Raw genomic sequence first — 118,706 nt, forward strand, 5'->3', positions numbered from 1 at the left:
TAATACTATTCTTTTAGAAAATAAAAACAATAATCATTATAATGTTGTTTTGTCACTAAAACCTCTATAAAGTAAAAAATGTTGTTTTATATGTTTTTTGTTATAAAATCCGTAATATTTCATGATTGCATGTTTTTCACAACAAAGGGAACATAAATATTTATGTTTTCTGTTTAATAGCTTTTTTTGTAATAAAACATTAAAAAAGTTTTGTCAAGGATCTCTATTTAATTAATAGCTATTTAATTTATTTTTAGATAAGATTTCGTCGCACAAAAAAAGAAAATTACTTTACAGTAAAATAATAACGAGCGCAGTAATATTATAACGTTAAAATAATACTGCCTCGTATTTTAACGTTATAGTTTTACTGCTAGGGAATCTTTAACGGTTGAAAGTTGCCGCGCAGTGAAATTTTAACGCAGTAATTTAAAAACGTTACACCGGTCAAAAATAGCTTCTTGTAAAACTAATTTTAAGAAATAAATTTTCTACAAAACTCATTATCATTATTATTATTATTTTTTTTTTTTTTATTATTATTAGTATTGTTGTTGTTGTTATTATTATTGTTATTATTATTATTATTATTATTATTATTATTATTATTATCATTATTTACATATTGTTGTAGAAAACAAAACTCTCAAGAAGAAGACGGGGCAAAATGGCAAATTGAGCTAAATTTCTTTTTCCGTAACAACTCAACAAAAAAAGTAAACGACGGGTGAAAAAGGAGCTGTATATATAGTTTATGTGGTATATGTGTTTTAATAAGTATTTATGTTTTAATAAGAATTATGTTTTAATAAGTAATATCATATATGGTATATGTGTTTTAAAATGCTAATTGGTATAATAAAATACAAGGTCATGCTGGTGAATTACCATGAAATCATTATGAATTGTTTTGAAAACACGAACACACATACAAAATATTATTGTATCGTGATTGACAGTTTTGTCCATCACGATGCAATGTTTTGTCAATGTTTTTCATCAAAAATATATGAAATTTTCTAAATGTTGCTTTATTTTAGTGTCAACTTACTCTATATTTGTAACAAAAAAATAAAAGCAAAACAGCAACAACAAAAAATTGATCTTTGATTACAAACTACTTTTTGTTTGAAAATGCGCAATCCTTGAGCCGTCGTTACTAAGTGACGTAAAAGCGACAATTAGCAGGGAAAAAACAACAAAATTGATAACAAATGTGTTGCTTTTTTTTTAACATTATTTGTTGAAAAAAAAAAAAAACTCTTTATGAATGCTATTTGTTTATAATAAAGTTTATTAATAAGAAAATGCGACGAATAATTTTTTTTTTGACAATAAATAATGTTTGTAAGGTGACTGAACTTATGAGATGGTACTAAAAGTTTTGTCAAACTAGATGAACCCATTTAAAGTATTGAACGCTAGCCTTTCTTTTTGTATTAGTTTGTTTTAACAGTAAAGATTAGACATAACTGTATATTTTAAGAAAAACAATTGAAAAATGCTTAGATATGCCTGAGATATTATTGCTTTTATGTGATCAAAAGTATTCATTTTTAAAGAATTTTAAAAATATAGTAAGTTTAAAAGCTGTGGAAATTATCGATTAAAGCATTAATATCATTGCTGACATTAGCGCTAAAATTTAAAAAGTGCCGAAAAAGGTGTGATTATGTTGGACCCGCTCCGGCCGCGTTATAAAATTAGTTTTGTCTTTTTTTTCTTCTGGCGACATTTATATAAACAATTCCGTTACACACCGTCTCTCAGCATTTAGGCCATTGTATAAATTTAATCAAAATACAAAAACTTAACGCGGTATAAAATTTGAGACAATAATACAATGGGTAATACTTTGCGTAAAACTTTTGGAAACATGTGTGGTGCTGAGGTAAAATTTTTCCTTTAGTATTATACCTATTCTCCTTTATAATATAAATTATAAATATCTAACTATTATAATATTTTTGTATTATAATAAATATGTTACAATTATATAGTTATAAATATAAAGAAACTCATAAGTATACCATTGTATCACACCAATACCATTGTATGTTCACACACACACACACACACACACACACACACACACACACACACACACACACACACACACACACACACACACACACACACACACACACACACACACACACACACACTCACACAAACACACAAATACACATACACACTGTTATAATGGCGCTTAAAACAACATTTTTAAAAATGTCTTCTCATACTACATTTATTTATTCTATACAATGAAATAATACTAAAATACTAATATGAAAAAGTTAACTTTAAAAATATATTTTCAGAGGTGTTAAATAACCCTTAAAGATTTGAACAGCCCTATTACATACAAAAATGTTTCTTTATAATGTAAACCTGGCTCTCAAAAAGAAGTTAAGTTATACAGCAATTGTATAAAGTTGATATTGATGTAGAATAGGACTATATCACCTTGTTTATAATAATAATAATAAATACATTTTATTTTAAATGTTTATAAAGTTGTTATTGTAAGAAGCTGTAGAATAGAATATTTCAAACCTGTTTTCATAAAGTAGAAAGTTTGTGATAATATAAAACAATCCTGTAATATTTTTATATTTTATTTTTAATATTAAAAACATTAAACACGTTTTTATATAAAATGTCTATAACAAACAGGCTTTAACAAAACAACACTATGGAAACCTGTTTTACCCACACAAGTGTGAAACCGCTTGTCTGGTTTTTTCTGATTGAGTAATTTTCTGAACAGTTTGTTTATGATAAACATTTAATAGCTGATATACACATAAGTTTCGAAGGAAAAAACAGTAGCATTTGTTTTTAAATACTTTGTATATTATTTATCCCTTCATCATGTTTTTAAATATTTTGTATATTATTTATTCTTTCATCATGTACTATTCTAATGTATTTAGGACAGGTGAGGCAAATTGGTAAAGCCAGTTTACCTTGAAGAAAACGACTTTGATATAAAGCTCTCAATTTAATTTTGGGTAAGATCTTGTAAACCTTGGATGGTAATCTTCCTAGTGGTATTATTACAATAAAAATATTCAGTCTTAGTTTGCAAAAAGGAATAATGTCAGGAAAGTATTGAGTGATAAAAAATTGCTTTAGCTTTTCCATTAAAAAGAAAATTAAGTTATGAAAACCCATGAATTTGGAATCATAGGCATTAAACTTAAATAAAAAAAGATATGCATAGGACAACCAATTTTAAATTTTGTCTTCCTGCCATTTGCTTCTAAATTTTGCTGACCTTGTTACATTTTCGTATCAGCAAATGCAAGTTTAGTTAGCAAAAGAAATGTAAATTACTTTTGTGGTTAGGCTAAAAGATAGATTTGTTGCTTGTCAAAAAAAAAAAAAGTTAGCGATCAAAGTACAGAAATGTTTTTTAAATATACTCAGCTATGACCAAGAGTTTTTAAAAAAATAAATGTTGTTTTACAGAAGAATCGTATTGTATTGTTTATTAAATGTTGTATTACAGCAGAGACTTTTTGTTGTAATAGGTTTTCCTTCACACATAAATACTGACTTCCTTACTTAAACTAATCAATCAACAAAAATCTACTTCAGAATGAGTTCTCAGTTTTGAGCTAACCTAAATTGGCAGTAAAAAATGTCAAAGATTTTTATTGATTCAGCACATGAAATGTTGATCATTGATTTGATTGGTTGATCATTATTGCTGCTTTAACCTGTCCAAACATTTAAATGAAGATGCAAAAAAAAAACAATTATTAATTTTGTCTGGCAATCATGGGAGATTCGGTCGTATTAATGATTAGCAGCTGTTTTATGCACTAAAAAAAGATTTTTTTTTGAATAAAATTTGTATAGCTAATCTGAAAAAAGTTGACTTTGTTTTATTATTATATTATTATTATTATTATTTTATTATTTGTCTTATTTTTGTTTTACTTTTTTTTCACCTTCAAAAATTTTTATTTACAAGTTCATATTTAGGCATCAAAGGATCTATCTTCAGAAGATCATCTTAAGCCTGTAGCAAAACCAAAAAAAAATAAAAAAGAAAAGAAAAAAAAGAAAACTGGGGATATTAATAATTTGACAGCCCAATCCATTCCAGAAGACGATGGGATAAGTCCACTTCCTGTTAGACAAACAGAAATTTCAAAAGAGGTATTTTTTTTGTTTTTGTTTTAGGTTTTATGCATTCATAGGATTTACATAAGTATTTGTATTACAATACTGCATTGATATTTTTTCATAGGTTATTTTAAATGCTAGATTTATGTTACTTTTTTGGCATATTTAGATCCCTGATAATAAAACTCTTTCAACACCTCAAGTTTTCACAAACATTGATAGAGATAAGAATTCTTCTGAAAATAGTTTAAATAAAACTGATCAAAGTAATGATATTTGTGAAAGTAATATGAAAAGTAAGGAAGTATCTCAAGAAGAAGATACTTTTCAATTGGCTGTAGAAAACTTAGATAAAAAGATTTATTTAGAAAAAGACAATACAGTTTTTCAAACGGTAAATAATAGTGTTGAAAATATGTTCAATACAGATAGTGTTAGAATAGCAAGTCCTCTTGATGAGTTCAATCTAGGAATTCATAAAGTTGTTGTTATTACCATGGAGGAACTGGGCATTGCTTGTGCAGATGACATATTTAAGAAATGTGTTGATGCGTATTTACTTTTTATGGAAGACTGCAAGAAGTTACACTTTGCTGTCATAGATTTCCAAAAGTCTATAAATGATATTGAAGAATTAGCTGCTGATTTTTGGGAGTGTTGGGAAATATATTGTAGTCTCATAGTGGAAGGAAATAATCCCATTGACAATACCAAAAAAGGTGAGAAGTTATCACCTACATTCAACATGTTTAACATGCTTTTATTTAACTCTATTTGTGTTTGTTGTTGTTCTTGTTTGTCTTATCTTATTGTTGTTCTTGTTTGTCTTATCTTTTTGTTTTATCTTTTTGTCTGAGATGGATTTTTGTTATCTAATTTTTCCAGCTTTTAGTCTGTCTAGTAATCTAACATTTTTGCCATTTATGCTGAAATAACTGGATACACTTTTAAATCATTTTCACAATGATTTGATCATTGTTTTTATTTAAGTTAATATTTTTTTATTTCAAAAATATTTTTTTAAGTTTAAGAGGTTTTATTGCATGAAGCTTAAGTTGGTTTCATTTATGGAACACATTACATAATAAATATTTCATTATTAAATTTACAAATGTATTCTAAAAAGCTTATTAAGTATTAAATGTTTTTTAATCTGCTTTTTTGTTTAATTTATTTTTGCAGTTTATAAGTACAGTTTATAGTAAATTGTTTACTTTTTTTAGTACATCTTTTACTTTTTTCAAATTTTAACTTATGACTTATTGAGGTATCTTTTGTTCTAGTTAACATATGTGACATACATATGAAAGTACAAGTGATGCGAACACTCTGTTTGACTCTTAATAATACAATAAGCAGAGTCCTGCCGGACTTAGAAAATTTACTTTTGGAGGCAAATACTGTAGATGTAATTGAGTATGTTAAAGGCGAAATGGTTGAAGGTGAAAAGTTAGGTATCACATCAAAGTTTTCAGCTCCCGGAAAGTATCGTAGAAACATTAGAAAGCTTCGAAATTCTATTGATATATTGAAAACTGTAGAAAAAGAGAGTAAAGAAATACTATTGCTCATAGAAAAGAGCAGAGATGAATTTCAAATGAAAACTGCTTCTTCTAAACATATGATTTTTGATGATGATGTAACATTACAATTGAGAGAAAACAACGAAGAAACTAAAAATAATCTTTTTACTGATCCCAAACCATTGAATTCTTGTAAAGAATCAACAAATATCCTAACTACTCATTCAATAAATAAAAAATGTGAGAACAAATGTCAGCTATCTTCTCAGGTAAATTAATAATAGATGAAGTCCCTTAAACAGTTCATTTGGTAATGGGATGGAGATTATTGTTTAACATTAGAGTTTAAACTGGAAGGGTGATTCTCCCCTCCCAACATTGTTTTAAAATTTAATTTCAATGAATAAAGTCTTTACAATATTTTTTCCAAAGTTAAAGAAGTTTTGTTTTATGATTTAATTGTTATGTAATTTTAGAATGAGTTAAAAGATCAAGGAGCAAAATCAAACGCTATAAATATTAATCACGTGGAAGTGAATGAGAAATCCGACAGCAGAAACAGTGAGACTATTGCTGTTTCATTAAAAAGTCATTCTGAAAAGACTGATTCACCTAAAACATACATTATTCAAACTATACCTGAAACAAGTACCTTTGAGTCTCAAAACTTAAATCAATCTGTAACTGTAATGACAAAGTCTGTTACTATGGCAACTGACCCTGATCATTTGAAGGAGGTTTTAATTGAAGATGAAGAGCATAACATGTTAGAATATGGAAAATATTGTTTTATTGATCCTACAACAGGCGATATTCAAGTGCTGAGAACACGTTCACGAAGTTTGAACAGTTTAGTTAGCTTTACTGCTTTAAGTCAGTTGAGTCGTTCTCCAAGTCATTCATCAAGTCGCTCAAATCTGTCAAGATTTGGGAGCTTTGAATTTGTAACCGGAGGCGAGGTAATTATTGCAGAGAAAAATCAAGCAGCTTTTACTTCACGTTAAAAAACCTTTCAATAATTTTTGATAAATTATTATTATTTAATAATTATCATATATAAGTTATAGTATTTGAACATTATTATACAATAATATTTTACAAAAATAATAGATAGTAATTTTAGCATATTATTATCTAATAATAATATATAACAAAATATTATTTTTAATGTTGTTTTTTTAACTTTAATATGATAATAATATATATAAATATTATCATATTGAAGTTAAAAAACAACATGTTGCGTCATGTTCATTTAATGTAAGTATTTTGCAAAAACAATATTCTCTTAGGAAAGACCGTTTATTCTTACAAAAAAGCTTTTATATGTATTTATAAGCTTGTCTTTTTATATATATAGAACTTTAAATTATTTATATATTATATATATGTTTACTTTTCGATATTTTCTTTTTTTTAATTTTTATGTTTAATAACTATTTCTTTTAGATTCTTTTTACGATTTTTTTTTTTTTTATCAAAAACATTTTTCTACATTGTAAAAAAATCACGTTTTTTATAAAGAATTTTTTAATATGGTTTTAAAGGTTTTATCATCTGTTATCCAAGGAAATCTAAAATACGTGGGATTTTTATTTGAAACTGTCATGGTTTAAAAATCTTGTTTTATATTATATACAAATTTTTTCTAAGTTTTCTTTTGTTAATGGATTAAATCAATATATTTTGAAAAATGCAATTATTGTATAAACGTTTTGAATACTTCGATTCTCAAGTGAACCTCAAAAAAATTTTATGTACGTTAATTATTACGACAAATATAAATATATCTTAAAAAGCACTTCAAAAGTTTATTTATAATCTGTTTTGATACAAAATGGGTTTAGTAGTTTACATGGTTTCAAACAATTCAAAAATTGATAATACTACCTAGGTTACAATAAACAATTGATACCAATATCTACAATAAACAACTGATATCTTCAAAAATTGATAATACAACCTAGGTTACAATAAACGGCTGTCTTTCCATTGAAAAGGTTAATTGTCGAAAGTTTTTTAATTGAAGCGTGAAGTGAAAAATGCGATTAGGTGAATATTCGATTCGAAGTGTGCAATGAAAAATGCGATGGAGTATTATATTCGATTCAAAGCGTGTAGTAAAATATCTTATTGAATAGCAAATATTTACTATTATCTTAAGTTATTCTACAAAGCGAATTATTTTCTGTTTATATAAATAAAAAAATACATGCATAAATGACATCATGAAGCAATTATACAATATCAATGCATTCAAATTTCACAAAAACCTCAATGTGTGTGTATACATATATATAATATATATATATATATATATATATATATATATATATATATATATATATATATATATATATATATATATTTATGTTTATTATTTAATAATAAAAGAATTTCTGAGAAAGAATAATATGAGTTATTTGATTTAAACTCTTAAACTAGGGTTCCCATTCTCCTCATTTTTCCGTAGGAGAACGCTGTGAAAACTTCAATTTTAATTAGTTTAGCGCCGCGCTCTCCTACGCAAAAAAGAGGAAATGGGAACCCTATCTTAAACTTGCTTCATTGGTTTTACAATTCAATTTTTTTTAAACTGTTCCAACACATCAGGCCATTATAAAAAATTTAAAAATATTTTCTGAATATTTAACTACCATAGGAAATTGTCTTGCAACTTTTGATGTTTTTAAGATGGAGGTACTTTGAATAGCAAATTTTCATTGATGTTGAAAACACCTTTAAAATGCAAAATTCTTTAGTATTTTTAGTTGTTTGAATATCACCAAGGAAAAAAGTATTTAATAATAGTGATACCAGTACTTATAAATTTTGTAAATCATTTAAAGGTAATAGTTGTTTTTGAACTTATAAAAAGCGATATCTTAAAATTTAAACTTATCATAAAAAGCGATGACTACTATCCTAACTGCGCTCAAAAGCAGATGAAGTGTATGAATTTCAAGTTAAAAACGGCCATCAAAAATTTTATTTTTATTCTCTAAACTTCAACAAGGCTAATTAAGATAAGCATCATTACGCTTTATTATGCCATCATAATATATGTGTTAGCCATATATATAGCCATATACATAGTATATAAGTGTGTGTGTGTGATCTGCTGAATAATTCAACAGATCACATGTTGTAATTAAACTTTTTTTTTCCTTTTTACCATCAATCTTCAATCAAACGATTCAAATGAACCCAGAGGTTCGAGGTTCTACGCCGGGTCTAGCCCAGTAAGCAGCATTGGTTAGGAAGGAAGCGTGAACTTCCTAAGTAAATGCTTTTCCGCAGTGCTCTGGGATAAGACCGTAAGGACTTCTGGGAGCAACATAATAATTACAAAAAAAAACAAAAAAAAAACGTGACACGTTGTTATAAACTTGCGGAGATCCGAATGTTTTATTATAACATGTGATCAGTCGAATTATTTGAAAGAGCACACATTAGAATTTTACAAAACAATTTTTTTTGTGTATAGTAAATAAATCTTTTTGCACAAAACTCTTTATACATTGATTCTTTCTACCATTAACTTTCAATTTGTAGCGCATCGTTTTTTTATAGCATATCTGGCGGATTACACTACAATAATTCTAACTCTAAGCAGCTGTGATGTAGTGATTAGAGTTCTGGCTTCAGAACTGGAGATTGGTGGTTCACAGCCAACTCTGCAAAAAAAACAACGCAATATATGCAAAATTGGTAAGGAAGAAGGCGTGAACTTCTAGGGTAAATGCTATTTCGCCGAGCTCTGTGATAAGACTTCTTGATGCACCAAAATTATTAAAAAATAAAATTAAACCTTGAGATCTGTCGAATTATTTGACAGATCATATAATAAAGTTTGGCATAACACAAAAAACATTAAATACTTCTGAGCCTTGTCCACAAATTTTTTGCACAAGACATTTTTTTCTATCATAAACTTTCAATTATTGGGCAGATATTTATAATTCGGTTTATTTTATAATCCACTCTAACAACTGCGCAAAATCAGAAGGGGTGCACAACAACCATAGAAACTTTTTGTTCGTTTAAGTTTTATAAAATAAAACTGACTGGGCAATAATGATTTTGTTCATTAAGCTACTTATTTTAAAATGTAAATTACTTGGTTAAGCAATCAGCTCACTACTCACTAGATGTTCAGCATTTATAAAATACTATTGTATTAGCCAAATGCGCACATAGGAGTAAAATCAATCTTACTTCAGAAGAATCCTCAAACTGTGTGTGTGCATGCAGCTCTCATAATCTTGTGAGTATTCATTTCGCTGAATCTTTCATGGAAGCGATAAAGTATTTCAGCCGGGTTCAGTCGCTATACTATCTTTTTAGTGGAAGTCATATTTGATTGAAGTTTTTGACCAAGAAAACTGGTTTGTTTTTTTAATCAAACCTCATAAGCCCGATGGAATGCTTGCATCGTGTCTGCAAATCCGTTAGCTAAAGAATCCAAGGAAACTTTTGCTGATCAATTTTATAAAGAAAAATCTCTGTGTAAAAAATGGATTTATTATTTAAGTTGATCAGGTTGACAACCTTCTGGTTCAAAGTTCTTAAAGGCATTATCTCTGTCAGTTCCTCATTTCAATCAGAAAACACCTCCTTGAAGACAAAATAAACCTTATGAAGACTAACTAATTGAGGATCTCACCAGAATGCAATTTTCTTGGTTCAGCTTCATTAATTAAGTTTAATTGATTGCCTTCGGTCTTGCATATTATAGTTTACAAGACAAGGAAGTGGAAGAAATTTTACGAAGAACCCAGGAACAAAGTTCATTTTTACAAAAACGAAGCAAAAAAGTTTGAAGTGAACGTATTACATAAAAATTGAAACATCCAGCCTGTAGAAGAAATCTATGAAACAGGTCCATCATCTGAACCCTGTAAATCAGTTACAAAAATTGAAATCTCATTATTTGTAGCTTTTGGATTGGTCATCAAACTGCTTTTTGAATCAATTGGGTCTGATAGGGTGTTAGTAAAATTTTGACCACGGAGATTATAAATGATAGCGGCTCGCATTTGTATATACCCGCAAAACACAGTTGTTGCGACTTACTAACAAACAAACTTGGTACACTGTACTTTGTAAAATCGATTCTAATAAATAAGTTTCAAGTGAATTTCGATTCGACTTCCAGCTTATAAGAAGACAAACAATAACATCCATAAATTTATAAGAGCATTTATCGTTTGTAATGTGTAATGTTATCCATTGTAATGTTATTATTATTACGGATAGAAAATTGTACTAGAAGCAAAAAAATATATGATAAAATATCAAAAGAAAGATAATGACGATAGATTTATTGTCAGTATAAATGATAATTATATGAAGCAGTCATTTAACTAACGCATTTTACTAGTTATAGTTAGTTAGAAATTCAAATTTTATAGATTTATCTTGACAAAGAAGGTATTTATATAATTGTTTACAATCCAGTTTTCTAAAAAAAAAATAATAAAAATAAAAAATAATAAAAAGAAATTATTTTATTACAGAAAAGTGGAAGTTAGAATAAAAAAACTAAAAGTGAAAAAACAAAAAACAAGATAATCAAGTATTTAAATCTGGTTTCAGTTGTTTTTATTGTTTTTTTTTTAATACTGAAAGTATTGAATTTTAAAATTTACACTTAAAATTTTTTTTTTTTGACTTTTGTTTATATTCAAGTACGTTATTTTTTTTATCATCCTTATTTTACCCATTGTATATTTATTATCGTGGGCCTTGAGCCTGTCATCAAATTTGATTGACTGATTGGTTGAATCAATATTCTATTATTGGTTCATAACATTTTTTTTTTAAAGTTTTTTTTCCTTAACAAAATGTGTTAGCCAATTACTGTAAAAATAAAACAACTGAAAAAACAACAGCAACAACAACAACAAGCAAACAAAAAAATTTGATGGAACACTACCATTAAGTTTTTTCTAAATTAATTTTAAAAGATACAATACAAGATTACGATAAGATACTTGATTAACTCTTTAAACAAAATGGAAATGTAAAATTTTTTATTAAATTTTTATCTGTAATATAAAGGATGTATATAATTATATAAAATAAACTTATTTACATAGCACAGATATTAATTTTTTTTAAATCAATTTTTATTTAAGATAAATCGATAATAGTTTTGCTCAAATTTTTGACTATTTATTGCTAAAAATTTTTTTTTAGTAAAGGCAAAATAGTTTTAATGTATTTGAAGTGGAAATCTGTAATATTTAAAAAATCAAGATAATGGGACATCAGAACAAGTTATCAATTAACAAAGGTATATCAGAAGTAGTTCGTTATCAAATAATAATTTTTTTTTTAAATTTGGTTTGGGAAACAAGTCTTTGTTAAATCAATTAACAGAAGTTATATTTATCATGAGTACTATCGAGGAGAAAATACAATTAGAGTTAGATGTTCTCTGGAGCAAGTGTGAGTTATTATTAATTACAGACTATGAGCTGTTAGATTCAAACAAAATTGAAAACATTTCTAAAATGATAATTCAAATATCCACAATTTTAGTTGAAAATAGCACTCATGAAGAAATGGAATCAGTTTTGTGTAATTTTTGCAAACAAAATGATATTTTTAACAAAATTTATAGATGGACTGGTTTGAATCGTAAATATCTAAAACCAATGGCTTCATTGCAGTTATCTTGTTATAATACTCTTGTTCAGAAGGCTTCAGGAAAGCTGCTTGCATGTAAGCAAGTGATGATACCATTACTTTTACTTATGTTATCTTTAAAACCAACTGAAACCCGTAGGACTCCACATGAAGTAGAGTTTTTATATGTAAATATTTTATACAATATATCTCAGCGAATTTCAAATACATATTTATTAGACTTATTATCCCATGATTTATATACACCAAATGAAGATTTTAAAATTCCTCGTTTCACATTTTTTGAATTACTTCTATTTTACACACATAAGCCTGGTGAAATTGGAGATTTGGCACGTTTAGCTATTCTTGCATGTCTTAAATTTTCTATTAGAAATGATCCTCTCAATGAATTTATTTGCCATCAAACAGTTGCATGTGCTGTAAGTTTTTATAAATATTGTTTTTTTACCTAATTTATTTTGTTTTGTTTTCTTTCCTCTTATAAGTTTCTGATTTCTAAAAATCTGTTTTAGGTTTTAAATAATAATGAATGTAAAGTATGTTTCTTGATTAAAGTGTCCTCCTGAAAAATACTTCATTATAAAAGATAATAAGAATAAAAAAAACTATTTAAATTGTTTAAAATAAAAGTTTAAGCCGAAAAGAGTTTATCTGACAATGTGTGTTATCTAAAAGTGCAGTTATCTAAAAGTTTGATTGGATTAAATATGAAACAACTGGCAACAGGGATTCAAAGATTGACTAATGGTTCAGGTTGAGGCATGAATTATCTAAATATGATAGAGATATATGGTAAGTAGTAACCCAGGCTAAGGTTTTCAGGTGATCTAATTAAACTTAGTGCTGGCATCTCAAATAATTGCTTTGTCAAGCTAGACTCAGAGAGACCTATTTCTACCAAACAAAAACTTTTTTTACCACCTAAAAACAGTCAGTAACCAGTGAAATCAAAATATGATCATATTTTGAACCGGTCTTAAAAATTGATCTAGGAAGAGGGTGATTTCAAATAATGTCAAGTATGCATTAAAAATAACATAAATATGTTTTACAGGATTAATAGTCTAAAAAACCAACCTATATACTTTAAATCTTGGTGGCTTTGGCAGGTAACAGAAACCAAAGATATTTAAAATACTGATTCAAATTCATCAAATTTAGTTAGATAACTTAACTTAAAATAATTGCTGTTTGATTTTGTAAAAAATAGTACTAGTTTCTATTAGCATTCAATAACTGTTAGATGAAAATTGTAATAAAAATTAATTTAAAAGTAAGTTTTAATAGCTTCAATATTTTTTCAAAATATTAAAAAAACAATTACAATAAACATAATAATTGTAAAGAAAATTGTTTTAAAAATTTTTAGGAAATAAGATAAAAAAAAAAAAAATTAAAAACTTGAGATAAATAAACTCTCACAAAAATGTCACCAAGCAAAAATATTTTTTTACATGTTCTGATAGATTTATCTATCAGAACATGTAAAAAAATAGATTGAGTTTTTTTCATAAATGCATAGTGCTTATATGACATAATTGTCATTCAAACTTTTGTAACAAACTTTTTTACATAATCATCATTCAAAAGTTAATGTGGTTTTTTATAAAGTTAATTACTTCTTTTATCTTACTGCTTATAGAATAATTAAAAAATTAAAAAATGATAAATTGTTGCTTAATAGAAATCGTTCTAGGTGTACATAACGCGTACGTTAATTGCAGACAGCTTGATGCTTTAAACAAGGCCTATATATATATATATATATATATATATATATATATATATATATATATATATATATATATATATATATATATATATATATATATATATTTATGTTTGATGCTTTAAACAAGGCCTATATATATATATATATATATATATATATATATATATATATATATATATATATATATATATATATATATATATATATATATATATATATATATATATATATATATATATATATATATATATATATATATATATATATATATATATATATATATATATATATATACGGGGCTTGTGATGAAGAAAATCGCCAAGTATGTTATATCACGCTCGTAAAATTATAATATTTTGTCATCAAGCGCAATTATGCGTGCTCGGGGTCAGGGCTGCGAGAGCGATCTTGAAATTTGAAAATTGTGGAAGATGGTGTTTGTAAAAAGCTTTCCATTAGTTATTCGACTTTTATTTGTCAATGTTTGAAGTAGTAGCTACAACAGCGCATTTATACTACTTCAACATTGTAGTTTTTTATACTTTCCAACTTCTTGTTTTTTATTTACGTCAGATCGCTATTTTTTAAACTATTAATCGTAAAAAAAACGCAACCAAACAAAACGTAAGTGCTTAATAAGCTCTTATAATAGTATTGAAGAAAAAATATCTGGCTAAAATTTTTTGCTTTCGTTGTTTTGATATGTATTTGAAATGCTGTTAACTTAATATTTATGATTAACGGTTTTTATATTTCTTGATATTTTTTTAATAATTAATTTTTTTCGTAAATTAATTAATAATTATTAAATATATTTTTTTATAGTTTCTTATTTAAATAACGCTTTTTTTTATTGTCAAAAAATTAGTAGATTATAACACAAGAATAATTTGAAATTCTTTTTCAAAACTATTAGTTGTAAGTTAAATAACAGATTTTCCTCTCAACTGTTGTCAGCGGTATATATTATATAAGTTTTAACTGCGTCATTAAAAAAAGAATTCTGTAGAAAAAAAAAAAATGCTGTAGCGTTGCTCAAAAAAAGATTATTTTACTTAAGTTTTTTTATGTTAACTTTTTTAATTTTTTTCTCTTTCATTTACATTTTTTTTCAAATTAAAATTTTTTTTAACTTTATCTTAGTTTAGTTTTTTTAGCGCATTTTTAAAATAATTCAACATTTAACATAAACATAAATCTTATCATCAAGCAAATGTGTAAACGATGTGTGGAATATTATTAACAATAAATCAAATAAATCTTGACGTTTTTACAAAATTAAAAGTATTCAGAAGCTTTAACTTTCTTATAGTTGTTTCCTAATTTTCTATTCCTATTTCATTTGCACATTTTTATATTCACATTGTGTTTCCACGCGCATTTGGTTAAAATAGTTAACATTCCATTATTGAAATTAGCTGTAACAGGCCTTCCCAGGAGAGGCGTGCGGTCGGTCGCTTTGAGTGACCACGCATATATATATATTTTTTGAGAGTTTGGCCACGGTTTTTTAGCATATATTAATGACGCATTTTTAAAAAGGCGCTGAAAAAACCTAACTAAATTGTCGTATTATTTTATTATTTTTATTCATAATTTATTCCTATTATTAATATAAAAATATGAACATAAAAATGAAATATATATATTTATACTTATTTATAAAAATTTTTTTTTTCTTATTACAATTTTTTTTTTTATGTCTAGTAAACATTAAAAAAAAAATTTATTTATTTATATTTATTTATATTATAATTATTTATAATATATTTTTAGGTGTTGATTTTTTCAGCAACGATATTTGAGACAAGTTGAAAAAATAAACAGAAAATGTGACCGAAAACTTTTTTAATCAATTTTGAAAAATATGCTCTGCCGACGCGGGATGCGAACCCGGGTCTCCGCGGCGCTTTGTAATGTCTTAACCGAATGAGCTAAACATTCATATACTTATCAAGAACCTTGTAGATAATAATTCTTCTAGAACTTAGAAGTTATTTTTTGTAAAAAGACATACTTATGCGAAAAAATTTAAAATTCAAAAAAAAAAAATGTAAAATAAAAAAATAAAAATTTGTTATAAGAAAAAAAAATTCAAAAAAAATATATATATATATATATTATTTTTATGTTATTATTTCCTTATTAATGAAAAGAATAAATTATTAAAAAAATTGCAAAATAATACAACGAATTTAATTTGATTTTTTCAGCGTCTTTTTAAAAATGCGTTATTTTTAATATATGCTAAAAAAGCGTGGCCGAGTTATCCAAAAAAAAAAAAATATCCGTGTTCACTCAAGGCGTGCGACCGCACGCCTCTCCTGGGAAGGCCTGCTGTAATGACTTAAACTGTTTATTCATTATGTTAGTGAGAAAAATGCTGACAAAACAGCAAAATAGAAACGTGCAGAAAGCGAGTAACATAATACTTATATTTTATATAAGTACTTCGTGTAAGGCTATATGTATAAGGAAGGCGGAGTTTTACTGTTAAATCAACAAGTTTTAACATTACCTAAAAAATATAATTACAAGTGTTTTATAAAAAAACCATATAAAAGCTTATTATTTTTTCCGTCCCAAACTTTTGAACGAGTGTGATTTTATACTCTCGTTATAAGCTGAGCGAGCGTTGTTTATCGCGCCTAGAAGGTTTAAAAATACCATTTACGAGCGTTTACGAGCATTTACGAGCGCGACGCGATCGCGCCCGCTTCATCACAAGCCCTGTATATATATATATATATATATATATATATATATATATATATATATATATATATATATATATATATATATATATATATATATATATATATAATTATAGTTAAAAACGATAAAGAAAAAACTTTTTATTATGGAACTTTAAGTTTCATGCCTAACGGCAATCATCAGCCATATATTACAAAATTAAAAATTAAACGTTAAATTACAATTAGAATTACGGTGGCGTGAGTTCTAATGACTCCATGGAAACACAATTTTAACGTATATGTAAATTTAGTATAACGTGACGTAAACGTGACGTAAACCAACCAGGATCAATCTTCGGTATCAAAAGAGGAGATAAGGAACTTATTTTTGTGCCTGCACTTCGATATTATTTCGCTTCTTGTATTTAGTAGGTTTTCTCCTCTATACATCAAAATTTGGAACTTTTCGTTCAAACAAAGGTTACAAACTCTTGATGTTGGGTTGTATGGTTTGCATTTTTTAACAATCCTCCATTTGACAAAAGGTGTAAAGTTATTTTCTTTTAGTTTCCAAACTTCTTTAGATAGCTCTGTATTATTCTTGTATCTAACTGCATTAAAAGATTTTAAGTGGTTTGCATACCGAACTTTAAAAGGTGTTTCGCTAATTCCAAAATACACTTTTTCTTTATATTCCGGGTTATTTGAATAGATGGTGGCCTGATAAACAATGTTGTTGTAAAGGCAATGGTTGTTCATGGGACATTTGGTTTTTTCAATGCAGTTGCATTTCATTTCATTAGTTTTTTCCTCCTTACGTAAAATGCTTTTGTTGTGAGAGTTAATAATGGATTTTATGTTTGGCATGCAGGAATAACTTATTTTGATTGTGTTTCTATTAAATATTTTACGAAGTCTGTGGTTAAATGGAAAGTGGAGGTCGATGAGGTTCAAGAAACATTTACCTATTTTTGTAACAACATTTGCACTGAAAGGAGGATTATACCAAATTATCTTGCGTTTATGGTTGCCGTTTGTTGACTTTATACATGGATGGTATGCAAGTTCACAATTGTAACCCGATTTTTTCAAGGCTTCTTGATAAGGAGGAATACTTTCTTTAAAAATTGGTTCACTCGACGATGCTGCTGACAATCTTAATGCAATAGTCTTAGGAATACTTTTAATTACACTCGGTGGATGATTAGAACTAATATGTATATAATTCAGTATATTATCTGGTTTGCGATATGGCTGAAAAGATTCATCGTTAAGGTTTAGCGTTAAATCGAGATAGTTAACTATTTTCAAATTACATTGAATAGAGATAAGAAGATTGTTATTTTTAAAAATTTGTACAAAATGTTTCTTTATCCTCTCCATTTCTTGACCACTTTTATTCCTAAACATAGCTAGCCCATCATCTCGATATATGCCGAAATTGCTTTTATCATAAAACTGCGAGATTTGATGCAAAATAAAAATCCCAACTAATTCGCAAATCTCCGCGCCATCAAAGGCCCCCATAGTAACATCGAATAATCCTCCCATTTTTTTAATCCAAGCAGTTCCATTGCTAAATAATAATGATTTTCTTGCATGGTGTATAAAACTCTTTTGTTCGCTATTTATTGTTAGATGTTGCTCTGCAAAAGTTATTGCGTTTTTTAGTAGGTTTTCATTAATCGACGGATAAAAATCACTAATATCAAAGACTAAGAACTTACAGAATTGCTTTTCTTTTATGTTTTGAAACCAATGTATAACATTTTGGGTGTTTTGCCATTGGTTCAAAAATAGCTTCTTTCTCAGTTCGGAGTTAATGTTGGATACAATAGATTTTGAAATTCTTCCTATCTCACTTTTAGCAGGATTAATAAGTCTAACAGTTGGTTTATCTAGGAAGTTCTCTTTATGGTCTTTTAGAGTTATGAAACAATCTGCTGTACCGTTAATTTCAATTTTATTGTATACATCATGGTTGATTAAGATTTTTTTACCTTGTTTATTTACTGGATCTTTGAGTTTAGGGTCCGCCTTTTTATACGTGGAAGTAATTGCATTATTAAGGAGATGGTTGTATTGATCTTTGGATAGTTTGTACATGTTTGATGTTTTGTCGGCTAGAGTTAAAGTTTTTTTCGAGGTTCGTATAGATTTCGTATAGGTTCGTATGTATATATATATATATATATATATATATATATACATATATATATATATATATTTATATAAATAAATATTTATATATATATATATTTATATATATATATATTATATATATATATATATTTATATATATATATATATATATTTATATAAATATGTATTTATATATATATATATTATATATATATATATATATATATATATATATATATATATATATATATATATATATATATATATATATATATATATATATATATATATATATATATATATATATATATATATATATATATGTAACGTTTGTGTTCCCTTAAAATTTTTAAAAACGAACGCATACTAAAGCAATTTTTTTCCAAATAATTATGCGATTGATAGTTTTTTACTTATTATAAAAAAAACATAGTTATTATAAAAAACTTTAAGTTACTAAAATTTAAAACACATTTTCAACAGTTTTGAAAGAAACCACGCTAATACTTTCTTCAATAGCATTACTTTTAAGTTTAATAATTAAGTACGCGACTGAAGAAAGTAATTATGTTTTAGCACGGTTTTTACATGTGTTTACTAAAGCATGCTAAAAATTTTAGTTAAAATGAATGTATTTGCAATTATTCAAAAGAAACCATGCTAAAACATTGCTTTCTTCAAAAGTCTGCTTTTTTTTAATTTTCTTATCATCGTTAAATTAAAGTAATGTTTGCCCTTTTTAAAGTTTTGAAATTTTTATGTTTATTATAGTTTTCATTTTTTACTGCGCGTTTAACAACACCAATAATATGATATTTTATTATTAAATACTTAATATTATAAATATAATAATATCATATTAAGTATTTAATAATAACTTAATATAATAACTTATTAAATACTTAATATTATGTTATTAATTTTAAATGTTTTAATAATTTTAAAAAAAGGAAATGTCGAAACAACTTGTTTTTTTTTTTAGTTCACTTTTATTTATATTTCTTCAAGTTTATACGTTTTTTTATAAATAAATAAATTCAATAAGCATCTTTGATATATCTACTTATTATATATCTTATTAACTAGAATAAAAGTTATTTTAAAATAAAACTCCCTTATAATTTAATAAAAAAATATTTAAATAAAATAAAATAAAAATTGAAAGAATTGAAAATAAAACTGGCTAATTCATGGCCGACAACACAGGTTTCGAAGTGGAGGTACACATCGGTAGTGGTGTAGTGGTAGAGCGCTCGCTGCATAAGGGAGAGATTCCAAGTTCAATTCCCACCAGCAGCCTTGTTTGTCAAGGTTTGTGTTTCGGAGTTATAGAGTTGGGAAAGGCTTATAACCACAAGTAGCCTTCTCTTCTTGGCCTTGCGGAGGTGAATTACAAAAAAAACATCTATTTTTAAAAAAAGTCCTCTATCTGGAATTTCTCTTTTAAAAAAAAAAAAAGGCTTTTAGAAAAAAAGTGTGTGTGCGTGGATAGACACATGCCCCCCCCCCTCCAGTATTGTCAGCCCTGTTATTTTACATACATCTTAAATTAGACATTCATTAATAAATAAAGAAATGAATGTCATTGTTTGTTAAAAAATATCGATTTGTCGCACCCTGATATATTTATATATATATATATATATATATATATATATATATATATATATATATATATATTTATATATATAAATTATGTTATTGTATTCTACAAATAGAGTGCTCAATGTTCTTAAAGAACAGAGCAATAATAAATTAGTAAAAACACTTTTTCTTCAACAACTTGTTTCACCATCAGTTGGTTCATCAGGAAGTCCAAACATCAAAAAATATATAATAATATATAATAATATTGTCATTTATTTATTATATACATATATCTATATATTATTGCCGAACTTAATCCTTTTAATGTTAGTGCCCTTTCAACGGTGTTTGACACGAAACCTTTGACACCCATTGCAACTGAAGTAGTGGTTAGAAACAGTTGCAGCGCTTTGTTAATTTTGATCTATAACATTTATTTCCGTTAAAAAAATTATTATATAGTTTAAAAAATTTTCGTTTAACAATGTGGATAGCGTGCCAAACTTCTGAACAAGTAAGCCGTGGTTTGAGTCCTACCTCTGGCGACTTTTTTTTTTTTAAATTTTTTCTGATAATTTTAAAATACAAAATACTTTTGAAGTTTTATAGAGATTATATACAAACAAATGTAACGATATTATACACTTTAACAAACAAAAAGATTTTAAAAAAGCTAAAATTTCTAAAAACATCAAAACATTAGTAGAAAAAATTTGTTGCGTATGCGTCATGTTTGAGATACTTATGTTATTAATGTGCTTAGGTAATTAGTCCTAATTAGCTGCGGATGGTCTGAAAAAACAGTTGTCTGAAACTAAATAAGACAGTCCTGCTACTCCAGAAAGTGCTGCTGTGGAGGCAAAAAAAAAACAAAAAGCTGTAGCTAGAAAAAAGTTTAAAACTTTCTTTTGACAATTAAAAGTTTTTTATGCTATAAATGCTGCAGCTGTTTTTCAAAACGCCTTAATATGCTTATTATGTATTTCGAGAAAAGCGCAATTAAAAAAAAATATTAGGAGAAACTCTTTGTAAAATGTTTTTTGAAACAAATAGTTTTTTTCAGAACTCTTTGAAAATATGTATTCAATAACATTTGTAGACCTTAAGGCATTTTGAAAAATGGCTGCAGTATAGATGGTAGAACAAATATGTTGAAATGAGATAATTTGACGCAAAATTTAAAAGCTCTTAACAAAAGCCAATAAACCAAAAAATTGAAAAGTAATTGTAGTTCAGTGCACTTAAAAATTTTAGGTATTGGTGTTTGCAAAGAAACATTATATAAATCATTTTTTACTTTTAATATGAGCTATTTTTTTTTAAATTTTGTTGCGCTTAAACATCCCTATATAAACAAATATGTTATTTGTTTATGTATATTGTTTATAAAATGTAAAAAATTCACTTATATGTTTTATTCAGGAGGTATGTAATATAAGTAAACTTTTCTAATAATTACAAGTCTTTTTTGCTGAAGCTGTTTTGTTCAAGCTGTTTTGTTTTGATTATTTGTATGTATGTTTCCAGCTATTAAACGCTAATCAAAAAGTTAAGCCAAAAAAATTACTTGTGGAAAATTTGAAATTTCAACTTTAGATTTGTCCCTCTCTTTTTATAATTTCTGATTGCTAAGATTACGTTATCTGCTTCTTAGACCATTAAAAATGATAGACGAGGCTTTTTTTGTAAATCGTAGAAGCCACAATTTTTTTGAGTATGTGACTTCACTTTGTAGCAAAAGACTAGAAAAACAAACTAGAAATAAGATTTTATTAAAATTTAAAAAAAAAACTCCTACTATTAAAGATATATGGAACATATTTTAGTGGGATATGTTCTAATAAAGACAAAAACTATTTATTTATTACTATTGTAATAAATACAATCTTTTATCTGTGAAATGATATACCTGTACCAGTTTTATATATTTTTATGCAATTGTATGCAACATAATTAAAATTAATAAAAAAATGTAAGATAAATGCAAACGGAAACTTGATGCATAAAGGTTTATTTTGCCACAAACCAACGTCAATGCACAAAATTTTTTTGGCTTAACTTTTAGATTAGCGTTTAATAGCTGAGGCTATTATTCTTTAGTTTTTAATTATATTCATAAGAGTGAAATTTTTTTTTTATGACTGTGCTTTAGTGGTCAAAGATCTTCTTAGTTTCATTTGTATAGCACTACGTACAAATGTTTGTAAGTGTAAATGTCTTTAACATATGTTGAGTTTGCAGGCATTATATAGAGATAATCGTGAATAATATATCTATAAAATGAGAAAACTATAAAATTTTATTTTAAATTTTAGAAATCTTTTTTGCTACATTATTATTTTTTTGCTATAAATATATAAGCAAGATTGAAAAAATTTCAAAATTTTTTTCGCTGAGTAGAGGTCTTAACCCCTCTCCCCCCCCCCAAAAAAAAAAAACAGTTGATGACAGCGCACTTAACTACTGAGCTATCAATGAAATGCATTTAGCAGAAAAACAAATCTAATTATAAGTCTCATATAAGCTCTATGTAAGTGGAAAAGGTGCGTATGTTAAGTTTTTTGCTCTTGAATGCTTTTTTCAGAATAAATTATTTTACTAAAAAATAGTAAATAGTAAATTAGTAAATAAGGAATAAGTATATAAATAATTGGTGTAGAATAGATATGTATAAAAATGGTAGGTTTGGTAAAGACCTTTATTTTACCGATCTGGAAAGCTAGGATATAAAAGGAAAAAGTATATAAAAGTTTAGTTTGGAATAGATATAAAAACACCTGTATTTTTACGGGTCCAATCTTAGCTAGTATATTTATATTTAAATATTTATATATACATATATATATATATATATATATATATATATATATATATATATATATATATATATATATATATATATATATATATATATATTAGGGTGGCCAGCTGTCCTTGAAATCCTTGAAATACTGGAAAAGTCCTGGAATTTTATAGGTCCTGGAAAAGTCCTGGAAAAACACCCCTTTTTACAAAAAATCCTGGAAATCCTGGAACTTTTTTTTATAGAGTTATATATTCCGTTTATTATAAAAACTAGAAAATGGAATATTATATATTCCATTTTCTTGTTTTCATCTTTTACAAAATTTTTAGTTTGATTATGTATTTTCTAGAATGATCAAAATATTTTAATTAATTAAACTATCTGTATTATTAATTCTACTAATTATTTAGAAAGTAAAATAAACAAATAATATATATATATATATATATATATATATATATATATATATATATATATATATATATATATATATATATATATATAAATTAATATATAATATAACTAACATAATGCCCAAGTCAAAGAACTGTTGTTTGCAAACAGAATGGCTATACAATAAAAAGTATTCTTCTTGGGTAAAATTTTGTTCTTCAAATTCAAAGAAAGCAAGATTTAATTGGTGTCGAACAGATATTAATATTTCTAACATGGGAGTATCTGCTTTGGATTCTCATGCAATTGGTAAGAAGCATAAAGAGCATGCAAGGACACATAATGCAGCTGATATATTCTTTACAGGTAATTTTTTAGTTGTTTGATTTGATTTTTTACTTTTTATTTTTAAAGATGTTTTTAAATTTTGGAATGCTTGGAGCAAATTGATTAGCTGTGCACTTTACCGGATATTAATTTTTTTTTTTTTACATTTTTTCATTCCTAGATTTTACTACAGAAATATCTGGCTCTAAAGCAGCTTTTGTTAACTTACAAGAACATTTTCCCAATTCAAACAAGGTTTTAAATGACAAAATGCCACAACCTACTATAGAGGATCTTCAATCTCCAGCTCTGGTTACCAAGGCAGAAATAAAATGGACCTTAAATGTTGTAATGTCACATTTTTCTTTAAGATCATGCTTAAATTTAAATGAAATATTCAAATCTATGTTCTCTGATAGTACAATATCACCAAAGTTTGCATTAAGCAAAACAAAATGTGGCTACCTCATAAATTTTGGTTTAGCACCATACTATCGAGAGCAACTTATGAAGTCAAAGCATCACCCATCTTTGTTTTGTCATATGATGAGAGTATGAATGTAATCTTAAAAAATGAACAGATGGGAGGTTCTAAAAATGTTAGATGAACATAGACAGGAAAAACAATATTCTGATATAGGTAATATGGGCAGTTGCAGTTTGCACATAGTTCATGGTACCCTACAGACAGCAATAAATTCCCAAAAGTGGGAGTTAGAAAAAAATATTTCGTGCAATGTATAATCTTTTCAAAGAGTCACCAGCTAAAATTGATGAACATATTAGAGTTTGCAAAACTGATCTGCTTGCTTTGCCGTAAGTATGCATATTTGAACAGAAAAAAATATTATAATAAATTATCTTATCTTTTATATTTATATATAAGTTAAGAGCATTTCACCTTTTATAGTTTTGGATTTTATTGTATCTCAGTTTCTGTGCAACTTGCTGGGTAGAAGATGAAGGTGTGGCTTCTAGAGGCATTATTGTATGGCCAAACATGGTTAAAATTATAAAGTATTGGGAATCACTATGCAAAAGCAGACGTCCTAAAAATAAGAGCTATGAAGTTCTGGTAGATCATCATTTTCACAATTTTGTACCTTTGCGAATGCAGTTTTTCAAAGATCTTGCTAAAAAATTAAAAGGCTTTCTAGTTCCATTTCAAACAGACAGACCTATGGTTGCATTTTTATCTAACAGTTTAGAAAGCATGTTGCGAAGTTTGATGAAAATGATTCTCAAGCCAAAAATTTTAAATGAAGCTGCAACTGCATATAGTTTAATTAAGATTGAAGTAGGTAAATCAAACAACCACCTAGATGTAAACAAAATTGAGTTCGGAACAGCACTAAAACAGAGTTCTCTTTGTTGTAAACCAGAAGAGAAATTAAAGTTTATAATGGAATGTAAGCAGATTATCATAATGTTATTGCAAAAATTACAAGAAAGATGCCCATTGAAATATTCTTTAGTGAGGAATGCTTCATCTTTGTCTCCAAATGAAATGGTTCAAAACAAGGAAATATAGGCTGTTAAATTCAAGGCTCTAGCTGAGAGATTAAGTGCATTAAAATGGCTTTCAACCGATGATGCAGATGATGCAAAACAACAATATGATGAGTTTGTTAGTGCAGAAAGTGTTCAATTTAATAAAAAGTTTCAGTCTTTTAACAAGTTAACTGATTCTGTTGATAAATTTCTTGCCGTCTATTTACACAAAACTCTGAAGTATTCAGCATTGTGGAAAGTCTGTGCTATCATTTTTGTGTTATCTAATGGCCAAACTGGGATAAAACGAGGATTCAGTGTCAACAAACAGTTGTTGGTCGAAAATCTGCAAGAGAGATCTCTTATTTCTCAAAGAATAGTTTATGATCACATCAATTCTCATGACATTGCTATTCATCAGTATGAGCTCCCCAGCGATTTTTAAAAAAAGTTGTAAGCTAGCATACAAACGCTACAATGCAGTATTGAAAGAAAACAAGGATCAGTTAAAGTTAGATGAAGTAAGCAGGAAACGTCAATTGATTGATGGAGATATTTTAGTTATTAAAAAACAGAAAGAAAGTGTTAAATGAGTAATTATTTCAAATTTTTCTTGCAAACATAGCATACATTTTTGGAAATGTTATTATAGGCAGGGGCAGATTTTAGAATAGACGATTGTAAATTAAAATTTTTCTTTTTTTCTTTTAAATCCCAAATATATTTTGACAGCATAGTCTCTTTTGAATATTTTTTGTGTTTAAACGATTGTTTGTGGTTGGCATAACGTTTATTTCATTTACGTTTATTTCATAACGTTCATTTAAATCAAGAAAATTTATTAAGTAGAAAATCTGAATTAATTTCTAAATCTAGGCACGAAAATAAATACCTCTTAAAAAATTATAAAAACAAATGACCAAAATAAACTATTCCCATTCCAAAGAAAATTATTTATAATTACTTTCTGTAACTTCCCGTTAACAAAAAAAATATAGTAATTAAAATTTTTTTTATAATAATTTATAACTTCCTGAAAAATATTTTTTTCTATAAATTGAATTTTTTTTGAGATTTAGAAACTCTTCCTGATGATCCAGCAATGGTGAAACTTAAAGTAGAAGATAACAGTTAGATAAGTGTTTTTTACTAATTTATTATTGCTCTGTTCTTAAAGAACATTGAGCACTCTATTTGTAAAATACACTAACATAATTTACATTATATATATAAATATATAAATATATATATATATATATATATATATATATATATATATATATATATATATATATATATATATATATATACAGGCCTTGTAACAAGATTTCGCTGCGTAATGAAAACGCTTAACACATTTTAAAGTAACTCAACTTAGCTTACATATTTATATCGTTGAAAGATAAATTGCGTCACTAGAGTCTTTTCAAATACCGCATTGTTATTTTCAAACCGTGTTAAAAATCATTAAAACATTTTTCAATTATTTAACTTTTACAGTATAACTAAAACAAAATTTACAAATAAAATCTAAACTCAAATTTAAAATAGGTTATTATTTTTTTTCTTAAAACGTTTTTATTTTTTATTTGCTTTATTGCAGTATAGTTTTGGTTATTTTATTCGAGGGGATTAACTTAACTGTTAATTAATTTTTTATCAACTGTTTAAATTAATTATTTTTCATAAAGTTTTTAAAAAGTTTTTAGATAACATATTCGTGCTCATATTTGTCATAAAAACTTTACGAAAAATTGAATTACATTTATTAAATTTTATATTATTAAATTGAATTGGCTATTAAATCTATTGGCGTTATTAAATTGAATTTACATTAAAACAAATCTTGCATTTTTGAATTTATTATAACAAAAAAGAGTTTATAAATTTAAATGGAATTTATATATTTAGTTCATTAAGATTGTCTGCTAGTTTATCATCTTCACTGTCTACGTCCTCGGTTTTGCTGCAGGTTCATATAACTTGAATTTGTGCTATTTTAACTTTGTCAGAATCACCAATATCCGATTTTTTTCGTTTTTTCATATACTTTAATAAGGATAGGTCAATAATATTATTGTATTCTTCTTTTGACCAAAGACTTTTGTTGCCAAGAATTATAAAACAATCAGCTAGTGTATCATGGCTTATTGAAAGACATTTATCTGCTAAAATATTTGTGACAATGCAAAAAGTTCTCTTGACTTCCGAGTTCGATCTGGATATGCACATAATTAGAGAAACTAGTAGACATATATTCAGAAACTCATTAATTTTATGCTTAAAAATGACCATCCATAAACTTCGTACCAGATGAGTTTCGTACTTGGTTTTAACTAAAAGTTTAATTTGTTTCCACTCTCGTAAAAAAGCATCTCTTTGAAAACCAGCATTTACTAATGGCGTTTCAAAATGGTCACTAATTGCCTTAATTTCTACCACTCCAGAGTTTTTATCTTCTGCTATCCAGTGTATTGGATCGATAAACTTCTTGCTTCTATAAATGGAGTATTCACAAGAGTAATCGTGAAATCTACTTGAAAGTAAATCATTAAGTTTAGGAAAAATCACTTTTTTAATTTCATGCATTTTCTGAATTGTTATATCTTGATCAAACTTGCTCGGATCCATTGTTAAATTAATGTAAGTTTTTTTTTTGTGGGTGTTTTTGTTTGTCACTGGCTCTTTGAAAGGAACCTTCAATTTTGTTTTCATCAGTGACCAAATAGCGCATTACAAAGCTGTCATAAAATTCATCTTTTTTTCCAATCAATTTTATTTTATCATTTATTTCCATTAAAGTTTGTTTGATAGTTGTCTGAATTTTGTGTGGTAACTCATTTTTTTCAAAAAATTTTCGAAGCTGGAATAATAACTTCTAAACAATATAAATATAAACCAACTAGCACAAGAAAGGATTGGCATTTAAATAATTTTAAGAAACCTTTTACTTTTCCAAATGTTTTCACATTTTTTGTCTTACTTGCGTAACTTTCATTAGCTTAAAAAAAGGCTGGCCATGTCTTGAGAAGCCTAGAAAGTGCTCTTCTTCTGTGTCCAACCAATCTTGTACCAGTTATTTTTGGTAAAATATAATAAGTTATTTCTAAGGCTTTTGCAGCTGCCTCAACTTCACTTTTTAATTTACCGGAATTTCTCAGTAGGTAATAATTTGATAAATAAAATTCTTCAATCTTTATAAATTCCCTTATATCTTTAAAAGCGTCTTTAGCTGCTAATTCAATTTTGTGGTTAATACAATGTATTTTCAATAACCATTTGTGTTATTTTTGTAACTGTGTTGGGCACCATTGTTTTCACCAAAATTTACGCTTACACCGTCAGTTGTGGCAGAAACAAGTTTTGTATTATAATCTTCGGTACATATTTTAAAAATTAAATTATCAGACTGAAAGACACTGTTAATACCAGCAGTTATTGAGTTTGAGTTACTTCCACCAAATTGTGAAATTTCCAATAACTCTGTAACCATATAAATTGGCATTCTGTTGCACTCCGTGCTGACTATAACATGTTTTTTTTCTTTTCCAGATTTTTGTGCTTGACTTCCGTTGCTAAGTATTAAAAAGAAGTTGCAATTTTAGAAAATTTTATTATATTTCTCATGTACAGTATTGGCACAACACTTGATAAGTTTTCTAGCAGTGAACCCTGTTTCTTTACTTTTAATAAAGTTCTGTGATGCGTGCACACTCAACCTTAAAATATAATAAAATATTATTATAATTAATTATTATTTTCACGTAAATAATTGGGAACTACGAATAAAGCTTAAACTTATTTGAACTTGGTTTGTATATTTCACAAATCCACAGTGATTTGTTAAAAAGTAACAAATTTAAAAAGAAACTAAAGTTTACAAGAACAGAAAAATGCACATGAGGCATAGTTGGATGGCAAGCCATTTCAAAAGCTATATTTACCAGGTTTTTGTAGTAATAGTTTGTATACTTTTCTTTCGCTGTTAATATTGTTGAAACGAACTAATGTTGAGTTTCTTGGTTTCCACCTAGTTGAAATAGAAGATACAATTTTTTAGAAGTTCATAAACGAGTCATAAAAAAATTCCTCAAAATATATGAAATTAGACAGTTTGATCTTATTATATGTTGGCTTTATTAACGCAGTAAATCATTATTTTATATTTAAATTTTTAAAATGATTTAAACTAACTCAAAATTTTTTAAAGATTTGTTTAAAGTTAGAGTTAAAAAGTCTGTCTATTAACCTGTTGATCTTTGTCGTTTGCTTTTGCTTCTTTATTTTCCTTTAGATCATTTGAAAATTGGATCGCATTTCTGTGGACAGTACTTTGTAAATGCCAAGAAACCCCATCTTTTTTAATGTAATGTGTCCTGTTTATATAACGTAATACAGCTGTTCTTACTGCTCTTTTGGTATTGGCCAAGATATTATCTTGATAAAGCGCACATACATTACAAAATATTTTTACAACATACGTAGTTCCATTCTCTTCAACAGTTTTTGTACAAAAAATTTCTGAAAGATTCCATTTTTCAAAAGTTTTAAAAGTTTTTATTCAAAATGTTATCCATTTGTAAAATAATGATAATTTGATTAATTTTAAAAAAGTATAGAGAGGTTGAATATTTGATTTGTTGAAAGCCATAGTAAACATAAGACCCCTTATAAAGAAAATAAAAATGTCATTAAAAATAACAAATATCTATCATAAGCTAGAAGTTCATTCCTTTTTATTAAAAACATGTTGCTGTTATCTTTTTTTTAAAAGCAATTCTAGTCTAGAAACAAATTTAAGGTGCATTAAATGATAGCCAGTCTTACTAAGTGTAATAATTATTTTACTTTAAAATATAATTTTACTTTAAAATTGTAGCCAGATGTGTCTTAATTTTTTTCAAAATGAGGACCGCATAAAATTTTCTTATTTGACAGTTATTAACTAATTAACATATTAGTTGTGAGCAATGTAACAGTTCCCGTTACCAAAGAAAGATCCCTAAAATCATCGTAATTACAGGGAAATTTAGAAACAAGAAAAAATTGTATATGCTAAATAGTATTGTTGTTTTCTTAAGTATTTGTTATAAGTATTATATTTTTGTTTACATTTTTATAAATATCATTGAGGAGGTAATTTGAGTTTAAATACTCAAGTAACCAAATCTGGTCAATCATTTGCAATCTGACCCGGATATAAATTTTCAGTTATATCACACCATTTTGGGTTGAAATTAAAAGTAATAAAAAGATCTGTTTTTATTTTGTTTCTTTCTAATAGTTGTTGCAAGTTTCATCTATTTATAATTACAATTTCATACTACTTTATAGTTTTAAACAGTGCTTAAGCAAAGCAAAAAAACTATCAACAATTTTTTTTTAAATAACTTGACTTTGGTAAAATATTCGTCTACTACTCATAAACTTGTTTGTCATTTCTAATCAACGTACTTTCTATGATCATTCTAAAAAAATTATTGATAATGGAAAAACTTCGAAAAAGCAACTTTGACATAAAAAAGTCATTAGTTTCAAAATTTGTAAAGTCGAATGTTGACTCTTCCCTCTTTTTAAGGAAGATGGGGGGATGGGGGAAGGGAAAAAACTCCCTTCCCACACAACCCAAGAATTTGCTCCTTGGTCTTGCCAAATGATAATCATGCAATACTTTAATAAACAGTTTTTGCATCCATTTAAAACAAACATGACATCCGTTTAAAATAACCATGACATTCATTTAAAACAACCATGACATTCATTTAAAACAACCATGACATTCATTTAAAACATCGTAACAATCAATTAAAACAGTCGTGGTTTTCAATTAAAACAATCGTGATTTTCAATTAAAACATTTAACACATGCGCAATCTCAACATTCTTTATTATTCAAGAAAAAAGGTTTTCTTTATATATATATTTATTTAATATTATATAAATTTGTTTTTATTAATGTTATATTAATTTATTTTAATTTAATGTAATTATTTTAATTTTAAATGGATGCCATAATTGTTTTAAATGGATGCAAAACCGGGTAAGGCGTACACCAGACGTGAAAAGGAAAGGTGTGCGATCGCACTCTATTCCTGACCACGCATTTATTTCTTTTTTGCAACAACTTAACTATGGCTTTTTATATTTTGAAAATGTTTCAAAACTCACAAAATAAAGTATAAGGTAATAAAGCCAGAAATTGCTTTTAACGATTGTATACTATAAAAAATTTTTTAATTTAAATTATTGAAAGATACTATATAGTTATCAAGTGCATTTTTTACAATGTAAATGTTTTTAAAACAACTTTTATGGTTAGTTTTTTAAACAACAACGAAAACGATTGTTTCAATAAACTTTTTGATGAAACCATTAATTTAATAAGTCGAAAACATTGCAAAGTTATTTTTTTGTTGTTGTTATGCGTTGTGTAAAAACATTTCATTAGAGAGTAAACTTTCTTTTTTGAAATGTTTTTACACAACACTCAACGCTTTTAAATAAAGTTTTAAAATACTATTAAATAAATTATCAAAGAATATCAAATAAAACTTTTATTTATTTCAAAAGTATTTTTGTTTCAGCGATGAATGTAATTTTTCTAAAACAATTTGTATTCTTAATTTTATAAACATCGACGACAACGAATTTTTTTTAAAACAATTTGTAATCTTAATTTATAAACAACGATGACTATCAATGTGTTTCAATAAACTTTTTATAAAAGACGCATTAAGTTAATATCATCGAAAACATTCCAAAGTCTTTTTTTTTTGCTGTTTTGTAAACTTTCTAATCAAATGTATTTTTACTACCCTAAGCAAATTTTAATGATTGTTATTAATAAAAAGCATTATACATTAATTAACAAAGAATATTATTAAAAAATTATATTTTATTTAAAAGTTTGTGTATTTTATTACTATGTTTAAATGCAATTTAATTATTTATTTTATAGATATATTTGTTTTTTAAATGCTCGGGTTATTTTCTCGAGAAAAAAAGCTTATTCCAATAAACTTTATAAAAAAAGAATTCACTGCTTATTCCAATAAACTTTATAAAAAAAGAAAAGAATAAATTTTTAAGATTGATAAACAAAAATAATAGTTAAGTATATAATACTAATTTGATAATTAAAAAACTTTCTAAATAAAAGTTCATATTAAAATACTCGAACTCAAAACTCACACCGACCATAGCGCTCGCATTAAATTTCATCTTTGATAAGTCTTAATTGTTTAAATTAAAATACTTAAAATTTTATCGCTTTACAATTTGTTTAGTTTAGGCCTATAATTTGTACTAAAGTTTGCTTTTAATTAACAGATGTAAAAAACCTTAAAAAAGATTAAAGTTTTAAAGTTATTCAACCTTAACGTAAATATAAACATAATTAAAAATAACTTTCTAATAGTTTTAGTTTTCTTCGGGTTAGATTAGTTGAGTATTTTTATTTTTTTTACTTTCTTTTTAAGATTTCTTTTGTTTTTTATAGTTTAGCTTGTTTATAATTTTCTTTCTTTTGTCAGTTTGGTTTTTTCAGTGTGTTTTCAAATAACTAAAAACCTGTGGTCAAGCTTTCAAAAAAAATAAAAGCGAGCATGGTCAGGAATAGAGTGCAATCGCACGCCTTTCCTGTCCATGTCTGGCATATACACATGTATACATATTAATATATACATATTAATTGAGATTCGATTATTTCATGCTGTTTAGGTACACATTTTTTACATGGCCTTATTATATTGGTACAACAACATTGGTATAACGTTCATTTAAAACATTCATGATGATCAACTTCTTTTTATTAGTGATGTAAATTTTCCGGTAAAATTTGATTCAAAATTTACTGGTAAATTTTCCGGTAAATTTTAAATCAAAGAGAGTAAATTTTCCTTAAAAAAATTTTTTTTTAATGGATAATAAAAATAAGTAAAAAAAAAAATTCAAAATTTACCAGGTGTTAAATTTTCTGGTAAATTTTACTTTCGCAACACTACTTTTCATTATATAATATTTATTTTGTCTGTATCAGTGACTGTGTGTTTAGTTGCTTTGGATAAGGCGTTCTCTTCATACTCGGAAAGGCCCTCGTTCGAATCTTTGGACAATTTTACTTCTTTTTCTTTAATATCTCATTGCTCGTATACTTGCTGTGACATCATTCCCCATTCTTTTTTTATAGAATACACTTCTCTCAACATCAAGCCTCTCAGGATATTTTCTAAGTAAGGCGTACACACATACCGGGTTTTGCATCTATTTAAAACAAATATGGCATCCATTTAAAATTAAAATACATTAATATAATATTAATAAAAATAATTTATATAATATTAGATAAATAAATATATAAAGAAAACCTTTTTTTTTGAATAATACAGTCGCGATCAAAAGTTTGGAACATTTTAAAAAATGCAGAAAATTTGAAATATTTGTTTAAAAATACTTTTTTACATTGAAAATTTTGAGTATTGTTATTATATACATGCAAAATGTTATGTTATAAACCACTAAATTTGTTTTAGTCATAGGTTGTTGTTATTTTAGCAAAAAATCAAATAATAACTATGGAAAAAACTAATGAATTAACAAAAAATCGTGCTCAGATTGTTATTCTATGTGAACAAGGATTGACCCTAACTTCTATTGTTGCACAATTTAATGTGACACATAGCTGCATTATAGAAACATTAAACCAATATCAAGAAACTTGTAATTTTATAAGCAAAGCTAGAACTGGATGACCAAAGGTGACTACTCAAAGGGCAGATAACTGCATTCATCGTTATGCAAAAGCACATCCGTTTGCCAGTGCTTCTGTAATTTCATCTTAGATATTCTCAAATGGTGTTGCACCAAGTGTTGTGAAAATTAGAAGACGTATGTGCAAACAGTTCAACTTAAATAGCCATGTTTCGACAAAAAAACCTTGCCTTTCTCAAGAAAATATTGGAGACCGTATTGCCTTCTGTCAAAAATACAAGAACTGGTCAGCGGAAGATTGGGAGGATGTAACATTTAGTAACAAATCACTAATTAAACAATTTGGTGGTCATTCTACAAGCATTAGACGGCCTGGTAACTCACCCAACCTCAATCTTATTCGAAAATGCTGATATCATCTTAAAAATGTAGTTCAGAAACTAAGACCACTGTGTTTTTTTGGGTTTTTTTAAAAATAGCTTTTTTTGCTTAGAAAATGAAAGACATAATACCTATTTTGCATTCAAACTATCTTTAAACATTTAATTTTTTCAAAATAATAGTTAAAATCACATGGTAATACTTATATTTATTTATTGAAAAGAGCTTTTACAAGGAAAATTTAATAAATTGAAGAACTGTAAATAAAATTCTCCTTACATAATTTTACTTTGTTTGATTATTACAATAATTTTCAATTCTTGTCAGCTTTTCAGATGTTTTTGACATATTTCCAGTTAAACACTTCCTCTGGGATCATCAAGAATAAACTAAAACAAATATAAATTACACTTAAATAATAGAAATTGAATTTTTTTCAGAAATTAGATGGTTATACTGAAGTTAAAAACAATTTTTCCTACTACTTACCTACTTATTGATCAGATTCGATATCATCACAGGAACTGCTGTCAGCTGCTGAGCTATTGTGAAATGATTTGTAAATCTTCACAAGTTCCATTGCCTTATCGCACCAAGACGATTCCTGATCTTCAACCAGACAAATCCAAAGGTTGAAAACCATCTCTCAATTGAGGCTGAGCTAGCAGGACAGGAGTGTAGAGAAGCTAGAAATCTGCAGAAATTGGCAGAAACCTCTTTATCCCTGATTTGAGATCTAGTAACCTTTCATGATGTTCCACCATTCTGATGGAGAGATAACCTTCAGTGATTCTGAGAACATTTGCTTGGGGAACACCTCCCTGTCCTTCAAGTTAAACTTGTATAGTAAACCCAAGAAATCAGGGTTCCTGTCCTCTAACCATTGTTCTGCGCTGTTTTCATTATCATTATCAATGAAGCTTTTGTAATCATCTACATAGCGATGGTCAGTTATATAGGCCAAAATATGAAAGGGTTGTACAGCATCTTGAAATCTCTTCTTTATTGCATCATAGTATATGGATAGATCTTCATCCTTTATCAATGAATACCAGATATGAACTGCGTCAGAGAGATGACAAGAATCACTCTGCATCTTGTCTAAGGCAATCCCCAATTTTTTCATTTGACTAAGAAGACGACTTGCCTCACGCTTGATGGCTATATTCTCAATTATTTTTCCAATATTGGCTGGAAAATCTTCCATCTTCTCTCCATAGATCTCCACCTAGAAGTTATAATTATTCTGGTATGTCTCAATGCTGGCAACTTGAGAGTTCCAGTGTGTTTCATTTGACAGCTGAGGCATACATCCACCTTTTTCCTTAACAAACTATGGGTCATATGCACATTTCTAAAATATTTCTGAACTTCCACAACCTGTTTTAGAATTGTTGAAAAAGAATTGCAAATGTCTTTCTGTAGCGAATTTATATAGTGTGCATTACAGCCATATGTTAACATATCAGGATACTCTTGTTTGATCAGCTCTTTCATTTTCTTCATCTTAGCTTCATTGTCAGTGCAGACAGCAAATACAAACTTATTATAATCATTTTTTATGCTAACTATAGCTTCATTGATGATTTTGAAGCAGTATTCTGGAGTTTTTTTTCTGATCATGAGTCAACTAGGTTGTACAGATAACTCTTTTTTCCATCATAAAATGAGTGAGCAATTATTGGGTCATTCTGAATACTAGACTATCCATCTTGACAAAATACCAATGTGTTTTTGGTTTCTAGTTCGTTCTTTATACCAGCTGACAGATCATCATAGACTTCATTTAATAGATCTCCACCCAGTTTTTTTCGGCTTGGTGGGACATACCCAGGACAAAGAAGAAAGCAAAGTTTCTGAAACTCACAATTTTCAACTGCATTAAAAGACATGTTAGAGCTGAAAAAAAACCGGGCAACTTGCTTGTCTATGGCATCTTTCTGATCATTTGATGTTCTAACTGCAAAGTTATTTAAGTTACTACTTTTATACCATTTTGCTGGTGTGGAGCTGGACATGATAGATCCTTTCAGAAATTGACTCATTTGACAAGAGGCTAATATTGCTCATTGAGCTTCCAGGTCTTCTTTCTCTCTTTACACTTCTCCAAATGAATACGAACTTTTTCAATTTTTCCACTAATCTTCTCTGAACAATGGTCACACTGAACACTATTTTTGTCCCCTTTCTATCTCACTGACCTCCTTCCACTCCCATCCTTTCTTCCTTGCACTTTCTTTGCACATTCTTATAAAGATTTTTTTCTGAAAAATACACATTGCATCGAAATATGCAAGTTAAATATACTTAATGCTACACAAATAATAATACTGTTTGAATAAAAGTTTCTTGAATAATTTGTAAGATAGAACACAGGTCTGACTTTGATATGGTTGATGAAAGCCAAAACTGAGATCACTGAAAGTATATTGTAAAAAATACTAAAACTATTTTTTCAGAAATATTTCAAAAAAATCATGTCTTTTAAAAATTTTGATTCTTATTAAATACTATATTCTGATCATATCCATATCCTCTTTTCAATAATAATTACCTTTTAATTAGTCATAATTATGTTTAAATGTTTTCTGAAATAAATAAATCACAGAAAAAAACCAAGCAAAGAGAATCCTTTAAATAAAATATTATTTTAAAAAAACCCAAAAAAACCCGCGTTTTTTTAACTGGGTTTTTTTGGGTGGGTTTTTTAATGCCAACCCTGCTCTTAAATATTTGAGAAAGTTCATTCACTCTATGCCTACCGGCTTAGCTAATTGTTTAAATGCTAAAGGACATCATAGTAAGTATTAACTTGAAGTATTTAATTTACAACCATTTACTAATGTATCAAAGATGTTTTTTTTTGTCAATTGCAATGGTTAATAATACATTTTGATAAAATAAATTAATAATTTAATAAAAATTGTGGTTTTTTATAAAATGTTCCAAACTTTTGATCGTGACTGTATAGAACGTTGAGATTGCGCATGCGTTAAATGTTTTAGTTAAAAATTGCGATTGTTTTAATTGAAAACCAAGATTGTTTTAATTGATTGTCACAATGTTTTAAATGAATGTCAAGGTTGTTTTAAATGGAGAAGAATGAGAAGGCAGTATGTTCAAAACTTTTTGCTGAGGTATCATTTCTTCACGTATTTGCCCATTTTTACAAAATATAACTATAGTACTTTTTTTATGTAATTTATTAATTAAATATGATGAAAAGTTTAAATTTAAAACACATTAATTTCTTGAATTCATTTCTAATTTGAAAAAAAAAATTTATTAAACAATTTTTTTTTAACTAAAAATCAATTAGTTCTCAATTGCGGTTAAATGTTTTTACTTATGACCAAATATCTTCTGAATAAAACGTCACATAAATGACATCAAAAGATAATTTAAATATTCTAAAAAATATAAGTTTTTGCATAATGTAAAACTACTAAATGCATAGACAAATTGCTTTTTCACACATAAAATGCGAGCAGCTTAACGTTTCTTAGCAAGGCCTATATATATATATATATATATATATATATATATATATATATATATATATATATATATATATATATATATATATATATATATATATATATATATATATATATATATATATATATATATATATATATATATATATATATATATATATATATATATACAGGGGCTATTCTAGACTGTTTTTTACAGCGTCAACCATATTTGGGCACCAAATTCAAAATTGAGGACTTTTTTTTTTATAACAGCAAAGATTGTTTTTTTTTGTATGAAAAAAATGCCTACATTTGGCAATATTTCCACAAAATTTTGCTGGCACTGGGGGTACTGCCGCCCAAATTATTTTCCTAGATTAGCCCTGAAATATATATATATATATATATATATATATATATATATATATATATATATATATATATATATATATATATATATATATACACACACACACATATATAATTAATAAATAAATGACAATATTATTATATATCTTTTCAAATCATAAAATATTTTAACAAACTCTTAAAGATGAACCATCAGGGAAAAAATGCTTATATTGGAAAAGAATGTTTAACCTATATCATAAAAGCAGATGTAACAGGCTTGGACAGGAATGGTGTGCAATCGAACATTACTGCTGACCAGGCAAATGTTTTTTTTGACCACAACTGTTTAAATGTTTTGAGGATTTAAAGATTTCAGAAATGCGCTGAAAAAAGAGACGCTGAGCTAAACTTAAAATAGGAAAAAAATTTTAAAAAATTAAGGAAAAAAAAAAAAGAAAAATAAAGAAAAAAAAGCTTTAAATTAAAATTCAAAAAATTCAAACTGGAAGCAAAAATTACTTCTTGTTATGTTTGAAATTAATTACTTTAAAACTTAACTTTCAAAACATTTTATAAGTTACGCAAAATGCTTTTACAAACTACTTCTAATGATTTTTTAATAAATGAAGAAATTTTTATTAAATTACTGAAAAGTGAGATTAAATTATTGAAAAAAAAAATTATAATATTTTTAAACTGTGTAAACATTTTTTTCAAAAAAATAGAAACAATTTTTTTTTTTTTTGATAATAACAAAGTCTTTTTAAAATAGTAATTTTTTAATCATTTCGTTAGTAAAGTTTAAAAAAAAAACACTTTTAACCAATTCTTTGTAAAAATAGAAACAAAAAATAAAGCAATTAAATCATTGCATTGCAATGGAAACATTTTAATTTAACTTATTCATAATTTAAAGTAACTTAAAAAATAATCTTTTAAAAGATTTTTAGAAAGGCATGGAAAAAGTAGTTCAAATGTTTAAATCTAATATAAAAAATACATGCCTATTAAAAATATTTAAATATAACATTTAATTTACATTAAAAAATGCGTTAATTTCAAATAATTATTAAAAGGATCCCAAATCACCGAGACATGCTGTGTTCATGTTAAAGAGAATAATAAAAAAAAAATGTTTGGGTTAAATTTTTTTTTGTTTTAGTCGAAGCTCACCTTCTTCATTTTATTGTAGGCCTAAAAGTCAGTTTAATATACGTCGCAATCTTTAGACTTGATAGTTTATTCAAGCGCATTTTATTCCTAAGAGTCCATGACATCATTGATTTTTTTTGTTTGCGTAAGAGGTTAATCATATAAACAAACAAAAAAGTCAATGATGTCATGTACTAAAACTCTTTGGAATAAAACGTGCTTGTTTTTCTTGGTATTCATTTATTCTTTTGTTTTAATCAAAAAAATTTAGCACAAACACTTTTTTTTATCATTCTCATGAACACAATATGAACACATGTCTCGAAGGTTTGGGATCCCTTTAAAATTAATTTTAAAGGGATCTCAAACCTCTAAATTATTTTATTTAAAGCCTTTGCGTAAAATAAAAACTTTAGATCAATGGTTAAAAATTATTCATGACATAATGATTTTTTTATTGCATTTAAATTGTTAAAACATTAAAACAGTCGTGGTCAATTTGTAAAGAAAAAAATAGTAAGCGTGGTCAGTTACAGTGTTTGATTGCACCCCATTCCTGTTTAAGCCTGATGTAACAGATGCAAATAAAATAGATGTCTTATTTTTTCTATGTGGTGCACAACCTGTTTTGACACAACAAAGATGCACAAACAGTTCCGGACTATTTTCAAAAAGAAATCTAAATCTATAATGATTTGTCACAAGTTAATATCTACTAAACAATTTGAATCAGAAAAACTTTTACTCAGCAACAACTATGGAACTTGCGAATAAAGAAACTAAAACTTTTTCCTATCTGAACAGCATCATTTCTTTTTTTTTTTCATATCTTCACTTCCAACAAGGCTGCAAGCAACCACTATTAGAGTTAGAAGTTACTGGAAGAGAAAATATGAAATTTATAGAGCAAGATAACGATTAACAGGCGACTTAAAAGATTGCAAGTTATATGAATCAGGAAAATGAGATAAAGGAAGCGAATTCCAAAGGACTGATGCTCGAGGAGAAAAGTTAGACGAATAAAAAGTTTTGGAACACTTAGGAACAGTCACAGAAAAAGAATGAGACTTGAATTAAATGACGAGTAACATGAGAATGGATTTTAGTTGATGGCACAAGAGATGCTAACTCATTAAAGCAGTGCCCATTATTGTATTTGTAGAAAAGAGAAAGAGAAGCAAGATTATGACAATGTGATAATGGTTGGAGGTTGGCTGCAAGAGTAGGTCCAACTATGTTTACAATGCGTTTTTGCACCTAGTCTAAAAGAGAAAGGGTATCATTGGAAGATCCGCCCAAATATGGCAACAGTATTCCATACAAGGACGGATTTGAGATTTATAGAGATGAAGAATATAGTCCTGAGTAAGAAAGTGGCGAGTACGATGAAGAGATGCAACCTTAACAGATGCTAATTTTGCAATTGACTTAATATATGGTTTCCAAGAAAGATCGGAAGTAAGAGTTGATCCTAGAAGATGAAAGGTCGATAACTCATCAAGTACATTATCGTTTATAAATATAGGAAGATCTAGATTATTGCGATAACGGTTAGCTGAAAAAAATTGAGTTTTATCTAAGTTAAAGTTCACCAGCCACTGGGAGCCCCATGCTGTAGCAGAAGCGAGATTCTTTTCTTATGGAGAAGACCAGCATGCTAAACTTTATCAAAAGCTTTAGAAATTTTGAGAGCAATAGCCTTCATCTATCTAATACACAATAAAACCTATCAGTTATTATTGTTAACAAATCAGCAGTAGAATAAGAAGATCAAATGATAGGTTTAGAGAACTTGGATGATAGGTTTAGAGAACTTGGTGATGACGATAGTTTTTTGTGTTTTATACTTTTTGGTACTTTAGTCATTTTTAAATTTATTAAAGAACTTGACTCAAAGCACAGAGAGTACTCCAAACACTATTTAATAGTCCAAGAAATTGCCTTATTACTATTAATAAAACCTAAGCCGTAACAAAGGGCTCCAAATGTGGTCTTGGCAATGCACACCAAAAGTACAAACAGGGACACCATCCATGTGCTACATGGCACTGTTAGTACTCTGATATTTTACAGCTGTTGATGGAATCAGCCTCTCTGAGAGCTACCACAGAGTTTGGGAAACCTAACTACCAGCCAGCCTCAGAACCATAAAACTGAGTTTTAGAACTGTACCCTTATTAGAAGATAATAGAATGAGTTACCTAGTTAAAAAACCCTGACACAAGCTAAAGCCATGCATTGAGTCAAGAAGATCCAGCATTCAACATCCTAATATTAAAATGTATTCATAATATATTGGAAACAATTTATTATGAATATATTTACACCAGCCTTATAGATGAAGATGGGATGTGAGGCTGGTCAACAGATAGAATCTGTTTACCCTTTAAGACTTTGCCTAGGAGGCCTTTTACAAGAAAGTAGCTGGATGCATTTAGCATATGCCCAAGATGAGTATTTTTATCGAGACACCGACTCAAGCTTTTACTTAATCAAGAGACCCAAGATTGTTTAAATCAAAGTTGGCTTATCCTAGGCTTTGCCTAAAAAACCGTATCCTACAAGGCAGCAAGACATTAAGAAGGTTGACTTTTCAGAGCTTATTTTTAATTTATAAAAGGTGTGTGTTTTATTAAAAATTTATTTAAATCTTTTAAAACAGTTTTTATGATTAATTTTAATAATCATAAAAACCTTTTTAAATATCATATTTAAATTTGTTATAATAACAAATTTAAGTAACAGCTAGAGTTTATCAAAATTAGGTTGTTTCAGAAGCTATTTTGTTGCTGTGTTCCAAATAGCAAAAGTTCCAAAAAAAAGTCATCATTGACTGTTGAAATAAAGGTAACTTTTTCCTTTCTTAACAATAAATCCAACTCTTCTTGAAAAGATAGTGAAGCTGGACTAGCCTGATGACCTTCAGAATCGCCAGAATCAGAAGGCCACTACAGATGAGGAGGCTACTTAATTGTGGTTATAACCCTCTCTCAATTCTATAACTCCGAAACACGAACCTTGACGAACAAGGCCGCTGCGCGGAGAAACAAGTTGAATTCATGTGCGACAGATGGTTTTATAATACCCTGTAATAATAGACTTGTTTCAATATTTTAATACAATATTACAATAATATTTGTTTAATTTTACAATATTATTTATAAGTGTAATATAATTATAAGTGCCTCAGTGGCAACTGAGACATTTTATAATTCTATTTAAATATTTGATGACTCCACCGTCCCAACTAGTATTTAAATTTTTAAAATCGCCAAAGGTTTGTCAATACTCTTTTCAGTCAACTGATTGACGATTTGTGAAAATTCTTTTTCAAATCTTTTCATATTTTAGAGTTTAGGTTGCTTTCTTTTGAGAAAAGTCAAATGAGCAATATCCTCCAAGTTTCATACAAGGGATCGCTCACAAATTATGTCATAGGATAAGGAAAGGGGTAGGGGTTACCAGTTTTGTCATGATTTCTTACAGGAGGAGAGGGTATTTAATTTTGTTACGCAACAAACTTTTTTTTTTAGTTTTCGATCTAGGAAACCTTTATTTTGATTAAAAGAGTGCCAAATATAAACCCTCAGTTGATGTATGTATACTCGACTGGAGCCTATTTAACTTAAATTGGAATTGACTTTTTAAATTGACTCAAATTTCATTGGAATTGATTTTTTAAATTGAAATGAATTTTAAGTCAGTAGATCAATGTAGACACTAACTATATTAGTCGATGATACAGCTGTAGCCACAGTCTATGGTTATATCATGGATAAATAAATAAATAATAATATTTTTAAATTATGAGATAAAAATTTTTAATATAATAATTGCCAAACAATAATATAGTAGTAATATGCATAGAACATGCTTTGAAAAAAAAACATAAAAGATACTGCATCATGATTTGAACCTGCAACTGTATTTGCGTTACTATTAACGCCACAACACTACACTAACTTAACAACTGAAAAATATTAAAATTATATATTTATTAAAAATCTAATATCTTTCAGAGGTTGTTTTTTTTGTTTTAGTCACTGTTTATTTATACCATTTTATATGGAACTAAAGGAGTGCAAAAAAAAAATAATTAAATAATAATTAAAGTTTATATTTATTAAAACGTAATAATTAGTTATTTAAAAGCAGTTATTTAAAATATTAAAAAATATAAAATACTATTGTATTTAAAACCATAAAAAAAAAATTCAAATCTTTAGTGGGGGGAGGGTTACAAATTTGTTGCATAATTTAAAAGGTGGGGGTGGGGGAGGGTGGGGTCAGTAAAATGTGACAATTTGATACTAGGGGATTAGGGGTTCAAAACTTTCAAAAATGGTATGATGTCATTTATGGACTACCAAGCAATGTAATGCTCTTTTTTTAAAGTTACTGGAAATTTTACATTGAGTTATTTATTTTGAAAGTGGCATAAATCACCTTTTCAAAAAAATCAAGTTATCGATAATAATGATTGCTTTGTAACAGTATCTCTTCATTTGTGAAAATTTCACAAATATAATTCAATAATTTCAAATATAATTTTCAACACAATTGGTTTAAATTCTTTTCACAAATGAAGAGATACCGTTACATTGTAGTCATTGTTATCAATACCTTGATTTTTTTGAAAAGGTGGCTTGTGCCACTTTCAAAATAAACAGCTTATTTAATAATAAATAACTAACTTTTTAAGTTTCTATAAAAAATTGTCAAGAAACCATCAAAACTTTGGATCAATATAATTTGACAGTAAATCAGTTTTTTGACAGTAAATGATGGAAGTTAAAGGAGTAAATTTGGTAGTTAAAGGGTCCCAAACCTCCGAGACATGTTGTGTTCATAATAAAGAGAATAATAAAAAAAAAAATGTTTGTGCTATATTTTTTTGATTAAAACAAAATAATAAATGCATGCAAAGAAAAACTAACTTTTTTAATTTAGTCGAAGCTTGTCTTCTCCATTTTGTTGTAGGCCAAAAAGTCAGCATAATATACGCTACAATCTACAGACTTATAATTTATTTAAGCGTTTTATTCCTAAGAGCCATCATTGATTATTTTTGTTTGTTTACATAATCGATCTCTTATGCAAAAAAAACAAACTCAATAATGTCATTTACTGAAACTCTTAAAAAAAAAACACGCTTGAATAAATGATCAAGTCTGTAGATTGCGGCGTATATTATGGTGATTATTTGGCCTACAACAAAACAGAGAAGGCAAGCTTCGACTAAAATTAAAAAGTTAATTTTTCTTGGTATGCATTTATTATTTTATTTCATTCAAAAACATTTAGCCCAAACATTTTTTTATTATTCTCTTTAATATGAACGCAACATATCTCGTCTCGGAGGTTAGGGAAATTTTTTGCTAAAAACAAAAAAGTTTTGAAACCTTTGCGTAAGCAAACTTCTATAAAACTAAAACTAAAAATAATTTTTACCAAATTATTTTTAAATTTATTTTAACGTTATGTAAATAAAGTAATATTAATACGGCATTAGAAAATATACTGACCTCTATTAAAATTAAAATAATTTTAAATAATTGCTTTTTAAATATATTTTGTCTTTTTAAAATATTAAAGTTCACATTAAATTTTGCGTTAAATTTTTTTTTAGTGTGTTCATCAATATGGCAATATAAAAATGTGCTACATCAATGTGGCGATATAGAAAAAAAATTAGCTTTAAACAATTAATTGAAACGCTTTTAAATTAAGTTTGAACTGTTAATTGAGATGCTTCTAAATTAAAAAGTTTATTAGTTTTATGCTCTGGCTTATCCTTTATTTATTTTATCATTTGTTAAGTTCGTTTCCCTTTTTAGTTTATGGTTTGTTTAAATTAGTTAGATTTTTTCAATGCATTTTTTAAAACACGCAAGTTATCAATATATCCAAAAAAGTGTGCCAAGCTGTCAAAAAAAATTTGTATGCGTGGTCATATAAGGCGTGGAACTGCACGTGTCTCCTGAGTAGACTTGATGTATTTAAAATACTTTTTTTATTGATTTGAACCAATATAACCAAAACTAAAAATTTAAACAAAATGATTTATACGCTTAAAAGGGTTTAAACAATGTGTTATAAATTAAGTGTTATTTGTGATTTAATTGTTTCAGTAAATTCTTTTAGATAATTGCTGGTGGTCTTAGTGCACGTTACTCATCTCTTCCAACAACATTAGTCATGAATTCTGAAGGTTGGCATACTATTTCAAAAACCGACTTAGAGAATTTGCCTGTGTTGCGAGCATTCTTAAATTGTCTTTCTTTTTGCTGCAATGTTATGGATGTAAGAAATCATAACTTTTTTTTTTTAATTGTTAGCAATCGTTTTACTTATAAATATTAACTTTTTTAAATTTTAGGTGCTAATTTTCATGCAATATTTTTTAGAGTTTGGTGTGCATGATAAAAGCAACACAAATTGCTAAATTTTCATGCAGTATTTTTTAGAGTTTGGTGTGCATGATAAAAGCAACACAAATTGCTAAATGAAAACTTTTTTATTTCTATTTTAAGTATTGAAACATTTTATTAAAATCTTAAGTGAACTGCAATATTTTTTTGTTTCAAGACATTTAATTTAAATCTTCCACAAAAAATTATCGAGCTTGAGATCTACTATCCAACTTCTTTAACTGATATTCCTGATAAAATTTCATCAGTGTTTCTTTCAATCATATAATCTATTATTTATAACTTTTAATAGATTATATGATTGAAAGAAATACTGATGAAATTTTATCGGGAATAAAACAGGATTGCAAACCTATAATCTCATGAGATCCTGCATTTTAGTGCCTATTAATTTAATCTTATATTCAAACCTGCCTATTAACTCAATTTTATATTAAAGTATTTTTTATTTATATAACCAACACTTGCTCCTCAGCTTCAATCAAAAAAGGTAGTAAAACCTAGGCAGTAAAACCTTATAGCAAAGGTTATTTAGTGAAGTTTAATAGATACCATTATTCTGTAAAAGCAAATATAGTTTAAACTTATCTATTTACATCTGCAACAGCATCTGCTGTATCTTCTTTAGTATCTTTAGGAGCCATTCTTGATGTGCAACAACTTTTTTTTAGTCATTTTTAATTTGATTAGTCAAATGAAATATATAAAGTTTATATAACAGTAGCAATTTTAAATTTAATAACCACCTAGTATTAAATTTCAAATTGGTTTTAAAGTTGCTTAAATTCTATTATTAAACTCAGCTAATAAAAAATAAACATGTATAGTTAGGGATTGCAGCTGTTTGATTTTTCAGCTTCAAGCTGAAGCTAATCAATTTAATCTGCCTGCAAATTTAAATACATTCCCTTGTGTAGAATTTATCTCCAAGAAAATTATAGTTTTGCAATTGTCAATGATTGTGCAAATAGAGCTTAACAAAATGTTTACAATTGTCCAAAGAGAATTGTTGTGTAGCAATCATTAAAATCATGAAAGTAATATTAAAAAAAAAAATCTCTTATTAATCAAAAAATTAAAAAAAAAAAAGATTTTATTAATATTTCAAAAATATCATAATTTAATTATATGCTTTAATTTGTATAATGATTTATAAAGAAATTAAAATGGCAATTATCAATAATGGTGACTACTAGTATGTGACTACTGGCAAAGAATGGCAAAGGTTTAACTACTTATTACATGACTATTTTTAAATAAAATTGAGTCAAACGCCTATTGACATATGTCAGAGTTTATATTTAAGTTATTTTTAAGAAACTTTTTAATGGCAATTATTAGCAAGGGGGTTATTTTGAGTTTATACAATTGAAGAAAATAAAGATGGCAAGGAAGGATCATCTCTAAGCAAGGGGGTTATTTTGAGTTTATACAATTGAAGAAAATAAAGATGGCGATAAAGAATTTATTAAGGATTCTCAACAACTTAGTCCTACTAATTCCTCGTTGAAGGAAGAAAATCAAAATCAAATATAGAAAGATAAAAGAAAAATCTGGGCAAATAATGTAAAGATCACAAATTTGACTCTTTTGACTTTGAGAAATTATTGAAGAAGGAAATGTCTGCTTATAAATTTAATGGGGTAAGAGGCAAGTTTTAAATATAACATATAATTATTTAATAGCAATATCGCCAACAAGCGTAGAGGCTGAGTAAGCATTTTTAGCTGCTGGTTATATATACAGTTGTTTGAGAAGTAAATTTAAAGATACCTTGAGTAGTCTCTTTATTAGGATAACATTTTTTGCAATGATTTTTTCACATTTGATGTTTAAAACAATAAGTTATGTTTATGTTTTTTGTATTTTTATTTTATATTTTTTTTAACTAAAAGTTTCAAATTATATTTATTGAATTGGTTTATTTTTATTCACCACATCTACATAATATTTTTAAAATTATCGATTCTTTAGTCTGTTATCCTGAAATACTTACAAGATAAGTACAATTTACATTTTATTGTTTATGTGTATAAAAATAATAAAACATGTAATCTTTCTTGTGTAAGTTTTATTTCTCTGTTCAACACAATTCACCATCATGGCTAATTGTGTCTCTAAATGTATTTAGTGCTGCCACATTTTTTAAAAGTCTTTTTTGAAAAAGACTTTTTTTTGCGTGGTTTTCTATGGATTCTTTAAATCTTCTTTATCCCATCTGTCATATCTACAATCTTCTTTCAAAAAATAAGTTAATTATTTCTAATAAAAAAAAAATCAACAACGAAAAAACTCTTAATAAAGTTTTATTATATATAAAGTTTTATATATAATAAATTTTTTATATATAATAAGTTTTTTATATATAAATAAATTTTTATATATAATAAACAATTTTTATAATTTATGATTAGTAAATAATAGTATTTAGATAATAAACAAACTTATAAAATTAAACATTTTTTTATAGTGTGGAAATCATCTTGTAAATTCAAGACTGATATCTTTAATACACGATGGATTTTTAATGTCAGTACTGGCTCCTGCACTTAACCAAGTAGGATATGTTTATTTTTATGGTTTAGTTTTCAACTATTCAAAAAGCTGTTTTTTTTAGTTTTTGTTGTTATTAATATGTTAGCTGTTTGTTAGGTATTTTTTTCTAAATTTAAAATCGAAACTTTCATCAAATCTGTTGTCATCAAATCTGTTTTAAATGTGCTCTTGTCATTAAATCTGTTTTAAATGTGTTCTTGTCATCAAATCTGTTTTAAATGTGTGCTTGTCATCAAATCTGTTTTAAATGTGTTCTTGTCATCAAATTTGTTTTAAATGTGTTCTTATTATCAAATCTGTTTTAAATGTGTTCTTATCATCAAATCTGTTTTAAATGTGTTCTTGTCATCAAATGTGTTCTTGTCATCAAATCTGTTTTAAATGTGTTCTTGTCATCAAATCTGTTTTAAATGTGTTCTTGTCATCAAATCTGTTTCAAATGTGTTCTTGTCATCAAATGTGTTCTTGTCAAACCTGTTTCAAACCAGTTTTAGAAAGAGATTTGAAGGTTTCAACACAACTTAAAAAATTTATACAGGATAGATTTACTTCTTAAACAAACCTAATAATGATTACTTTCTGATTTAACTATTTTTTTTCTTCTTAAAAAGTAATTTTTAAACTTTTGTTTACATAAGTGTTTATTTGTTTACATAAGTATGTTTATTTGTTTACCTAGGTATATGTTGCTTTAAATCCACATTTATCTAAATATACATTTTATTTTAGTCTCTTATTGAAGCTCAGATAGCTGCTCTTGCATACTTGGAATTATCTCTACGTTTTATTACAAGTGAATATTTAATGGAAATATTTTTAAAATTTCTACTAACAGAAGCTTATGATAACAAATCAGTTATTAACTTGCTGATCAGCTGTATGACCTCTGATTCAGAAAAGGTAATTTTTCCAAAAAAATAGTTTTTATATCTTATTTCATCAATTTTTGTACAATTTGCACACTTAAGTGGATCTACTTACTTAATGAAAAACACCAAAAGATTAATAATAACAAAATTATGGTTGTTCGCAAGTCATTCCAAAAAAAAAAGTTCTAAGGTTCTAGTTCTTTTAAAAAAAAGTTCTACAGTTTTAGGTTGCAAGTAGTTCTAAAATAAAGTTCTAAGATTCTAGCTTACAAGTCATTCTTAAAAAAAAGTTCTAGGTTGTCAAATAATAGCATAAAATTCACAACCTTTAGTCTAATGTCTAGTTTGAATAAAATTTTATCAAAAAATAAGTAGCAATTGAACTTTAAAATGTTATTATGCAAATTTTTTATTAGAAGATATTATTTTGCTGCATTTTGGTACAACTTGAATAGTTTATTTTTCGACAAAAGTTAATTCCGTAAAAATTTTTGAAATTTTGCACAAAAGAATGCAATTTGTTGTATCTTTTTGCTTTTTTTGTATTCAGTCAATCCTGGATTCATCAAATATGAATGATGAGTATGCAAGACAAAATTTTCATCACAAATTCCTTCTTTCTTTAAAATTTTTACTTGCGATTGGTAGATAAGGATTCCTGTAACATTGAGAACTCAAAAAGCAGTTGACTTTGGTTAGTTTAGAATTACTTCTAGGTAACATTTCTAATTAAAAGTCAAAAGTTCTTTTATTAACATTCTGGGAAATTAAGTTTCAGAGAAATATTTATGTTTTTTTTTTGTTTGTTTTTTTGTAATAAAAATATTAAGTATTGTTTATTTAAAAAGTTTTTTTGTATTAAGTACATTTTTGTATTTTGTAAATGTTTAATTTAAAGGCTTAAAGTTGTTTTTTACAGTTACATTGTGACATAATGACTTTAGTACAGTTAGATTGTAACATAATGATTTGCGTTCTAAAAATCAAGCATATAAATGCTGCTTTCAAAACAGTAATAAAAAAACAAATATTTATTTTAATACCTACTTGACTAAACCAGAAAGAATTTTAATAAAGCAGTTATGATTTAGAGCAAAGAATTTGAACAGTCAAATGATCATTTTTTTTATAGTGCATGAAGTTGTGCTATAGTTAAAAAAATACTGAAAAAAAAACAACCAATTGAATATTACACAAAGAAGAAGGAAAAAAAAACAACCAATTGAATATTACACAAAGAAGAAGGAAAAAAAAAACAACCAATTGAATATTACACAAAGAAGAAGGAAAAAAAAACAACCAATTGAATATTACACAAAGAAGAAGGAAAAAAAAAACAACCAATTGAATATTACACAAAGAAGAAGGAAAAAAAAACAACCAATTGAATATTACACAAAGAAGAAGGAAAAAAAAAGAAACAAGAATAGAAAAAAAAAAATTTTTTGAAAAAAATCCGACTTAAATTATTTAAAACAGTTTTTAATACCACAAGGATCAGTTTTCAGTAGGGTACTACAAGGATTAGTTTTGAGTATAAAAAACATAGGTCAGTTTTGAATTTATTACTTTTTTATAACTTATATATTTGGTTTAACATAACAACATCAGAAAAAGACTAAGAGATTTAAAAAATAAAAGAATTAAAAGCAAAACAAACATTGGAATGTTAGAAGCAAGGCAACAAAAGTAAGTCAACTAAAATTGTGTTCCCAAGTGTTATTTATGATATATAATTCATAGCACAAACAGAAATAATATGTAAAAGTTATATAAGAAGATGATAAAAATAACAACATTAAAAAGTCCTAAAAATGCTAGTGGTGAAGAAACAAAACTCTCAGTGGTCTTCATAGTCATACTCATATTTTTTAGAGAACTCAATAGAGACAACTTATATTTTTTGGAGAACTTAATAGAGACTACTTATTTTTTTTGGAGAACTTAATAGAGACAACTTATATTTTTTTGGAGAACTTAATAGAGACAACTTATATTTTTTGGAGAACTCAATAGAGACAACTTATATTTTTTGGAGAACTCTATAGAGACAACTTATATTTTTTGGAGAACTCAATAGAGACAACTTATATTTTTTGGAGAACTCAATAGAGACAACTTATATTTTTTGAAGAACTTAATAGAGACAACTTATATTTTTTGGAGAACTCAATAGAGACAACTTATATTTTTTGGATTACTTAATAGAGACAACTTATATTTTTTGGAGAACTTAATAGAGACAACTTATATTTTTTGGAGAACTCAATAGAGACAACTTATATTTTTTGGAGAACTCAATAGAGACAACTTATATTTTTTGGAGAACTCTATAGAGACAACTTATATTTTTTGGAGAACTCAATAGAGACAACTTATATTTTTTGGAGAACTCAATAGAGACAACTTATATTTTTTGAAGAACTTAATAGAGACAACTTATATTTTTTGGAGAACTTAATAAAAACAACTTATATTTTTTGGAGAACTTAATAGAGACAACTTATATTTTTTGGAGAACTTAATAGAGACAACCTAAGAAAAAGAAATATTTATAGCTCTTTTTAACTCATTGCAAAATTCTATTAAATGAAATCAGCTTTTTTTTTTTTTTTAATGAAATATAATGTTTTGTTGATATCTATTTAATAAAAAATGATTATTGTTAAAAATATTTTGTTAAATTTAATTAAAATAAGCATTTTAAACTATATTTTTTGAAATTTATTTTAGAAAATGTAAAACTAATAATAATAATAATTTATCATCAAAGTTATTCATTAAACATCCTAACCTACAAACAATGTGCTGAAAAATATTAAATATCAATAAGTGGTGTTAAAAAGATGTACATAAAATATAAAACAACTGGTTCTGTTAAAAATTAGAAAAGACTTGGTTGCCCCCCTAAGACTTCAACAAGAACTGATATGCTAATTGCACGGATAGCAAAAAAAATTCAACCATAGCCTCAAGACAAACTATTAAAAAATTTAAATTAAATTTTTCCATTCGAACTGTACAGAGAAGACTTAATGTAAGTGATTAAATAAATTCTTAAAAAAATCAGAATAGAAAACTTATTAATTATATAAACTTATTAATTAGTGGTATATAAAAAAAAAATGTTTAGCATTTGCAAAACTGCATATTAACAAGGGTGAGGCATTTTTGGAACTTAGTGTTATAGTATGAAAAAAAGTAAATTTCAAATATTGCCTTTAAAAAACAACAAAGAGTTTGACACAGACCTTGTGATGCAGTCTTAGATAGAAATTAAAAAAAAACTGTCAAGCATGGAGGTGGCTTACTTATGGTTTGGACATGCTTTGCTTCAAATGATGTGGGGAGACTGATGAATGAAAGTATAATGACAGGACAATTGTATGTTGATATGCTTTCCAAAAAATTATGTCGATCCTCTAGAATTTAGATTGCAAATTCGTTTTCAACAAGACAACAACCCCAAACACACTAGCAAAGTGGCAGAACATTTAACATCATTAACATTAATATCCTTAAATAGCCGCCACAAACCTAAACCTTAACCCTATTGAAAATTTATTGGCAATTTTAAAATCTAAAATACCTCTTCTAAAATGCACAAACAAAAAAGAATTTTATGATGTTCATAGTGAAACTTGGAATCCAATTGGTGCTGGCAAATCGCCATAGCTTGTAAAAAGTATGCCAAGTTTTGAAGCAGTTGTAAAAACTTGAGGTAATGCAAAAAAGTACTAAAATGAAAATTAGACATGATATTCTTATTCATGATATTTTTGCATTTGTAATAATAGTTATTGGCAAAACAATTAATAATAAAAGCTTATTTTACTTTTGTCACACTTATTTTTGACAAAAGATAATTTTATTTATAAGAGATTTTTTTGCAATGAGTTAAAAAGAGTTATAAATAATTTGTTTTTTCTTTGGAATCAATCTTCAATAAAAAACATAAAATTATTGCAGTTATGTAGATCTTTAAGTAAATAATTTTTTTATTTTCAATTTTATTGACAATGTTACTTAATATTGTCATTGACTACATATATATATATATATATATATATATATATATATATATATATATATATATATATATATATATATATATATATATATATATATATATATATATATATATATATATATATATATATATATATATATATATATATATATATATATATATAAATTAGTGAAAAACACTTATCTAACTTTTTTCTTCAACTTTAAGTTTCACCACTGCTGGATCATCAGGAAGAGTTACCAAATCTCAAAAAAATTCAATTTATAGAAAAAAATATTTTACAGGAAGTTATAAATTATTATAACTAAAAATAAAAATAAAAAATATTTTTAATAACTATATTTTTTTGGCTAACGGGAAGTTACAGAAAGTAATTATTAAATAAATTTCTTTGGAATGGGGATAATTTAATTTGGTCATTTGTTTTTATAATTTGTTAAGAGCTATTTGTTTTCGTGCCTACATTTGCATTGTGCGGTAGTGGTGTTGTAGTAAAGCGCTCGCTTCATAAGGGAGAGGTTCCAAGTTCGATCCCCACCACGTCCCTGGTAGTACCGCACTCAACTTGTTTCTTCGCGCAGCGGCCTTGTTTGTCGAGGTTCGTGTTTCGGAGTTATAGAGTTGAGAGAGGGTTATAACCACTATTAAGTAGTCTCCTCATCTGTAGTGGCCTTCTTGGTCTTAAGGAGGTGAATAACAACAACAACAACAACAACAAAAAAAGAAAAATTTAGAAATTAATTCAGATTTTTGATTTAATAAATTTTCCTGATTTAAATGAGTAATTATTTCAAATTTTTCTTGCAAACATAGCATACATTTTTTGTAAATGTATATTATATATATATATATATATATATATTTATTTATTTATATAAAATACATAAAAACAACTTTTGATGGAACTCTGAGTTTCATGCCTTTCGGCAATCAACAGCCATTGTGTATTTCATCACTTAAAAACCGTTTAAAAATTACAAATTAAAGTTACGGTGGAACGAGTTCTGACGTTACAAAAACAAAACTAAACAAAAACAAAAAGACGTCGAAGGCTTTAGTCCCCGGTGTCGAATAAGGATAGTAAAAATTTCTTTGCATGCCGGCACTTTGATACTATTTCATATTTTTATTTAGTAAGTTTTCTCCTTTATATACAATATATGAAATTTCTCACGGAGACAAAGGTTGCAAACTTAAGATGTTTGATTGTAGGGCTTACATCGTGCTATTATTTTCTATGTAACAGCAGGTTTTATATTTTTCGATTTTAGCTTCCATATTTCTTTGGGAAGTTCAGTGTCATTTTTATATTTGGTTACATTGAAAGATTTAAGATGGTTGGCATATCTTAATTTAAATGTGGTTTCACTTATACCGAAATAAACTTTATCTTTGAATTGAGGATCTCCAGAATTTACAGTGGCTTGGTATATGACATTGTTAGAAAGGCATTGGTTATTTAATGGACAAATTTTTTTGTCTATGCAGTTGCATTTTTTTGATGTTTTATTTTTATCGCTTTGTAAGCTTTTATTGTTATGTGCATTTATTAAAGACTTGACATTAGGCATGCAACTATAGCTAACTTTAATATAGTTTCGATTAAAAAATTTTATGAAGCCTGTGTCCTAATGGAAAGTAAATATTGCTCTATTATTTAATAGAAAGTAAATAAATATTGCTCTATTATTTAATAATATTGAGCACTCTTAAACGCACAAGAGTATTTGTATTATTATTAAACCATAATAATAAATTATCTATTTTGTGTGTATATATATATATATATATATATATATATATATATATATATATATATATATATATATATATATATATATATATATATATATATATATATATATATATATATGTATATATATGAAGAGTGTATTTTCAAAATGCGGTATATCAATTTTTGTGGTATTGAGATAATTGAAGTTTTTTGCCGCACAATGGTGTCTCTTATATTTCAAAAACCATTTGTTGCCTAATTTATATACACATAAAGTATAAAATGATATGTTAATAATAAAAATCTAGGTAAATAAAAAAATACCTATTTTTTGATTTAAAAATCGTATTTGCGTTCAAAGTGCTGTATATCCTATTACTGCTTATCAGCAAAATGCTGTATATCCATTTTATAAATATGAATATCCACCTAACAGATATTATGGAAAGGTAAATAACTTTAAAATACCTAATTATTTTTGTAAATTAAATAAAATGTGAAATATTATTTTCTAGTTTAAAAATTTAATTTTTAATTATAACTTTATCAACTACTTTCTCTTAAAAATTAAAACAACAGGTATTATCTTTTACATTAAAAATTAAAAAAAATAGTTAGTCATTTCTAGAGTGTTCAGTATCTTCTCTGGAATCTTTCAGCAATGCCTCATACAGTGTGTTTACTGTGCCATCTGCACCCACAGCATTTAGGAGACAAAAAACATCTTTTTTTTTAGCATTTTTTACAGTTTTTTGTTGCTAGGATTCTTGGTTGAAAAGTGCCCCATTTCTTACCTTTCTTAAGTAGGCTATGTGAGATTGGCTCAGAATGATAGCTGCACTGTGCTATTTCCAGATGATCGGAATTAATAATCAATTTTTTTCCCTCGCTTATTTTAAATGTTTTTATTGTTTTCACAAATATTTTTACTTGTGCTTTAAAGTCTAAAGCTGACCAATCCTGACCAAAAACAAACACTTTTCCATGTCGGCTGAGAATGTCTCTATAGATATCAGGTTCTAGAATCTGCTCATGTTTTTTGATATCCTGCTGAATACGACCAAACACTCTATCTGCTGGAAGGTAGGAGTGCCCTCGTTCCGGGAATGTATGAGTGATAAGAAGATTTCTAAAATGTTGCTTTCTCAAAGAAAGAAGCATTGACACCATGTTTATGTTTTTGTTTTGTCCATAGCAGGAATCAGAAAATAAACAAAGAACCAATGCATTTGAACACAAATCAAAAAGATATGCAATCAAAAAATGCTGTAACGCTGAACAAATAATATTGGAATCTTTACAATTTTCACATTCCAACCAGATGAAAAAGTTAACATCATTTAAATGTTGAGTCTGGATGCCTCTGTGTACAACAACACCTAGTACATAAAGATAGAGTTACCGAGAATAGTAGGCTTCTCCTATAGGCAACTTTGGCAAAACCAGATTCTCCATCATATCAAAGCAAATGGTTATCTCATTTGGTTGTATATCATTGAGAAGGCTGTAAAACTTTTGTGGTTTTCTTCGATGGAGAATGTACAAAGCTGTTTTGGTCTGTTTTGAGGCGTCGCTGAGATTTACATCTTTCATTGCCAATTTAAAGGCATGGCAAGTAGAGCATGTGTCTGTAGCAGGATGACCAATGCCAAGATTAAAATTATACATAAAAATTGCATAGTAAAAATGATATTTCACAATCAACTAATTTTGATCTTTATTTCTAGGTAAAGTTTATGGATTAGTTTAATATTTAAGTCAGAAGAGAGATATTTTCGATGTGGAGAACCCTTTCGTCCATAGTGACTAGCTCTACAAGTAAATGTCTGAATATGTTTTTTTACAGCATCTCTCTTATTTGCATAGGCCATTAACTTTCTGTTTTCTCCTCGTTTTTCAAGTCTGATTGTCCCATGCTGGAACCAGTGATTGGCAATCCTTAACACTCTATCTGACTTTATTGCTAAAAAAAGAAAAAGAAAATATATATTTTTTAAATAAATGAAACCAATAATATTCTTTAAATCAGAAATATACTATTACAATAAGAAACAAATCTGAAAAGTAATAATGGTTGTTCATGAACTTGTATAAATATTTCTTATTTTTGTCTGGAGTCTGAAGCTTATTCTTATTTTTATATAAGAGAACTCTATTTTATAATGAAGTAAAAAGAAGACAATTGTTGATTTTAACATTAATATTAATTTTACAAAATTGACTTCATGAATACAAATTATTTGGTTTTATTTTATTAATAATGTTATAGGCGAATTCAAATAATTATCCTTTTTACAATCTGGCTATAAAACTGCCTGTAATTAAATGGTGGTTAGACTTTTTGATGGCATTATATTCTAAGCTGGTTAAATGTCTATCATACAAAAGCAGTATACTTTATGGTGCACTTACACAACGCAGAACAAAATGAGGCCTGAAAAACTTGTAACGTAATTCCAAGAAGTACTTGATAGTGATACGTCTTAACTTTTTCCTGACATCATCTTTTACTCTGGCTTTTTTAACAGTGTCTACTTCAAGTATAACCAAAATTGCTGAATCTTGTGATACTTTGTCTGAGTGCTGATAAAAGTTAGAATGAATTGTTTACAGGTTCTATGGTGTTATTTCTCGTGCCTAAAAATCCAAATGTGTTTAAAACTTACTTATTTATCTTCTTTTTATAGCATTCAATAACAATATTATTTTTATTTTTTCAAATTTCAAAAACTAATACAAAATTTGATAATCAAATTTGCTAGAAAATTTAAACGTCAAAATCGTTTAATTTTAAATGAAACAATTTTTTCTTTTTAAAGAAGAGCGTTCCTAACCTAACCTTATGTTTTGTACTACAAAAAAAAAAGCATAATTAGTTTGCAAAAATAAACTATATAAAAATAAGTATCGTTATGAAATAAATCCATAAAAAGAACATAAAATACAAAAATACTTTTTAACTTATTTAAAGAATGTGTCTTTTTAATTAGTTATTTTCTTATCATTAAATAATGTTATTTAAACCCACTTTGCAAAAGCTCATTATATGATTACACAACAAAGAAGGAATCTTTCCTCCACTAGAATAAAGAAATTGTTTGTTTTTTTTTCGTTTCGAGCAACGTATTTTTCTTTTACGCGGATTAGGAGACAGGAGAACACTTTCATCTAAACCATCGTAGTCCGCCATTTTACACGAGTTGATAACAACTTAAGTTGATAAAATTAGCTGCACTTGCGCAAAAGTGACTTATACTTGCCGTGGATTGGTAAAAACAAATACAGCAATTTAATAATAAATAAGAAACTCCAAACCGTGTTTTGAAAATAAAATCATTTTTAAACATTGAAAAATATAGTATTATATCTTATTGAAAAAATATTCAGATACAAAAAGTCTTAAGTTCTTGTATACTTAAAAGTAACCATAAGTTCTCTCCTTTTTTTAAAAAATGACGCTAACCGCATTTTGAAAATAAACTCTTCATTTATATATATATAAATATATATATATATATATATATATATATATATATATATATATATATATATATATATATATATATATATATATATTGGTAATGATGGTAGTGGCAAAGCGCTCACTTCATAAGTGAGAGGTTACAAGTTTGATCCCCACCATGTCCCTGGTAGTACCGCGCTCAACTTGTTTCTCCGCACAGTGGCTTTGTTTGTCAAGGTTTGTTTTTCAGAGTTATATAGTTGAGAGAGGGTTATAACCACTATTAAATAGCCTCCTCATCTTTAGTGGCCTTCTCGGCCTTGAGGAGGTGAATAACAAATATATATATATATATTTATATGTATATATATATATATATATATATATATATATATATATATATATATATATATATATATATATATATATATATATATATACAACTTTGGCCAAAAGTTTGCAGGATGACCAATGCCAAAATGTGTCGTTTCCTTCAAAAATGCAAGAACACCCTTGCATTTTTGAAGGAAACGACACATTTTGTGTAATAACACCCTTGCATTTTTGAAAGAAACGACACATTTTGTGTAGTAACATAGCAACATATTTTATATAACTACCATAACAATACGAAATTAATCTACAGTCAGTAGGTCATTAAAAATCCACAGTTAGTATTTGTATATTGTCCTCGACTCTTCAGAACAGCTTCTATACGCCTGGGCATTGAGGTCACCAAATTCTCACAATACTGCTGACTCACTTCTGTCACCTATACACGCTTTATATATACCTCTATTAGATTTGTTATTATTTATATATACCTCTATTAGATCCTTTTCTGACGTCGGTTCTTGCTCAGCAACCTTTTGTTTAATTAAGGTCCACATATTTTCAATGGGATTGAGGTCTAGGCTTGATCCAGGCCATGGACCTAAGACCTCAATACAGGCCCTTCAAATGAGACGATCAGCTGATAATGAAGTTACATGTGGTCTTCCAGATCTTTTGCGTGAATCCAGTGTACCCAACTCTGTTGCTCTAGCGATCTCTTTGATGACTGCCGATCGGGACACCCCCAGAATGTCTGAAATTCTCTTTTTAGAGAAGTTTTGCTGGTGGAGCATCATAATTTGCGCACATTTCGCGACTGACAACTCTTTTCCATGTGCCATTAGAAGATTATGGGTCGGAATATCTGCAAACACACCCAGAACAAAATCGTGAATTGCTAATATTTACTAATATTTAATTAACTATTAAGTAAAACAAGGTAAATTGAACATAAAAATCAACCTTTGCTCCTTCAAAAATATAATTTATAGTTTCTACCTGTTTGAAATGATTCCAAAATATGGACGTAAAATAAAGTCCTATTTAGAGTCCAAAAATAGAAATTTCTAACCTGTAAAGCGTGTTAGCAGACGTCTGCACATGCTTGTGAATCGATTTAAGAACGTAAACAAGTCAGACACTGCATAAGAAATTTATAGCTTTACACATTTATAACTTTACACATTGGTTGTGTGTCTCTCATAATGAACAACGGCTGATACTGAAATCAATGGTACATTGATTGTATAAGCTATAAATGTCTTTGTATTCAAGTGTAAGATAGGAAACACTGCTCATTCTGTAGCTTGTCTTCTATATTTCAACAACTGACACTAATTAGTGCAAATTATGTCCAAAGGCCCAAAATGCAAGGGTGTTCCAAACACCTTTGCATTTTGGGCCTTTGGACATAATTCCAGTGGAAAAAGGGCACCTTTTCCAATTATTTGAGTTATGTCCCCTACTATATAACCATAAGCCTGAAGGTTAGCAAAATAGTAAAATCCAACCCAAAAAAGGCCTATGTAATGCTGCAAAAACACCCAAAGAAAAATACAGTAAGAACAAACATAGCGACTTTCAAAGACAAAAGTGGAAATGTGTGTCATGTGCCTTTTTTTCCCTGTAGTCTTCATATATATATATATATATATATATATATATATATATATATATATATATATATATATATATATATATATATATATATATATATATATATATATATATATATATATATATATATATATATATATATACACACACAGTATCGGACAAAACGAGTGCAACCAAATGATGCTAATTTAGTTTCTTTATATAAAAGTGCTGCATTTTTTCAATTTAGAGAAATAACTATGTAACTGTTTAGGGACAAAGTTCTTCAAGTTTTATTCATCACAAAGTTCATTATTTGTACACGAAAATTAATAAATTAATCAAAAGTATTAAAAAAAGTTGATTTCCTTCTGGACAAAACAAGTGCAACTCGACAAAATGTTGACCAAGCTGTATTTCGCTATCAATATTTCGTGGCGAATTCTTTGTTGTCGATCACAGCCTTGCATCTTCGAAGCATAGATTCGATCAGGTGATCAATGAAACTTTGTGGAATCGCTGCCCACTCCTTTTGGATTTGTTCAAACAGTTGATCCTTATTACGAACACCTTCACGATTAACTCTGCGGTTGATGATCTCCCACAGGTTCTCAATAGGGTTGAGATCCGAAAATTGAGGCAGCCAATCCATCACTGATAGGTGGTTGTCTTGAAACCACTGCTTGACTACTTTTGCAGTGTGTTTCGGATCGTTGTCTTGCTGAAAAACCCATTTTATTGGCATATTCCATTCAGCATGAGGTAACATAACATCTTTCAGGATATTTTTATACATGAAACGGTCCATTATTCCATCGTTTCGATGTGTTGGACCTAGACCGTTAGCAGAAAAACACCCCCAGACCATTGCATTGCCTCCACTATGCTTCACGGTCTTATGGCAGTAACGTAAATCAAGGCGTTTTTCGGCCGGTTGACGTATACAGCAAAAGCCATCGCTCCCAATTATGTTGAACTTCGATTCATCACTGAACAGGACAGTTCGCCATTTCTGCACATTCCAGTCAATATGAGATGTAGCAAACAGGAGTCTTTTCTTCTGGTTTTTTAGTGAAATCAGCGGTTTCTTTGCAGGGCGTCGAGAAAACAATCCGGCTTCAACAGCACGTCGTCTGATTGTTCGGTCCGATACAGGCAGCTCTAATTGCTTTTGTATCTCGACTGATGATATCCAGGTATCCTTCTTGATGGATCTGACAATCATAGAATCCTCTCTAGAAGTGGTGGAACGCGGTCTTCCACCTTTGTTATCTGCTGCCAACTTCCCCATAGAACGATATTTGGAACATAGTCTTGATACAGTCGTTTTTTCATGCTATATTTATCACAAATACTTTTTTGTGGCATTCCACTTATGTAATCGCCAATAATTTTCTTTCTTAGTTCCAATCTAAGACTGTCGGGAGCCATTTCTGCACTTGAAGTCATAAAAATAATAAAAATTAATAATAACGCTTCTCAAGGCTTACCGTGTTACATTTACCTTGTGATGATACAATAATGCTCTGTGTAACACAACGTCTTGGTTGGGTGTGGATTGATGTAATGAAACACTTGTTGTATTTCACTTCTTGTATTGATGTTCTTCGATAAAACACTTTGATAAAACTCACTTCGATAAACTGTCTTGATAATACTGACTGATTGACTCCCATATACTGACTGAATTACATGTCGATTTACATGTTTCTTATATAGTAAAATGAACCTGTGTGAACCTGTTCTGGAAGATTCTAGATGATTCTTTTCAATGCTTCTGGAAGCTTCTGGATGTGACTGGATGCTTCTGAATGTTTCTGGATATTTCTGGATGCTACTGGATGCTTCCAGATGCTTCTTCTGGAAACTTCTGGAAGCTTCTGCATGCTTCTGGAAACTTTTGGATACTTCCTTTAATTATTAAAAAACTTCTGTGACGTTGACACGGACCAGACTTAAGAAAATGAAACAAACCAAAAAAGTTGCACTTGTTTTGTCCGCTGCAAAATGGCACTTGTCAACGAAATTCTGCCTGTGTGCTGTCACCTGTCAGCTGATTGCTCATGTCATGGCATGCTATGACCCCAGACTCCCGAACTGTTTGTATATATATGTATATATATATGTATATATATATATATATATATATATATATATATATATATATATATATACATATATATATATATATATATATGTATATATATATATATATATATATATATGTATATATATATATATATATATATATATATATATATATATATATATATATATATATATATATATATATATATATATATATATATATATATATATATATATATATATATATACAGTGGTGGTCAAATTATTAGACTAAATGCAATTTTTGATGCATTTGTAAAATTTATTCATAAATAATGCAACATTTTTACTTTAAAACATTACAAAAAATTAGAAAAGTTAAGAAGCGAAATATTTTATTGTAAAAAAGCACAAACTGGAACTGTTTAAATATAAAAACAATTAAATACAATGCAAAATTAGGACTCGATATTCAAATGCCAAGATGACTTAAAATTTGCATTAATAAGACTAAGTTAAAATTACAATAAAAATGCAAAAAGTAACAATAGAAAATGAAATAAATTACAATGGCAATGAAAGTTCGAATAGTTGAAACATGTCAGTTAATATTTTGTATGGTTTCCCTAATTTTTAAGCAGTGCCTGGACCCCTGAAGGCATCCTATGAATAAGTTTCCGGCAATGCTTACGGATTTCGTTGTCATGATGCCAGACATTGATCAAAGCCTCAGTCAGTTCCATCTTGTTTTTTGGTTTCATCCCTCCTACTCTTCTTTTGACAATCTCCCACAGGTTCTCAATGGGGTTCATGTTAGGTGAATTACCTGGCTACTGCAGAAGCTTAATGTGGTTGTCAGCTAAGTATTTCTTGACTGTCTTCGCAGTGTGACAAGGTGCTCCATCTTGCATAAAAGTGAACGATCTCTGTCGACACCATTAGCCAAGTTGACCTAGCAGTTGTGTCTCAAGCACCTTCTTGTATTGAACTTGTTTATTGAACTTCTTGTATTGAACTTGTATATTGTTGAAGGCACCATGAATCAAGGTTCATGGTGCCTTCAACAATATACAGTTGTCCAGGCACATGAATAGAGATAACTTTTTTTGTTTTGTGGTTATAACCCTCTCTCAACTCTATAACTCCGAAACACGAACCTTGACAAACAAGGCCGCTGCGCGGAGAAACAAGTTGAGCGCGGTACTACCAGGGACGTGGTGGGGATCAAACTCGAAACCTCTCGCTTTTAAAAAGAGCGCTTTACCACTACACCACTACTGCATAACTGACCAGACCATGACATATGTTGGGTGCTTTTCTGTCTCTGCAACACAGTCAGGATAAAATTCTTCACCGGGTCTCCTACGTACATAGACTGCTTTCTCATCCATGATGTAAAAGGATGATTCATCACTGAAACACACCTGACTCCAATCATTTTCAGTGAAATTCTTGTGTTGCTTTCCCCATGCCAAACATTTCATGCCAAACTATCATTGCCGGAGTCAGCTTTGGTTTTCTAAATGGCCGTCAAGCTTGAAAACCATTCACAACTAATTGTCTTCTGACTGTTCTGATACTCACATGTACATTACTTTTTTGTAATTCTTTCTGCAACATCTTGCTTCTTGCTTTATGATTTCTTATACAGCATTTAATAAAGTACCTGTTGTCTTGCACAGACATTGATTTTTTTCTGCCACAATTACCAACACGGTTGCCTCGTAATTTTTCACCAGTGTGCATCGTCTTCTTCATTCTCGATACCAATTTCTAACTTATTCCAACATTTTTAGCAATCTCCTTTTGTGTGAGTGATGTCTCTTGTAGATAAACCTCAACTCTGGCTAATTTTGTCGGTGACAAGTCAGCAGCTTTTCCCATCTATTAAAAGGACATAAAATACTTTATTAATTAAACATGTTTCTTCATTTTTAATGTAGAAAATAAAAATAAATAAAAGATTGACCTTAATGTAATGTCAAGCAACTCTTATTAATGTATATTTTCCTTTAATTTCTGCTCATAAACATCAAACAAATAAGAAAATACTGACCTCTAACAGATAGCAGGTGACCAAATTTTAATATTCAATTTAATACAGTTTTAATACATTATTAATACATAAATTTATTTAATACAGTTAAAATTTTCAATAAAATCTTGAGCAAAAATAAAAATAAATTGCACTTATTATCACTTAAGCAACATTGGGCTATACATATTTTTTTCTATAAATTGAATTTTTTTTGAGATTTAGTAACTCTTCCTGATGATCCAGCAATAGTGAAACTTAAAGTTGAAGAAAAAAGTTAGGTAAGTGTTTTTTACTAATTTATATACATATATATATATATATATATATATATATATATATATATATATATATATATATATATACACATATATTCATATATATATATACATATATATGTATATATGTTCATATATATGTGTATATATATGTATAAATATATATGTGTATATATATATTTTTGTATAAACACACACATATATATAAATATATATATACATATATATGTATATATATACATATATGTATATATATGCACATATATATGTATATATTATATATATATACATATATATTATATATATATATATACACATGTATATATTATATATACTCATGTATGTATATATGTGTGTATATAATATACATATACAAGGCTCAATATAACATTTGGACATCACCACTTCCCTCCCCCAGACTTTTTTTGAGATCTGATTTATGGGGGCAACCAACAATTGTTCATTTTTACTAAAAAAATCAACAATAGTTTGTTGTCCTCCTCTAGCAGGTCTCAAGAATGGTCTGAGCGGTAGCGATATCCAACTGTTAAATTGAGCTCTGATATATACATATATAAGTGTGTATATATATATATATATATACACATATATATATATACATATATATGTATATACTATATATACACATATACGGGGTCCCATGCTGGAGCCTTCTGCGGGCCCCCTCTTTAATGGTTGTGCAAACAAAAAGGAAAAAGAAAATTATTTCTTTGGCAAAATGTTGTTGCGTTTCCAATCAATTCTAAAATTTCTAAGAAATTGCGATCATGAACTTCCCAAATTGTTGTACTTTCTTCTTGAAATGCTAAACCTCTTGATGATAAAAATAATATGATCTATAATCCATTTCATGATTGCTCCCTACTTATTTGTGTCAGATTATATTTAGAGGTATACGTGTTTGTCTATTCCATTTCTTTTTAATGACTCCAAATGGACTTTTAAAATCAAATATTGTTTTTGATGTTCAGCAATGTTTTTATAATTGGGCAAAACATCATACAAATTATTAGGATGGTATTTTTCTAGGGGAAAATCCTATACTGGATAAACTGCTCAAGTCGTTGTTATTTTTACCACAAAAAATACGGCATGGTTGACCATAACATTTTTCTATTGTTATACTCCACGCTAACCATTCACATAGAGAAGTAATCTTGTGTTCGTTTATGTTTCATTTTTGTAAACATCAAAGGTTTATAAAACTTTCTTCTTGCAAATTGGTAAATTTTTATAAATCTTATTAATTTTTTCAAAGCTGTAAGAAGTTACTATACATTGGCGCTGATCATCTGAAACAAATTAGGGCCATATACTAGAGTCATCAAAAGCAGATTTTTTAATTAGATTTCTGATTGTAATCTAGTAAAAAAATCTCAGATTCATTGATTAGATTAGAATTAGAAGAATCATCTGAATTTAATTATTTTTCTGCTGGACAATCTTTAGGCTTTTCTCTCATGCCTTGTTCTCCAGAAGCAATGGACCATGTGCATTTCCTTTTTCTGATTTTTTAACTGATAAACCTATTTAAATATGATCTTCAGCTCTGACATCAATGCTTAAATATGATCTTCAGCTCTGACATCAATGCTACATTTTACACTCTCTACATTCCTTACCCTAACCATTAAAGGGCTGTTCATTTTCAGATTGTTAAAATTTGGTAATTAATCGACCACCACGGAATTCTTTTGATTTTACCTCATTTGAGGTTATTCTCTTTTGAGTTTCAAACTTATGTTTTGTAACTTATGTTTGTAATTTAAATTTGGTTTTGTTTTTACAAATTTTTTTAATAAGATATGTTTTGTAAGAACAAAACATATCAAAAGTTTAAATTTGATATAAAAAGAACAAAACATATTTTTTTTTTAAACAAATGTTTATTATTTACAAATACTATATGTGTATAAAATAACAAAACAAAATGTAAAAATATATATATATACATATATGATATCTGGCTATATATAATCTGTGTATTATATCATAAAAATAATAGTATTATATCATAAAAATAAAACAGTATATATGTAAAACAATAATTGTGCCAATTTAGAACAGTACACAATTAAGTGAAAAAAATTAAATAACAAGCAAGTTTGCATATAGGATAATTTTCTAACTGTTCCAACCTTATCATTAAAGCGCAAGAAAAATTCAATAGTATAGATTATTAATAGGATGTGATACAGAACTACCATGGCCCATTTTATGGGTCCTGACCGTTTGTATTTTATTAAAAAATAATTTAAATAATCTTGAGTCAATAAAACAATGTATTAAAAACAGAGCTTTAATAGTAGGGGGTCTATATTTTTTAATTATTTTTGAATTCTATATTTTTTGTTTAGCCGGTTATTCTTAAATAATTTTTTTAGAAAAGTTCTAAAAAAAATTCGTTTTTTACTATTTTTTTGTGGTTGACCTTCTACTTCTATTTTTAAAATTTTAAAGATATTAACAAAATTAAAAACTAGAAATTGCGTGTAAAGTTATGCAACTTTATGTTAAAGTTAATGCAATTTAAATTTTGATTAGATAACTTTGAATTAAAATGAATAAAAGTTGCATTTAAACAAAAATCTAGCGTAAAATTTGCTTTTGATTTACTTCGCTAGAAAATACTTTGCTATTAAATTTTGTAAACTAAATTTAGATACCAATTAAAATGAAAAATATTGCAACAAGGAGTAACTACTAAGGGTTGTTTTTGTACTTGTCTTTAATGAAGTCAACAATAAATTATCTTTTGGAAATTTTCATTACACTGTAGTCATAGAAGCAGTTCGTATTAAAAAACTTGAACGACTGTATCATTCTTGCAAGTATAGTTTTGCAAAATTTAGGTATATTTTTTTCAACAGAAAATAAGAAAATATTATGGGTTTGGAAAAAGATGCAATAATGGAAAAACTGATGTATTACATTTTTAATCAAGTTTTTGCAATTTTATAAAACAATTACAAATAACATTGAGCTTAAGCGTCAGCGTGGGGCTCATTGTCATCAATTACAAAAATTCCTTGTGGTAATATACTTAAATATCCAAGCCATTGTGAAATCAAGATTAGGTAAAAATCTAAAAATTTAAAATACAGTTGGAACCAGTAACAGAAACAACTGAGACAAAGAGGGTTAGCAAAAAAAGAACTGTGAGCTTTACATTAGGCACTCAAGAGAAATTATATCTTAGGTTGTTTTAAATCACAAGGCAGCCCTTTTATTTGTGAATCAGATATCAATAAATATATTGAAAAAGAGCAAGATCTGTTAAATGTCAAAAACAATTGTTGAATGGGATTTTTATTTTAGTAATACAATAGATCATTGCAGCAAAGGTCCACTTTATTAAAATCATAATTGTTAATAAAAATACAAAAAAATGCTGTCTTATGTCTTCAGAAGAATAAGCTAATGGTTTAAAGTTTCTACCTGGAAAGTCCTCACAACAATCTACAATCCCCTATGATGACTTTTTTTTAGTTGTTAAAGTGCTCCAAGAAGAACTTTGTCTAATCACAAAGCACTGTGGCACTTAAACTAGGAAGTTTACACCTCCTTCTTTAGTAATGTTGCTTATCTGGTCAGAGCCGACACGGAACCTCAGACCTCTTGATTCTGAGAAAAAAACTCCATTCACTGCACCACAGCTGCTATGAAGGTATTTCAGATTTTCACTAGTAATTGTTCCAAATTGTTCTTTATATGGACTAGTTTCATGTAAATGCCTTATAATTATATTTAATTTTTTGTTGTAATGATAACTATACATAATGGTTACATATTTTGTTGATAAAATGAAAATAAAGAATATTTACTGCGGATTCTTTTTTGATAATAGTAATGGTTTCATTTAATTTAATAATTGATTGTTTTGTCAAAATCATCACTTTTATTGAAGTAGAAGGATAAATATTTATATTAAATAACTCCTTCCCCCTTTTATAAGTTAAAGATGACCTAGAACTTACTAAAACTTACTTAGTAAAACAATAAAAAGCGAAATAAAAAAAATTAAATATGAAAAATTACATCCTGCTTTATTTTACTCTATAAAACTTTGAATGTAGTTCTTGATCACAATAAATGCGTAGAACAACTACAGTCCAAAGTATATAGCAAACAACAATCCAAAAAGTCAAACAACTCAACAAGGTTACATAAACAACACAAAAAAATAAAACTTTAAATATATAACATTTATTTAATGCAAATAGATATGAAAATAAAAAAAAGGTTGCAAATTTTTTTATTAAAATAAACAAAAAATTAAACAAAAAACTTTCTATCAAAATTCTTTTCAGCGAAACTAACAACCTTCTTAAAAAAACAATCTCTTAAAAAACATTCTTTTAAATTTATACAAATAGGTAAGCATCATAGTATTAATACAAAAATTAAAAAATTTTATAAAAATAAAACATCTTACGAATCTGTTCCACTAATTTTTTTTTTTATTATACTTGGTACATTCTAGTTATTTTTTTATTTAAATATAAACAAATAGTATAAAGATAACTAATAAAATTTTTCCTGTTATTTTCATCTCATTTTTCATCTTATTATTATTATTATATAATGAACTAAATAAATTGTAAGTTTAAAACAAAATTGACACCGTAATAGATGGTTTAATACAATACAAAAAAAATCGTTTAAGCAGATATTTACAGATTTATAAAAATTCAAGAGTACCGCATGGTTAAAAATTTGAAATGAAATAATATTAAGCCAAGTGTGATAAATCTCTGTTAAAAAGCTCATGTCAAACCATGCGCAAATGAGTAATGACACCAGCATTAAGTTCTTCATAAAAATGTTATAGGATTATTAATATTATAATAATAGGTAATAAACCTAAAACTATACTTTAAAAGAAACCATAAAGTATTAAACATCCAACACTGTGGGACTAGACTGCGCCTTCGTTTTTGTGAAACATTGTGATAACCACAAACTACCTTATTGACAACAAAGATAATAAAATTATATTTAATTTATTTTTAAATTATATTTAATTATATTTAATTGTAATTAAAATCATTAATTTTAATTTTTTGCACTTTTACATGTACCTATAAGAGTGCAAAAAAGAAATTGCAAAAGTTAGAAATTAAATGTGTTGAAATGTATTTTAACTGAATGTAAATTAAATGTAATTTAACTAAACATTAATAATACAAAAAATGTATATTTTAATAAAAGTAGTTAAGAAAATTCAAAATACGTTATGAGTATTTCACTTGACTATTGTTTATTAGCTAGTTCAGACTGAAAATTAATAAAATTGGTAAGAAGATTTTTTTCCTTCACTATTTATCATGTTTCAAAATATGCAAAAAATGATTTTTTTGTCATTTTTGATCTTTGTTTTCATTTGAAGCTGTGAATATCCCATAGTTTTTTTGTTGTTGTTATAAATCTTCACCTTTTTTTTTTTTTTTTTTTTTTTTTTAAACATCTTCATAAACATTTTTTAAACATCATATTGTAATAACGATTGGCTGAAAAAAATTGAGTTTTATCTGAATTAAAGTTCACCAGCCACTGTGAGCCCCATGCTGTAATAGAAGTGAGATCCTTTTCAAGTTCAAATGCTCCCTCCAAGCAATCAGAGGGTGTTGGTTTCTTATCATGACAAGAATAAATGGTAGTATCATCAGCAAATAATGCCACCTTAGATGTGAGAATATGTGGAAGATCGTTAATGTAAATTTAAAAAAGTATAGGGCCAAGGATAGAACCTTGAGGAACCCCTGAAGGTAAAGAATAAGAAGAAGAGTGCTGTCCATCAAAGACAACTTTTATACTATGATTGGAAAGGAAGGATTTAGTAATCTTAAAGATGTTGCCAGATACACCATAAGAAGAAAGCTTATGGAGAAGACCAGCATGCCAAACTTTATCAAAAGCTTTTGAAATGTCAAGAGCAATGGCCTTAACCTCTCCACCTTTATCTAATGCACAATAAAACCTATCAGTTATTACTGTTAGCAAATCAGCTGTAGAACGAGAAGATCGAAATCCATATTGATGGTCAGAAAGTAAGTTATTAGATTCAAGATGAGAGATTAAGTGTTTGTTAATTAAAGACTCAAAAACCTTGCTTATGATAGGAAGAAGACTAATGGGGCGGTAGTTAGACGAATCAGATCGCTCTCCAGACTTTTTGAAGATAGGGATAACAGATGCCGCTTTCCAGCAGGCTGGAAAACAAGACCCTGATAAGCACTTGTTAAATAGTTTTGAGAGTATAGACGACAGCTCCAGAGAACACTTCTGCAAGACAATAACAGGTATGTTGTCCGGGCCACAAGCTGTAGAAGAGTCTAGGCAGGAAATCACTTTAGATACAGATACTGAAGTGATATGAATGTCAAGCAATGGATCAACCTGTTTTTTGGCAATATCAGGTAGAATGCAACTAGTGGAATCAAAAGATGATATTGATGAAAAGTTTTTAGCAAACAATTCAGCTTTGTCTTTAGGTGAGCTGACTAAGTCTGAACCATACAAGAGAGGTGGAATTAAAGATTTGCCCTTATTATTGATATTATTAAAGATTCTCCAGAAGTGAGAGCCATATTTTTGAGATGATATACGAGATTTCATGACCTGAGAATAGTGGGTTTTGGCGTTAGACAAAACTTTTTTACAATTGTTTCTAGCAGTAATAAACAGACGTCTGTTTTCTGGAGAATTGTTTTGCGGATAAATATGGAAGTAACGGTTTCGATTGGCAATCGCAGCAGCACAGCGTGAGGAAAACCATGTAGGAGAGTGAGGCTTGACCTGGAATTGTCGAGAGGGAACAAAAGATTCAATGCCAGCCTGAATCCACGAAGTTATGTAAGAAGCACATTTGTTTACAGGAAGACAAAAGATTTCTACCCAAGGGCCATCACGAAGAAAATCACGGAAAGAATCCCAGTCAGCTTTACTGTAGTTGTAAGAGGTTCTATAATAGGGGGATTCAGGTAATGAAGAAGAATGAGATATTAATTTTAAAGAGATGAAACTGTGATCAGAAAAACCTAAGGGGGAATGTGGAGAAACTGAGCACTGACTAGGATCAGAAACAAGACATAAGTCAAGTAGAGAAGGTAAATGATTCGGGTTGTCAGGAAAGCGAGTTGGAAAGTTGACTATTTGAGTTAAGGATTGAGAAAGGCAAAAGTTGTGGGCTTTAATGCCTGTAGAATCACTGACACTAGAGCCAAGCCATTCAGAATGGTGAGCAATAAAGTCACCGACAACAACAATATTAGCTGATAGATAAAGAGAGAGGGCTTGGTCAATATGATCAGAAATAACATCAAAAAGAGTGCAATCTTGAGATGAAGGAGAGCGATATATAACAAAGAGAAAGGCAATAGAGTGAAGTGGTGCTAAACGAAAGCACATGAAAGAATAGTCTGTGGATTCAAATCTAGTTTCATGACAAATGGGTGACAATTCTTACAAATGTAAATGCCCAGGCCAAGCATGTGACTATTGGAGTCTTTACGAATTAAAGGAAGATAACCATCAACACTAAGATCACAATATGAGACAGCCGAACTCAAATTAGTCTCACAAAGAGCAAGTAGGTCTGGTGAACTTTGTAAGAGATAAGACTCAACAGAAGAAAAGTTACTTCGAAGGTCACGTATATTAGTGAATGATAGGTTTAGAGAACTTGGTGATGATGATGGTTTTTTGTGTTTTATAGTTTTTGTGACTTGATTCATTTTTAAATTAGATTGAAGAACTTGACTTAAAGCATAGATAGTACTCAGAACTCTCTTTAATAGCCCAAGCAATTGCCTCATTACTACTAATAAACTCTAAGCCGTAACAAAGGGTTCCAAATGTGGCCTCCGCAATGCACACCAAAAGTACAAATAGGGACACCATCCATGCGCAACATGGCACTGTTAATACTTTGATACTTTTCAGCTGTTGATGGAATCAGCCTCTCTGAGAGCTACCACAGAGTTCGGGAAACCTGACTACCAGCCGGCCTCAGAACCATAAAACTGAGTTTTAGAGCAGTACCCTCATTAGGATATAATAGAATGAGTTGCCTAGTAATAAAAACAGAGACACAAGCAAAACCCATGCATTGAGTCAAGAAGATTCAAACTGGAAGATTAAACTGGAAACAATGTATTAAAAATACATCTGCGCCAGCCTAATAGATAAAGAAGGGGTGTGAGGCTGGTCAACAGATAGAATCTGTTTACCCTTTAAGTCTTTGCCTAGGAGGCCTTCTACAAGACAGTAGCCGGGTGCATTTAACATCTGCCCAAGATGAGTATTTTTATCGAGACACCATCTCTAGCCTTTATTCAACCAAGAGCCCCAAGGCAGGGGGTGTTTTAAGTCGGAGTTGGCATCTCCTAGCCTTTGTCTAGAAAGGCGTATCCCACAAGGCAGCAGGACATGAAGCAGATTGGGACATGAAGAACAGGACAAGGCGCAGGACATGAAGTATATACCTAGTTAAGTACCTAAAAGTATATAAAAACACCTATGAGGAAGTAAAGGCTTAGCCGCAAAATCCAACTCAGAAGTTAGAAGAAGTAATCACTGTGGTGATTAATTGGAGTTAGAGGACTTATTTTACATAAGATGTCATCTAAATATACCATGCTATCTTTTGATAAGGCCATTGATAACAATTTTTTCCAAATGAAACACTTTTCATACAGTCAATTAAAGTACCATCTTTAGTTATCTGAAAATATTTAAACACAAAAGTTATGGATAAATGAAACTTAATTTTTATAATAAATAATCATTTAAGTTTTAATATTGTTTTTGATGTAAAGTTAGCTTTTTACTTAGTTTTATGTATTATAAGTTTTTGGATTATTATTATTTTTACCTCTGCAACAACTCCTAAATATCATTGGTTTTTGTGAACAGCTGCTATCCAAGTATCTTTCAACCATATAAAAGAAAGTTTGGTTGCAAGTTTATGTATTTCTTCTTGAAAATTCTTGGCTTCTTCTTTTTCAACTTTATAGTTATTGTCTTCTTCATTAGTCGGAGCAGTTAATTTTCCAATTCTTAATATTTTACTCCATCTAGAGAACAAAGATCTTATTTGTTGGCTTAAAACAAACTCATTAGCTGTTTGATATTTTCTTATCACTGTGTTTACATCTGCTGGTGTCATCTTGTTTCCTGTATTTTCTCTATTTATGAAGTATTCATAAAGAAGTTTATTCAGCTTAATGTAAAAACAAAATGTCTTTCTTGTTGGAAATGCCCAACCTAATTTATGGAACTTTTGAGAATATGTTGTTTATTGGGGTAGGCATGATGCAGCTGTAGAATTAGAATGAACTTGCAAAGTTGTTTTCAACTTTTCAGTATAAATTTTTTTTACTTTATCTAAAAAAGAAGATTGTTCAGATCTTTTGTGCTGTTGTCAGCATATGCTCTTCTAACTCAATAATAGTTTCAAAAGATTCAATACCAGTCTCCTGGCAAAAACGTTGTGTATTTAAACCAGTTTTTGCCAGTCTCCTGGCAAAAACGTTGTGTATTTAAACAACAAAAATCTTATCTTCTTTTTTTCCACTCAGGGTTTTTCGCTTAAAGTTTCCTTTAGTACTAATGAATGGAACAAGCAATTTAATTGATGGTTCAACTGAAAGGTTGTTGTAAATCACTTTAACTCCATCTTCAATTTCATAGTATTGCCACAAAGTCGTGTAGTTTTCTTGGAACTCATAGGAGTAGTAGTTGCTTACATTTGGAATTTTAGGACCAGTTAAATAAACATTCTCAATTTTTCCTACACTAACCACACCATTTTTGACGCCATAACCATTCAATGCTTTTGCAACATCTACTGTTGTTACTTTATCATTGCCAGCATATATATAACTTCTTAGTATTGTTTTAGCGGATGCACTTTCCCTATTGAATTGGTCTTTTCCTCAGCAAGGCTCATTAAGTTGTACTGTAGAAGTTTAAAGTTTTTATTTTTGAGAGCTTGTACATAAATTCAACTGAAAAGTTAGCATTATCCAATTTTGCAAAAATATTTACTATTTCTGGCTCGTCTAGGCGAAATTAGAAACTGATTTTGCAATAGAGATAACAGAGCAAAAACCTTCATTGCAGCGATATAAAATTGTTTATAACTAAAAATATGCAAAAAAGATTTATTATAATATAAAATAATAATACTCAAAATTATACTCAGGTAACATATTCGCAGTAAAAATTATATTAAAAAGATATGATAGAGTAACAAGGAAACATACTGCATTTAAGCGCTTATAAATAAATATAGAAGCACCTAGAAAACATCTATACTATTTATGTTATTTTTTCTGAACTATTGCAATACCCCATAGGTATTTTTTATAAATAAGGTAGATTAAAGTTCAATGCAAGATTTTTTAAATTGAAGTTTACAGTGAACCCAGGGCTTTAACTATAATCAACGTGCACAATCAATGTGTCAAAAGATTAGAATTTTGTTTTTGAGTTGGATTTTGCGGCTAAGCCTTTACTTCCCCATAGGTGTTTTTATACTTTTAGGTACTTAACTAGGTAAAAATTTGTTATAACAAAAAAAAAGTTATGGGATATTCGCAGCTTTGAATGAAAACAAAGATCAAAAATGACATAAAAATCATTTTCTGCATATTTTGAAGCATGATATTTAGTCAAGGAAAAAAAAATTCTTTACCAATTTTATTAATTTTTGGCCTGAACTAGCCAATAAACAATAATCTAGTGAAATACTCATTGTAACGTATTTACTTTTTTTTTTTTTTTTTTTTGAGTATAAAAATACCTTCAACACTATTTGGTCAATATTTTAAAAAATTTAGTTAAACTTTGACATCTAATATCTATAGAACCAATTAATATTTTTTGAAAAATTTTGGAATCGAGCTTCTAATATGAATAGTAACAACATATTAAAAAATTATCAATTTTGAAGAAAGTCACTTTTGTTGTGTAATTTTAAGAGGGGTTACAATCTGTTAGAAGGAGGGATTAAAAACGTGTGATTTAATTTATGACAGTCCCTATGCAAAAATATTATTTACAATTATAACGATGTGTATAGAAGGGAATGTCAAACGTATATTAAATTTGAAATTTAAAAAAAAAATAATTTAGGGTGTAATTATGAAATAACTTTTGCAGTACTAAAAAGCCAAGTAAATATTAGAAGAGTTAGTTTTTGAATTAGATTTGTATGAATTTAATATATTTATATACAGATTTGTTAGTCCTTGGCCTTGACCTTGCCTTAAAGCCCAAAATTAGGCCCTTGACCTTAGTCTTGGCTTTCAAGCTGTTGGCCTTGGCCGTAAAAATCTTGTCCTTAATTGGTTTGGCCTTCTACCTTTTCTTTAAGAATTCAGAACTTTCTTTCGTGTTTGCATTTTAAAAATTTTACTACAGTTGATTTTTTTACAAGAGTTATCTTTATTTACTTGGAAGCTTTAGAACTTAATTTTGTGTTTTTTGTCATAGTTTAAATTGCCATTTTTGACTAGCCATTTTGAAGCAATAATCAAGAACATGATTGGTTAATGAGAATTTATTACATCTATATATTAAGTCACATGATATATCTTAACATTTTTATTAGTTAAAACATTTTAAAATTTAAAAAAAGATTTAAACACATGATTTTTCTTAAAATTAAGAACAGAATTTTAAAAGTTTAATATCAAATAACTAATAACAAAATATATTTAAATAAAAGATATTAATACTAGTTGTTAACATTAAGCACAAAAGTTAACATTAAGCACAAAAATACATAAAATTAAAGAATTAAAAGTTTTAATTCCTTATTTTTGTGTATTGATGACTTCGTTGAATTCTGCACATAACCTTGGTCTATTTTCACAACATGTGAAATAGAGCGAGGTTATGTGCAGGCTAGGCCTTGGCTTGTAACATTTGACCTTGGTCTTGCTACTTTTGGCCTTGTTTATAACTCTGTTTATATACAACATTTAGAAAGAACACATTATGGACAATAATATTTCACTAAAATTAGGCTTTAACATTAACAATTCCATTATGTTTTTTTAATTTAAGATTTAGAGCATTATCTATTTGCTCTACTATAAACTATAAAGCTGTTTTGTGTTGGGTGTGAATAACGAAGTTAGATACTTCAATAAGAGGATATATTACCTTCTCTTTATCCTTTCTTTTTTTTCATTCAACATGCGAAATTTGGCTTCAGGATTTGATCAATAAGTTTAGAGTGAGACAATATCAAAGTTCAGTGTAGGTATTTTTGAGGATCTTATGTTTGCATAATCTAGCTCTAAAATTGCTCTATTTAATCTTCATATAATATTGAGAAATAAGGAGGAACTTAAAATGGATACTTGATCCACAAACTTAGCAAAAATGTTTTAGGTTTTTTTTAAATATCACATTTTAAGCTATATTAACTTAAAGCCAAATGATTGTATAATCAGTTGCTGTGGTAATTAACATTAAAGTTCTTGATGAATTTAAAATGTTATAACTGGTCATGTCATAACTGGACATGTCATAGGGAATTTTAATCAAAGGATCAGTTTGACACTTATTTCCAATTTTTTGATCATTTTATTTGATTAATTTTGCTAATAGTTTGCCTATGGGTACTGTAAATCTATCCTTGGAGTTTGTAGGTCCATCATGATCTGATTTTTCAAATGATTTAACAATGGTTAGTTTCTTTTTGTTGTCTACCTTATCAGTTTGATGCAATGAGTATCATGTATCAAACTGATAAGGTATAAACTCGATATGTAGCTTGACTTTTCTCCAACCTTAACTCTTTTAGATCTAAGCCAGACTAAATCAAGTTGTGACATCCTAATTTCTCCAGAACAAATGCCTAAAATGTGAACTTCAGCAGAACAAAATATTATTCACCTTGTATGAAGCATTTCTTATTATCCACTCTTCATACCTTGTATATTGTATGAAGCATTTTCATCAGTGCAAAGTAATATGTTCCATGTGCATTTTGTTATATCCAATTATTACCTTACCTTGCCACAATTTGAAAGTTTTTTCTTTTTAATTAGAAATGTCTCTAAACTTATTCCAGGCAGGTAAATTTTTATCTAACAGTATTTTTAGAAATATGACTAAAACAGGGTTCTTAAACAAAGTATTAGGACTGTTGTTTTAATACCATGTGTGCCAATACCACAGGTATTTCTTTTATCTGACATCTCATGCAAAAAACATAAAACTTTATTGTTAACACTGCTAATTGGCACCAAGGTTTCTTTTATAAATTAAAATTGATTTAAACAATCAATTTTAATTGATAAAAGAAACCTCGGCTACACTTAAATTTGTTTTCTATTTGAAATTGAAGACTTGTCTTTCAAGACTATCAGAAAGAAGAAATTTTTGCTGAATAAGTACACCTTTTCTCAGTACATCTTTAAGTGTGGGAAACTCAGTTGGCAGCCGATCTTTTCCTACTCGAAGATGTTGAAAATAGTTGTAGAGGAATGTCAAGTTTTAATTTTACACTTTCCATAAATATTTTGTTTCACAGTAAGACAAAAAAACATTTTAGTACCACAAAAAACTATTTGTCAAGTTCTAAAACCACAAGAAGTTTGTAGAACCACAAAAAATTTGTAGAAACCACAAGAATTTTGTAATAACCACAAGAAATTTGTAAAACCACAAGAAATTATTTTTATTGAAAAATAAAGACAATAATAAAGTTTTGTTTAAGTTATGTTGTAAATATGTTGCTTTTATTATTTTTTATTTACATCTTTCAATTTAATTCTTACATTTTTTATATTTTATGTTTTTTAGTTTAATAGTTCTTGACCTAGCCCTAACCAAATTATTCTTTTTTTTTTTTAAATATATTTGACCTTCCCTAATTTACATATTTACTTCCCTAATAAAATTATTCCCAATATCTTTTTTTTTCCCTTTTTTTTTTTTTAATTTTTAATATTACCTTCCCAATTTACATTTATATATATTACAATTGTTCATTTCATAATGTAAGGAAAATGATTGGAAAGAAATTTAAAAGGAAATCTAGGCTGTTATAAAATTATTGTTGTCATCTTTAAAGAAAGCTCAAGTTAATGAACCTTTAGAGAGAAAAAATAACTATAACCTTTAAACTATTTTCAGTTTGATAAAATAATCGAACCTTGTTTGCTGTATATCACTGCACAAGGTTCATTGATTTTCATTAAATAATAATGGATACAACTAATAACCATTATTATTTTTAAATTTTTATAATAAAATTTTTTGCAACTAATATGGGTCTCAAAATGGCATAAATTGGTGTAAAAAATTTTTTTAAATTTATAATTATGGTATTACAGTGGTATTAAAATGTTTATGTATAAACAAATTTAAAAAAAACTTTATTGTAAGTTGTATGGTACACTGCACAATAAACTTATAAAGTATATTGTATACTGGTGTTACCTTGTTAGGCATTCATTAAATATTGCTTTAGCATTCATTTATGCATTTGTTTTAATATTTTAAGTGTTTTTTTGTTTTAGCTTGCAATGGTTACCATACGATTGTTTCAAACTATGTTTGATTTAAATTGTGAAGATGTACTGTTTGACTTGATTCTTAAGTATTATATTATTTATTTTTTGTAAGAAATAACTTAAAATTTTTTAAAATACTCATGTATATTTTAGCATTGTTAATATCTTGTATTTAAAGATAAAGTTATTTAAGTTTATAAAGATGGTTGTTTTTTCTTTCACTTAAGTGGTGAAAGAATTAACAAACAATTTTCTCCATTAGTAAATTTATAACTAGTACAGGAAAAAGTGCTGGCATGTATCTTTTTATTAGGCTGGTACGCACAGTTTTATTACAGTAGTATTTTTTAGAGTACCATATCCGCATATAATTTAATAATAAAGGCATATTTTGATGATCAGATTGATAAATTATTTTAGGGTTTTTTACTGCAAAATATAGATATTAAACATCACTTTTAAAGCAAAATATATATTTTTCCCTGTTTCATCTTTTTTAAATACAGCCTTTTATGTAAAGCTTATTTAAATGCTGAGTCAGCATAAAATTTATCCTAACTTATGACAAAATTAGCTATTTCTTCATTTTAAGTAGTTAAGTTAATTTTCAAGTCTTTTTGAGGTCATTAATAAGTTAAAATTTTCTACGGTGGGCACATGGTGTGAAAACCTATTCCATAGAAATGGGGCAGGTTTTCCTAGTTTTCATAAACCCTATCAGGGCCTATTCTAGAAAAAAAAATTGGGGTACGGTACCCCCTCGTTCTGGCGAACTTTAGCAGAAAAAAAAGGTCCTCAAATTTTCATTTGGCCGACACCCAAATTAGCGCCCAAATACGGTCAAGGCTTTCGAAAATGGTCAAGGCTAGCACCTGCCTATACATATAAATTAGCAAGATCCCCAAAATGGGTTGCCATTATTTTGGTTTTTCTGCTGATTTGACATGTAATGACCTTATTTTATCTTTTATAATCTTAGTAGTTCATATTTTCTGTGCAGTTAATATATTGTATCTTTAACTTAACCTAATATTATTAAATATAGATTTTTTTTTTTATTTCTTTTTTTGTTATTAATCTTGTTTGCTAATCATTTCTAGGTATTTACTTCCATGCAATCATATTCTGCCAAACCAAAAACGTATCATTAAAGAGATGGATTTTTATTGTAAGAGTGCCATCATGTTTTTGTACTTAATACCAGCCTCGTGCATTGAGGCAAAAAAAGAAGACGAAGAAGTCAGCCCTCTTTTACCTCATAAGAGCTCACATAGTTCTACGTTAATGGAAAATAAAACTGACAATAGCTTACAAGTCAAAAAAAAGTTTAGTTTAGGAAGCAATGCTAGTCAAAATAGTATTTTATCTAAAGATACCTATTCTTCCCTAGACACCCAGACATTTGACTTGATGGAATATTTAGCAGATGCTAGAAAAGTAATAATGGAATGTAAAAGAGCTTGTAAGTGCTGGTCTAATGCTTATGATGGAATGGATGTTATAATTGATAATTACAGTGAACAGTCTTCTTATACTAGCAACATGGTACGAACTAAGTCAACTATTTCAACCAAAACAAGTCGAAGTTCTACAAATATTTCTATAAATGGAGAAGAAATGTGTCTTGGAGATGCTAGAGCAGAATGTATTGGTCCATTTCTAAATGCTTTGTTTGACAAACTGGAAAAGATGGCAGAAAATAGTTTTTACTTAAATCTTTGTTTAACAAGTTTAGTAACACGACTGGCCTGTTATCCTCAACCATTGCTTAGATCCTTTCTTCTTAATTCCAATCTTGTTATTCAACCGGGTGTTCGGTCTTTATCACAAGTAAGTTGTTTTGTAAGGTTTTTTTGTTTTAAATTTATTTTAAATATTTTGTTTCACTCTTTATTGCACTGCAATCTGTGTGGTATATAATAAAGGAAGGCAAAACGCTTGGTATACTATTAAAAATGCAAAATGAGAAGTTTTATAAATTTTTTTGGTAAGTTAAAAATAGCTCACTCTCATATAAATAAATTATTTTATGGAAAAATGGACTTTAAGGACGTTATATATATAAGTTTCCATATATATATATATTTGTATGTATGTATGTATGTATGTATGTATGTATGTATGTATGTATGTTTGCACATACATACATACATACATACATACATACATACATACATACATACATACATACATACATACATACATACATACATACATACATACATACAAATATATATATGGGCAATTCCGCAAGAAAGAGGAAAAATAAAATGCAAAAAAGTTATTAAAACACATACTAAACTCCATGACTTTTTTTTTAACTATTCAAAAATACTTTTAAGCAAAAAAGTTATTTAAAAAAAATCATTTTTTTATACCATGGCATGGTTTTAATGTTGTAAAGGTTGTATAAACATGTTTTGACACTTATTTACAGTCCTACTGCATAGGGTTACAAATCATGTTGAATATTCATAATTGAGAACTTTAATGTTATTGCATTTTTTTAACATGATATATATGGTTGTTAATAATCATTTATACTTTTTGTCATTGATTGCGTCGTTTTGTTGTTTTTAAGCATTGGATCTTTTGCTACGATTGTCATGGTTATGACCATCACAACAGAAAAAACATAAAAATACTTGTAAAACTTCAAGTAAAAATTATGAAACTCAGCATATAATAACATCAATATGTGCTAAATACGCACAACAAATGATTTTTTTTTTTAACCATGCTGTTTGCTGCACTAAGTCTGACAAAGTTGTCTTGTATAGAAGTGGTAAAAAGTAAGCGTTACGACTGTCACGCTATGTTGAAATAACTTTTGAAAAAAGTTGAAGACTTTAATGCTGTAACTTTTAAATACTAAATTATGTGATAGTATTTCACATTTCTGAAAAGTTTCAAGTTATTTATATTTTTGGTTTATTTTTAATAGCTCAAAGAGTGTCAAATGTTACAAGTACCACTCTTGCGGAATTGCCCACACACACACACACACACACACACACATATATATATATACATATATATATATATACACACAGAGTTGTTAATCCTCTCCCTTGCCTTAAGGCCAAAAATTAAGGCCTTGGCCTTGAAGCAGATGGCCTGGAAAATTTTGGTCTTGGCCTTAATTGGTTTGGCTTGGCCTTCCACCTTTTCTTTAAGAATTCAGAACTTTCTAATGAACTTTTTAATGAGAATTTATCACATCTATATATTAAGTCACATGATATATCCTAACATTTTTTATTAGTTAAAACATTTCAAAATTTAAAAAAATATTTAAATGCATGATTTTTTCTTAAAATTAAAACAGAATTTTAAAGGTTTAATATCTAATAACTTATAACAAAATATCTGTAATAATTACTAATAATAGTGATAGTTAATGGTTAACAACTGATAACAAAATATATTTAGTTAAAAGATATTAATACTAGTTGTTAACATTAAGCACAAAAATACATAAAATTAAATAATTAAAATTTTTAATTCTTTATTTTTATGTATTGATGACTTCGTTGAATTCTGCACATAACCTTGGTCTAATTTCACAACATGTGATTTTATTGATACAGCACTTGCTACCTACAGTTTTTCTAATAATTGGCTTTAAAGGAAGGCCAAAATTTAAGTCTTTGGTCTTGAAAATATTTGCGTAGGGTTGGCCTTTAAAATTTATGTATATATATATAAAATACAACTTCTTTCTCTGTGCCTTGTTTTTCAAGGTTCATGTTTCGGAGTTATAGAGTTGAGAGATAGTTACAACCACAATTAAGTAACCTCCTCGTCTGTAGTGGTCTTCTGGGCCTTGGAGAGGTGAATTAACAAAAATATATATATATATATATATCAGGCCTTGTTACGAGATTTCGCTGCGTAGCGAAAACGCGTAGTGCATTTCTAAGTAACTCAACTCAGCAAATATATTTTGCATCGTTAGAAGTTATATTGCGTCACTAGCGTCTTTTCAAGTACCGCATTGTAATTAAAGTTATTTTATTAACGCGTTAAAAATCATACAAACAGTTTTTTTTTTCTCACTATAACAAAAGTTACAAATAAAATCTAAGTTCTTATTAAAAAAATCATTTTTATTATTTTTTTCAAATATGAACTAAATTTTATTTTAAAAAAAATATTTTTTTCATGAAACGTAAAATATTTGTTTATTTTCTTATGATTTTATATTTGGTTTTTGGTTATTTTATTAACTGTTAATACATTTTTTCTTATTTAATTTGTGAACTCTTTTTAATAATGTTTTTTAACAATAAAGAGTTTTTTTTTTGTTATTTATCAGTTACCGATAACATATTCGTGATCATAATTTATTTTCATAAATTAAATGAACGTCATTAAAACTTTACGTTATTGAATTAACAATAAACAAAATATCTTATTAATAAAATATTTACATCAAAATAAATCGTGCATTTTTTAAACTTATTATGACTAAAAATAATTTTTATATTTAAAAGGAATTTATATATTTAATTCCTTAAGATAAAACTTAAAATACTTTTTTTTTTTAACTAATTTTTAATAACAAAAAAAAAATTATTAAACAAACTGTTTCTTTAACAAAAAAATCTATTATTTTACAATTGCGGTTAAATGCTTTTACTTACGACTTTATTTCTTCTGAATAAACGTCACGTTAACGGTAATCAAAAGATAATTTAAATATTCTAAAAGATATAAGTTTTTGCGTAGCGCAAAACTGCTGAACGCGTACGCAAATCGCCTTTTCGCAAGCAAAATGCGAGCTGCGTAGCGCTTCTTAACAAGGCCTGATATATATATATATATATATGGATGTATGTATGTATATATATATATATGTATATATGTATATATGTGTTTATATATATATATATATATATATATATATATATATATATATATATATATATATATATATATATATAAACACATATATACATATACATATATATATACATACATACATGTCAGGCCTTGTTACGAGATTTCGCTGCTTAACAAAAATGCATAATGCATTTCAAAGTAACTCAACTCAGCAAATATGTTTTGTATTGTTAGAAGTTATATTGCGTCACTTGCGTCTTTTCAATTAACAGGTTAAAAGTCATACAAATGTTTTTGTTTCTCACTATAACAAAAGTTACAAATAAAATCCAAGTTCTTATTTGAAAAATCATTTTTATTATTTTTTTAAATATGAACTAATTTTTATTTTGAAAAAAATATTTTTTTCATAAAACGTAACATAATATTTGTTTATTTTCTTATAAATTTACAGTTGGTTTTTGGTTATTTTATTAACTGTTAATAAATTTTTTCTTATTTATTTTGTGAACTCTTTTTAATAATGTTTTTAAACAATAGTTTTTTTTTATTATTTATCAGTTATCGATCAGTTATCGAAATTATGATCACTTAATCGGGATCATAATTTATTTTCATAAATTAAACAAATGTCATTAAAACTTTACATTATTGAATTAACAATAAACAAAATATCTTGCTAATAAAATATTTACATCAAAATAAATCGTGCATTTTTTAAACAATTATGACAAAAAATTTATATTTAAAAGGAATTTGTATATTTAATTCGTTAAGATAAAACTTAAAACACTTTATTAGAATAAATGTCATGTAAACAATATCAAAAGATAATTTAAATATTCTAAAAGATAAAAGTTTTGCGTAACGCAAAACTGATGAACGCGTAGGCAAATTGCCTTTTCGCAGGAAAAATGCGAGCTGCGTAATGCTTCTTAACAAGGCCTGATATATATATATATATAAATTATGTTAGTGTGTTCTACAAATAGAGTGCTCAATGTTCTTAAAGAACAGAGCAATAATAAATTAGTAAAAACACTTATCCAATTTTTAGTTGTCTTCAACAACATGTTTCACCCTCAGTAGGTTCATCAGGAAGAATGTCTAAATATCAAAAAATTCAAATTAAAAAAAAATCATTTTACACTTAGCTGGGAATTGTTATAATTATGTAATAAGCGTAGTTATTTTGCAACCAGGAAGTTGAATCAACTACATTAGAAAATTAAAAAATCATGAAAAGAATTCTTTAGATCACAATAAATTACTGCGCGATAATATTTCTAATAATTAGGCAAAAGCCCTTAAAAGCATAGAAAGTTCAATTAATTTAGAAAGCCAAAACATTGCTAAAACAATTCATTTAGAAGCTAGAATTAAATCAGTTGCACCAGCGCAAGCGTTTATCACACTAAAAGATCATAAACCAGGGCACATTAGCGAAATTAAATTAGACAAAATAAATAATGTTATTCAAAATAAATTAAATTTGCAACACTGCAAAAATACCACTGTTATAAATTGGTTTTCTAAAATTAGTAATAAAAATAAATGCACATTTATACAATTTGATATTAATGGTATTTACCCCTCAATTGCAGTTTTGATGTAACATTTGGAAGTTACGGCGGAGCAGAAATTTGCGAATTTGTTGGCTTATATATTTTAAATTCCCTAGCTAAAATAGTTCATTTTAAACAATTAGGCTTGTATTGCAATGATTTAATTGAAATTAAATGATTTAATGGTTTAATGATTAATTTAATTAAATAGTTTAATGGTTTAATAAAAGTTAAAAAAAAAATCAGGGCCTCAACCTGACAAAATCAGAAAAAATACTATAAAAATTTTCAAAAACATCGGTTTCCAAATTGAAATGAACATTAATTTTAAAATTGTGAATTTTCTTGATGTCACATTTAACCTCTTTAAGGAAAATTCTTATAGGCCTTATAGAAAACCTAATGATGAATTATTGTATATTAATATAAATTCAAATCATCCCCCTCAAATCTTAAAACAAGTTCCTATATAAATTAACAATAGACTAAATCAAAACTCTTCAAATAAAAGTATTTTTAACTCTTCCAAACGCGTGTATGAAGATGCTCTTTAAAAAAGCAGATTTAAAAATTTCGAGCTAAAATTTGAAACAAAAATTGCAAAAAAGTGAAATAGAAATATAATTTGATTCAACCCTCCGTACAGCAAAAATGTTTCAACAAATATTGGTAAAATGTTTTTAAAATTAGTAAATAAATATTTCACTCCCTCTAATAAATTACACACAATTTTTAACAGAATCACTATTAAAGTAAGCTATAGCTGTACATAAAATATTGAAAGAATTATAAAGACCATAATTTTGCATTGATTAATAAAATAAATTTCTTAAAGAAAAAAATACTGAAAATTGTAACTGCAAGCAATAAATTGACTGCTCTATGAATGGCAAATGCTTATCAAAAAATATTATTTACAAATTCATTGTTTCCTCATAAAAAAATATATTGGCTTAATCGAGGGCAAATGTAAAAAACGTTATGCCAGTGTTTTTACTAATTTATATATATATATATATATATATATATATATATATATATATATATATATATATATATATATATATTATATATTATATATATATACACACACATATACATCACACCGTAGTGGAAATAATTTATTTGAAAAATATATCCACTAGAAATGGTTTGCATTTTCTAAATCTTGATACTATGTATAATTATAGTCTAAATTTTGAAAATATTCTGTTGATGTCTTTCAAAAAAATAAAAGGAGGGGGGGGGGGGGGGGTTAAAAGGGCAGGTTATTGATTTTTGATGTTCAAATTAGGTAACTTTCAGAGATTGTGCAAATTTTAAAATTTTTAATATTGATACTGGTATCAAATAAGAATGTTTTACAATAAATTACAGTGATCAGAGGCTGGCAATAATATACACCTGAAAAATTGCGACTCACTCTCCCAAATGTGGAAAGAAGAAGAAAAAAACTTTTTTTAGTATCTTAAAAATTCATCGGAAAAATTAATTTATCTAAAAAAAAATTTTATTGTTTAAAAATGGTGACCAAAGAATGTTTTAAACCCACTTGATTTGAGTGGGTTGTCAACCTTATGAGGTCATATCTTTTGAAAGATATGACCTCATAAGGTTGACAACCTTATGAGGTTGTCTAAATTAGAATTTTACAGCTGAATTTTAGTCGCATTCATAATGATAGAGTTTTTCTTTAAATGCTATAATTAGATGCATGTAACAGTGGTTTTAAGCAGGTTTTGCAGATAATCTTTAAGACTACTAGAAACTTTGTATCCAATCACCTAAATCTGTTTAAAATTTCAATGAACAAATTTAGAGGCCTGTTTAGACCAAAAACCAATCCTTTATTTGAATTAGAATTTGACATAAGTGAAAAAAGTTCACATGTATGCTTAAGAGCATGCACTTTTGGTGACACTCGTTGACTAAGTTAACTTAAGCATCTTTGCACTTGTTATTGGTTGATTCATATTCACGTCACAAACTAGAACTAAAACATGCAACTTTAACAGATTTTAACTATTTTAAGGAATTAACTATAGAAATGATATGTTCGTTTTATTCCAGTTTGGAAAATTTTTATTAATTCTTCTAACACAATATTTTTTTAGCTGTTTCAAACACTCTCCACCTTTAAATTGACTACTATGCAGTTTAGGCTTTTGAAAACCTAAAATTTGGTTCCACTGGCTTACCAATAAAGTGGTATTCGTAGATTGCAAATATTTTTCAAGATTATCATAAACTCTGTTTGTATTTCCACATAATAATTTTTTTTTTTGCTAATGTTACACTAAGAGGAAAAATGTGTTAATGCTGCACTTTGGATTCCAAAAATATATTGGCTAATATTAAAAGCAAAAAAGTATTTAAGTCATTTAGCTTCAAAATAGTGATAATATTCTCAAGATTTTAATGAGATTCAGTCACGTATTTTGTTAAGCCAATTTAAAAAAAAATTTTACGCCATCATCTTTGTATTTTTCATTACCTATTCCTTCCTCATAGCTAAACTTTTTTTTTGACATTACATTCTGTCACTTTTTCTACAATATTTTAACTCTACAATATTTTTCTACAATATTTTAACTTTTAAAACTCAGCCTCCAACGTCAATGCCTACCTTTAGAATCATATCTTTTGATAATTTTCTCTCCTTTATTACTCAACAAGTCCTTTAATATTTTTACAATAAACCAATTGTCTGGAATCTTTTTCAAAAATTATTTCTGTAACATCAAAATAATTATTTAAAAGCCTATCTTCTTCCCTTAACTTCTCTCTTACATAACTTTCAAATGAGTCTCTTATTTCCAGCTTCTATATATGCTAAAAACTTTGGCTCCCTGTCTATTATTAAGTCCACAAGGGTTTTTAGATTTGTTTATTTTCAAAATTAGGATTTTTTCAACTGGAAAAAGTGCTTTTGCAGAGCTTTTCAATTGTTCAACAGCAGTTATTTTACCTTAGGCTGCAACCTTGATTTTAGTTCCCTAATCCTCAAATTTTCTATTCAATACTTTTGAGCATTGAAAATCGGCACCTTGTCTATCTTAATATCAAAAGAAATTTACATCCATGTTTTCAGTTTTTATGTTTCAAATATTTTATATAAGTTTCCAAATTTCAAGTTTAAAATATTAAATCAAGAATAAAAGTTTCGCTCTTTGTCAAGTTCTTCTGCTAAAAATCTCTTCTTGTTGTGAAAGTGCAAGGTAGGGCAATCCTTATCCACTGACAACCTTGCATCTTTTACATGTTTTTATTATTCCAGGTGATGATGCCTTTACTCTTCCTAACTTGATTCTCCCTTAATTTTCAGATGTTGATCCTGGAGTAATTGTAGTTCGAGTAATTTCACAGATGTCACACACACAGAATGATTGGTCTCTAGTAGGAATACTCACTTTAGCTTTTGAGAAATCATACTGTTTACTCAGGAATAATATTTTTATCTCTTTTTTCAAGTCTTTCTAATGCTTTTCTACATTTAGTACAAACGCGGTTAGGAAAGTTTTCATTGTTCAAATCAAATGATTTTTAAAAGAACTTATGTATTCTGTTTAATGTCACACTTCCTTCTTTAATTTCTGTCATTCCTGATCATCTTGAAAAACAAATTAGGCAGACTTAGGCTCTATTATCTTTATTAATTTTTATTAGTTTAATGTAATATTTTATTAATTCCTACTCTTCAATTTTAAGTCAAACCTCCTTCTACTCCATATTTTTCACCATCTTGAGCAGTTGCTTTATTAATCATTTATTTCATCTTTTTTGCAAGAACATCTCTCTTAAGAACAAATGTTTTATTATTCCAAGAAGCCAATGAAAAAAAGGTCCTGTCTGATGTTAAGCTCTGTTATTCTCAGTTTACTAAATCTTGTATCTTATATCAAATGTTAGGTTCTAGAGACTTTTGGTTAGTCTTCAACAACGTCATTAAAGTAAGTCTAACATTTAATCTTATTAATTATATAATATTTAATAATATTTAATTTTTAAAAAGTGCTAAATAAGTGGTTCCAATTTTTCAAAACTCTAGAAAACACTTTGATCCCTCTAACTATCCTACGATTAGTCTTCACTCTGTTATTAGTTTCTTTATATAAAGGTTTTGAGATTATTAAATTATTTCTTACTAACTGCAGTAATATAGATATTCTTGAAGGCCTACTTTCTTCTTTATTTCAAATAACTTTAAGGGTACCACAAGATATCTTGTGGTACCCTTAAATTTTTGCTCCTGTATTGTTTCTTATCTACAATATCAATCTTCATGAAAATTTAACATCTAAAGTGGCTCTATTTGTTGACGACAAATAGAGCCACTTAGATTGCTTAGAACAAGCAGCTGATTTTTAATCTGATCTTTCTTCTGCAACAGCCTAAGGCTTGCTGTGGCTTATTGATTTAAATTCTGGACTTAAAATCTACAATTTATGTTTGACAACAAAACTCATTTATTTACTGCAAAAAAATATTGCAATAATGTTGGTATTTCTATATTGATGAATAACGACCCTCTTACTCTCAGACAAGTCTAAAAGCACTTTGTAAATGTAATGCAGTCATGGTGTAGTGGTAGAGCGCTCACGTCATAAGCAAGAGGTACTGAGTTCAATCCCCACCACATCCCTGTTAGTATCATGCTAACCTTGTTTCTCTGCACAGCGTTCATTGTTGTCAAGGTTCATGTTTCGAAGTTATATAGTTGAGAGAATTAGGTAGCCTCCTTGTCTGTACCACAATTAAGTAGCCTCCTCGTCTGTAGTGGCGTTTTCAGCCTTGGGGAAGTGAATTAATATAAAAAAAATAATAATAATTAATTAGACCTGCTTTATCTGTTAAGCTTGAGCCACTCTTCCATTGTTGTGACTTAACAAATGTCACAAGAAATGAAATGCTAACCTTGTTTCTCTGCACAGCATTCTTTGTTGTCAAGGTTCTATTTTTTTTATTGTGACTTTTTATTGTAAATGTCACAAGAAATGAAATATTTTATTTGGTTTATAGGATTTATTTTATAGGTTTATATTTAAATGTATTTTAATTTTATTTAATTGCTATTGTTTATCTTTTAAATGCTTTTATTTTTATGTTTTCTTTTATTTTGCGACTTGAACATATGCTAAATTAAATTATATTTGGCATTCACTTTACACTAAGAATTAAGAACTTAGATTTTTAATTTACAAATAAAATTGTCAGAAATTTCAGGCATTCATTTTCTTTTTGTGACGTTCCTATTTGAAGAAGTTTCATATAACTATTTAAAATCTTTGTAAAATATTTTAACATCATTGTAAAAATTTTTAGAATCTTTTTTAAATACTTTAGCGTCTTTGTAAATATATATATTATATATATACATATATATGTAAATATATAAATATACAAAATAAAACTGTATGGATTTAGGTCAGAAAAAGTTAGCAAATGCATATATACAATATGCAAAAAAAAATAATCGTACACTTAAAAAAAATCATAGTTTTGAATATTGCATCAAAAAAAATGAGTTTTCCGTTAAAATTAAATATTTTTTTTATAGATATCTTAATAAGTAGAGTAAAATGGGGTCAAATGGAATAGTTAAGGATTTTAAATTTACTTTATTATTTTTAATTTATTTACTATTAATTTAGTTAAAATATATGCGGTAGTGGTGTAGTGGTAAAGCGCTCGCTTCATAAGCGAGAGGTTCCGAGTTCGAACCCCACCACGTCCCTGGTAGTACCGCGCTCAACTTGTTTCTCCGCGCAGCGGCCTTGTTCGTCAAGGTTCGTGTTTCGGAGTTATAGAGTTGGGAGAGGGTTATAAACCACTATTAAGTAGCCTCCTCATCTGTAGTGGCCTTCTCGGCCTTGAGGAGGTGAATAACAAAAAAAAAAAAAAAAAAAAAAAATTTATTATTAATTGAGTATTTAAATATATAAAAATCAAATAATCTTTTTTTTTAAGTTTTTTATGAAGCTTTATTTGATTAAAAAAACTTTATTCCATTCTACACTGACATTCAGGAAGAATGAAATATGCAAATATATGTGTTAAAACAATTAAAACAACACTTTATTAAAAAATAAAAGCAATCAATAACAACAATTTAAAAAAAAATCAATAACAACAATTAAAAAATCAATCAATGATAACAATTAAAAATCGATTAAATAAAATAAACTTTTATATTCTTGTGATGATGTTGAGTTGTTTAGAGGTTCAAGAGGTTGAGTTGAGTTTTCAGTTGTGCAGCACTTTTTGGTGCGATAAAACTCAGCGCTTTTTATGCATTGCTTTGGTATGCATGTTTGACATAACCGAACCTTGCGATTTGAATTTTCACCCTGGTACCATTTCATATTTTGACCTAAGCTGAAGCTTTGCCTAAAACTTATTGGCACTTTTTACACTTAAATTGATTTGCAGCTAATATTTTCGTTGGACTTGTTGCTTGGTTTATTTGTTGTTCGCCATTAGAGCTAACCTAATGTTGTTTTTTAGCTTGCTTTGCTGCTTTTTTGCTCTCAACATCTTTCAACCTTTCAAGTATTTCAGGTTTGTTGAGACACCCCTTCGAATCTTAGCACATCTTCATTTTTTCTTTTTTTTCTGTGTCAATGTGTTGGATATGAAACATTTGTTGCAAAGCTGCTGCAAGTGATTTGGCTAATAATAATTCAGTTGTTTTTCAATTGCAGTTGTTTTTCAACCTCTTTTTGAATTTCCTTTTGAATAGCTAGAGGTACTACATTGAAGGTTGTTTGCAGACAGGGTGGCTTTTGAGGTGGCTTTGGAGCTGATGCTATGTGACACATGCTGATCCTGGATGTTGGTGTAGATTCAGAGGGCAGTAGCTGAGGTAGTGTAGTTCCTGGTGGTGCTAGTATTGGTGATAGTACTATCATAGATTCTGGTTGTAGAGATGATGAGTATCATAGATTCCGGTTGTTGAGGCTCAGGTTCAGATGATGGTGTTTCAAACATATTAGCAATTTGGAACTTTGACTGATCAATTTTATTGATGTCGAGTGGAAACAAGCCAGTATTCTGAAACCCAGTGACTATTTGGGTATGTGTAAAAACTTCACCAGAGCTGAAAAGTTTTTTTGCAGGTGGCTAAAAAATTCATTTGATAAGTTGCTGAACTTTGTCTCTGCATAAAACTGTTGTCTCTGCATAAAAATGTAGACATGGCAATAAACACCGACATCTAGTGGCTGCATAATATGTGATGTGATGTTAATTTGCTTACCAGTGAGCTGGTAGGCAAATTAGCAAGATATTATTTTCGATGCAAATAAGTACAACCCAATAAGGGTCGTATTTATTTGTATTGAAATATTACTTTGATCCACCAGAGAAGCTAATTTCATCAAAATTCTACAAATGACATGGAGTGTTTTTGTTGATACCTGTTACGTTGAATTCTCTTTGCAGTGTGTTGAAATACTTTGCTACTATTTCTTGCGTGCAAGAAGTGGCTCTGAGTGATGAAATATTGCCTATGGCTCTGATGCTCAACCTATGGCTCCACCGGTTTATGAAAAAGTTATACCAATCTCTTTCTGGTGTACCATTAGGAAACAAATAATATTGATCTTGGTGTTGAAAATAATCAGTAACTAGTGTGATGACGTTATTGTAAGTTCTACCAAAGCCCCAATTGGATAATTTAATGACCATATCTGCCAAAACTGATTCAAATTGTTTTGACCATCTCGTGCTTGAACCACTGCCAGTTTCACCTATGCCATGGACACGCCTGTGAAGAGTTGCTACTGTTATGCTGAATGATTTAGCAGATTTGTTAAGTGAAAATTCACCGCTTTGTACTTTAACCACCCCAAGCACAACTTGCTCTTCGGTGTATAGTTTTTCTTTTTTCTTTGCATGCAAGTTATTTCGAAGCATATTTTATATTAAAATAGATTTAACAATAATCCCTTCGAAATTTATACACAAAATTTGTAGAAACAGCATGGTCACTTAAGACTTAATTAATTAATAAGAACCACATTTAACAAGAGAGTAACTAGCATATTTCATTCATTCATTAGAATCATTTAATAAAAGTAGTTAGTAAAAGTCATTCATTTAAATTCAGAAAAATTTCATTGAAAAAATTTTTTCAATACAAAAAATTTATAGTTGGAGATTTATTGGTCACTTGAGATTTAATTAAAAAAAATCCACATTTAAGAAGTTGGAGAGTTATTGCTCCACTTGTTATCAGCGTATTTCATTCAACCCCACAATTCTCCTTTTCCGTTTTTTACTTTTTTTCCTAAATAGCAAATTTAATTTTGAAAAAAGATTCTTAACCCCTTAAGGACCGATATTTTTTTAAATAAATGCACCAAAAAAATCAATTTTTTTTTATGCTTAGAACTTAGATATTGACATATTAAGAATTAAAAAAAGTCTGTTATAAATCTAAATATTATTAATTTGATTGATTCTTAGTTGATTTAATATAATAATATTGTTATAAGATTATTTTCACGAATTATTTCGGGCCAATACATAATGAAAAGTAAAATATATGTGACCGCCCGAGTTATCTCGGGTACCGTCTTTTTGGACCATATAGCATGACCCGAGATATCTTGGGCCTGGTCCTTAAGGGGTTAATCAAACCAGAAAACTTTTTAAGTTCAATGATATCAAATTTAACTTCCAAGAGTTTTAAATTCTATTTTCAAAGTGATAAAAAAATCTTATTACGCATACAAAAACTTAAAAATTTGTAACAACTTTTTTCTCATTAAAAATAAAATTTGATATCATCTTACTCAGAAAAGTATTCTTTACAATGTGATTTAAAAATTTGCTAAAAAATTATCCAATAATTAATTAAGAGCAAAAGAGTTAACATTGTCATAACTATTTCATTCTACCTGCTGTTTCATTTTACCCTGTTTTACTCTATTGTTTTAAGAATTTATTTGCGTGTTGGTGAAATAATTACTTTTTAAACCTATTGAATTTTACACAATTGATCTAATGGTGCATATAGTTGACTGCAAAAAAATTAATCGTGCAGTTCAAAAATAATGTCAAATTGATCAAGTTGCATGGAAATTAATATAGAGTGAGTCCTCCTTTGGCCTTGATAGCCTCAACTAGACGATTTGGCATTGGGTTGACCAATTTTTGGGTCTATTCTGTTGTTTTATTATTGCATACGTTCATTATAGCTTCTTTCAAGTCATCTTTGCATCTAAATGCTCAGTCGCCAATTTTTTTGTCCAAAATATACCACAAGTTTTCTATTGGGTTCAAGTCCGGACTTTGAGACGGCCATTTCAAAACATTGATGTTATTTGTGTCAAAGTATACCTTCGTTTTCTCAATTATTAAGAAGCCCAATCTGATTCGAACGGTTGCTAGTGTGGCTCATAGAAGATAAAAATGCAAGACCACCAGTGTAATTAATCGAAATATCATCATTAATGTGAAGAAAAATAGATTTTTTCGGCCGCTAAATTAGCTTTAAAAGTTCAATAAGTTCACGACATCACAGTGACTCCTCAAACAATCAGAACTTGAATTAGAGAACAAGGATATAGAGATTGAGTAGTTTGAAATAAGTCTTTTTCAACTTTTAAACAAATAAAACATCAATTGAAAATTGCCAAGAAGTACGAAAAAGTGCCGATATCATATTGGAAAAAAATTTTGTGGTCAGATGAGTCAAAGTACAACCTCGTCTCATTGGATGGAGTTCAGAAAGTGTGGCAAAAAAAAGAAGAAGCTTATAAATTGAATTATTTGCAAGGAAGTGTTAAGTATGGAGGAAATGTGGTGGTTTTGGGTAATATGAGTTGGAAAGGAGTGGGAAAATTTACATTTATTGATGACAAAATAAATTCTTCAATGCATTGTGAAATTCTGAAAACTAACTTGCAACCATCTACTTAAAAATTGAGAATGGGAAACGATTTTATACTCCAGCAAGATAACAATCCAAAACATACCGATTAGAAAACAAAATTATACTTTGACACAAATAACATCATTGTTTTGGAATGGTCATCTTAAAGTCAGGACTTGAATCCAATAAAAAATTTGTGGTATATTTTGGACCGAAAAGTTGGTGACCGAGCATTTAGATGTAAAGACGACTTGAAAGAAGCTTTAGTGAGTGCATGGGATAATAGAAGTTTCCTAACAATAGAAGTGTCATAAAATTTGGTCAACTCAATGCCAAATTGTCTAGTTGAGGCCATCAAGACCAAAGGAGACCCCACTCGATACTAATTTCCATGGAATTTGATTAAGTCGACATTTTTAAATTGTACTATTTTTTTTTTGCAGTCAATTATATTCACCATTAGATAAATTGTGTAAAATTCAATAGGTTTGGAAGGCAATTAATTCACAAATACACAAATTCTTAAAACAATACTTGATAAAATATCTAAAAACAATTTTAACGGAAAACTCATTTTTTTGATGTAATCTTTAAAATTATGATTTTTTTTTTAAGTGTATAATTTTTTTTTTTTGCTAACTGTATATACTATAGTATGTGTGTGTGTATATATACATACATACATACGTACATACATACATACATACATACATACATACATACATACATACATACATACATACATACATACATACATACATACATACATACATACATACTATAGTATATATAAATATATGCATTTGCTGACTTTTTTTTTCGACCTAAATCTTTACAATTTTTTTTTTTTTGTAAAAAAAAAGAAAAAAAAGTAAAAAATAATAAAAAAAACTTATCACTGCCTCAACCCAAATCTCCAATCAATCTAGCAAAATTTTGAAGGTTTGGGCTGCCTTGCATGGTTTCCCTATATACACTCGATGTATCTATAGACACTCACAATGAAATTTAAGCAACGAGAAGGGGCGATTGCTTATATCTTAAAATCAAAGTTTAATATGGTTAAAGAAATTTTAAAAATTTCTCATTTTTAGAGCAGTTTTGTAAAAAGCTTTAAAAACCTAATCGATAGATGTAAAAATTACTTAAACTTAAAACCTTAAAATGAGCAGTGCAGAGTTCTTAAATGGCTCTTGGCTCCCTCAAATTTATATCGTGTTTTATAGTCAGCAAAAACTTTTAATGTTTTTTTTTTAATTTAAATGGAGTTTAAAAAACCTCTATTGATTAAATGATTTCTATTAAGTTTTGCATGTTGTCTTCTATATGGAATAATTTTATTAAAAAAAAGTTAACTTAGTTCTTATTTTAACAGGTACTTGCTCGTGTTTCATCAACAAGTGATGCGTTTGTGTCACAATTTCACGATTATCGACAATTAATTAGAAAAGCTCGACAATATTTAATGCAACCAGATCAATCTAAACATTTTAGTGAAGATCCTAGTTTAATTAAGAACTTAAATAATACGGAACTCACGGTTAACTGTACTCATCAATCAAACGAAGATTCCCATGCAATTTATGAACAGAAATCGCCTATTTTGTCAAATACTTTAAGTGTAGATGACATCTTAAGTCGATCACCGTGGTCATTGTTTCATAAGGAACAACATGATAGTAAAAATGAAAAACGCGTAGCTTTAAACACCAGACACAGTAAGCTGCATCCAGTAATCCCGAAATTAGGATTACGTAGTTCCAATAAAAAAGATTCTAAAAATCAAATCACTGTAGACAAATTAGATTCGCATGTTCAGAATTTATTGGTTATAAAAAAGGCTGTTTATTGCGTGATCGTATTAGAAGAATTTATGAAAGAACTTGCCGCAGTTTCCATTGAGCAGACGTTGTTATAATTTTTTTTTTTTTAATTTCATCAATCGTTTATAATTCTTTCGTTCAATTTATTTCTTTGTTTTGATTGATTTCAATGCTTTTTTTTGTTTTTAATGGATATATTTCATATATTATTTTAAATCAAAGTTTTTATATGTATTCTTACTATTAATAATTTTAAATTGTAAATGGCTTATAAAATCGTTTAATGAAAACTAAGCAAAAAATCTTCCTAACTTTACATTTTTCTCTTAAGTTTTGATATTATTAAACTAAACAGTTTAAGGGTATATCGATTGGATTTCTCTGTTTCAATCTTTTTTAAAAGTCAAATCTCAAGCTGAGCTATAAAAGTTAGTAGTGGTGGTGATGGTGGTTGTGTTGGTGGTAGTAGTGGTGGTGATGGTGGTGGTAGTAGTGGCTCGTTCTCTCCGCGGTAAAAGAATAATTATATTTTAAAAAAAGTCTCTTCATAAAAAATAATTAAATTTATGTGAAGAGTAAATTTAAATAATAAATAATTTATTCATAATAGTTATGATTATATTAATAATTAGTCTAAATACTCAAGTTTATGCTAATTCTTTTTTAAAAATTCTTTTATAAGTTCTTTTTGACTAATTGTTGATTAATCTTACGTTAATTTTTGCGTGGTTTTTTATAGGCGTGCGCTTTTTTTTTTCTGTTTTCAAGAAATAGTATTTAAAATATATATTATAGAATTCACGGGCACATTCTATTTTAAGTGCAAATGCAAATATTTAAATTCAACGATACTATGTTCATTCACGGACATTTATGATTACAAACACCTTTTTATCAAAGAACAATGTACTTTACAAAGCTGATTGCAAAATTTTTTGCAACCAAGGCAACCAAGAGATAAATAAATATTCGAAATAAACAAAAATTTGCTTCAATATGGATAAAAAACTTCAAAATAAAATATGAAAACAAAAGTTTTACAAAAATTTGTTGTTATTTGCTGCGCCGTGTGTGGCTTTTTATTTTTTCAGGTTGATGGATATGTTGATGATAACTCAACGGATAAATGCACACCAGGGGTAATTGAGAGACAGCTAGGAGATAATAATGTAGTAGTTGTGTTCAATTTTTTTGAGCAAAGTTTAACTGAGCTGTACATCAGCTGGTTTATGTTTTTTATTGATAACTATAAGACTTGGAATTATAAACCATTTACGATTGGGTACAATTTCTACAAATTTTGTGGAAACAGTAGCATAACAAATATTAACTTGGAAGAGCTGTTTAATTCTAGTTTATGTTTTATAGAAAAAGATTCATTGAAATCTTGTAAAAACGGATCAAAGGTTGTTTCGGTTTTTTATTTTGCAACACACTTTAACGTGACGAGTATTAAGTTCAAGCTTCAAGAATACGATGTACCTTTTTATCACATGTCTGATGATACATCTAATTTTTATAGCTATAGTATTGAAATTTTAAATAAAGTAGTTTTGTTTGAGAAAGTGTTGCGACAATTTAAATGGGACCAAATAGCATTGTTGAATCCTTTCTCATCTGATATTGGTAAAATATTATGGGAAAGAATTTTTAAAAATCGCTCTTGCTTGACTGTGTTTACGTACGAAAAAAACAACCTTAGTAATTTATTTGAGAAGGTTTTGTATGCGCTCTCTCAAACAGATAATATAAAGTTAACAGTGATTTTTGGATCCGACAAAACGCTAGACGTACTCTTGCAAAAAAATATGTCATTTTCAAACAAGATTTTTCTTTCAGAAAGAGAAATAGATATAAATGCATCAACCATCAAAAATAAAAACACTCCATATGTAATAAATTTTTTGAATAATAATAATACAAACTGGATATACGCTTTTATTAAAAAAAATCTAAAACATAATTTTAACATTAAAGACGCTAGCATGGCAATGGAGCATATTAAATATTTTGTTCCCACAGTTTTAAAAGATTCGTATAAACCTCAATTGAATTTACAAAGCTTTTTAGATTTATATCAGAATTTTTCAAGTGAGACTCAAAACATCTCGTTTTATTACAGAAAAAATTTATCGTTTACGCACAGTGAAATTATATTTAGAGCAGACAACAGCGAAAGCTGCGATTGCATTAACAAGAGTTACGAATACAAGCGCTATTTTGAAATTAATATATCACAAGTTCAGTGTGAAAAATGTAAAGACGAAATGTATTTCAATGTTAAAATGTCGCCACCTCAGTGTGTACAATTTACGAAAGACTTTCTTTTGTACAAAGAAACATTGAGTTACGTAGCTTATTGTACTATGATCTTAGGGGCAATGTTAACAATTTTTGTTGGTATCACCTTTGTACGGTATCAAAACACACCATTGGTAAAATCAGCCAACTTAAAAATCTTGCTTATTCAATTAGTTGCTCATTGTTTATTGTACATGGCGCCAATAACGTTCTTTGGAGAACCAACAGTAATAATATGCGCTGCTCGTCCCTCGGTTCACGGTGTTTTACTCATCTTTGCTATAGCAATGGTCATGACAAAGACTCAAAAGTTGGTTTTTATTTTTCAAGCTCGCATTCGAGTTTCTCGCGAAGAATATAAAATGTCAAAAACAATGGAAACTATGTTAATTCTGTTAATGCTAAGCGTGCAAGGAATGATTTGTGTGTTAACTTTTAAGGTTCGACCTGCTAAAGTCCTAACTTCCGCTGATGAAATAACCGGATTGCTAACTATTAAATGCGGAAATGATTACGACTTTTCATTGCAATTGTTATATGGTTTGGTTTTAATTGTGATGTGCTTAATGCAAGCTTTTCGTGCTAGAAATCTTCCCGGTAACTTTAGCGAAGTGAGGGTTATTATACTTGCCATGCTTTCAGTAATTTTCGTAACAGCATTATTTTTACCTCTTCGTTTTACTCAAAATACAAACAAAGGGATACTATTAGTAGAAGTATACTACGTTTTAGCTGGAAACACAGCTTTATTTTCTGTTTTGCATGGTTATAAGTGTTGGGTTATCATATGTCGGCCAAGGAGGAACAGAGCTTCGCTATTTCGACAAAACATTACAAATCATGTACTCAAGGGCGTTAATGGAAACTTTTTAACACTTCAAAATTGTGAAAGTTTTAATTCAAAGGTTTCAACAAGAACAACTTTTCACGATGAAGCAGAGATAAAAACATCCAGTCCTCAAACAAGCTGTTGTGAAAGCATTTAATCTTAGAAGTTGATTTAATTGAAACTAGAATTGGATCGAAATATAAAATATAAAATTAGTATTGACCTTGCAAAAATATTGAAAAATTATTATTGCATTTTTAGTTACCATAAATCGTACTGTGTGATGACAAGTGTTGTCATTTCTTAATTATTTTTTTCAGGTTTTGATCAACTCTTTATGCACTTGTCAGGACTTTTTCAAGGAGTATTTCCATTATTTCCATCCCTTACCGTTCAAGCGCTGTGTACCAGAAAAAATACACAGGCATTATAGTTTAGAAAAAATGCATAATCACTGAAGAGATGCACATTAACTGAAAAAAAGAGTGTTGTATGTTACATACCATAGTATATTCATTTTAAAAAATTATTATGATAAAAGTTTGAATAACATAGACAATACGCAAGGTTAGAATTATTTTGTTTTATCTCCACATTTTTATGTTTTGAGATATAACAATTTAAAAAATAAAAAATTTAGGAGGCGGTATATATAAAGATTTATGTTCATTATGTTTTCTCTGCAACTTTTTTACATATAGCGAGTTTTTCGAAAAACCGAAGATAAGATAGTTCCAACCTTATAAAATTACTGAAATCGTTGCAGTCATTAAAATGCAATTATCTCAAAACCTGTTTTGGAAGTTACCACATTTATCGTGATATTTATTAGTCAAAATTTGTCAATATTTTTGACTCGAAGTTATTTTTATATTTTCTTAATTTATTCTTATTTGTCTTAGTTCTCTCAATTTTTCTAAAAAAAAGATCTATAGATTGTCGGCATAACAATAAGAATATTTCTTTTTTTTTCTATTCACTTCAGAAACTTAAAACTTTTTTATTTTCTGAATTAGGAAATATTTTTAACATATTAGTTAAACATCCGGTCTTAAAGAGACCTTATGAGCTCATGTTAAATAGTAAAATAATCGTTTCACTACATTCTAGTAACTTGATCAGCTATGGTTGATAAAGTTACTATTATATATTATATGTTACTAGCATTATACATACCGTATACATTTTATAGAGTCCATTGCCTGGTACCAGAACTGATACCAGACAATAAAATCTCTTTTTTTTTTATTTGTGTTTATTTCGCTGTTAAAGAATGTTTACATAGCATATTCATATATCAAAATTAATGGCTGGAGCAAGAAGAAGGCACATTTTGCCTTATCGCCGAGTCCCATATTAAAAATAAACTCTACGTAACCGTAACATACAAATATATATATATAAAAACATAAATCAGAATTAAAACAGAATATAATTACGAAAATAAAAAAATTCAAAATAGCAAAATAGAAGTGTTAAAATGCTTAAAATCGCTAAAATGTGTAAGAAACACTTAAACAAAAACTTTTGAATAAAAAAATAATAATATAAAATTTCATAAAAAAACATAATAACTTGATAAATTTTTAACATCATCACTTAAATTTCATTGATATAAATAAATCTGTTTTTATTTGATTGAGCTTACATTAAAAGAAATATTTAAAGTCGGATAAATTAAGATCCCTGAGAAGTAATAATCGTTTTGACTCATTCTTAAATTACTTTAATGTAGTCTTGTTTTTGTTGACAATGTGAATTTTTTTCACAGATAAGGTCCGCGGTATTTATCTGAATAGGAGGTTAATTTTAAATTATATTTGAGAAGAACAAAGTTGTTATCTGAAAACTTTGTTTAATACTTATGATTAATTTTATTAAAAGTAGTTTGAAAGATTTTTGTTTTAAACATAAACAATAAAACTTGGTGTAAATTGAGTTTATACACATTTAATGCACCGAGCGCACGTAAAAGTGGTTCGCAAAGAGTATTTCTGTATGCTCCAAACACTATTCGGCACGCATTTTTTTGCTGGTTGTAGAGTTTCTTAAGTTTTGTATAGCCAGTACTAGCCCACACGATATTACAGTAAGACAAATAACTGTGATTAAAGACAAAATATAATTTTTTTCAGGGATGCTACATTTAAAAAAGGTTTAGCTTTAAACATCATTGCGATATTTTTTGAGAGTGTTGTTTCTATACTATTTATATGTGAATACCACAGTAAATTTTCATCCAGTTTTACTCCTAAAAAGTTTACTTTAGTCTTTTAATATAATTATTATTAATTATAAGACTCGGTAGTTTAAGAGGAATGTTTTCTGATTTATTTACTTTACGGAAAAATACATATTTTGTTTTATCCACGTTAAGTGAAAGTTTGTTACTTACGAACCATTCATTAACTTTACATAACTGTTTATTAATCATTTAAAAAGTGTTTTAACATATCTGTGGGAACAAAAAAGATTGGAATCATCAGCAAACAAAATTAGGTCTAAAAGATTTGTTGGTAAGTATAAGTCTTTTATGTTCAATAGAGATAAGAGTGGTCCTAAAATAGAGCCCTGAGGAACATCGCAAGTTATGGAATATGGAATTGTGTTATTTTGATCACAGTATAAAAATTGCTTTCGGTTTGTCAGGTACTGTTTGAACCAAAGTTAGTTTTTATTTTTCACTCCGTAGTTTTCAAGTTTTTTTATTATGTTTGAAGCTTCTATGCCGGTGTCATGAAATAAATTAACCCCCACAATAAATTAACTCCCGTTGCGTAAAAAATTACCCGGGGAGTTAATCTATTTCGAAAAAGATTAACTCCCCTTAAAATAATTTAACCCCTGTCGGCGAAACAAATTAACTCCCCATATCATTTTAACTCCTATGGAACAACTTATACGAATTACAAAAAAAGTGTTTTAACTTGATGTTTTCTAAATGTGTTGTTTTTAAATCTGTTAATTAGTTATTGATATGGATATAAATTATATTTCTACTATTATTATATCATATATTAATAGTAGCAAAATATATATATATATATATATATATATATATATATATATATATATATATATATATATATATATATATATATATATATATATATATATATATATATATATATATAATTATAAGTTAAATTATTTAAAACGCGTATTAAAGGGAGTTAATTTATTTCAGTAGGGGTTAGAAATACTTAATCCATTTTGCTATATTTTTAAATAATTTAACTCCCGGGGTTAATTTATTTCGAAATAGATTAACCGGGGAGTTAGAATGTTTTAACCGGGAGTTAACTTTTTGGGGAGTTAATCTATTTCGCGTCACCGGCTCTAGCCAGATAAGTTATATCGGCTAGGAAGAAGGCGTGTGCTACCTTTTTAAATGCTCTTCCACGATAAGATCGTTAGGTCTTCTTGGAGCACCTTAATAACTAATAATAAAAAAGCAGCCTATTATAAATAATGTGATGAAAATAAAATGATATTAAAAAATGATGCTTAATACTAGTTATTATGATACACAAATTTTTACTTAACAACGATATGTTTTACTTAACAACGACATTTTTTATTAAACATAATAAATATCTTCATTAAATGTGATAACTCAGACTTGCTGAGTTATCACATTTACTATAATTTTCTGTTGAGCCGTTACGTTTAAAATAACTTTGTGCTGAGTCACCATATTTACAACATGTTGGCATTAGACTTCCTTATGTGAACTGTATATTAGGGGTGTCCCAAAATAAAAAAGACTATACCCTCAAATGTTTGGGATTTGGTCCGTAGTAAAAGAAAATACCAAATTGTTATGGTCCATTTAGTCGACTATTGCAAAATGTCATGGTCTACTTTATTTATACGGCAGGGCCGTATAAATGAAGTAAAATTTTTTTCTTCAAATTTGCAAAATATCTGGCCGCGGCCGGATATTTTGCAAATTTGAAGAAAAAAATAGAAAGCCAGTTTTTAAAATCGTAATGTTTCAAAAAAAACATATTTATATATTTGCAAAACGTTTTATATATTTGCAAAACTATTTTACTTTATAAATTTAAAAAGTTCACAAAAATAGCATATATTCATAAATATCAAACGAGCATTATATAAGAAATAAATAAAGAAAATGAGTCTTTATTTTAAAATTTAGACTTTAGATAAATACAGTTTAAGAAACAAGAACAGTTATATAAAAGATTTAAATCTTTTTCTTTTTTCATTAAAGTATAAAATAATTATACTATATATAGTTTATAAAGTTTTCTCAAATTTTCTCTTTTGAAAAGATTTTACATGATCAACAGCTACTTCGCTGGTAAAGATAATTCTTTTATTATTAAGAAAAATGTTGATAACAATTCTTCCAGCAAGTTTTATCTTAGTTTTCTAATGCATGGGACAAGAAAAAGTCTGGAAAGAGTCATAAAAGTGGTTTAACAAGTATTCTAAAGCTTATCGTGAATGTAAATTAAATTTCTTTATTTTGTTATAAGAGTAGTCAATCATAGCAAAGGAAGTGCAAACATATTCCGAAATTGATGGTTTTCAGGTTTAAATTCAGGTTTTTATCTCCAGAAACAACTGCATTACCTAAAATATTATGTTGGATTCTGACATTTAGAATTTGGTAAAAACCACCACTTGTTAAATCATATTAAAAAATCTGCACTACTTTTAAAATCAGGAAAATATGAGTGAATTGCTGCAGGTGTAGTTACATCGAAAATTGCAAGTGCTAAAGTAACATTTTGCTTAAAATTTTTAGGATGTAATACTTTCATTGTTATTTTTGGTGCTTTACGCTGACCAGCATCAAGAGTGAGGTCTTTTTCATATTGTGGAAGGTACTCCATTTAATTTCTCCCGACATACAATTAAACTTAAAATCTGAAAATAAAAATCTTTTACAATTTAACAAATTATTTCTGAGATTTTATGGAATGTTTTGTTTCAGACCAACTATCATTAAACAAACTATTCTCTTATACATTTCTCCAGACTTATCACTACGAATCATCTTTCCAGCTAATACTCCTCACATTTTTGCAAGTACATTTCATCAAAAATTAAGTAAGTGTTTTAAGATTTCTAACCTTCTAATTTTAAACGTTTTACACAACTTAGAACATCAATATTTCCACTTGTTATTTTTTTAAGTAATATCTTTAATTAAAAGAATAACTAGTGGAAATATTGATGCTCTAAGTTGTGATATTACAATATACTTCTATGCAGTCATACCAACTTTTGCGTGAAGAATTGCCTTAACCATCATTATCATTACTCATAATAATGATGGTTAAGGCAGTTCTTCACATGATATTGCCATAATATTGGATGAATAATAAACAGCATAATATTGATTGAATAAATAAATTTTTTCATATATTTAACTTGCTGTAATTCAGTTAATAAAAATTGTTTGGATTGTGATTTAATGTAAGTAGGAAAATTATGAAGCATACTTTTACAAGATAAACAACAATCTCTTCCTTGACAAAACCACTGAGGCAATGGCAGAGGTGAACCTTTGTCAAATAATTTAACATGCATCTCATTATTTACACAAAATGCACTCTGTAACTTCTGGAATAAATAAAGTACTATGACTCAATTTATAAAAAATTACATGATCATCATACTTCAAGAATGAAATACCATCTGGAACAAGACTTTCAGTAATATCGTCAAAGTTATTAATCAAATCATTCAATAAAAATTGTTTATATTGATCTGGCTGAAATTTTCTTTTAGTTAGTGATTTTCTTAATGAATTAGAAGATTTTATAAGCTGTGATGAACCTTCTTCAATCAAACTTGTGCAATCAAAAATAGTTGGAATAGGCTTTAGTTTTTTTATCAATTTAAAACGTTGATTTGTGTTACCTTATAATAATTTTTTTTCAAAATTTTTAATGCATTAACGGAAGAATTAGTAGGTGTCCAATGCTTTTCTATTTTCATAATTAGAATTGATGTTTAAATTTTGAGTGATAAACTAAAAGCCAGGGCAAATATTTCAATACCACATATTTAAAAAAGAGACATATAAGGTTTTTAATATAAATTTTTATCTAGTAGATTATAATATTTGGAAACATTACTTTTTATGTAAATTAAGGCAAACTTTTATCAGTTTATGTTTATCAAGTTGATCACTTATGCTTATGCTAATGATCTCTTAATAATGTTCTTTATGTAAACATATTTTAAAACTAATGTATGCACTGACTATTTTAGTCCTAAAGTTAATATTTTCTCTTGCTATTTGATATATTTTTGGATTGGTTGGATTACATATTGTTCTTTGCAGATTTTTTACAAATATATTGTAGATCTATGTTATTGAAGTTCTATGTTTTTTTAAGGGTATTTTTTAGACAAATGTCGATAAATTTTAGTGTTCTTAAGTGAATCTGCTCTATTTTGCGTTTAATTTTGAGATTCCTTACACTCAGTAATGATGCGCTTTGAATATGCAATATGGTTCTTTGAGTCTTTTAATTAGGTGATGAGCTAAAGCTGCACTGCCATTATTGGTCTGTGTTCATTTCTACATTTAAGCCAATTTTTATGTAAAGATAAAGAGGTTATGAAACTATTTGATATTTTTAATTTATATGAGGTTTAAAAAATTATTCTAGTTGAGAACGGGAGTGTCGCAACTTATTATATTGTACTAAAGCTTCAAAACTTATCAACCTTTTTTAAATTAGCTTTATACAAAAAATAAATAGAACGTATAAAAAAAATGTTTACAATAAACAAACTATGAAATATAAATGCCTACTTGGTGGTGTGCAAAAACCTTTTGCTTATAACAATTGCGCAAATATTCAGTCTTTGAATATATTATATCAACTTATGATATATTATTAAATTTATATGCATACATTAATGCAAACAAATTGTTTAATATCTCTTGTACCATCTCATTTTTTGTTAGAATTAAAGAAACTTAGCTTTGATCAAAGCTAAAAGCATTTTTAACGCCCACAAAAAACGTGGATATTTTTTTTTTCAGTGAGCAAATCTAAGTTTTGGTGTTATTATAAAATGCAGACTTAATTTATTTAAAATAAACCTCCATTGTGAATGATTAACTAAAAGAGAATGCAATAAAATTACTTTATTAAAATGCAGAAAATTTTATTTTTATTTTTTAGTCAAAAATATAGTTTCTTGAACAGCTTTATGGATTCATATTTTTTAATCTTTTTTTAAAGCTTTCAACCCAGTTACTAATAAGAAATTGATAGTTAAATAAGCACAGGTCAGAAATTTACCTTTTAGGTTTTGATTTTGGAACACCCCAAATATTTTTATAGATTCTATTTAAGAAAGCTTTAGGTTACGTAAAACTGTAAAAATTAAAATCCTGCATGTGGTACAATTTTTGAAAAGACGTTTCATGGGGGTGGACCTATGAAATTCCAATGTTCAAGTGAAGAAACTTCCAGAAACGCTACAAACCTTAAATGTTTACATACTTATACTAATATCAAATAATGATGTTCTGCCTAAGAAACAATATTTTAATTTTGGGAACATAGAAAATACAACCCTTTGGGGAACCGACCCTATTTTTATAAATACTATAATGGACACTGCTCTAAAGAGCTAGCGTCTCTAGTGCCATCTACTAAAATTCATTTTCATGTTACTCGTCATTAAATTAATTTGCATCCATTTACTATGACTGTTCCTAAGTCCAAAAATTCTTATTCATCTAGTTTTTTTCCTCAACTATCAGCCCTTTGAAATTCACTTCCTTCATTTTTTTTTCCTGATTCATGTAATTTGCAACCTATTAAGTCATCTGTTAAATGTTATCTTATTATTTCCAATTTTGGCCCAACGTATTGTTTTAGCTGGGATGCTATGCATGTTACACTTTTTTTTGTAATAAAATTCTTTTTTTAGTAATAAAAAAATTAATAATAGAATAAAAAAAGAAAAAGATACAAAATTCCCAAAGAAGTAAACTAAAAATAAATTCATCTATAACCAGCAGTAATTTATTATATTAATGTATTAAAACATTACTAATCTAGTTCAAAAACTATGTAACTGTAAAAAGTGAACATCAAACAAATAAGAGAATAAAAGCTATTACCAATCTGTAGAAAAAATTATTAAATATTTGCGCTAAGTAATGCAAATAAAAACTTTAATATAATTACCTCACAAATAATTCATAACATCATAATTAAGAATAACAAACTATTTAGATAAAACATAAAAAATAAATAAGTTTCTCACTCAATCAATCATCACCATTAAAACTAGTTAAACTAATCAAGCACACTTTATAAGCTTTTTTATTTAAGCAGAACTTTTACCACAATTAATGACAGAATTTTCAATTTTTTCATGCCAACAATCCAAAAAGCAGAATAATTTTTGAACTATTGGCATGTTTTTAAATTACAATAAAAACATAATGCAGAACTGCCTTCAAAAAATCTTTTAGGCATCAATTAAGAAGAATCCACACAGATATTAAATAAAACATATCCTTAAAGTGTTCTAAACAATAAAAAAACCACAATACAAATTAAGAAGAAACTAGTCAAAAATAAAATAATCTAACACTACCTCTTGTAAAATGAATTCTACAAAATTTTGAAATAAAAATATTTCTGAAAATTTTAGGTTTAAGGAACAAATCAAATCAACATCATAAAACAAAGTAGCCAAATAGAATACCAAAAAGTGGTGTGAAAATGCATCGCTGCTGTTGTAAAAACAGTTTTTAAGCATTTTGATCGGGTTTTTGTTTAATAACTCAGCAGGTATTGGTCGAGCGACATTCCGCGTGTCACCATTCGACTCAGAATTCAAAAAGCCAAAAAGACAGTTATGCTTGTCTGGAAGTATTTCAAAAAACCATACAATAATTTGTAGAATACAGTGTATTCTACAAATAGAATGCTCAATGTTCTTGAAGAACAGAGCAATAATAAATTAGTAAAAACACTTGCATATATAATATATATGTATATATATATATGTATATATGTATATATATGTATATATATATATATATATATATATATATATATATATATATATATATATATATATATATATATATATATATACATATATATATATATGTTATACAATGAAAATATATTTATTAAACATAGAACTACTTGACTTAATTTTTTAATAAACATAAATTTATTGAACTTAATATCGGGAATATTACATTTTCCCTTCAGACTGAAAGTTTAGAAGCACCAATTTACAGCTTAATTACTTGTGGGCACACACAAAAAAACATTATTCTAGTAGAATAAATAAAGAAATTTTTTAGAATTAGCATAGAGTCATCTTTTATATTATACTATTAGTATTACAAACAAATTGTCGCATAACAAATAGTTAGCATAAGGAAATTGTCAAAATATTATTAACAAATTGTCAAAATATGTAGACTAAATAGTATACACCATTTTATCCCAGTATGTAGTTACTTCTGCAAAATGACATTAAAGAATAATAAGTTGATAACATTTTAACAGAGTATGATGTTATTACAGTAAAAGAAGTTATAAATTGAATAAATACTTTTTATTAAACTATAACAAAAAGTAGTTTAACCTATAAATTATAGATCAATTATTTTTTGTTAAAATTTGTGATCAATATAGTGTGTATGTCCCTTTAAGTTATAGTATAAATTATACTATAATTTATAGTATATTTTATAGGGACATATACAATTATATAAACTATGTTTATCATAAACACTTTAACTTATTTATCACAAATTTTAAAAAATCTTATCACAAATTTTAACAAAAAAACAACCAATATATGTAATATTTTAAAGTTACGCTAAAGTTAAGGTAGCTCTTACCTAACGTAACTTTTCTTGCTTGAATCTAGCTGAGCATTTTCTTAAGATGTTTCAAAAGTACGCCTTGATTTTAAACTATAAACGGTTGCCGTAATTAAAGTTTGTGTACTTTTGACTTCTAAAACAGATTTTTTTTTCCGGAGATAGAATAAATGATTAGAGATAAAATAGATGACTGGGATATAACTCGTGTTGTAATCTCGATATTTCTATCGCATGATTTTTATTGTTGATATCTATTAGATATCGCTATATATAAAACAGTGAAAAGTCATATGGAAAAGATGCAATCTATTTCATATGACTTGTCTTTTCATATGACTTCCATATGAACTCGCGCTGTTTTGACTTCTATTACACAATTAGTTCTTTTGATATGTTTGATATATTAGTATTTTTAATAGATGTACTTTTGACTTCTATTACAATATTTGTTATTTATTTATTTGGCTGTACTTTCGGCTTTATTATATTATTTGTATAATTAATAGTCGTACTTTTGACTTCTATTACGATTTGTATTTTTAATAGCTGTACTTTTGACATTTATTACATGATTTGCACTTTTGATGGTGTTTTTTTGATGGTGTACTTTTGATGGTGTATTTTTGGCTTTTATCTCATAGCTTGCTCTTTTGATAGCTGTACTTTAATAGATGTGCTTTTGACATCTACTACGTGATTTGTACTTTAGATATCTATTACGTGATTTGTACTTTAGATATCTATTACGTGATTTGTACTTTAGATATCTATTACATGATTTGTACTTTAGATATCTATTACATGATTTGTACTTTAGATATCTTTAGATTTCTGCTTTATATTGCAACATATAAAATAGCAAAAAGCTTTCATTAGCAAAATAGAACATGTCAGAGATTTAACCCACACTAAACGTTAGCAAAATAGAACATGTCAGAGATTTAACCCACACTAAACGTTAGCAAAATAGAACATGTCAGAGATTTAACCCACACTAAACGTTAGCAAAATAGAACATGTCAGAGATTTAACCCACACTAAACGTTAGCAAAATAGAACATGTCAGAGATTTAACCCACACTAAACGTTAGCAAAATAGAACATGTCAGAGATTTAACCCACACTAAACGTTAGCAAAATAGAACATGTCAGAGATTTAACCCACACTAAACGTTAGCAAAATAGAACATGTCAGAGATTTAACCCACACTAAACGTTAGCAAAATAGAACATGTCAGAGATTTAACCCACACTAAACGTTTGATTTTACTGTTGGTATACGAGAGAATTTTTTTTTGATGGTGTATTTTTGGCAAAAAATACACTATCAAATATGCAAATCATGTAATAAATGTCAAAAGTACAGCTATTAAAAATACAAATCATATAATAGAAGGAAAAAGTACAGCCATCAAAAGTACAAATATTGTAATAGAATTCAAAAGTACAGCTATTAAAGTAAATTGCTTAACTTTACGTAAATAAAAATATGAAGAAAACTGCTGAAGTGTTTATTCATGTAAAGCTGACTAACTACTGAGTAAAAAGAGCATTTTTATTCACCCGGCCTAATACGAACGTAACGTGACGAATAGCATTAACTAGTTTTTTAATGTTTCCAAAAATCAAAAGTATTACCTTGTGTTGAATTTAAGCTCTTTTCAAAATCTTTTAACCATTCTTATGATTAACAAAGTAAATTTGAAATCATCAAAGTTTACTAAATTAAAATTATATTTCCACAGTAAGGAAACTTTAACAAATTAGTCAAATGGCAAAACTAAATAAATTTAAAAAAAAATTATAAAAAACAAACAATAAAAATTTCTAAATCTTTAAAGGTTTTTAACCAAAGTTTCTAATTATAATAGTAATAAATTAATAATGATTTTTATTTGTTTTTAACAAGACTGAAGATGAAGGCTATAGAGCATGATAGCAATTAACAGAACATTCAAAAGATTGAGAGCACTTAGGAACAGATACAGTATACGGACGAGACCTAATTGAATGACGAGGAACACAAGAATAAATTTTAGTAGATGGCACCAAAGGCACTAGCTCTGGTGCCATCTACTAAAATTTATTCTCTACTTGCTTTAGAGCAACTATGATTGTAATATTTGTAGGCATCATTAAAGGGCATCATTGGAAGATCCTCAATAGATATGACAACAGTATTCCATACAAAGACAGATCAGAGATTTATAGAGATAAAGAATAGAATCCGGAGTAAGATATCTGAAGCATGATAAAGAAATACCACTTAGCTAATTTTGTAATGGATTTGATATGTGGTTTCCAAGAAAGATCAGAAGTAACAGATAATCTTAGAAGATGACTGATCATTACCATTCATAGATAAAAAATAATGCAGATTATTGCAAAAACGATGAACTGAAAATAATTAAGATTTATCTGAGTTAAAGATTACCAACCAATGACAGCGCCATTCCATACCAGGAGTGAAATCAGAAGCTCTAACTTCCCCCTCCAAGCAATCAGAGTGTTGACTTCTAATAAAGACAAGAATTAATAGTGGTATCATCAGAAAATAATGCCACCTTAGATGTGAAAATTTCTGAGAGATCATTATTGAAAACTATAAGAAAAATTAGAGGGCCAAGGATAGAACCTTGAGTCAACCCTGACGTTACAGTAAAGGAAGAAGTCAAAAGTACAACATGAGTTCTATATCACTATTGAACTATATAGCTGAATATATAGAATGTACAAAATAATTGAATAAATGAAATATACCAGTAAAACTAGAACTTTAGAATATAACAATAAATTAGAAATTTTCTTGAAATTAACGTTTCAAAAAACGCACAAAGGAGCACTTTAATTTAAAAAGGGGTACTGTTAACATTAACATTAAGTTCAGTATTATTATATAGAGATAATTGTTAAAAAATGTTAATGCGTAAAATAACAACTGGACCCTAGTTGAATCATCAAATAGATAAATAATAATACTGAATCAATCCATGAAATGTAAAATTGAAATAAGTTTCTCACCACTCAAAAATAATCTTTAATAAGCTAATAGTACACCAAATAATCATACCACAACTAAACAATGTACACCAAAATAATCATACCACAACGATTATACAACGTATAATTGGCTTATAAAATCTTTAAAGCATTTATGATAAAAAAATAATAGTCACACATTACTAATTTCCATGAAGTATTTAAGTCATCCAAAAACCAAAAAATAACAACAAAAAAATCCTCTAACAAACTAATATTCAAAAATAATACTTTCACAGTTAAGAAGTCACTGTTGTCAACCAACTTAAAAAGTTTTTGGATGCAATATGAATAAAAATATATTAAATATTTATAACAAAATTGATTTAAGGTCATAAAAGTAATTTTAGAAAGTTGTTAGTGTTCTTAAATGGTTTGTAGTTTAATTTTAAAAATAAATCTGATCATATCAAACTATACCCATATATGTGGAGATTTGCTTATAATAATAAATTATAAAAAACCTTTTCAATGATTTACAAAAAAAAATTATATATCTAAAGAATGAAATAAATAATTATAAAATAAACTTCTAAAATACATACCTATAAAACTAACATATCAAAATATTTTCACTGACTACAAATAGAAAATATATTATTTATGCATATAACATACACAAATGAAAAACTTAAAGCTGATTATCTACAGGGTTAATAAAGTAAAACAAATTTATTGCTAATAAATATTTAATAAATAAACTACTTAGAAATACACTTATTGTCAACTGAAATTAAAATACTTTTGAAACAATTAGTTAAAAATTAAACGTTACAAAACTCTATTCTTAAACATAACAAACAAAACATTTTAAAATTTCAGTCAAAACGCAAGATGGGGAAGGATTATTATTAAAAGAAAAACATACCCCACTTATATTATACTTATATTAGTCTGACATGTCAAAACATGAAAAAACGCTATAATTTTTTAAATTATCATTAAGATATTTCCTACAATACTTAATTAAGTATTTATCAAACTGCTTGTCCATAGCAATAACAATACCATGGTGTTCTACAATTCTTTTTAGAAAAGACAAAATATGGAATGTTTTCACACATTCTGTGGAACCACTGTTGACAGCGATTACACTGCGCCATTTGTTTTTTTTTCAATTGATTCTCCGCAGGATTCCATGACATTCTACAACTGCAAAAAAGTTCTATACAGATAACCTTTTGAATGCATCTTTTGCAATCTGCTAACAATTGAGGGAAAGAAGAAACTTTATTAACCTGAACGCATTGCAACATGCGTGCTCTCATCTCTGGTATAGAGAATGTTATATTGTCAGGGTTTGTTTTTGTGCTAATAATATGATAAATAAAAGAAATAGCAAAGACACCACAATCTGCCCCATTTGACTGCTGTTGAACCGGTAATACACGAATAGTTAACTTGTTATGTATGCATTTCAAGATGGCACATATCTGTCACTTTGTATGATGTGCAACTTTACCATGAAATAGACTGTCCATCCAGAAAACCTCACCAGGTTTACATCTATATGTTGAAATGGCAACCCAGTGACTATGACCATCGTGCAAAACCTGAACAAATGGTATATTATTGTAAGTATTGAAAACAAGATTTTGTCCAAGAATAGTGTCTTGCAGACCATTGATATCTTTGAATTGGATTTTCATCATGTTTTGAAACATATTTATAACATTATCAGATAGCCATCCATTGTTTGATATATCTGACAAGTCATTTTGACAGAGACTTATTTTACAGTTTTTTTAATCTTTATTTGTATTTTCATCAGAACCTGTATATTCATCATCACTGCAATCAATGCCCTTATCTTTAAACTCTAATAAGTTTTCATAGTCTAATAAATTATCATTAATTATTTCAGTTTTTTTACATGTTTTTTTCTGCTTTAAATGTTACTTCAATTTTAGAAGCAGCCAATAATTTTTCTTTTTTTTCTCCAACTTGTTTAGACTTTGTACTTCTTTTTGGTGCTGGTAGCTTATGATACTTAACACAGCTTTTCTGCAAATGTGATGTTTTGTCATTATTTGGCAGAAGTGGCAAGCAACTTTCTTTAGGTACAGCATTTTTCACATTTTCAATGATGTTACTTAACTCCTTATATGTGTTTCCGAGCAAATTTTCGTCATGTTCAATTAGAAAACTGAGACTTTGTAATTCACTCAAAAGGCTTCTTATTGATTTACTAGTAATTGATTTCTTTCCTGTATTTCTTCCTTTTTGAGCATCTGCTTTCACTAACATTTCATTATTTTCATTTCTGTCAGAACTGGATTCTTTATGCTCATTGTTGGAAATGTCACTTGCATAAGTGTTGTATTTAGTTTATCATGAGGTCTTTTGGTCTTTGCTTTATCAAATTCAAAATCAATATCTAAATTTAGATATGAAGACATTCTATATAAAGGAGAGATTGATTCCCAGTTCCAACATGGATATTTTTTAAAAACAACAAAAAAATGCTTGCAAGGATAACATGACCTTTTCCAATCAATGCAAGCGCAGCTAGGCATTTTGCTTTCATCGCTAAAACCTATTACATAATTTCGCTCTGTGTTGTCTTTGTAATATTGCAAAGAAAATTTTCCACACCCTTCAACTTGAATTCCTGTAATGTAAATACTCTCAGCTAGTGATTTCTTAACAAGACAATGTTTCGCCATAGGTCGAGGGCGATCTATCATCCAACAATCAATATAATCAGCAAACGCATGTATTTAGAACTTATTAACTGATTGCTTTTAATATAGCTATAAAAAAATACTTTTGTAATGGAATATTTAGAAATTTATACAAAATAAATATCATTATTATGTTAACATACCTCTCATACTTATCACAAAGAAAATCCCTAATTACAACAGTTAACTACCTAGTGAGAGAGCTATACTGGTGATTTGAAAGATACTTATGTTTTAGAGTTTTGTGCTGTCACTCAACACCATTATTTGTGTTACAATTGACCAATAAAGTGTTATGACGATATGCTGTCACCCAACGCTGATTATAAAAAGAATTTTACAAAATTGTCGTTTTCTTGACTGCAGTTAAATGATCAGTCTTGTAGAAGTAAAATTGTTTAAAAAAATGGAAGTTATATTTAAATCTCAAACTACCAAGAAATCAAGCTTATATGTTTTATTGCTAAACAATATCTTGATATATATTTTCTTAGAGCTTCATGGTATGTCCAATATGAAGAATTTTTTAAACTTTGTATTGCAGACTCACATATCTCATATGTGTCTGCATGTGCTATTATTCTGAGTAAGCTCATAATCTTCAGCCTATCTTCCATTAGGCCATTACATTTAGTTTTTAGCCATTGATCCCACGCCTGCTCACGCTGAAATTGCATATAAATACAACACAGCCTGAAATGGATACAGGTAAAAAATAAATAATTTCTTGCTCACTTCTTGTTCCTTGTAACACAAACACAATATATTAAATAAGAATGAATTTTTATTTATATTTTTTTCTTATTATTTTGAAAAATATATATGTAAATTTCGACCTTCGTAAACCTTCTCCAAACTGTTAATTTCTTCAACACAATAGTCCGACATTGATTTGTTGAGAGACTTTTTATAAAACGTTAATTATAAACCTTTAGGTTTAAAGAATATATGTATAGCAGGATCTGCTTCTCATCATTCATTAACCTTCAACTGGAGACTCTCTTGATCAATAAGAGATTGACGTAACTTTCTTCAAGAGCTGCAATATTGCAATATGATTGTGAATGATTGAATTCTAGGGTAAAAATATCTTATTTGAGATTTCTGGAAGAACAGCACCAGTTTTATTGAAATTGTTTTTCACTTGAATATTCAATAGACGCTTCATTTCTTTTGTGCTTAATACACCTTCTTTGACATACAAGTCAATAGCAGTTACTAGTTCGGAGTCAATGCTCTGTGAAATGCCAGAATCTAGATAGACATTTGTAGGCATAAATGTATTATCATTTAATTCAAAGAGACTTACACATAAGTAGAAGGTGTAATGTAAATGTGAAAAACAGAATAAAAAAATAATAAGTTACAAATACCTTGGCAATTAATTATGTGACCATTGTGTGACAAAATATCTGGTAAAAAAATACAAAACTTTCTTATTTGATTGATTTCTTTTGGCTAATAATGATAATGCATGCCAAAGTTCCTTTAATTCTACTTTCCTATTTCTGACAGTATCCACTTTTAGCAGGACTTTTTTATTATGGTTTACAATAAACACTCATACACATAAAAATATCCTACCCTATATTCCGAAAAATTCTAAGTATTCTGTAATACTTATTTGTGCTGGACAATCAAACTTCTTGCAATCTTGTATGCGAGTGTATTATCTTTTGCAGTCATGATGTTCTATTTTATCAATAATTATTTGGCAATATATTATAAACAAATAATATTGATAAAAAAATCATAAAATGTTGTTCCAAATACAGAAATACTTTAGCTTTTTTAAAGCAATATATATATATATATATATATATATATATATATATATATATATATATATATTTGTCAGATATATTGTAAATCTCACTATTGCTTTTTTCATTTGCTTGTTAAATTCTTTCAGATTTAAGTTTCTGTCATGTCCATGACAACAATCAAGAATTTTGGTGCCAATCAACATAAATGGTAAACCAGAAAATGCAATGGAATTGGTTGACCAATATACTTTGTGGTTTTTTTCCTTTAGATCATAAGAAATAAACAATATACTTTTAATACTTTTAAATAATAGTTGATTTTACAACTATTTTTTAATACTTTATTCAAGTCTTTATAATTATAATTGATTTAGTAATTAATTAAATTATATATATATGTGTATATTTATATATATATATATATATATATATATTATATATATATATATATATATATATATATATATATATATATATATATGTATATATATATATATAAACATATAAACATATGTAATATAACAGTATTTCAGAAGCCCTTGGTAGAGAAAGATGTACTAAACCGAACTGTATACTCAAGTTCATGGTCTTTAATAAA

General features: G+C 27.6%; 2 protein-coding genes across 2 annotated transcripts; both read left to right on the forward strand.

Annotated features, from left to right (window-relative positions):
- Positions 1–1,680: 1,680 nt before the first annotated feature.
- On the forward strand, positions 1,681–7,461 carry LOC101240342 (uncharacterized). Its single transcript, XM_065812887.1, has 5 exons — positions 1,681–1,891; positions 3,994–4,170; positions 4,307–4,856; positions 5,421–5,929; positions 6,137–7,461. The coding sequence occupies exons 1-5, from the start codon at positions 1,844–1,846 to the stop codon at positions 6,662–6,664; spliced, it is 1,812 nt and encodes a 603-aa protein (XP_065668959.1). The 5' UTR covers positions 1,681–1,843; the 3' UTR covers positions 6,665–7,461.
- A 4,397-nt stretch (positions 7,462–11,858) lies between these two features.
- LOC100197001 (FHIP family protein v1g243165) lies at positions 11,859–97,935 on the forward strand. The gene is made up of 7 exons (XM_065812888.1): positions 11,859–12,736; positions 45,708–45,866; positions 48,465–48,551; positions 49,280–49,450; positions 79,521–79,600; positions 80,615–81,344; positions 97,177–97,935. The coding sequence occupies exons 1-7, from the start codon at positions 12,059–12,061 to the stop codon at positions 97,717–97,719; spliced, it is 2,448 nt and encodes an 815-aa protein (XP_065668960.1). The 5' UTR covers positions 11,859–12,058; the 3' UTR covers positions 97,720–97,935.
- The last annotated feature ends 20,771 nt before the right edge of the window (positions 97,936–118,706 follow it).

Source organism: Hydra vulgaris, chromosome 12 (genome assembly GCF_038396675.1).
Source record: "Hydra vulgaris chromosome 12, alternate assembly HydraT2T_AEP".
Taxonomy (NCBI): Eukaryota; Metazoa; Cnidaria; class Hydrozoa; order Anthoathecata; family Hydridae; genus Hydra; species Hydra vulgaris.

What these genes read in the sequence shown, in the direction of transcription:
- LOC100197001 (XM_065812888.1), top strand. Translation starts at nt 12,059, where the DNA reads ATGAGTACTATCGAGGAGAAAATACAATTAGAGTTAGATGTTCTCTGG. An exon ending in ATCAAACAGTTGCATGTGCT is followed by an intron (nt 12,737 to 45,707) that starts GTAAGTTTTTAT and finishes AAATTCTTTTAG; the next exon opens with ATAATTGCTGGTGGTCTTAG. An exon ending in CTGTTTGACTTGATTCTTAA is followed by an intron (nt 79,601 to 80,614) that starts GTATTATATTAT and finishes AATCATTTCTAG; the next exon opens with GTATTTACTTCCATGCAATC.
- LOC101240342 (XM_065812887.1), top strand. Translation starts at nt 1,844, where the DNA reads ATGGGTAATACTTTGCGTAAAACTTTTGGAAACATGTGTGGTGCTGAG. An exon ending in AAACAGAAATTTCAAAAGAG is followed by an intron (nt 4,171 to 4,306) that starts GTATTTTTTTTG and finishes TGGCATATTTAG; the next exon opens with ATCCCTGATAATAAAACTCT. An exon ending in CATTGACAATACCAAAAAAG is followed by an intron (nt 4,857 to 5,420) that starts GTGAGAAGTTAT and finishes CTTTTGTTCTAG; the next exon opens with TTAACATATGTGACATACAT.